This window comes from Ammospiza nelsoni, chromosome 17 (genome assembly GCF_027579445.1).
Source record: "Ammospiza nelsoni isolate bAmmNel1 chromosome 17, bAmmNel1.pri, whole genome shotgun sequence".
NCBI classification, from domain to species: Eukaryota; Metazoa; Chordata; class Aves; order Passeriformes; family Passerellidae; genus Ammospiza; species Ammospiza nelsoni.
This window is the reverse complement of record NC_080649.1, coordinates 8,877,957-8,978,964: the sequence shown is the minus strand read 5'-3', so window position 1 is coordinate 8,978,964 and position 101,008 is coordinate 8,877,957. Positions and strand designations below refer to the sequence as shown.

Genomic DNA, 101,008 nt, shown 5'->3' with positions numbered 1-101,008 from the left:
AGGACTGACTCACCACAGACTGCAGATTAGTGCTGAAGCTGCCTTGGGATAGTTTATTGTATTAATAACTTGCTCTCACCAAAAAATAAGTCCTGTTCCCCAATCTTACTTCATACCAGCCCTGGCATTTGTCAAATGCATCTTATTTGATTCAGCTGAGTAGCCCAGGAGGAAAAAGGAAGTGGATTATTCTGTCACTAAATGTAATGAGCTGGACAGACTCTGCACAGGGTCTCGGAGCTCAGAGGCAGCACAAGGATGGAAGAACTGCAGTTGTGGGGGAACAATTTCTTTGCCCCTCAGTCATCATAGGTTAACCCTAAGCTGGGCCAGACTCCTCTTTTCTAAGCAATCTTGATCACTTAAGTCATTCATGACATGGGGATGGATTTATGTGGGTGGTTTATATGGAAAAGCATTTTAGCATTTATTAAATGCTAAAGAGAGCTGGTATATTTATTCTGAACATTTTGATGCAGAAGAGATTTAAACAAGAAAAGCTTTAATAATGCTTTAAAACCTCAAGCAAACAGGACCATTTACACTCCAGTGGACATTTTGCCAGTAAAATTATCATAATTCCACTTTTGTTTTGAGTACCAGCTGTTCCAAAGTGGAAAAACAAACTACTAGCCCTGTTAAAAAATGTAGTGTTTGAGTTTACACAATTCCATGTGTGACAGCCTGAAAAACAGGTTGGTACACTCTGAAGGACATCTGGCATCTTTTGAAATTCAGTGGACTAATTGTTTATATCCTAGCAAGAACCTAGGGAATAAGTACCTGTCAAGGAAGGAAGAAAGGTTGTGAAACACAACTAATTCTTTTCCCCTGAAATCAGTGGTAATATGCACTTCTGTACCTCAGATCAAACACATATTTGGCCCTACTCCCCCTACACAAACAAAAAAAAATTATCACAACTCAGAAAATGATAAAAAATTATCAAAACTCACCGCTTCATGAGCCATCACAAAGAAGGCAAACTTCAAAAACCTTCAAGAAATTTTTTTAATGAATGCCAAAAAGTGTGCAAGAATTACTGTGTCTGTGCTGATCATCTTAAGGTACATCTCAACTGCTCAGAAAAGGCAGCTCCTGCCTCCAGTTGGGGCTTTCCTGACCTCTAGGCTGTGTCAGGGCTCAAACCAAACACCAGCTTGCAATACAGCATTGCACTCATTATAAACCTGTTCCATGCTCACAGGGACAGTAAAAAGTGTTCAGTAACAAGTCACTCTGTCAGCAAAATGCAGGCAGCTTGCTCTCCAGTGCAGCTCCAGCTATTATTCAACACCAGTAATCCCTGAGTGCTGAAATGCTGCTACCTTGTTTCTGTACTATGTGAAATGTATCAGACACCTCCTGGCTAATAAATGTCACCTAAAAAGGTTAGAACTAAAAGAAAACAAACCCAAACAATGCACTGTGTACTACTTTTCCTTTTGTTAAACAGAAAAGTGATTGCCATGCACAGCTGGGACTTACTGGCAGCTTGACAAAATTCCAAATATTACAACAGTAGCACAGGTGAGACTCTTCCTTAATTACATTCGATTGAAAAATAGACACTGACAATGTCTGAAAACTGGAGAGTAACTCTGAATAGGGTTAGGGTGAACATCTTGGTGGTGCTTGAAGGAAAGGCTTCCACTTAGGCAGATTTTTAGTCTCTCATTTTAAGTGATGGTTTTTCTTCCAAAATGAACTTTCTGTGGTGTTAGTGGGGCTTTGGTTTTGTTGGTTTTTTGGGTTTTTTCTTTTTTTTTTTTTTTTTTTTTGCTTTTGTAAGTGCTACCCTGCACACTAATGTTTTCCCTGGTTATGATCTGTTGGAAGCCCGTATTTCCATTAATATCTGTAGAAGTTTTTGTTTGTCCATGCTCCACATGTTGCTGCTGGTGTGCAGCCAGAAACCCTCTGGTTTTCATGTCAGGATTACATTACACAAACGCCCCTTCAGGAGAGCTTTTGTTCTCCAAGCAAAACTGCCCAGGACTCTGTACCAAAGGGACATCTTGCATTTTTAGTTCTAAGACCACCTGCTTTAAAACAACCCTGTAATCTGTCCTACAGTGTTCTGATATGAATAATGCAGCAGATGACTCGCTCCTCACGTGTTGGCACTCCAAGAAACTCCCAAGTATTTGCTTTGTGTAGTTTTAAACACACTGTACCTTATGAGACAAAATGCTGCCACAACCAAAATCTACTTGTTTCCCCTCTGTTCTGCGCTGTTGCCTCCAAATATACTTAACTTCAAGCCATGTTTTTTGGGTTTGTTTGTTGAGATTTTGTTTTAAAAACTTCTAAGAGTCATACCAGTGGAAGGAGGGCCTCAGTATTTGCAAAGTCCTACTGACTCTGGCTTAACTGGATGGGCTTTTTACATGATAGCAACCAAGTGAAAGCGTCCTATGGGATGACCAAAATTGGAACTTTCCCTGCATCCTGTCCACTTCTGGCTGGACAGGTAGGACACCGTTCCCTCCTGCATCCCGTAGGACGCCGTGTGCTCCCCCAGCTTCCCCGGGAGCGCTGCAGCCGCCTCAGCTCTCCGGGACGGGTTCGGTGGGAAGCGATGGGAGCTGACCCGGGCGGTTCGGGTCCCGCCTGTCCTGTCCCCGTGCACCTCAGCTCCCCAGGACGGGTTCGGTGTGTTCTGGCACCGCTGGGCGCTGACCCGGGCGGTTCCGGTCCCGCCTGAGGCGTTCGCGCCAACTCCGCGTTCCGCATCCCCCTGGAAAAGGGGGCGGAGCCGGCAGGGACGCACGGCGCTCGCGGGGACCGCCGGGAGTTGCAGTTCCTGAGCGAGCAAGTAACACAGGCAACTCCATTTCCCGTCTGTCCTCGGGAGGGGGGGCGCGAGTGCGCGCGCGTGGTATGACGGGTACTGTAGTTCTTGCGCCGAGCCTCGGACGTGCGGCAGGAGGAGGGCCGGGGGAGATAAAAACTACTACGATGGCGGTAGCAGAGGCTGCCGGGAGGGGGTACGGCGGCCCGAGAGGCCACACTGCGCTCGCGTCGGGGCGGCGGAGCACACGCGGAATCGGCGGAGCGAGTGCTGAGTCGGTGCCGCCGCCGGCTCCCCCCTCACCCGGGAGACGCTTCGGGGCCGCGGAGCCTTGTGGGGCCGCCACAAAATGGAGGCGAACGGGAGCGGCAGCGGGAGCAGCAGCGACTCGGCTCCCGACTGCTGGGACCAGGCGGACATCGAGCCGGGCAGCGGCGCCGGCCCGGGCTGCGCCCCGCCGGCCGCGGAGGCCGAGGCGCAGCAGGAGCTGCTCGGGGCGGCCTTCAGCCGGCAGCTGAACGTCAACGCCAAGCCCTTCGTGCCCAACGTCCACGCCGCCGAGTTCGTGCCGTCCTTCCTGCGGAGCGGCCCGGCGCCCGGCCTGCCGCCGCCCTCGCCCCCGCCCGGCCTCCCGCCGCCGCCGCCGCTCGGTAACCGCGGGGCCGGCACCGCGGAGGGCGAGGGAGGCAGGGAGGGATGGGGGCCATGTTGGGAGGGCGCGGGGCCAGCGGGGCGGGGGTGCCGGGCCCGCGGCGGCCGGGAAAGGGCCACGCGGGGCGGGCGAGGAGCCGGGCCGGGCCGGGGGCGGTGCGGGTCTGGCCGCGGGAGGGTCCCCGGGCGGGAGGGGCACGGCCGGGGCAGGGGCTGGGCAGGGGGCGGCGGCGGCACCGCGGGGGATTCGCTGCCGGAGCCGAGGCAGCCCCGGGGTCGGGGGGCCCCGGCGGGGAGAGGCCGCGGGCGCGGGGCTCTGCCCGGGGAGCAGCAGGAACCGGGGGGCTCTGGCTCCCTGAGGGTCCCGGGTGCGTTTCGCGGGGACCTTTGCTCGCAAAGGGCGGCCCGTGATGGGAAAAAACTACATAGCTCTGCTCTTCCTATTATACATAAAATCAATATAATATATGTAATGTATATAATATATAACATGTTACACTCTAGGAGTTGTCGAAGATTTTGGAGGTAATAAATTTAGTGTTGCTGGGGAGAAAAGCACTGCTTCAGCCACCAGTGCCTCAGATGTATCTTAAATGTCTTTTTGAAGATTATCTCAAGTAATTTTTTTTTTTTCTTAACATAATGCCGATAAAGGATTAGTAGGGAAGGGAGTTTTGTCCAGCTGGCCTCAGCTAATGGAATAACCTGAAATTTACCCTGCTTTTAATTTCAAAGAATCTTTGTGTGCCCAGCCAATATTTATACTAGATTTACTTTGCATATGGGAAATTAAAGGAGACCTACTTTTTCATTTTCAGCTCCAAACTGAAGGTTCTTCCAAACATCAGACATGCTGCTTAACTTTGTGGTAGTATTTTAATGTCACTCCTGCAGCTAAGGAGTTTGAGATTTTCCTAATTTTCCTATAATTTTCTGCATCCCTATTGGTATAATATGAAACAAGCTAGTGTTTCAGGTATTTATCTAGTAATTTTATTTCACCATAGACACTACTTGTTACATTATGTTGGCCTTATTTCCTGTTGTTTGTGGCTTATTATTTATTGTGTTTTTCCTTAATATATTAATTGGTCTTGATCTCCCTAGTATCTAAAGTTAATAGTTGTGAACAACTAAAATCTGTAACTTTTATATATGACATTTTAATATTTTTGTAACAGAATATTAACCTGTCCCTTATGTTAGATTATATGTTCTCTACAGCTGTTCAGCACTCCTGATTTTTAGCAGAAGTTATAGCTCATTTACTGTGCAGGCAAGTAGTGTCTAAGTGCATTAAAATAAACTTCAGAGAAGCCGTGGGCAGACTCTTGAATTCCATTTAGAATAAAGGTACATGTTAAAGTTCACAGATGTAGACTGGGTAGCTTGGGGCTGTGATGAACACATGGTCTTCAAAATCCATTCCTGTATTTTTCAGATATTGCAACCTGAATCAAAAGTTTGGGGTTTTTAGCTATGTAATCAATACTGAAAGATTTTTTTAGTGTTTTGAATATTATTAGAATTATTTTGATTTTTTTTTTCCTGGCTGCTTCATTAATGTTTCATCTAAGGTGTTCTATAGTTATTTTTGTTTGTAGGAATTCAAACTACATCTCCTCACCTACTCATTTTTTCTTCACTTTCCCTTTCTCCACTCTTTTGCTACTTCTTCAACCTGTGATGAGCTTCTTCTTTCCAGAAATCAGGAGTAGCTTGAAAACTGTCTGATGATCTGGAATGATCAGAATAGCTTTGCTTTGTGTCTTCATTGCTGAGTACATTTCCTACACAGTGCTAGAATCTACCTGGCTTGAATTTACCTTGATTGCTATATCTTCTTTAAGGTTTAGGATTTTCAGTTTTTCTAAGTAGCTTCAATATCCCTAAGATTAGGCAGAAAAAAACTAGGTTAAAAAATTCTATTTCTTTCCTAACTGGAATACTGTACTTGCTAGGTGCTGCTCCAGGTCTGCTTGCTTGGTTGCAGAAGATAATTGACATCTTCTCCTTGCAGATGTTTGTATAAGGTGACAACTACTTTCCTGGCTGGAAGAACTAGGTGGAGCTTGCTCTAGAAATAAGTCAGAACAACATGTGATTAGACAGTGGTGCTGAATAAGTTACTTTTCAGCAGCCCAGTTGGCTTTTGTTCCCATAGGGAATTAGGTGCTCTGTGACACTCATTCTTCATTACAGACTTTGTAGTGGGAAGAACCTAAATTAGTCTTAATACATCTAAACCTTAGGAAATCTAAAAAGTTGGGTGTCACTTGAGGAATTTCAGTGGCCTGAAGTGAAGTTCTAGTAGTGCTTTTCTTCTTGGAACTTTCTCTTGGTGAGGTTTTGCTCAAGTCATAATTCCTTAGTAATTCAAAGGCCATCATAGATCAGGATGAATGTAAAGTAGCAGCATGGCATATAAAAATTCCACAGGACTGATTCCATTGTGTGGCTGCAGTGTGTAATAGTGTTTCCTTTCATGCACACTAACTTAATGTTTCTAGTAATTTGAATAAGATTCCTGTCATTTATGTTTAGAGCACAGAAGGAGCACTCTCAGAAGCCATTTATGGAATAAGATGTTAACTTTCTAAAACTGGGAAACTCCTGAGACCTGCATTCCTAATAGCTTACTTTCAAACTGGTTTACACATGCTTTCTTTTGATTGGAAATTGTGTATTAGGAAGAAACCTGACTGATGTGTACCACTAATATAACTTATGCTCAGAGATAATTTAATTCCAAAATAATTCTGAAACTATCATTTGATTATATGGGAAAAGCATATTATTTATAATTTTGAACCTAAGGAATATACTAAAACCAGTATGTTCTAAATGTTGTAGCTATGAGGACTTGCATTTATCAAATTGTGTCCAAGTCAAACTCATTTGTGTCAAATCTCTCTTTGTTGAATTCTGTTGGAAATGTGAAATGAAGACTTTATGGCTGTCACAGACAGAAAACCAAGGCTGCAGCACAGTTCTGTGCCAGGTGGACTGGGAGGGTGTCACAGACACGTTGTACTTCTGGGGAGACTCTGGCAGTTGCTGGACTAGCAGACTCAATTAAGGCCATGTGTGATAATGAAATGACTGTGGATTGTGTTAGGGCCTCTAAACCTTCATAGTCACATCTGTGCCTTGCAACCTCACTGTTCTTCAGCTTCTATGACTTCTTTTTGTACTATGTTTCATTAATTTTGTAGATATATGTAGCAGACAATTATATTTTTCTTTGTTTCTGTATCAAAGCACGGTTCAGAGGGAATAATTACCACCAACTTCCAATTAATAAGATTTCTATTTTTCTTTTTAATTGGGTGTGAGAGAATCAAAATATTTTTGAAAATGCAGCATCAATCTGCATTTTTGTGGTTCAATTTTTGTCATAGTTCTTGAATACTCACAGGATTCTTGGTAACATTTATCACAGCTTCCTTGTATGGTCTTTATTATATTTTGTGTTAGTTCTTCTTTTCAGAAATAATTTTTAAGTATTCACTGTTGACTCTGCTTGGAGCAGGAGACTAAACTAGCTAACTCCTGGGATCCCTTCCAGCCTGAATTGTTCACTCATTTGAAGTATGCAGTGGTAGTAGCAAGAGAAAAAGCATCATTAGTATAAAGTAATAAGAATAAAAAGTGTGACATGCAGCAGTGGGTGTAAGGAAAGCATTTGTCCTTTTGGTGGTATTAGGGCTACTGTTTAGTTTGGTAGTTCTCTTGATCACTTCAAATTAATGTCTAAACATCTTTGCTAATGACTACAGTTGAAACAACTTGCCCCTACAGTCCTGAGCCAAGCAAACATCTGGCTTAAGATTCAGTGCCCCTGTTTGCTTCACTCCCTAAATATCCTCACTTGCCTGCAGTAGTCACTCCTGAAGCAGTTCAATTCAAGCAGCTGGACATCCTCAGCCTTCAAGTGCTGTAAATAAATGGATATAACATTTTTCTTCCTGCTTTTCCCTGCCCTCATTTTTTCTGACCTTGTAGCAGCTGGGATGTCCATATGTCAGTCAGACACAAGAGGTGGAGTTTCAGTATCATCTAATTCAGTTCTGAAACCTGTAGTTTCCAGAGCAGGATGAGTTATCTGTACCACTGTGTTCTCTAAAGCCTGATATCTCATTTTACACTGGGAGACTCTTCAACATCTCAGTCCTCAAGAACTTCTCTTTGCATATGAACTTGCTGAGAAAGGCTTGTCTAAGACAGCAGCCCACAGTTCAAGAAGCTGTTGGGTTTAAGGGTTATGTGGTTTTCCATGTCAGCCTTGGAACAGCCCTGTGCTGATGATTTCCTCACCGTGCTGGTAATGTTACTGTTAATGCTTCAGAACTGCAAACTTGAACTGCTCCCATGGCAGCAAATCAGGGTTGTATTGTCAGTGCCAGCATATGGGATAAATTCTTATCTGAAAATCTTATTTGAGTTGGCACTTGTCTATCTAGAGCAGTCTTCTGTATCAGCTTCTCTAGACAGGTGAGCTGTGCAGCCACTTGTGAAACTGAGTGCAGAGAGAGGCTGGATGTCTTGGCACTGCTGGGTGGTCAGGTAGAACATACCTGTGTGGGGCACTCAGGGTGCCAGTGTGTTACACAGATGTCCTTTGTCTACATCTGAAGTGCCCCCAGGAAGGTGGCCAGGATTGTGTTGCTCCTGTTAGAATAATTCATCACCCTCGTGGCCTTGCATGACTCCAGTAAATGGCACACAAACCCCTGGGAGGCAGCTGTGCCCTGCATGGACTGTCCTGGGGGCTGAGGCAGCCTGCTGGCCATGTGTGTGGCACTCTGCTCTGGGCTACTGCTGAATGTGTTTGAAAGCGTGGTGTTATCTTAAAACTTGCTTGCTCTATCAAAATGAGCACAGAAATAATTTGGGATAATTCTTCGATTCTATTTATAATCTGGTTTTACAGTTCTACTTAAGGAATTTTGGCATTTTTCTCCTGTTTTGTGATGAGAGATATGCAAGGAAAAGAAGCAGCTGATTGTATGAAGCCAGGATAGAAAGATGATTTTATTTTGTGGTTTTTATTATGAAGGAATAAAGCAGTTGTAATTTAATCCATTAAATTAATGACTATGTTTTGAAGAGGTCTATGGGAAAATGACAGTGATTGTATTTCATTACAAAAGTTAGTTTGGGACAGAAGATGCAATACTAAAAATATGAGTCATGCTAAAGATACTGGGTTATGAGAGATTTTTGTCAGAGTGGAAGTACTGAGCTTGGTTTCTTGATTATCTGTCTTAAAAATCAAGTTATCAACTGAGCACAAATACTTGGCCTTAAGCAGAAGAGGACTTCAGTACATTCCCTGAAAATCCCCATAAGCTTTCTTAAACTTAGTTGTTAAGGAGCATGTCAGGTTTAGATAAGATAAGCTTAAGGTGTGTCCTCAGTGGGGAAGGAAGAAGGTGGGTCTTTTACTAAGCTAGCACCTAATTAAAGCCTGTGAATATGAAACAAGTGCTAATTTTTTTTTGTGAATTTTACAGAGTCAAGTTAAACTATTAAAGCTGCTTTTGCATTGATGCATTTTAAAAACTGGTGTGTCCACTGGTGAAGCTGGGGCTATAAAGCAGAGCAAAGAGAAGAACATAATTTTGGGTTTAACTTTCAAAACAACTGCCTTACAGTGAACTCCTGAAAACCTTTTCTTTCTGCACAATTTTAAGTATTGAATATAAAGCATTTTGTTTAGCTTTATTTGTGCTTGACATAATTTTTGTGTGTTATTGTTATCTAAGAATCTCTTGGGGCTTTTTTTATTGTACTTTTCGTGCTGTGTGTTTGATGCAGACTTTTATTTTTTTACTCTGCTGTAATTCCCTTTATGCTTTCATTTTAAAAAAGGGGGGCAAACATCTGTTATGTAATGCATGAAAACTGGTGAGACTGTGTGACTATTGTGTAAAGATGTTCTGAACTCAGGTATTGGAATTACACATGTAAAAGGTGATGGGAATCCTAAGGTGGGTGTCATGTGTTTCTTCACTCTTCAGGAATTCCTGTGAAGGGACTTGATGCCTGTATTAGAGAAGCAGTAACAAATTCACTGTACAGGCATCTAAGTTTTGTAGAGAAGATATTTCAGGCTGAATTTGTCTTTTTTATTTTTTTACTTTTTTTTTTTTTAATCTCTCTGCTGTGTGGTGCAGTTTCTCTAACTCTGTAGCCTACCCCAGCTGTCCGGTTCCAGTCCTGTCTGGGTTCTTATCACTCCAGCAGCAGAGCAGGCTGGATCTGAGTGCTGCTGTGTATTGCACCAAATTGATGCCTCTCATTAATTCTGTGAATGCATTTGCATTGTGGTTCAGGTAACTGATGTTCAGGAATTATCAGTTAACCACTGGGCAGTTCTTACTTGTGTGGAGACCTTTATCAGCTTTTTCTGGGCATCTGGTAAACACTGAGTTTTGTGTAAAGATGGAGGTTGTCACTATTGCTTAGTGATTGAGTTTGACTTTAATAGCCACTATTCTAATATTGATTCCTATCAGCTGTACCTGTTCTAGGTATGAAAAACTTGCTACATTCTAATAAAAATTTAAAGAGCAATTTTCTATTGTTTATCTACAAGCATTCTAATATGTTAGTGCTGCAAAGTTCCTAGCTTATAGTCTTGTAAAACAATATTTTCAGAGGTTGGATGATAACTTCAAATTTGTTGTCCTTGTGCAGCTTTGGTTATTCTACAACAGAAATGCAAACAAGTACAAAACTTGGTGTGATATGCTACAAACTTATCAGTAGTAGAATGCTGTGTGAATGAAGTAGGCAGAGTGGATTCTTTAGGACATGAGATGTATTTTAAAGACATCAGTCACTGTGTTTTACAAGTTGTGCAATTTTGGACTCTATATTGGTAGTGTACATACTCTTCCAGTGAATTTTACATTTAAAAAATCCCTGCAATTACCTTTTCTAGACAAGACTCTGAATTACATAATGTCATTGTCTGATGGCACCAGTAGATAAATGCAGCATCTGTATCCATTTTTGCCCTTGGCATTGACAACAGAGATATTCCAAAAAATGTCCTAAGGCTGTGATGTTGAGCAGGACTAAAGCCACTCAGTCCCTGTAATACCATGGATAAGGTTGCAACAGCAGTTCTTGACTTAGGGCTTGAAGGAGAGATGGAGATGGTTAGGTATAAAATCCTACAGCTGCTTGTCATGCACAAACCCAGTAATTTGAGGCATTTAAAAATTGGCATTACTTAAGGCATGTCCTGACTTTAAAACCAGATTTGCTACAAAGTACATTTTGAGTCCCTCTCATATGAAAGATTCCTGTCTGGATGATCTTCACAGATGAGAAGAGGTGACAGACCCTGTGCTCTAGGGAAGCAGTAGGATTGCATCCTTCTTTTCAGATGATGGTCTTAAGGCACATTTCAGGCAATCTGTTCACTTCCACACAGAGGATGGTAAATCTGAGCCTTTGTCTGAAATAACCTGACATAACCTGAAATTGTTTATCAGAAGTAAACATTTACTGTGGAGAGTGGGGGGTTTTTTCACTTAGAGCGTGTTAGTTTTGAAATTAAGTTTCTTTATTTACTTGGTTTCTTAACAATAATTTTTTTAGTGAGTGGTTTGTTTCTTTCTGCTTTGAAGAAACGGTATACAATGATACAATTCAGTGTCCTCTTCCAAAGCATGTCTGCCACTTGTGTGCCAAGGTGACCAGAGTTTAATAAAAGGCTGTGGTTATAGCTGACTGTCTGTTCCCCCCTGGCTGTGTGGCACTGCTACTCTTTAGCATCCATGCCCAAACTGTCTTACTGACTCTTGTGTGGTAGGCCTGTACAAAATCTACAGAGGAAATTTTTATTCTACTTCTCTGTTAGTTGTGAAGAAGTGTTTTTCCTGTCTGCATACCTGCTGTATTGCAGACCAGAAAGTAAAAACGGAGTTTCTATGAATGGTTTTGACTGACAGTATATTTCTCAGAAATTAACTAGCTCTCCAACCACTCACAGAACGTCTGTTCCAAGGCAAGTGCATTAATATTGCCATTTGATACATTTTTCATTACAGACAAACTTCTGGAGTGAAATCAAAAGCTTGTTGAAATGATCTTGTAATTAAAATATTTATGCATCCCAACCACAGTATGTGTGAAATAGCCAACAATCTTCTGATGTGCTACAAAATGGAGGCTCTAGGTTCATACCTAGATTTTGTGCCACCTGCTTACCCCGCTCAGAAATGGGCTGCTGGGAGTCTTTTCCAGCTGCCAGATGGGAGTGATAGACCATTTCTTTAAAAGGATCTAGGGGTATTCTATTCTTCTGCTTTTACTGACTCTGTGAATTCATTCTCTTCAAGCCTGGTTGGTTTGTTTTGGGGAGTGTAGCTCATGTGTGATCTGAGGCAGGAGTGCAGGCAGTGCTTTCCTTTGGGCACTGCTGTTCATGTGTGATCCAGGGCAGGAGTGCAGGCAGTGCTTTCCTTTGGGCACTGCTGTTCATGTGTGATCTGAGGCAGGAGTGCAGGCAGTGCTTTCCTTTGGGCATTCTGTGCCCCCTCCCTGCCTTGCTGCTGGCCACTGGCTGTTGTGCTGTGACCCACATTCACCCTGCCTGCAAAGCCCTGTCCTCTGGCCCCCTGCCAGCTCTCCCGGCGCTGCTCCACTTTACAGGAGTCTGCAGCAAATACGCAAACAGTGCGAAAGCAAAGAGGCTTAGGAGCAGCTCCTTCTCGGGGTGCCTTTGTTCTTTTCAGGGGATTTGTTTCATCTTTAGGTCCCATCATGCGTATAGAGCAAGTGATGCTCTAAGATCTGGGTTCAGATTTCAGTTGAAGGAGAGCTGGAGTACAGCTAAACAGAGGGTATGAATTTTGTATGTGGTTGAAAAAAAAGATAACTTGTTTCAAAGCATGATGAAGTTGAACTTATACCAAGAGAAAACTAAATAGGTTAAGGTTTTATGTATAGTTATAGAAGGCCCCTTGATCACGTGAAATAACGTCCCAAAACATTGAGTGCTGCGTTAATTGCAATGTATCACTCCTAGTGGATTTATAAATTGTTACACCTCAGCATAAAATGTAGTGGCATGGTTTAGTGCATGAGAGGGTTGAGTAATTTGTCAGACAAACCATCCTTGTGGCTTTGATAGAGGCACATGACCAGTGGGATTGCCTTCCACGTAATGGAACTGTGCTCTGGTGTTTAAGAGGACTGGCAAACGTACCAGACATCTGAATGAATTTGTCATCTCCTGACCTTAAAAACTACAGAAGATGTTAAGAATTTGTTTTTAATAGCTTGTTTCTATTTTCTACTCAACATTTAATGGAAATGAGGCACAAGAATAGTGTAGACATGGCTGTAAGACCCTTCCCCTGCAGTTGTGACACCACATTGTGTCTTTGGATACAATGAAACTGCTCTGCTATTTTTGAACACCAGTTAGACACTAACACTTACCAACAGCCAGCATGCTCAAAAAGGATGGGCAAGTAAAATACTGTGTATAGAAAATTGCTTGCTTTAAGTGTATCTTTCCATTCAGGGGGGAAAATGGCTTGTTTTTAGAAGTGGTATATTATTTTCACAATGTCTAGGCAGTGCTCTTTAGCAGTATTTGTGCTTGGAGGCTGTGTTTAGTACCACTTGGCAGGGAGGGGAGTCATTATTCTTTCCACACAATTCTTGCAATAAAGTTGGGAGATGGTCTTTTATGGCAAAGTTTGGAAATTGGTCACATCATTGTACTTTAAAAGATAAACTTTTTTTCTCTGCAGGTGCACCTGTAGAGCCTTCTCCAGAGGAGCAGACAGCCTCTTGTGAAGGTAGTTGTTTTTGTGATCCTCATTATATGATTTTTTAAAAATTATTGCAAATAATCTCTTTTAAATCTCTATGAACCTTTTCCAATCTTCATTATCCTCATACTACTCTTGTAAGGCAATGTGATTATCTGTATTTATTTACAGTTTCATAGGCAGTTGGGAAAGGCTCATAAAGTGGCTTATAGAAGATCATAAAGCTAGTATGAAGCAAAATTTTTGAAATGAACCTGTTTATTAAAAAGCTTTGGCAAGTGCCAAAATATCTGAGCTATCCTTTTATTCATTTAGTCACTCATTTTTCTTTGTTCTTGATTACTGTCATGCTAACTATGTGTCTAATGATTCATTTCCACCCCTTTTTTTTTTCTAGGTTCAAATGCTGCTGTTAACATGGAAATTTCAGAGTCTGTTGGTAAGATGAGAATTGTTCCTTTTTAGTGTGAAAATACTATAATGTACTACTGCAGTGCTTTTGCTGAATCACTGCAAACAAAATAGTAGAGCCTTTACTCTTACAACAAAGTACACTATGTGTACTTTATACTTGGATGACTATTTGTATCTTTATACTTGGGTGAGGAAAGAGGTAATTGAACACTACTGTGCATTGAGAGCTGCAACTGGATTGCTTGGACACTGTAAAATGATGAGTGCTTTATTAAAAAATAATTTCATATTACCAAATAGCTCCATTAACATGTGTGGAATGGTGATTAGCAAAAAAACTTTAAAGTGGTCAGCAATGTGAACAATCAGAACATAGAAATTGTATGTTTCTTATTGTTTTTATAAGGCTTAGGAGTGAACTTAAACTATAATCCCTCTCCTTTGCTTTCTAAACATATGGTAGTGTGTGTCTGTGGATTCAGACTACTGTGCTGGTCTGAGTAGATCTTCAGATTTGCTTTTTCTTTGTAAAATTGTTGCCTTGTTAAAACAGAAGTTTCTATATCCTAGATTTCTTATGTCAGCACACAAGCTGGCTTGGAAGCTCCTGGTACTAATCAGAAGCAAGCAGCAGTTCTCCCTTTTCCTATAGGAAAATGTTAACAGACCTGGTAGCTTTGTGATTGTGCCTTTGGGGCAGGGGCTTTTCCCCTTTTAATTCTTGTTAATTCCTTTATCTATTTGAATATATCTCATTGGTTCATTTTTAGTGGAAAATGGAGAGACAGAAATGTCCCCAGAGGAGTCATGGGACCACAAAGAAGAGCCCAGTGAAGCAGAGCTTGGAGGTGGCCCTGCAGGGGATGCGGGGCCTTCTGAAGAGAGCGCTCAGGAAATGATGGAGGAGGAGGAGGAGATACCAAAACCGAAATCTGTGGTAGCACCTCCTGGTGCTCCTAAAAAAGAGCACGTCAATGTAGTATTCATTGGACACGTAGGTGAGTTTTAAGGGAAGGTGAAGTACTTGGATCTGTCTGTTGTGTACTGTCTAGAACTCAGAGGATTAGAAATTAATGCTGTTCTTTGTATTCACCATGTCTGGAGGCTCACAGGAGCATTCGTTCTAATGAAGCTGCTCTGGAAAAGGAAAAATTTAAAGGTCTTTCAGGGGTAGAGGGCCAAAGGTAGAGTGTGTTCTCTTGGACACAACAGTGCCTGTGTTCATGAGTTCTCAAGTAACTGCTCCTGTTGAGTGCTCAATTGATATATCTGTATTTATGATCTGAAGAACAAAATCAGAATATGGTGCTTCTTTTCTGCTTATTTTAGGGTTCTTGCTATTAGATTCAAAAATTATTATTCTGAATACTAAAATTAGTAGAGTTACAGCAATACATTAATATAATTCATGGTTAAAAGAAGCATTTATAGCAAAATATTTTCATTTAATAGTTTCAACAAGCGTCATAAAAACTTGGGTGGTGTCAGAAGTAGAGCAGAATTGTTGAATCACAAATTATACAGTAAATTCCATCTTTTCATTTCTGTAGTTATTTGCCACCTTAAAGGTACTGTAACTTGAGTCCTTGGGTAAATTCAGAATAGAGTCACATAAAGTAAAGGGGCTGTGGGCAGAGGTACAGCCCAATATTGAAGAGCAGCCCACACAAGTTAGGGACAAGGGATAAAGGAAGCAGGGAAAGGGATTTTGCAAGAGCTTCCCACTCTTGACCCTGGCTTTAGCTGGATCACTGCTTGCTGAGGGGGTTTTGTTATGGATAATGCTGAATTTATATATATGAAAACAGCATGTTCAAAATTTGGTGTAATTTAATTGATGACAAATTATAATAGGAACAAGGGAAAGTGCAAGATGCTTCCAAAAACTGAGACTGTGGTTCAAAAAATAAATCCTTTGGAAACAAACTAGATTACTTAGTTCATAATGGTCTGCTGTTTCTAGAATTTTACATTGTTGATGACTTGAATTAATTTTATTTTAGATGCTGGCAAGTCAACTATTGGAGGACAAATAATGTAAGGAAACTTTAATTTTTATATTTCCCGTTCTTGTGAATTAAAAAACTTCAATTAGAATGAGTAATATTTTCTTTGTGGCTTTAATCAGCATATGTTAATACTTTTATAACAATGTTTCTGTCCCTGTCAATTGAGGTACTTACTGTCTTTGGAATTTCTTAATTCCAGCACATTAATATTATTGCTATAGGATTTTCATTTAATAGAAGCAACTATGCAAAAAGAAACATTATCAAATTTTTAAAATTAATCACTTTCTTAGAGCATGGCTGTTTTTCTTTGTATTTTAAAATGAAATTTGAAACAGCTTTATACCATTGGTTAAACTTTGTCCTTTCTGTGAAGATTTTAAAAAAATTCATATTTTCATTTCCCAATCACAATAGTCTGTGGGGATTGTATAAGTAACTATTTGGAAATACCTTTCTGCTTTGTGTAAAATTGCCCGTTTATTTTCCCTCTCCTTAGGTATTTGACAGGAATGGTTGACAAAAGAACACTTGAAAAATATGAAAGAGAAGCTAAAGAAAAAAACAGAGAAACATGGTATGAGCTTTGTGAAGATAGTAGCACCCTTTGCCCTTTACTGCAATGAAACTGGTTTTAGTCTCTGTCCCAGCAGCCCTGGCTTCCTCCAGGCACGATGGTGCTCTTGTCCTGGGTGGACTTTTTGTGGCCTCTTGTTTGGTTTGGGTTTTGTTGTTGTTTTTTTGGTTGGTTGGTTTTGTGAGGGCAGTGAGTATATACAGCACATGCAGCAGCCTCATTTCTGCTTCAAACAACTCCTGCAAAATTGATTTCCCTTTTGAAAGCTTTCTCCTTTTGGCTGGAGGATAAAAGGGGTTCAGAGGGCTCTGGAAAAGGAGCAGTTAAAGACTTCCCTAGGGTAGAGCATCCTCAGGGGATGGGCATGGACCTGAACTCACTGAATCCTGTGTGAAGGGCAATAGAAAGGGTGACATGGTTCTTTTCACCAGGCAACTGCTGTGCAAGCAGCATCCCCTCAGACACCCCCAGTCACTACAAAACCAAAGCTAAGGATGGCTACAGGCTGCTGTTAATGGCAAAAAATATTACTGTGCTAAACTAGTTCAGTTGAGTTATTACCACTTTTTATCATTAGTAGAGCATTTTTTTTCTTTATAGTCACCAGTTTTCACAAAACCTGAAGGATCTAAGTAGCTATTTTTTCTTTTAATTTCAGTTTACCTAACTGAAAGCTAACTTGTTGTTGGCCAGGGGAAAAAATTATTAGGAGGGGACAAGAGTCTGTATAATGAAAATCAATCAAAGATAGTGTGAATAAAGATGGTGTCTATTTCATAGCCAACTTCTGCTTAATATGTGCAAATAAATGAGAACTAGTACTTATAATTCTCAATAATGTGTGCAAGTCAGAACTAATGTTTTAGTTAATTATGCTGAGAAGGAAAAATTATTTTGTATTTGATCCTGAGGTTTTTCTGAGACTGAGGCAAAGTTTAAATTATGTGAGGTTAGATCACAGCTGAAGAACTTAGAAAATGAAACATGTTTATTAGAATTTTTAGAAATTAATCCTTATAGTTGTGTGAAGGAGAGCTGGCAATGGGCTCTGCAGCTCACTGTACACACAAATGAGTCAGTTCAGTATTTCCAAGACCAGTAGTGACTTTACATTTAGCAATGCTGAGGTGGTTAAAATAAGTAAGAGAAAATGTCCCTTATGACTAAGAAATTGTATATAAATGTAATAAAAATTGATACAACAACAGAGTGTTTGGGTTGGGATTTTTTAGGTACCTTTCATGGGCCTTAGACACAAACCAAGAAGAACGAGACAAAGGTAAAACAGTAGAAGTGGGTCGTGCCTATTTTGAAACGGAGAAGAAACACTTCACTATTTTAGATGCTCCTGGACACAAGAGCTTTGTTCCAAATATGATTGGTGGGGCTTCTCAAGCTGATCTTGCTGTGCTGGTAAGGAGAAACCAGATACTTTTACTTTGCATATGCTGTGGAATTAAGCTTCTGATTTTTATTTTTTGTTTACTTCTTTATTCTTTTGTTTACTTTCAGCAGGCAGAATTTTCAAATGTTACATTTACTGAGATGAGTGAGTTTTGGAGTAATTTAACTGCTTCTTAAAGCTGCCCACAGGTGTCATGTGAATTTTTTACATGTCAATGCAGAAACTAATGGGCAATACTGAGAACATACCAGTGCATTTTGGAAGCTTTTACTAGGTCTGACTACCCAGAGTTTTTTGAATAAGTCAGTATTATTGATTGTTCTGTTAAGAGAATTGTAGAACCTTTATTAAAATATGTATCTTTAATTAGGTTATTTCTGCAAGAAAAGGAGAGTTTGAAACTGGATTTGAGAAAGGTGGACAAACAAGAGAACATGCCATGTTAGCAAAAACAGCAGGTGTAAAGCATTTAATAGTTCTTATTAATAAAATGGATGATCCAACTGTAAACTGGAGTAATGAAAGGTGAGTTTAATATTAAAAAACTAATTTTCTCTGACAGATACTACAATAGAATAATTCCTAGGCAAAGAAATATTTGTATCCCATTATTGCTGAAAGGATGGTTGACTGGTGGACTGAAGGCAGAGGTTATAAAACTGGCAGGAAAACCAGAAGCTCAGTGCCCAGGACAGTGCTTCTCAATAAAGCTGGAAGTTCTACACTCAAACATTCACTATCAACTGCTTGGATCCATGCAGACATACCTAACAAACCCTCATGCATTCTAGGATAGTTTAATTGTTGACTTGGAAACTTCATACTGAGTCTGAAAAAGGAAGTGATTGTTTGAGTTTGCCACAGTTGTGAGAGAAGCTGCTGTTTGTTCTGCCCAGAATTGTGGAAGTTTTAGTGGGAAGCCATGAGGGCCTGTTCAACCTTGGAATGTCAACCTGCTGCACTAAGAGACAGATGCACACCCCATTCTCTGTCTTGGTCCTGCCCCAGCCTTCTGACATTACTGAATTCACCCCAAACTGAGAGGAGGCAGTGTGATAGAAATAAATAAATTAAACCTAGTTGTAGGAGACTGAGGCAGTGCTGCAGTGCCAGCCTGGAGCCTGACCTCAGGAGGTGTCTGTGGTCTGTCCTGCTGTGCTGGCTTGGATCTCTTGCTTTAAGCAGTTGCAGCTGGTGCTGCTGCTCCCCAGCCCTGTCACTGCAGTGTGGGCAGGGCACTGATGATGCTTTATGGGGCAGAGCAATGAGGGGGAATAGGGGAACACACAATACTGAGCTGTGCTGGAAGGCTGGGGAGGAGATGCAAATGGACCTCCAGATCTTAATTAGGCTTGCTTGCTGCTCACACGGTAACTTAAATGATGGAACTGAAATGTCTGCATGTTTTTTAAAGCACGGGATTATGTTATGCTGGAATAAGTGGAATTTACCTTGATCTGCTTGTCATTTTAATAGATATGAGGAATGTAAAGAGAAACTGGTGCCATTTTTGAAGAAAGTTGGCTTCAATCCCAAAAAGGACATTCATTTCATGCCCTGCTCAGGACTGACTGGAGCAAACCTTAAAGAACAGTCAGAATTCTGTCCTTGGTATATGTATGTATCTTAAATTGAGCAACTTGAATATTTGCTATATTCCAATAAAAGTAAATGCTTCAGTGAAGCTGGGAGGTAGCAGAGCGTGGTATGTTGTAGTTGTGTGCCAAAGTGCTTGAGGAAATACAGCCAGAGCAACAAGAACACAGCCATGCAACGTGCCAAGGAAAAGCATTTGCAAGCTGCAGAAGATTATCAGTAAAATATTAGCAGTGTTCTCTGGCTGTGTGAGTTCAGTGCCTCACGAGCACTGGAATTTGCCAGTGATGCTGCAGCTGCCGTTGCTGGAATGAGTAATGGTTTGATGTGAGCAGTTTGCTTGAAGCTGTATTGTAATTAGGGACAAGCCATGCCTCTCAGTGGATGTCATGTTTTTCAGTATTGTTCAGTGTACTTTAAAAACAATTAATGGAAATCACATTTGGACCTAGCTTATGGCTGAAATATATTACACATCTGTTGTGAGTCTCAAAAGAATAATTAATCTGTGTGAAATATGCCTGTATTGTAACTTAAAAACTTGCATTTCCTGAGTTGATATTGATATGTTGGTAGAAGTAAAGTGGACACTACTGATGGGATGCTATAATAGATTCAGCTGTCTTAGAGGTCATTTTTCTAAATGATAAGATGAATATGATTGTTTTTGTTGGACTGCATTTATGCATTTAGAACAATTTTTTTAAATGGAAGGGTGCTCATGGAATTGAAACAAATGCCTTCTGCTTTTTTAGTGGATTACCATTTATTCCATACCTGGATAATTTGCCAAACTTCAACCGTTCAGTTGATGGACCAATCAGGCTGCCAATTGTGGATAAATATAAGGTACAGATTAAAATAATATTACAGAAAGTATAAAGAGGCTGTTTTCAGAAAGCAGTAAATGGACTATTTACTGTACTTTTAGAGGGTATCTTTTTCTTTGTTAATGTTACATTTCCAACTGTAGAATAGAGGAGGGAAGGGAAGTAAATAATTTTGGCATTATATGAAACTCCTAAAATCTGTAATCTTCCATGACAACAATTTCCAAAATACTAAGTCTAGCGGTGCTAGTTATTCATAGAGTTAAGTAATCAAACCCAGAGGTAAATCATAAATAGTCTCTTTAGGAAAATGTTTTTAATTGCTGTGTAATGATTTCTCTTTGTGAAGGACATGGGCACTGTGGTCCTTGGGAAGCTGGAGTCGGGCTCTATTTGCAAAGGACAACAGCTTGTGATGATGCCAAACAAGGTATGGTATGGTTTAGATATTTTAAAAATTTACTACCATAAAAAAAGAGCTTTGTTCTTAAAGATACTCATTACTTTAAGTCAGAAAATGTTCTGTTGCTCTGTTGAGCACAGCTAAGCTCTCACATTTTCCATGGGTGATGTTTCTGGGGCCAGGGGCTGTTATGTAGCTCCTCAGCAGTCAGAACTTGGGTTCTTCTGCCTTAGTAAACTCAGATGCTGGACTACAAATTATCTCACTTCAACTGGATTTTATTTCATGTTTGTTGGCCACTGTTACCTGCTGTGGGTTAATATTGCTCAAGAGTTTCTTTCACCCCTTTCCTTTTTTTTTCTTTCTCCCAAAGGGAAACAGAACAAAAAAACTTGAAAAATCTTTTAAAAAATTCAGTTATTACTAATTCATCATTCAAATATTTTAAATGTTCTGAAGCTTGACAGAACCAAATATAATTAACTTAAACTGTAATATAATTGTTTATTGAAATACTGTTATATTACAGTTATTTTGTATCTGACTAAAATATTCACAATGAAAAACTATGGTTTTGTTTTCTTTAAGCACAATGTGGAAGTTCTTGGAATTCTTTCTGATGATGTAGAAACTGACTCAGTAGCCCCAGGTGAAAATCTAAAGATCAGACTGAAGGGAATTGAAGAGGAAGAGATCCTTCCAGGATTTATTCTCTGTGATCTCAACAACCTTTGTCATTCTGGACGCACATTTGATGCCCAGGTAGAATAACAACTTTTAATTGCTGTATAGAGGGGTAAAAACCATGGAAATATTTTATGTTTTGCCAAATCTAAAACTTGAGTAGGCTGAAGTTTCAGTTCAGATTTCTTGTTCACTGCCATCTCTAAATGGGCAATAACATATATACTTAACATTGACATCATTAATTAGAGTTTTTAAAAGGTAAATTGTTTTGAATGTAACTTCTCAATGAAGTTTTAGATACTTATAATGGTGAAAGCAAGACCTTATGAGGCTAGTTTTTCAGTTTTCTACTTTCATACTATAAAGTTAAAAATTTTAACTCTGATAAAAATTTGTGTGTATATTGTTCAATAGACTTTTTAATGTACTTCTGCATTGATTATTCTCTGTTCTTTTATAATTGAAATCAGGAAAAATGCACTTTTTTATTTTTAATTGTTTTACAGATAGTGATAATTGAGCACAAATCCATTATCTGCCCAGGTTATAATGCAGTGCTGCACATCCACACTTGTATTGAAGAAGTTGAGATAACAGTAAGTGTCACTTTAAGTTGTGATGTGAATATAAACAATCCAGTTGTTGGGATGAAGAGTTCTGTCGTGTCATAAATTTGTAGAGGAGCTAAAGCAACAAAGCTCCAGCCTTGAATGCAATTTTTGGTTGTGCCCTAACACAAACAAAAATGGCTGTAACTGTTAGCATAAGCATTCTGCAAAGTGGTGTACATTGTGACTGAATAAACCATGCAAACTTTTTCTTGTATTTGTTTGTAAGGATATTCTTTCTTAGACCAATTCTGTTTCTATAAAACAGAAAAATAACTCTTATTTTAGCACTTACAACTGTTATTTTTTTCTTACCCAGGCCTTAATCTGCTTGGTAGACAAAAAAACAGGAGAAAAAAGTAAGACACGGCCCCGTTTTGTGAAACAAGATCAAGTCTGCATTGCCCGTTTAAGGACAGCAGGAACGATCTGCCTTGAGACATTCAAAGATTTCCCTCAGATGGGTCGCTTCACCTTAAGGGATGAGGGTAAGGCTGCTTCAGCAGCAGGTACTGACTGCTGCAAAAGCTTACTTGGACTCAGAGCCACAGGCAGTGAGGTATTCAAATGCTCTTATCTGGTGGAAATCACTCTCTGGGTAACAATAGAAGAGTTAGTCTCGGCAAATTGTTGTCATTGTGCAGAGTCCTTGCTAGTAACAGAATTTTATTTGAGTAATGTACAGAAATATGCATTGTGAAACAAAAGACTGGATTTGAAAAATAACCACCAGTGCTTTTTTAATGTGCCCTGCAATGTCCACCTACAATGTGAATACCATAGTTTCACTTTTTCAAGTTGAAAAATATCAGGGGAGTTGTATGTTAGGTTTTCACGTGCACACCCTGGTAAAACTCACAGATTTGTGGGATGCGTTTAAAATAAAGTATTTGAAGAATAGTAAACAGATCTGGTAGTGATTCTGCCTTGCTTTCTCCTGAGATGAGTGTAGAAGCAGGCTCTCCACAATCCACATTGTGTTCTTTGCTGTCAGAATAGCAGGCTTACTATTTTAAAATCTTTATCGTGCTTTTAAAATACACTGATGCTACAACATAATAATTTATTCTCTGTGATTTGTAATACTTAAGAGCCTGTACTTTGGGGCAGGTTTTCATGTTCTTGGAGATGTGTGCATTCCTTTCACAGTAAATATAACACTGCTGTTTGTCTCCTTGGTTTAGGTAAGACCATTGCAATTGGAAAAGTTCTGAAACTGGTTCCAGAGAAGGACTAAGCATTTTTCTCAAAGACCCCGCACAATACTGTGAGGAAAATCGACTCAGCAAAAGCCTACTTCACACCGCCGTCTTATTTTCTGCCCATTGATAAACTTCTCCCCATATTTTGCAAAGACAAATTTCACAGCAAAGGTCCACATTATGTCAGCTTTCTCATATTGAGAGCTCTGCTATGCCACTGTTGAATTTTCCCAAAAACAATTTTTTTTTTCTCCCAAATTCTGCTTCCTTGGAAAGATTCGGCAATAGCTTTGTAAGTGATGTGGACATAATTGCCTATAATTATGAAAATCTAAAGGATTTTTAATGTTTAATTTCCCCCAGCATCTCTATTAAGACCTCTTTTTTCCAGGCAGATCATTCAGAGTGTGCGAGTGTGTGTGCACATGTTACAAAGATGACTACCATGTTAATAAACTATTCAATTTGAAATCTTTTTCGGTATTGGAATTGCTTTTGAATAACGTTTTTTATCCGGATGTAACGCAGTTGCATTAGCTTTTTAACTTCCCAGTAACCCAGATATTTGGTTACTTGGACTTTTCTAAACTCCTCAGCCTCCCCACACACACAGTTTTAAATGAGGCAATTGGGCACTCAACCAAGTTTGTATTAAAATAATTAGGTTTGTCCCTTCCCTTTCTTGAATGCATTCTGAAAATTAAAAAACATTCATGCAAATGTGGCACCTTCATTAGCTTTACATTTGTTAATATCTTCAGCAAATTTAGGTTGACCTAACATCATTACTAGACACAGGAAGTCAATTTTGAAGGCTAGAAGTACATATTGTGTCTTTATAAAAATTCAGCATTATTAAATTCTTAACTGCAGAAAATGCTAACAACCAGTAAATCAGCGAAACTTGCAAAAATAAGAGAATCTGTGGCAATAGTGCCTATTAGTATTTATAAGAGCTACATTTTGTGGGAGAACTGGGCCAATTAAAAAGTGCCAGTTACATAAATTACTCAGTTCAACCTGTCTTTAATTTAGAGGGCTGGATAATCCTTGCTGTTTTAAAGATCAGTCTGAACTGAGAGGGAGAGAGACTGTTTAAACCCCTAAGAGTTTGCACATACCGAAATATGGGAGGGTCAGAATCAAGCACAGTCTGTAAATTTTTGCATATCAAAAAGCAATGTAAGCTTATGAGGACCAGTGAAGTTTTTCTTGAAAAATTAAAGCAAAACTGGTTCAAAGTAAAGCTTACTCAGTACAACTTGAAGGAGCTGCATAATAAAACCCTATTTAGCTGCACTTTGAAAATGGACTGTCTGCAATTGCTGTCCTGATTCTAACAAATTAGGATGAAGGCTAAGGGATTTTTTTTTTTCATTTTCCAGAGCATTAGTAATAATTATTAAAAGGTATCTTCTGAGCTTCTTCAGAATATCTTAAACTAAACATTCTCAGCTGTAAAATTGGTGAGCCCCTCTTCTCCCCCAAAGATTTGCAGTCTAGTGACTGTATCTGAATTGAAACTCAAAACTGAAACAGATTTACCTTTTTTGGGATTTTTTTTTTTGTTTTGTTTGTTTCTTTGTAACTGTGGAACTCCCATTCATTTCACTTACAGCTACATTGTATGGACAGAAGAAGTTATTGTCCTTCAGTTTCATATGACTACACTTGTAGCTACCGTAATGCATGGAATTTAAATAAATTTTATTATGTCTGCAAATCTCTGGGCTTTTATTTTTTTGGTAAATCAGGGTTTAAAAAGTAACTTTTTTTTTTTGTTGTTTCTACCAAGTGAACAAAACCCAAAGTTCCTTGGATCTTAAACTAATGAAGAAATTAAAAGCCAGGGAAACTTACTGTCTTGTTCATATTCTGGACTGACAAGATTTCCACATATCTGACTGACTTCTTGAAGTAAGGTCATGGATTTGAAATTTGCAGTGACTATTATTGGAGAATACTTACAGTTAAATCCCTAAATTGCTAGGTCCTTTAAAACTTTTTTTCTTAAGGCATTGAAGTGTATCTGAAAAGGAAATGATGCTCCAGCATCAGTTTTCCACTGATGAGTAAACTCAACGTGGGATTTTAAAACTTCATTCTTTTGAGGCTGGACTGAGTATTTAATATTAAACTGAATAATCACCTGGTGGGTTGGAGTATCAGTAGATAGAAAGTCAGTATTTCCATTATTCATCCCATCTAGTGCATTTGATTACCATTTCCATAATTCCCGTTAATGTCACCTGGTCTGTAAACTGAGAGGTTGTATTATTATAAATTCATTTACAGAATCCACGTTATGCAATTAAAGATATTCCTATCCTGTAGGAGGTTTTTATTTGGGTATAAAATGTTTTCATTCTACGGCAAATACATGAAAATGTAAGGCATAAATGTACACAAATTGGCTGCATTTTGGGTAGAAGAGCTGGAAGTACATTGTATTTGAGTAGTCCTCAGATTACATCTCAACTTTTTCATTTCATCTCCATTCTACATTTTATAGTCCCATTTTTGCTACTATTAAATACAGCTAAATCTAGATGAAAGAAGACAAAAAGATAATGTGGCTTTGTTGGAAATAAACACTATTTGCTGATTCACTGATGTAATAAACTTTTTTAAATTACCATTTTGAATATTTCCTTTTGTGAAAATGTGATATGCTGCTTTGAAGATGATACAAAAACAAAGGAGCTGTGCAACAACAGTTGAAAGGAAGGAGGGGAAAAAAGAGGAAATAAAAGTTGAATTGAAGATACAGCACCCCTAGGAGCACTGCCAGGGTAACTGTGCTTGCATGGGGTACTGGCAGGGTATTCCCATGGTGTAGCTTTAATTCATACCAGCAAAACTCTGAGTGTGTTTCTGCAGAAAGGAGAGTTTGGGGGTTTTCCCCTCAGTATAATGGCATCTGCAGTGTGGTACTGATGAGGATCACACTTTTCTCTCTGTCTGTTGGCCATAGTTTGCAGTGTAGATATGGCTTGAGTGCTTAGCCATGATGTAACTTATAAAAACATAAGTAGTTATTCTGTAAGTTAAGAACTTGTATGTTCTTGAACCAAAAACCTTGATATATGTAACAAATACTAAATACAAAAAAAAAAAAAAATCGGAATGTGCAGCAGTACTAATTATTTGGCAACAGGAAAATAATTCCTTGCTTTTGCAGGCTCCAGGAAGTAAAGCACAGTAGCTGGAGGAATGGGTGCAGTGATCAGTTGAGTAACATTGCCATCAACTGTCTGTGTGAAACCATTCCAGCTACCTTGGTCACCTTAGCAGACAATCAGGAACTGATCCACATTCCTGAAACAATTATTCTGGCAGTAAATTGTATTCCTGAACAGCAAGCTATTGATGATGGTGTAATAGTGTAAGAAAAATAGCTGTTTGAAGGAGATTTATCCATGGGGATATTTGCTGGTCACAATTTTTATGCCCCTCTACAGACTTTCTTCAGTGGCATAAAAAGCCCAGTGAAAATTACTCAATGAAGAACCTCTATTTTAGACTTATGACACCAGTCTATATATTAAAAATCATGTTAATGATGAGAAATGTGTTTTTATAAGAGTTTATTACTGACTATTACCTAAGAAGCAGAGATTGTTTCAATGCCCAGGTATTAGATCTGTATTACTCTGGCTGTTTGGTTCGTACTGCAGACTGTTGGAATGATGCTGTTAAAGCAGATGACCTGTTTTGCTCCAGACAAGACTGTTTTCTTCCTGAACTGCTACTTAAAGGCTCTTACTTGTTCTGCTCCTTTTGTATATTCTATAGAGGATTTGGTACAAAAAATATACCAACAAAACTGGAGTTACTACTGAAGATTTTATATTGTGAAGATGTTTATTTCCTTGTGTTTATTTTATCACACTATAAATCTGACAAGATACTACTTTTCCTCTGAAGAAATACTAGAAAGGATTCTAGTCCTAATATAAAATAGAAATTTATGCTAACAAACCCAAAATCTGTTGTCTGTGTATATATAACTTGATCATCCACATGCTTTCAATTGGCTTTCCTTCCAATGTAAATTTTTCTACATCTCCTGTCAGTTCCATACACCTAAAAAAGTCCACCTGTTTCTCAATAAGAGTAATAAGAGACACAACAGATTAACTGCTGGGTGACAAAAGGTACTTGAGGCAGCGTTCCTGTTATCTGTTAAGCCCCTGCAAGGGATATGAGGCAAAGATTATAACGAGAAAGATTTGCAGCCTTGTCCAGTGCCAGGGACTGTCCTTTGGAACAGCCCCTTGGTGGCTGTGGATGCACCAGAGCCTCGTGTGTGAGTCAGGTACAGCTGAGGTGACTCCAGCATTGCAAAGGAGCATGGGGGAAAGAAAACAGAGCTTCAACTCTGCTCTAGTGGGGAGATTCTGAGCTCTCCTGTAAGGCACTTCTTAGTCCTGTCTGAATCTCTGCATACTCTCTGTGCTGGTTTTCTTGCAAGAACTACACTCACAGAGATCTGGGATGTTGGCATTGCCATCAAACGGTCTGGAGGAACACAAAGCTGGGAACTGAAACTTGAATAACCTTAAACCCAAAAGACCTCTTTACAGCAGAAACAGTTGCACCTTTTGCTGTGTGAAAGTTAGGCATATAAAAAGCATCTTAAATAAGTAATGAGGTAGAATGTCTTGAATTTATTTTCCATCTTAGCATTTAAATAAACTATACAAATTTTTTTAAAGAAAAAACATACTTTCATGATCCAAAAAGTTAAATTGAGAGCTACAGCAGTAGCACCAATAAAAGTAACAAACCTGATTTCCTTGTAGGAGTAACTGTAAATTTATGACATTGCTAAATTAAAAGTCTGCTCTTTTATAGTTTATATTCATTGCATGCTGTATTAAGCCAAAATATTTCTTATTCATAGATTAACTTAACTTTTCCAAGACAGCTCTATTAGCTATGCCAAGTACCTTTCAAGAGAAAATTATTAGACTAAGTCAGTTAAACCACATTTGGTAAAATTTAGTCATGTCAGACCAAAACTTTTTCAGAAAAATGTCCTTGGATGAGACTGATATGTGAAAAAATCAAATTTGAGTCACTAATAATAGTCCTTGCAGTTTTATCCTATTAATGCTATACTGACCCAGTAAAGTCAGTCTTCAAACATGCTGTTCAATCACATCTTACAGGACTAGCCTGGCTCATTCATTTTCAGAGAGATGTTCCAGTCATCTGACTTTTTCTATTTTGTTTTAACATGTCACGTTAATGTCGACATTTTATTAAAATACAGCTGCCCTAAAATGTGCAAAGATAGAAGCAAGGCTACTAGACAGAATATACAGCACTGCAGCCAGTATCACATGCAGAAATTCCAGCAGTACTGAAAAGGTTTTAATGAGTCTGCCCTCCTTGGCTACCCTGTGTGTTCCTATTTTCTCTAATCAGTACTTCATATGACATGGCAACAAAGGACATATTCTTAGCCAGCTTCTTTTTTGTTTTGATTTGGTTTTGGTTTTGTTTAAATAACACAATAGGAAAGGAAAACTTCCATTTTTCAGGATGCTTTTACCACTCTTTAAAATCAGTGTATGTCTGTATAGTTCCTTCCTGTCTGGATAAGTCTTGATACCATCAACTATTCTACTATTGCTCCAAGGGCACTAACAGCAGAAAGAAAATATAAATCACTACATAAAGCAGCTTGCCAAGAAACAAGGGTATTTTAATTTCTCTTTGCACTGGCCACACTGATGGAGCAACAAATTTTGTTGGAAGACATCTGATGAGAAGGAATAAAACCATACATAGAAAGACAAAGAGCAGGAAAAAAATCCAGAGAAGAGTGAATGACTAAGACTCCTAATTTCATACATATTTAAGCCTTGGTTATGCATAGCTGTGTAATCCAGAGAGCAGTTTACCTGTGTGATGGATGCAGACAACCTAAAGCTGCCAGGGCACACACAGCACTGTGAGAATGAGACCAAAATAATTCCAGGTTAAATTTTATTTCAGAACAATGTACTTATCCAGCATGGAAATCAATGGAATAAGCATTCTGCAATTAAGCTATTTCCATGTAGTCAGTCAATGCATTCCTAAACTGGAGATGCAGCAGTTCTGCCTTTATTAGTCACACACTAGAAAGAAGTGGTTTGATGTGATAATCGGTGGTTTGCTGGAAATAGCCATGCTCAAGACAGAGGATGAGGAAAATGAGCAGCAGAATACAGTCCCTGGACTCCATGAGACAGACCCTGATTTATTCAGAGAACCAGTGGGCAGGATCCCATGGGAGGCAGCTCTGAAGGCAAAGGAGCTCAGGAAATCTGGCAGCAGGTGTTTAAGGACAACCTCCTCCAATCATACAAACAGTTCCTCCTGAATACTCAGTAAAACAAGTAGATCTATCAGGAGACTGGCCTGGCTAAACAGGGAACTTATGACAGCACTCCAGTGCAAAAGGACAGAAATATGGGAAGTAAAATCAGGGATAGTCTTCAAAGAAGGAATCTGGAGAACACGCTCAATTTTTCATAAACATGATGGTGTGCTGGGGGACCAACTAGATGGGTAACCACTGTTCAGATAACAGGACTTGAGGGCAGAGATTATGGCTTGTACTCCACCTGAAGGCCAGTAACAAATGGAGCGCTGCTGATATTTATCCAGGACTATGCTCTGTTTAGTATCTCCAACAATGACCTGAAGTACGGTCATATCAAGTTTGCAGGGGGCATCAAACTTGGGACCAACCATTACCCTCATGAACAGAGAGACCTAGATAGGCTGGAAAGACTCGGCAACACAAACCCGTCAATGCTCAAAAAAGCCAAATGCAAATCTGCACTTGGGAAGGAGCAGCGGCAACACAGGTTGGGAAATGACTGGCCGGGGAAGCTCTGGAAAGCGCCAGGAGCACAGCAGGCTAAACATAAGCCACCCCTGGAATCAATGGGGCCAGCAGCACCCGGGGCTGGACTACGAGAGCACCATCCATAAAACAAGGCGAGCCCGACTAAACGTTTTTCACCGTGAAGACACGGTGGCTACAACTGCGAGCAATCCGGCATGACCTCCCTCTGGCCGTGGTGCCGAAGCGAGATAAACTGACGGCCTCCGGCACTCTGCTCCGGTTAGCCGGTGACCCTGCCGGGCAAAGCTGCCTGCAAGCTCAGGACGGGCCCGCCGCACCCCGGCTCCGCAGCCGCTGCCGTGCGCAGGGCAGGAAAGCACGGAGCGCACGGTGAGCCCGAGCCCCGCTCGCCCCGCCCCGGCCCCGCAGCCGCTGCCGTGCGCAGGGCAGGAAAGCACGGAGCGCACGCTGAGCCCCAAGCATAGCGAGCCCTGCCCCGGCCCCGCAGCCGCTGCCGTGCGCAGGGCAGGAAAGCACGGAGCGCACGCTGAGCCCCAAGCATAGCGAGCCCTGCCCCGGAAGCAGAGCGTTCGGGTGCCCCGGCCCGGAAAGCGGCGCGCACGCAGGCGCGGAGGCCGCACGTGGCGGGAGCGCTGTCCCGGTGTCCCGGTGTCCCGGTGCCCGGAGCGGTAGCGCCATGGCGAGCGGGAGGAGCCCGCTGGATCGCGCCCAGGTATGTGGGACCGGCGCGCCCATGGGCTGCGGGGAGCAGGGCCGGCGGGAGCGCGGCCGGGCCGGGCTTGACCCGCGGCTGGCGCCGCTGTGGTGCCGTTGCAGGTGAAGAAGGCGGTGGAGGCTCTCTTGGCTTTCTCCAGAAGCAAGGCAAAGGGAGACGCGCTGCTCCTCAACGAGGGCGAGAGCGTTCATCTCCTGGTGACGGTGTGGAAGGTCCCGCAGGCGGCAAAGCTCATCAGAATGTAAGACACTGATATCCGGCCGCATGTTTACAGGGCTTGGAAAAGAACACTGCAGATTGTGAGCTCAAGGGGTTTGACTGCCACGGCCTTGTCCTGGGAGCTTCTATGCCGTGGCTAAGAACTGCCGGGTCAGAAGCTGCTTTACCCCTACTTTTGCTATAAGTACTACTTTTGCTGGGCTGTGCCAGCTTATTGCATGCAGGATGCTGGTTCTGTGGGTTGCCGGTTACAGGGTATGTGCCTTTCAGTCCTTAAGCTTTAGAAAATATCTAGATATTACCTATTTCTATATCTAGAAAATATCTAGAATCACCTTCCTTGTCTTGACTCACCACTACCAAATCATTAGTAATACTCCTTTGTTTTAATAACCAAACCTGAATATGAATTAGAAGTCTCTTTTTAGGCTGTAGCTGCACTACATTGAGAAAGTTTACATCTGTTTATCAGGGCCACGGTGTTATAACTTTTTTTTTCTAATGCATGGATGCAGCCATGGCATGAAGGGAGGAGCATGGAGGGTCCTCCTCCTCCTCGGACCCGTGTGGTAAGGGCTGCTGGCAGGATAGAGGATTCCACTTTGGGTCTGACTGGAGCCGTGGTGTTTGATGGTTTCACCTTTAGAGTTCTGTATGCTTATCAACTGTAGGTTCCACTGAGAATATTTAATAGTTAACAAAGTGTACATACAGGCAGGTTGTTAAAGGGGACTCATCTTCAGTGTAGCCCTAGTTCTGGGGAAAACTTCTCTTATTAGACATTTTTTATATATCTCATATTCTCATTGTAGACCACTGCCCCATGGCATTCGACCAGAAACAGCTGATGTTTGCCTGTTCACAAAGGATGAACCAAACTTATCAGCAGAACAGACTGAAAATCTGTACAAGAAACTTTTACTCCGGAATGGGATCAGAAGTATTAGCCGGGTAAGGGTGGTCCTTGTTGGTATAATACAGTACTGTCATTTATTTTCTGTTGTATCACCATAAAGAATACAAGTAGTTGTTCTTTTCTGCTGTTTAATATTCTAATTCTCATTCACATACACTAGTAAGATTTTTCTGACTACACAAACTGTGATGTTTCTACAATGCAAAATTTACTCAGAATAATTTCTTCAGTTTGAAACAGGATTTTTAGTAATCAGATACAATTTCTAGATAAATGTTCAATATTTAGTTTGAGTAACCAACTGGGAGAATTCACGTTTGATTATTTATGCCACCAGCAATAAAACTGTATAACAACATGTTATATTTAACCTTGATTTGGATGTTATTGATGTATGCAAGTTCTGTTTTGTGATGTGCAGTTATTATGCAAGAGATCCATATTCTTTAAACAATAGGAAATGGATACTTTGTAATGGTCTTCAGCATTCTGAAAGAATGCACTGTGGTGGACTGTCAGTTATGCAGCTTTAATCTGTGCAGTTCTGAGAAGCATTTCAGGTTGCATTTTCAGCAGCAGGGGCTAAACTGGTGCTTGTGTTGCAGATCATCTCCTACAAAACCCTCAAAAAGGAATATAAAATGTTTGAAGCCAAGCGGCGCCTCCTGAACAGTTTTGATCTCTTTCTGTCTGATGACCGAATTAGAAGGCTTTTGCCCTCACATCTGGGAAAACACTTCTATGAAAAGAAAAAGTAGGTCTTTAAACTTTGGAAATCCATTCTTACATTATCTTTTTTAAGATCAGATTCTTCGTAGTAATGGAGGAATTGGTTTTCTTTTGGGTTTTCTAATTGTTTCCTTTTTTTACCCCTCTCCCTTTCTGTTTTAGGGCACCTTTATCTGTAAACCTGAAAGCCAAAGATCTTGCCAAGGAACTGGAAAAACATATCCAAGGGACTACACTCCCAGTTAACAACAAAGGGTGCTGTTAGTAAGTACAAATAGATTCATACATCACTTGAAGGATGGTTCTGTCATAACTGTAGGAATTTTAAGTGAGTTATTTTTATTCCTTTAGTATGTGAAAAAAAGATATTAAGGGTTACCATTCCAAATGGAGGGCATTTTGAACTTTTACCTGTATAGCTAAATTAGTAGTTCTACTTAAGTTTTACTGTGAAGTTGAGGGGTTTTGTTTCTTTTTCCTTTTACCTAAGGAATTTCTAGGCACCTGTCACTGTGAAAGTGTATGTACAATCTTAGTTTTAATGTAATTTAATATTATTTTCCTATTTCCAAAATATTCTAGTCTAGTAAGATTTTTTTTTCATGTATTGTGTATCTGAAAGGATCCAAATTGATAGTAATGCTTTGTAATGTAAGGTAGAAGTTGCATACCTAAATATTGGAAAGATGAATACAGGTGAATCCCTTCTAAGTGTTATCACAAAAGATTTCTGCAATAGCCATCCCTCCTTTATGATAATTGCAGATAAGTGGGCTTTTTGCATTTCTGGGTATGCCTAAACAAAACAAGTGACTTGAAATAAGTTTATTTGCCCATATATAATTATTATTAACTTCTTTTTCCAGTACAATGCGCATAGGTCACACTGGGATGAAAGTGGATGAGATACTTGAGAATATCATTGCAGCAGCAAAAGTGATTGGTGACAAGTTACCAAAGGTACTGCTGATTGACTGCATTACAGATAAATAGATTCATTCTTCAGCCTTATTTTCACATAATATACTGGTTTTGTTTTTGCAGAAATGGAAAAATGTAAAAATTCTTCACCTCAAAACACTTAAATCAGTTGCACTCCCAATATTCACTGCGGATATCTCCAGTCTGGATGAGCTTGACAAACAGCCATCCCTCAAGAAAAATGAAGTAAAGGTAACCAAAATTTCTTCAAACTTTGCATAAATTAAATCTGTACATTTAGGTGTAGTTCTTTGCTTTCCTTCTACTCATTGTTATTTTGGGTTTAAATGCATTAGAACTGGTCCCAGGTCTTTATGGCTAAAACTGGTCAGACACTCCTACCTCAGTGCTTCAAATACTCAGCAATGATACTGAAATTATGGCAGATTTTACTTTATGAAATTAAAGTAAACTGTAAATAAATCATTTCTAGACCTGAATTCAAAGAACCGGAGTTTCATTCTTAGAGCTTTGCTTCTATTGTTTATCCATATTTACCTTCTGAAAATACACTCATTAATGTATATGTGGATTCAGATTATGCATCTGTTTTTTGTTCGTTAATCAGTGGCATCTGAATAATTCTCAATCTCATATATTTGTGTATATAGGGGGACCTCAGACTTGTTAAAAAATAATAATGGGCTATTCCTTTGTACTAACTTCTGTTTATATTCATTTGTCTGAAATTAAATTGGGACCGTGAATATTCAACTTAGAGACTGTAAGCTTGACATTACTGTAGTTGTGAGCTACTTATAATAAACTTCTGCATGTAATGCATTTTTTCATATTTTACATATGGCTAAATGAGTCCAGGTCTATTGAATAAAAATCTTTAATCTTGGTACACTATCTAATTTTTAACCACATTAAAACAGTTATTATACATTTAGAAATGGCATGGGGATTTGTGTGAGATGTACTTCTGATTAATTCTAGAAGGTAAAACCCAAGAAAGTGAAGAAGACAGCTAAAAAACTGAAATCAAGTCAAGTCACTGTGACAAAAGAAAGTAAAGCTGCTGCTGGTACCCAGGAGCCTGTGGTAAAAGAAAAGATAGAAGTGGTCCAAGAACCAGGTGATTGTGATGACGAAGAAATTCCACAACTGGTGCCTATACAAACAACGAGCTCAGCTGACCTGAAGGTAATTGTTGAATAATATTAAGGAACTTGCATTTCAGTTAAAGCTAAAGATTTTGAACTGTTTCATTTTTTCATTGTTTCTTAGGGAACAGTATGTGGTAGCATACTTCAAGACTAGAGCACAGTTCAGTTGAAAGTATTGTCATTTGTAATGGTTTTCACTGATCCTTCTTCCTTAAAAACAGGAAATATGTTTCTTGGGTGGAATGGTAATTTTTTTGTTTGTGTTAAATACAGAAAATGGGACCAAATTCAGGAAAAGGTGACAATTTGGGCAAGAAAACCAAAACACCCCTTGGTAAGAGAAAGAAAACATCTCTAGTGGTGGATACTCCAAAATCAAAACCTGAAGTTACAGAAGAGAGTGCAAACTTGGAGACACCATCAAAAGAGAAAAAAGCCAAGCAGGTCAGTAAGCCAAAGGAAGCAATAAAAGAAAAAGACATGAAAAAGGCTCCAAAAAAACCTGAAGCAAAGTCTTTTGCAACACCCAAAGCTGGCAAGTCACTACAGTCAGCCAGGAAATCTTCAAAAGCACAGAAGCAGACACCCAGAAAGGTGCGCGTGCCACAGTCAGCATGAACATTGTCTGTTTAACATATTTTGTATCATCTTTTTCAGTAAACACAGTTATTGATGAAGTAAAATACCTTCTTAGGAAATCTGATCCCAAGAGCTTTTTTGCACCAAGGTCTGTAATGATTCATTGGTTTCCTTCTAATTTCCAAGCTGGTACAAATAAACTCCCTGTTTTAATGGTCCCATCACATTATTTGTCACTGGCCCAAACCAAAAACACTCAAATTTTTCAGGTGTCAAAGGGAAGAGAGAGGTTTTGCTTTAACCGTATACATATATTTTACAACATCAAGCAAAATCTTACCTTCAGTTTTGGGCTTTATTTCTGCTACCAGAACAGTTGAGAGTATTCTTGTATGATGGTCACAGAACTGTTGTTCTTCCATCTGAAAGCCAAAGGCTGTGTGAATTCCAGTTGTGCCAGCCAAGTGAACTTGTCCTGTTATGGCATGAAAAATACATACTTCAGGACTGAAAGGTGATGTATTTGAAATTTTACACAACTGCTTTGTTGTTCTCTGTATGATAACTTGTCTGTCCTTTGCAGAGTGAGAATATGAGGCAGATTTGTGTTGGAAAATCCTAGTGGTAAAAACTCCAAATAGGAATAAGAGACAAGATTAATCAACAGGAAGTAACCAGCCTACTTTTTCTTTCAAAAAACTACCACATCTCCTTTTTATCCTCATATCAAGATATTGGCTAGGAAGAAAGTGGGTGCTAAATAAGAATATGAAAATATTCTGCTTGATCTGTGGTGTCAACTTTTTTCGACCTTTTTGTAACTTTTCAACTATTTTGTGAACCAAAAGCTGTGATAGTAATCCCAGTAAACCAATAGCACTCACTGGCACTGGAAGAGTAGCAGCAGTATCATTTAATGCACACTATTTCCACTAAAATGTGGGAAGTACCCATTCTCTTAGGCCTGGTCATAGTTCCTGTTGGCTTCTAGTTGCTGGAACAGTGACTTATGCATCATTAAATAAGGTGTTAGATATAAAGCCCTTGTGAGAGCAGGCACAGGAGATACTACATCTAAATACAGTTCTTGTGCTTGAGGACTTGGGAGTGTAAAAAGATATGTATCAGGTCATTAATACAAAGACAAACTGAAATATGTGTCTTGCCTTTAAAATATGTGTTTTACTTACTGAATTTTACATCCTGCCTTGACAACTTGCTTCCTGTTTGTCAACCTGAACTTGTATTCCAGCTGCTCTTTTTAAGTCTCCTCAAGCACAGTTTAAGGAGTCTATGTGCATTTGCAGATGCACATTGTAACTGTCCTGCAAATCTCTGCTGTCTGCGACCAGTTTGCTCCCTTGTGAGTGCGGAGATCAACGAACTGGCTGTTCATCCGCGGACCCCTTTTCTGACGTGCCTCCCTTCTGCGGTACCTGAGGGGGCACTGCCTCAGGCGGGCCCAGCCGTGTCCGGCTCACCTGGGAACGGTAGCGAGCACTACTCGCCTCACCTCCCAAATGCCATCGGTCGCTGCGGCTCAGCCTTCGAGCCGCACCGCGGCGGGCTGGGGGCTCGGGGGCCGCTGAGGGCGGTGTGTGCCCGCCTTCCCCCCCTCTGCGGGCAGCTGCGGGGGCGGAGGCGCGGCCCGGCCGAGCCCTCAGGTGTGTGGGGGCGGCCCCTCAGCGCCGGGGGCGTGGCTACACCTGCCCGGGTGGGAGGGCGCGGCCCGGCCCTGCCCTCAGGTGCGCGCGGCCCGAGGCGGCGGTGGCGCCGCTCCCGATGGCGGCCCCGGGCGGGCTGGGCCGCTGCGTGGCCGCCTTCTGGCTGGCGCTGGCCTTCGACGCGGTGGGGCTGGCGGTGCTGCTGGCGGGCGTGTTCGCCGACGTGTTCTTCTCCGACCTGCTCATCTACGCGGGCGGCATCGGCATCTTCCTCAGCCTGGTCTGGTGGGTGTTCTGGTACGCGGGCAACCTGGAGGTGCCGCTCGAGGAGCTGCGGGACGACGTGGGGCTGCCGGCGCCCAAGGGCCGCGGGGACACGCTGCTGCGGCGGCTCGTGAACGGCGTCAGCCTCCGCCTCACGGCCGCGCTCGCCCCCGCCCGCCCCGCCGAGCTGGAGCTGCAGCGCGCCCGGGGCCGCCACGCCGAGCCCGGCAGGTGAGAGAGAGCGGGACGGGACAGCGAGGGGAGAGCGGCTGCGAGCGCTGGTTTCGGCCAGAGCTCGGGAGGGCTGTCCTGCCCCAGATTCGGTGTAACACCTGCTAGGTTAAACCACCTGCACGCAGCTGAGTTCTTAAAATGAAAGTAGTGTGGAATCTTTCTCAGCTCGGGTGGTAAAAAAACGAGTGGGAAAGATTGCACAAGTGGGATTAGGCAGGGAAGACACTTCCTGTCGCCGTCTAAGAACGGAACGGGCGAGCGGGAGCGGAGCGCGGGCAGGGTGGTGGGGCTGCGTGCGGAGCTGCTGCCAGGGAGCAGCGCAGGAACCGTGGGGCTCTGAACTGTTCTCACAGCAGCCAAACGCTGCCAGAAATGGCCATTAACCACCGCCCCACACGAGCTAAGCCCCCTCGTTAGCACCATGAAATGTTGCTTTACTGGAGAACAAGAAAGGTGAAATGCTGACTTGGATTTAACTTGGGGACAGAGCTGTAGGTAAGAGGTTGAAACTCACAAATGCAATCATCAGTTAAACTGTTTGTCTTGAACCTCAGTCATCTAGAAAAGATGTGATAATACCTGATGTGTAAAGGAAGTGTCTTGATCCTATTTCAAAGCATGGTTGAAGAACATGAAGCTTTTCAATACACCCTAGTATATTCATTTAGGAAGAAGGCATGCTTAATGCCTTAAAAATGTGTGTGGGGAAAAAAGTCAAGCCTTCACTTCCCTATGTAAAATCCTCTGTTGAAGGAACTGTAAACAGTTTTGTACTGTTTGAACTGTCCAAGGGTTCTAAACATCTTGCTGTTCTGATTCACTATGTACAAGATCAACTTTTCCTGCTCCTCTTTGAAACGAAATTCTGAAGACAGAGTTGATTTACAGAAAAGTTAATGTGAAAATCGTCTTCTTTCATGAAAGCTATGAAATTTTTTATTGAGAGAAAGTTTTAACAGTAGGAGATTGAGTATAGATAATTATTCCTTAATAGAAAACTTGTCGGAGGCAGGAAATAATAGCAGCAACACAACTTTCAAAGATTGTTACTGCTCTTTAGTTAATTATTAACTGCACCTGCAATTTAGAAAACAGGCAGTTGAAAATGAGCCATTCTATATTCAGATCTCTTTTTTTTTTTTTTTTTTCTGAAATGGGTCTAAAATTGGCAGGTCCCTATTTGCAGGGAAAGATTTGCATTTATAAATGACTGTTCAGAACCATTCCATGGCAATTGCAGGTATTGAGCTCAGTGGATAATCTGCTATCTCTGTAGATGCAATGTGTGTACATGGATATGTTTTCTGTTTTAATGAACTCCTAGTAGTGAAACTTATCCATTATTTTGAAATATTTCAAGTCTTATTCCTGATTGTCATTAGATTTATATGTCCTATAGGGATGTATAAATAAATAAATAAATAGTGATTTAATACAAAATATCCCAGCAGCTTCTGTTGCTCCAGTAAACAAACTTCAGTAATGGTAATTCAGAAGGAACCAAAACAGGAGGTGTACAGGAGTTATGTTATGTATTGGAATATAAACTCTTTGATTTTACTTGCAAGGTGAAACAAAGGATAATAAATGGTTTCACCTTGAAAGATAATTTAGAGTTCCCTTTTGAAGTAAGTTCACCTAAAGTATCTTAGAACTTCTCGTAAACAACTGTCTGAATCAGATCATTCCTTGCTGATAGACCAAATCCTCTCCCCATCAGGAGATATTTATGAACTTAACCAAACGGGTTAAACATGTTTGGGCAGATATTGTCTGCACGAGCAGGAAAAAAACCACCACCACACACACACACACTCAGAAAGGAAAAAACAACCAAAAAACCCAAACAAACAAACCCCCAAAACACCACACTCACAAAAAATTCCTCCCCTCAAAAAACGGCAAAAAAACCAAAAAAAAAACAAAAAAAAAAAAAAAAACAAAACCAAACAAACAAAACCAACCAAACACTACATGTTGTTCTGATTTCCTGTCTTAAAAATTATATTCTAGAGAAAGGAGAGAATTCTCATGATATGCAATGCTTTTATTGAAGGAATAACAAGTAGATTAGGATCCTCAAGCCTGAAAAGAGATGCAGAATACAAAGTGTTCCAGGGGTCTATGCAGTCACTATGGGGCAGGTATGAAGTGCTTCCCTCCCAAGGCAAGGCAGGAACAAACTGTCCTGTGCTATGTGACTGAAATGTGGGATTACTTGATGTGGGACAGTGGGAGAGATAAAAATGTACTGATTCAAAAATCCAGAGGACAAAGCAGAAGATATATGATAATATAAAGAGAATATGTTTGGCTCAGGAAGACCTGAGGTAGCTGATATCCTGAGGAAATATTGTGTATTTGTATGCCATATTCTTCAATGAGGCATCACACTTGGCCACTATTGGAGATGGGCTGGTGACTTGATGGATCTTTTCTTTGGGTCCCAATTGTCTGTTAAACATGAGGAAAAGTACTTTTAAGATTGACCTTAAGTAACAGTTTAGAGTTATGTGGCCACTTGTTCTAAGCCTATTTTGGAGTAACCTTTTCTTCATGTGTTACCTTCAGGATCTGTTGAAGACACGACTAATGAAGTTACTGCCCCAAAAAGTGGGGGAAATGCTGCAAATTATGGAAGGAGATTCCCTACCCCAAACAGTAGGATTCTCTCATTGTGGAATAACCTCTGCAAGCATTGTGGACTCTCCATGAAATGGACATGTGGAGCCATATCTGCCAAAAGCACCTGTTTCAGTGTTGGACTGGATATGCTTTGAAATTATGAAAAAAGATCTCACAAAATCACTTTAAGAAGTGAGAGCTAAAAGAGAATTGAACCTGATTCACTGAAAAATCAGTGCAGCTTGTCATATAGTTGGTTTTATTGCTTTAATTATTATTATTATTTTTAATAACCTGAAAGGTTTGGATAAAAAGCTCTTGCACGACAAAAAGCTCTTGCACTGTTTTTTACCAAGGTCTGGAAGTTAAACTTACTGTGAATTTTTATAATGCCAGTGCAATACTTTTGTTTGTAAGGGTGCTTTTAAAATGTGTATATTAAACTGTGGATGCAAAGCTGCAAATGTAGTAGAAGTTGTTTATAGTGTAAATACACAATTTACAGTGTCTCTTGTAAAAAGTTTCATTGTTATTCTGAAATAACCTGGAATCTGAGATTTTATAAGTACACAAATAACACCAGTGGTGTTGGCATACAAGTACATTCTTTGTAGTTACAAATGATGTAATATGATGACTCTTGCAAGAGGCATTTTTAGTCCAGTGATGTTGGAAATTATTTTCCTAACGCTGAAGCATTTGAGAGAGGGAACATGACCAAAAGAAACTCTCTTGATTAACAAGTATTCCAAGGCATTTTAAAACATTAACAAGCAGTACCTAGAAAATGATTTATATTAGTGCTAGTGATACCTAAAATTGTGCTAATGATAAAATTGTGTGGTGAATTTCCTCAGGAATTTTTCTGGTTTTGAACTAACACTAAGAGTTTGGTGCCACAATCAGCAAATACTGATAGGTCTTAAAATTTCAATGCACAATTGTTCTATGCCACACCTCATTGAATACTAGAGGTGGGATTAAGGAAATATTTACTAAGAACACTGTGGCTGTACTTCCTTATGAACTCTTCAAATGTCTTTTAGTATTTTCTTGTAAAATTACTGGAGTAACTTCTTTTTTTTTGCATGTTCTCATTTTAAAATGTCTTCCAAATGCTCTATCTTTTGACAAATTCAGAAGAACACTAAACTTGAAGGTCTGCAGTGTGATTTCTCCTTTACTATCTGCAGTTTTTAGGAGGTGTATGCAATTTGTTCCCTCCTTTTAATGGAACTGCAATGTGACACCACTGCAGTGTTACAATGGCCTGATTAAAAAAACCAAACAAGCTCCTCCCTTAAAACCTGTAGATCAGATTTCAGATCAGATTTTGCTATAATTTTTTTTCATTTCATTTTTCTGAACAGAAAGAAATGCTTTTTCTGATTCCCCATAGTTTCACTTTTAAAGTGAATTATGAAATATGCTATTTAATAAGTGGAATGATTACAAGTAGCTATAAATTAAGCCAAAACTCATATATGTAGTTCACATACTTACTCTGTGAAAATGAAAATTTTCTATTCAAGTGTTGCAATAATAATTACTAGAGTGAATTGAGCAGGCCTTTGCATTCCTTGTATATTACAGTGTAATTAATCCTAAATCTAATATCAGTACTTAATGATTGTTGCATAAGATGGTAGCTAGACTGCAATTTCACTTAAAAGTTATGTGGAATTCCAACTAGTTTACTAGTATGAATAGGATAAGTTTTAAAAATGAAATGTAGGAGCTGATCCATCAGTTAAGGAGTATGTTAAGCACAGAAAAGCACAAAAGCAGTAGAAGGTTGCTGAGATGGTGAGTCCAAGCAAGGAGACAGACTGTACTTGCTGTGGAGCAGCGTTACCTGTTGTAAGTATTGTAACTGTTTTCTTTTTGAAAATGCATCCAGTTACTGTTTCATGCAACCAATTTGCCTTATAAACCAGGAAGGCTAATACTAAACACAAACTGGAATCATCTGCAGTTACACATTAACAAATATTTTAACACTATTTTAGTTTCATGATATCCTTATCAGCTCTGCTCAATGCAGCACAAAGTCCATTCAAAGAACTTCTACATTGTTGACTGGAAGGAAGCTCTTGGACATGTTTAGGACTGCTTGCTGTTACGTGAGCAGAGCTGTACAGCTAAAAGAATTCCTCTAGCCATTGAGGAAAGTGCCATGCATGCTGTTTAAAATCTTAGCCAAAATCACAAAGAACTAAACTAGTTCCAGAAGTGTGGCTACAGGAGTCTTTTCCATCTAGTTAAGTCTTAAAACTAGCTCAAAATGTCATCCTACATTCCACTAAAGGAAAAATGCCAACCCCCAGCTTCCAACTATGTCGATGGATTAAATGCTTGTTAGACTTAAAACATGAACTGCATCTAATGGAAGTTTTCTTGTGGTGTATAGTGTCTGCTTAAATGGGAACATCTTCATCAGGGAAAGATTAAATTATTTGTAACACCTACAAAAATCTGTTTGGTGTGACTTGTAAGAGTTGCTGGGAGCAATGTAATTATTACAGTAGGAGTTTGTGTGGAAAAGAAGCATAAGTGTATACCAAGTAGAGAGGGCTAAGGTCAAATCCTGGCAGGTGTTGCTGTAGCTAGTTTGTGTGAGTAGGTGAAGTAAATTTTACATATTCAGCCAAAGTAAGCTTTGAGCAGAATGGATGTTACTGAAGAAAATACACAGGAAATAAAAGTCTCTGTTCATGCTTACCTGGGTTGCTCAAGCAGTAGAATTTGTGTGTGTATACAATCTTTGGGAGCAAAACGAGTTACTAGCTCAGGACAGAAAAGTCCGTAACATATTTTGTTTAATGACTGGTGCTTTAATATAGACCCAGTCTACACAGGGAGGATGAAGACATCCAGAAATCTCACTTGAAGTTCCTGTGCCTCTGTTCTGGCAAATCCATTATTACTTCCCAAGGTCAAACTCCGCTTTTTTTGAGGGCAGATTCTTGGCCCTCTTTAATCTCAATTAAATTGTTGGGACCATTTAGTTTACCCCTTCGGATTGCAGTTTTTAGTTGATAACGCAGGCTGGCCGTGCCCTCGGTGTCACCTGTGCTGTGAGGGGCTGCCAGCGACTCCCGCCGCTCGCGGCGAGCTGCCCAAGGGGTCGGGGAGCGGTCGCTTGTGAACCATCCCGGGATGGGAATAAATCTGGATTTCTGCTCACGCACCCCGGCACGCTGGGAGTCAGTGTTAAAGCCAGAACGGTGACGAGAGTAAAGCTTCCCGCTCTTTTTGCCCGGCTTCATCCCCGCGTACGGGGAGAGAAACGACCTCTCCGCGTCCCTGTCCGGCTGCCTCGGTCCGGCCGCACCACGGCGGGCGGGGGCAGCGCCGCGGCTGCTCCCTCCCGGTGCTCCGTGCCCGCTCAGTGGAGCCGCCCGGCGGTGCCGCTCCGAGCCCGCTCAGGGGAGGCGCTCCGTGCCCGCTCAGTGGAGCCGCCCGGCTCTGTGCCCGCCCCGTGCCCGCTCAGTGGAGCCGCCCGGCGGTGCAGCCCGGCGGTGCGAGGGGCGGTGCCGCCCGGCGCGGTTTCCGCCCGGCCGCGCAGTTTCCGCCGGAGCGACATGTGGCGGCGCGGGCAGCCGGGACGCGCCGGGCGCGGGGCGAGGCGCCGCTGGCCCCGGTAGCGGGGGCGCGGCCGCCGCCGCAAGGCAAGAGGGGGCGGCGGGGGGGATCCTCGGGAGGGGGGCAGCGGCTCCCGCGCTCTCCCTGCCGAGGAGGGGCCCGAGAGGCGCCCCGGGCCTCCGAGCGGTGCTCACGCGGCTTCCCCTCCCCGCAGGCGCCGTGACCATGCTGGGAGCGGACGAGTTCATCAGCTCCCCGCCCAGGAAGACGGTGCGGTTCGGGGGGACCCTGACCGAGATCCTGCTTAAGTACGAAAAGGTGACTGCGGCTTCTCGGGGCGCTGCGCCGCGTCCGGGCTGCTGTTCCTGGGGTCGTTCCGTGGGAAGCCTCGTTTGGCCTTAGGCGGGACCATGCCTGAAGGCTTGGGGGAAACAATTGAGGGTGGCTGAGCGTGGTAGGCTTGTGCCAGGCGGTATTGCTGTGCGAGCGAAAAGATTTCCCCCGTGAGTCAACCTGAATGGCCGGGTGCGTGTAAAGCCTGGCTTATGCTAAGTGTGCCCGGGATCCAGCTGTGTCTGTAGGAGAGCAGCTGAACATGAGCCAGCAGCCTCGTTTGTCTTCTGGACAACACCCTGTTACTGCTGCTTCAGCTTTCCTGAGCTGGCTGTCTTGCATTCTTGATGTACCTGTTCAGTACTTGGTTGCTCAGATACATTGATGAAATTGGTAGTTTTTACTGAAGGAAAAAAAAAAAAGAAGGTAATTTGTTTATTTTTGTTTCCCCTGCTAGGGTGACACCACAGATTTTGAGTTGTTAAAACATCAGCTGTCAGATCCAGACATAAAGGTAAGACTTTGATAGTCAGGGGTCTGATGATTTAAAGTTCGTGTCTGAGTGTAATCACCAGACAAGTAATTCTGGTCTTACACTAATCCTTTGTTTTAAATTGTATTTAACAGCTTTTTTTCTTTGCAGAAACCATCAGAATAAAAACCCTAAATGGGGAGAAAAAGGTCTATTTATACATATCTGTATATGCAGGATCTTTATAAATGGTGTCTCATGCTTAGTGACTCTGCTCTACCCTTTGAGTCTGTCTTTGTTCCAGATGCCATCTTTTTAGGTCACTGATGCTTGATTATAGAGACACTTCTGTAGATCAGACTGTGGTTTCTGACTTTCATAGCATTAAAGTTGCATTGAATTTTACCCTCTGTTCTCCCTAAATCTGGTTTCATTAGGCAGTAACATACATATGCATTTAGTAGTTATACCCAGAAGTATTGTTTCACAGCTCTTCTGTATAGCTACAAGTACCTGCCACATTTGCTGTTTCAAGACTTGATTGTCCCTTCTGCTTAAACTACAGCAAAAGAGAAAAGAAAATTATGATGGAATACTATTTGTTTTAAGTTCTGTGTGAGGGAGCTTTCATGCCTTATTCAGTATGACTGAAGCCTTCATGGCAGGCTGTTGGTTTAGGAGTTGGCATGAATGTATTCTGCATTCAAGACCTTCCATTGGTGAGGGCACAAACTGAAGTTCCTTTCATGTTAAGTGTGAAAACAATTTCTATTTAGTCTTAATCTTTGACTTCTAAGGGTTTTGCTATTTTCTGCTACTAGGTAGTACTGTTTATTGAAATAGTTACCTACTTTTTCTGCTTATTCTAAGGATGCCCAGATCATTAATTGGCTGCATGAATTTCGAGCTTCTGTTGCATATTTGACCAAAGAGCTTGGACAACTGGTCAACATTTTGCTGGTAAGTATCTGTTTGTTTGCTACATGGAAAGATTAAGAGTTTAGTACTCAAAACATCCTTCTTTGACGTCTTGATCTTTGCTTACTTTTAGAAGCTGCCATGGTTGAGAAGGAGCCGAGAGGTGGTGGAAGAATATCTGGGTTTTCTTGGCAACCTTGTGTCAGCACAAACTGTCCATCTCAGGCCCTGCCTCCGGATGATCGTGGCACAGTTTGTGCCCCGTAAGTTACTGCTCTCTTACTCAGTTTTGTTTGCCCATCAACATCCCTGATAGAGAAGTTCTGTATAAATACAGCCCATAACACAATTAATTATTGGATTATTGAGTTTTTTCACGTTGATTGTCATACAGACAGTTTTATGTACCTAGATTTTAGAAGACATATTCTAGGTGCTAATACAGATCCTGTTCTGAAGATGTCTTGGAAATGAATGAACTGTATAATATTTTTACTACTAAAAACCCAAAAGCTGAAGTGTGAGGATCATGTTAGATGTTCTGAAGAACCTCATGGTTCTGTAAATAAAACAGTCTTTAAGAAAGTCTTGTGGCTAATTTTGATGTTTTAGTCCTGGTGGAGATTGTTATTCAGTGTGTTTGCTATTGAATTTGTTACCTATAAGATTTATACAATTTTGATATAATCTCATTTTTTTGCTAGCTCGAATAACCATCAGAGAAGATGATGTGGATATTTCAGATTCTGATGATGATGATGAAAGTGAGTATAAAGGATATAGATATATGTGCTACTGTAGTGCCTTTACTAAAAAAGTATCTAGTGCGTGTTGCTCCTTTTTTACAAAATTAATTGAGCTGAGTTCAAGTAAACCACGAAGAAACATCCTTAAATTCCCAAGTCACAGACTTTCTTGTACTCAAATCAATGGTGTGCTGACCCACTCCTTATTACTTTGAAACCATTCCTCTTGGTGAACTATTATCTGTAGGAATAGAATGCATAGGGAAACATTCCTAGCCTTGATTCTTTCAAAGCCACAGAAAAGTTAGGAGCTGTTTGGTTTCTATTTTATTTACCTCAAGATACACCCTTGCAAAAGAATATTTTGGCAAATGCAGTTTCCTAGGGAATCATTCCATTGTGTAGTTGATATGAACCGTTTTTACTGGTTCCTGATTTAGTTTTCTGTAACCAAGTGCATAAGAATTCTTTTTTCTTTCTCTAGACATTTCTGCAAACTTTGATACTTGCCACAGAGCATTGCAAACTGTTGCCAGATATGTTCCTTCGTAAGTACAGAATCCCTTGGGATTGTGTGCCCTTCCCTTGCAGATTTCAAGCTTGGGAGCTTGGGTTTTTTCCTCTTAATTGGAAGTATAGCACTTCATTTCATTGCATGATTTTTCCCAGTATTCACTAGCTGGTAGAATGCTTTATACAAACATTATGAAGTTTCTGTCAGGCATCAGCAGCTGAAAATCCTGTTAACAGAAACGGGAATTAGGAGAAGTGTTGATAGTGGCTCTGTATTCTATATTCTATAGTGATATTTGAGGTGGCTTCTAACAAGTGCATTGTAGAAATTTGCCACTTATTATCTGTCCCATGATCCTTGCCAAACCACATTTTATACAATTGCTTGCCTTAAAATAAAGTTCCTTTGAAATAAGCTTGTTCCAGTACATCTTTAGAGTGCTGGAGTTCAATATTTGCCAACCTATAACTTTTAGGTCTGATTTTTGGTTTTTAATTATTTATAGGACACCACAGTTTCTCATGCCGATACTTGTGGAATTCTTTCCTTTCATTAATAAATCAGAAAGAACCCTGGTAAGAGCTATGATTATTTTTGTTGATTTGTTCATCTCTTTATCTAAATGTATAAATGTTCTGTATAGTATTACAACTGATTTGATGGCAGTCTCTGCAGATTTTTCAAGAATTGTTATATATATGATTATATATGTTATATATAATAACCATGTATGGGGTCATGTCTGTTCAGTGTAAGGCTGTCCAAGCATTCTGAGTTCCTTGTGCACAAGCATTGTGCTCATCTTTAATAACATCACCACATATTTTTTTCACTGGATTGTTTTCTTAATCAATGCACACCATGGACCTCCTTGATGAGGAGTCTCAGGTTGTCTTGTTTGTTAGTTTATACATTAACTTACTCTTGATTGAGCACAATCTGTTTAAACCTATTTCTGGGTCTTTAGGTAACAAATTAAGAAACTTGTTTTCTAGAAGTCCTGTGCAGAAGTGTGACTTTCTGTTAACGCTATTATTGATACCAATTAATTTTGTGTTATAGGAATGTTATGTCCATAACCTGCTGCGAGTTACTGTGTATCTCCCAACTCTGAGGCTTCAGATTCTGGAGCTTATTATTGAAAAGCTGCTGAAGTTGGATGTAAGTTTATTCTGTGTTATCTTTTATGGAAGGTTGGCATTAAAATACACAGAGTAGGAAATGAAATATGTTTCATTTTTAGACTACAAAAAATGCCCTTGTGATCATGGGTATAAACCCACCCAAATTTACACTTCATTCCCAGGATAAAGATGTTCCCACAGCTGAGGGTAACTGTATGGTGTGTGCTGTTACACCCTGCCTGGAGTCTCTGCTGGAATCCAAATAACTGTCTTGTGGTGATCAGTGCTAATGTGAATGTGCTTCCCTTTGTGTGCTTGATTTGTTTTGTCATCTCTTTGAAGTAAAAAGTCCTAAAATAAGGCAGGGTCACTGTAAATGATCATGGCTTTTTGCCTCACTGTGTAACAATCTGGGCAGAGCAGATGCTGGGGAGGTAAAGTTTCAGAAAGTTTGGAGTGTTCATTTGTGTATGGCACATCATTCCTTTTTAAAATGTTTATTTAGTTCAGGACAGAATCTAGTAAAGAACTTACTCATGTGGTCATGTATTTTATATAAACAATAACATACCTGATTTCCTATTATTGTCATGGTTTTATAGAAATTATTTCTTGTTTGGATCTGTAGGTTAGCACTCCACAGCAAGATATTGAAGATGCTGAAGAAACTGCCAATAACTGTGCTAGTGAGGAAAAATCTACAGAGGAGGGACTTTTTGACATGGTTGGTTATCTTGTTCTGTTAAATTTTTTTTTGTAAAATTATCACTTCCGAAGTGGCAATGAACTAAGTGTAGAAATTCATTATTACTTTGTTGTTACTGCACTGCACACTGCTCTTGAAACCTGAACAGCCAACAAATGATTAATGTGTTCTCAGGTATTGGTTTTATTCATGTAAACACCCAGTGCTACATCCAGCAAATCAATTTCATTATGGAAAAACACAAGCAGCTGTGCAATAAAGCTAGTTAAAGAATTCATGATACTTGGCTTAGTGTGCAAAAATTTACTTATACTGTATAATGAGATACTGCTTGTTAAAAAAAAAGATGAAATTTAGCATATTGCTGAAAGATAAATTTAGCTTGACTTTTCCTGTAATTGCTGTCTCTGCGATTTGTGTATTTAAAAGCTGCATGTGCCATTTTATCTACCAGGAGGAAGATGAAGACAGAAAAGGAAACAAAGCTGTCTCTCCCAACATTGAGAGAATGGCCCATCCTCTTGCAGAGCGCCTGGACATCCTGATGACCATCCTATTCTCATACATCAGAGATGTTTGCCATGTGGATGGTGAGAACACTTGCTCTCTAAACAAGTTTGTTGTTTTGCTAACAAGTAAACACATAAGAGGAGTTCTCTCTCACTGTACTGTGAGATAAAGCAGAACTGTGCCATTAGCAGGCTGTAGTTCACATTTCCTGCCTCTGCCCAGTGCTGGGAGAGGTACAGTGAGGACTTCAGAGGTTTAGTTTTCACTTGGAGACATTCTGATTCCATTAACATGATACTGTATCCAAACTGTAGTAGGGTATAAATGTTTTTATCATTTGCTCTACTTGAGTGTTAGAATTATGGATCCTTTCAACATCACAAGATTTGGAAGTAGATCAGAACAACCAGACACATTAATCAATTGCCTTTGTTGCAGAAGAGAGAAGAATAAAGAAATACCTTTCAGTGTTATGTACTAAGGCTTTGAATTCTTCAGATTTATGTATTTAGAAACCATTATGCTGTATCTTCTTCACATAAGTCAGGTGATTTATTTGTGGGTTTTTTTCCTTGCTCTTCTAAGCTAACACATTATTGCAAAGTTTGCATGTCTAGCAGCTTTATATATGTGCACACTCACACAGAGAGATTCTTCATTTACACCACCTTAGAAAGCAGTAGAATTGTACACTTGGATTTTTAGATGTCAGATAAACTGAGAAGTCAGGCTGACAGTTTTTCTTTACATATTCTTACTGGTGTAGAAAGATATAAATACCACTTCTGCAGCATGAGGGCAGGAAAAAACCCTGAAATGGCTCATTTTCTTCTGTTTCTTTGTTGTGTAGGCAAGCTGGACATCAACAACACAAAGGATTTGTATCGGGATCTGGTTTCTGTTTTTGACAAGCTCATTTTACCAACCCATGCTTCATGTCATGTACAGTATTTCATGTTTTACATCTGTAGCTTTAAATTGGTGAGTAAAAACTGGTTTTAAAATGCAGTGTCCTCTGTCATTTCTGCATCTTTGTTTTGGATTTTTTTTACAAAACAGTTTTCTCTGCTGTAATTCTACTCTGAAGGTAGCAAGTACATCAGTATCTTCACTTTCTTTTCCTTCTCTGTTACTCCTTTCTTTTTCTTTATGGCTGCTCTTCCCATGTTGTTCATAAACCACTTACAGATGGAATCTTAGCAAGTGTGAAGGAACAAACTTGGTTAAAACCGATCTCTTTGACAAAATCAGTTGGACTCTTGCACCCAGCACACGGGATGCAAATTTCTTCAGCATCCCAAAACTATTGCAGAGATGCTGTCTGTTAGCTCTTTGATTTGAAAATGGTGTCTGCTGTTAGTTGTTCCCCCACCCCTCCATTATCCCATCTCTGTCAACAAACTGTTCTTTCTTTTACAACTGAGTATAGAAAAAGACACAGAAGTGAGTGCTCTTCCATCATGTGTAGGTGTGGTTATTTACTGCAGTTATAGGTAGATTTTTGTCGTGGTTTGGTTGTGGAGATTATGGGAATTAAGTATTAGGAATCTCTTGATTAAACAGTGTCATCTCACAATGTCTGTGTATCTTTTTTTCCAGGGGTTGGCTGAAGCATTTTTAGACCATCTTTGGAAGAAACTGCAGGATCCAAACAATCCTTCAGTAATCAGGCAGACTGCTGGGAGTTATATTGGCAGCTTCTTGGCAAGAGCTAAATTTATTCCCATTATGTAAGTTGTTTTCATACATGAGCAGAACCAAACAATTCATGTTATTGTGGAGCTTAAGTAGAGAATTGGTGTTCTATTCCCACTGCTTTGTCAGTAAGCCTGAATCAAGGGTCTTGTTTGTCCCTTCAACAATACTGGTTCAGTATTGTCTTGAAGCTTCCAGGAAAACACATGCAGGATGCAGACTCATGATTGCTGAGCTTCATGGCTTGCTGTTTAGGGCTTCACTAACCAAGAAGTGCTGAGCAGGGGTAGGTTGTGCTGACTTCAGGCAGTCATGGATTCCCAGTATCTGATGTTTTCAGTACCCAGTGTTTGGCAATTTGTTGCAGGCTTTGGAACAGGGAGGTCATTTGTTCTACTATTTTGATAGAGAATGGTTAAAATATCTTCCTTTTTATGTACACATGCTATATTTTTGTGCTGTTCAGGGTGGGTGTGGTGACTTTAACATGGGAGTTAGTTGGATATTGGAATTACCTGGTGGACATGGGAGGCATTGCTCTGTATTACCTGTAACCAAGGATTCTGGTTGTTTACTGTGTGTTCATGGATTCATCTATTCTGGCATCCTGTCCTTTCACTGTTTGGGGTTTTCAGTGCTGATTGATTCATTTTATGCTGAGATGAAAGAGAAAGCTTGTAACAGAATCATTCCTTTACAAAGAGATTTTCTTACTGATGTTCTTATAACCACTGAGATTCTTGAGTATTTGTTGAACATCTTTTCTACACCATTTCAGGTGTTATTTTTACACTTCTTTTTTCTCCCTGCACTACAGTACAGTAAAAGCATGTCTGGATCTTCTGGTGAACTGGCTGCATAAATACATTGACAATCAGGATAAAGGAGCTAATGCCTACTGTGATGTAGCTCTCCATGGGCCATTCTATTCCACGTGTCAGGCAGTGTTCTATACACTTATTTTCCGTCACAAACAACTTCTGGATGGAAGTTTAAGGAAAGGTGAGCATATTACGTTTGAAAGGATTCATTAGAAGTTTTACTGTTACTGTGTTTTATAGTGGTAAATTCAGTCAAGTGTCTGATGGCAAGTTTATGTCGTTGTGCTCTAAATAAGATGAGATGGTTTGTACACATGTTGGGGTCAGACCTCTACTGTGAGGGTGCCCCAGGATGTGCTTCTGTGGTGATGTGCAGAGTGCAGGCATGTCACACTGGAAATTCTTAGCAATTAAGTTCAGTTTATATGACATCTAATTTATATTTGCTAATTGTTCTTGTTTTGAAGGTCTGTCATATCTGCAGAGTTTGAACTTTGAGCGCATTGTCATGTGTCAGCTAAACCCCCTGAAGATTTGTATCCCTTCTGTTGTCAACTTGTTTGCTGCCATTACCAGGTACCTGCTCATTTACTTCAGTAAAGCTTGGTACAGGTTTTGTGTGTATCTAAAACCAGCATAGGGTTTTGTTAGGCAGTGTCTTGAATATTAACTGAGACATAATACTGCCCATATTGGTTAGGGATAAGTTTATTGATAGGTGAATTTCAGTGGAATCCTGCAGTCCTATGACATGGATTGCTCTGTGTTGGAGCCAGTGTGGTTGTACTTGGAATAAAGTTTATAGGGGTTTAGAGGAAGAGAACAGACCCCTTACCTCGTGACTATCTTGCAAACTCCTAATATCAGCTGGAAAAATGGAAGATAGAAGTGATATTTCTTAAAAAATAACTTTGTGTTTTCATACCATCCATCTGAAAATCTTGCTTTGGGTGTGCTGGAATGCTTATCTTTCCTTTATTCCCTTTTTTAAAGGAAATACCAGCTGGTGTTCTGCTACACCATTATTGAGAGGAACAACAGGCAGTTCATCCCCGTGGTGCGGAGCGGCACCGGGGGCGACCTTGTGCAGACCTGCACCAACCCCCTCGACAGCTTCTTCCCCTTTGACCCCTACATACTCAAAAGGTAGAACTGGAAAGTGAACAACTCCTTTGTGCCTTCTAGTTAATAATGAATACAGCCTGTAGCAAACTGTCAGTGTTTCTGCCATTCACTTTCCTCCCTGATCCTTTGTACCTTTCATATTCTGCATTTTAACCAGATTGTCAAAGGTTTAAATTAAAATGTGCCCCTGCTGTGAATACAATAACTCATTCTGTGCTTTGTTTCCTCTCTCAGATCAAAGAAGACCATTGATCCTATGTATCAGTTCTGGGAAGAGCTGAGTGCTGAAGATCTTGAGGATCTGAAGAAACCCATTAAAAAGGTAGTCTTCCTGATTACCTGATCCAAACAAGTTTAGCTATCAGCTGCTTTTATTGCAGAATATTTTTTTAAAGTAGGTAAGAGTACATTATACATTTAGGGGAAACTGAGACTGAAATTTGGAAGCTTTAGGAATTGATCCATTCTTGCCTTGGGAGCACTTTTCCCTCTCCTGCAGCACAGAAGCCATCTGAAAGCTTTTTGAATGTGCTCAGAAAATGGACATGATGATGTCAGTGGGAAATCCACCCTGTAGATGTCATTCAGTTCCCATATTTCATAATCAGATTACATCTAATTCTCTTACCTTTCCAAGTGGTTGTGGCAGTCACAGTGTAAATCCAGGTCTCTATTAAGATTTGACAGTATCTTCCTATTCTCACTGATCCTTTTACATTTTTGCAGGGTACTTCTGAAGATGAAGACGATGACTTTTTGAAAGGAGAAACTCCTCAGAATGATGGTGTGGTGGAAATTGCACCACATTCTTATGAGTCCAACACACGGAGCCCTGTGAGCAGCATTGGCTCCCCTGCAGACTGTTACGTGCCATACCCACTGTGACATGGGCAATCAGAAGGGAAAGTGTGGAAGAGGTTGAAAATTGTGTGCAATGTTTTGCTCTGGAAAGAGACTTGAGCTCAACTTTCCAAACTGGCAAATGTTTTAAGTAACTACATTCAAGAAAAATTACTGTTTCTTAGTCATCAGATTTCTACAGATATGTTTAAGTAAAGCTATATGTTGCTAGAAAAGCTTAGAGAATAAATAGGGTGATATTTTACAAATTTCACATTGAAATGGTTTTTATGACTTAGAAGGATTTTTTTTCATAGTTTTTTCCAACTCTTCAAAACTTCTTTTACTAATGTTTCTCTACAAGGTTTTATGTATCAGGGGTGAAATTCTGGTGTTTCTTCCTGCAGATTTCTGTGGGGGCCAGAATTCCACTGTCAGTGTTCCAACTCTGATGACTCTTTTGGAGCTGGTTTCATAGTAATGGTGTAATCTCTTGTCCTAAGGTGCCATTTTTTGGCACCCAATGTGAGGCTTGAGAAAGTGGAAAGAAAAAACCTGTCCTGATTTAATTGGGTTTCACTTACTCTGTACTGGGATAAAGCAGTCAGTAGCCACATTGCTTGAAGCTGCTTTCTAGAGGGATCTCTTTGGAAATTTCCTCTTAAATATGCCCTAAACCAGGAGACCCCTCAGTAGGCAGGGCATGAATCCAGTCTGGCAGTGGTTCTTCCACACACATCTCTTCAGCTTTTACTTAGTAGAACCATGCTTGGTGAAGCCACTTGCTAGTGGGAAGTGTGCTCAGACACAAACACTATCCCTCCTGAAATCTGTAGCTGACACACACCTTTCCCAGCCAGGAAAGGTCAGACATGTGAAAGTGGTGGCTGTTGGAAGTGTTGAAAATGAGGGAGTAGCTGAATGTATTATTTGTAGATAGTTTTCTTTGGGGTGCTTGTGAAGCACTCCAAGACAGGTATTTATTTGCCAGATTTGAAGTTTATATGCGAATGCTGAAAATAGAAAAAAAAATCTTCCCTTATGGAAAGGACATGATGGTGTCAGTGGTGTCCTTGTCCTTGTGTTGTCCATGTGTCTGTCAGTGTAGAGTTTCTCTACAGAGGTTTCTTGTCTTCTTTTCATGGTTGCTGGCTTTTAGATTTGAGTAAGAATATAAACAATTGGAAAAAATAAATGTTACTCGTATAACATTTGGTTGGAAATTTTATGTATTTAAGACTAAACTCCAGTTGCCCTTCTTTAGAACTTTGAGGCTTTCAAAACATTTTTATTTGGAGCCAATAAAGTTTGATGCAAAGAGTGCAGTTCTTAACATCCTTGAGAAAACCTGTATGTCTGTATGTAACTGAGGTGCCCTCTCTGGAGCCTGACTTCTCAAAGTTGGGGTGTTCATTCTGACAGATTGCAGAAATGAGTTTGGAGATGACACTGCAAAATTGTATAAACTGAGAAGTTTTGGTTTTAATTGTAGTCCTCTTTATTGTCAGTCCTGAGTAATAAACAATAGATTTCCATCTGAAATAATTGCATTTTCTCCTGGCACAGAAGTACCCTCAGATCAACAGCAGGGAAAATATCCTTTGAATGTTTGAAAGATGCCTTTCACATCACAACACTTTCAGACACTACTTCCAAAATGAGGGTGCGGAAAACTTGCCCAGTTGTAATACTAGATATGTGATTCAGGAGCTTCCACATATCATGAAAAACAAAACAAAAAACCAGTAAGTGTAATGTGCAGACATTGAACAGTCTGTACTCAAGTTACACAGTTTTAAGTGTTTCTGGAGTGTGTTTCACCTTTGCTGTGACAGCTCTGGTTTTCTCCATGTAATGGCAGGCAGGTGTGCTGGCAGGTGCTGGTGCTTTGCTGAAGAGACTTTGTAAATACCAGCAGCTGTGAGAGGAATGCTCATCCTGAGGTGCAATTTTGTCTCACATGAGAAATGCAATGTATCTGTTGAAGAAAGCAGTCTACTATAGAATCATAAAGTCATAGAGTAGCCTAGGTTGGAAGGGACTTTAAAGATCACCTAGTTCCAACCACCCTGTCACTGTCAGGGTCACTTCTACCAGACCAGTTTGCTCAGAGTCCAGTGCAGCCGGGCCTGGAACACTTCCAGGGACAGTTTATTTCTGTGAAATTGGATGGAAAGGCTGAGCTGGGGTCCTGGGCAGTTACTGTCGCTGCACTGTGGCCAGGTCCACATTCCCTGCACGGTGAATTAACTCTGCTGCTACCATTGTTATTCCTCATAGTATCTTCCACAGAAAACTGAAGGAAACAAACCCTGATCTTTGAGGAAAAACGGTTTTCTTTGGGATTGTCTGAAAATCCAGCTGGGCCAGAGGATGGTGGTGTGGGGATTGGCCTCTTCTCCCAGACATCCAGTGGTAGAACAAGGGGATGTAACCTTAAACTGTGCCGGGGGAGGTTTGTGTTGGACGTTGGGAATGTTTTCTTCACAGAGAGGGTGGAATGAGACATTGGAATGGGCTGTCCATTGGATGGTGGGAGTCACCGTCCCTGGAGGAATTTAATGACAGATTGGACGCGGTCCTCAGTGCCATGGTATAGTGACACAGTGGTGTTCCGATAGAGGTTGGATTCCATGATCTCAAAGGAGTTTTCCAACCTCAATAATTCAGCGATTTGTAAATTTGTGGCTTTATAACTGTTATTATTTCATACCACACATAAGGATGCCCCGCAGCGGCCGGGAAATCTCTTCAGGGTAACCGTGTTAAAGTCGTCAGGCGGAGCCGCCGAGGCCGGGCTCGTTTCCGTCAGCCCCGGGGCTATCCCGCCGGGCCGTGCCGGGCCCAGCCCCGGGGCGGTCCCGTGGTGCCCGGGGCGGTCCCGCGGTGCCCGGGGCGGCCTCAGCCCTGGGGCGGTTCCGGGATGCCCGGGGCGGGCCCAGCCAAGCTCCAGGGCGGTTCCGCGGTGCCCGGGCCCAGCCGCGGGCGGTGCCGCGGGCGGAGCGGCGGCCGCGCTTTCCCGGCGCCCCGCGCGGCTCCGCCCGGCCCGGCCCGGCGCGGCCTGCGGAGGGAGCGCGGAGCCGCCTCCGGGCCCGGACCCGCCGCTCGCCGAGATGCCGCTGCTGGTTAACGGAGCGCGGGTGGACCTGGCCCGGCCCACGGGAGACATGATCCGCGCCCACCCGCACCTCGAGGTGAGGGGAGCGGGAAGGGGCCCCGGGGGGAGCCGCGGTCGCGGCCGGCGGGGCGGGTGGCGGAGCAGGGCAGGGGCGGCCCCGCCCCCGACCCCGCGCGTTCCCCGCGCTCTGACAGCGGAGAGCCGCGGGGTGATGGAAAATAAATAAATCGGTGTCAGCGGAGGGGCTCAGCCGTGCCGGTGCGGGTGCCCCGCGAGGCTGGGCGGGCGCTTTCTGCGTGAAATGACAAAAACTGGCGATTAAAAGGAAGGTGGGCACTGTGAGGAAGGTGCTGACCTTGCTGCCAGGGTGTAAATGTTGTAATCCTAACGGCGAGTGCGAGCCAGGACTGTGAGCAGAGCTGCTTGGGGAGCTGTTTCCCATCAGAAGGTGTTTCTTTACAGACCCTGAGATTATGCAGAAAACCAGGGCAAATTTGATAAAGCTGTGAAGTGTTTTTTGAGCCCAGAATGGAAATTCACTTTGTCCTCAGCAGCTCTGTGAGGAAGCACTGCAGTAGTCTTAGCCCAGGAACCCACGTTTTCCACACACCAATCAAGCTAATAAACAACAGTGTTTTGATAAGTGCAAAATAAATGTTCTGAAATATGGCAGCAGAAGACTGAAACTTCTGTATTTCAAGTTTCCTGTTCTGATTAAACTTCCAAGATCGGTTCTGGTATTATCTAATGTAATCTTTTTCCAGTTCAAAAGCTGTTTATTGTGCCTCCATGTTATGGTCCATGTAACAGGGGAAAGGTGTTTTGTAACTCTCTGGAATGATGAGATTTAACTATTAACTTGGTCACTGTTAGGAAAGCATAAAACTTAAAAAATTCAGAATACTCTGTAATACAAAACACAGAAAATTCACAATACTCTGTAATAATACAAAACACATGCGTTTCTCTCTGAGCTGGGTCCCTTTGCTTTTCAGTGGTGATGTTTCTGTGAAGTAATGGATACACCTGAGAATTCAGCCACTGTAGTATCTGTTATCATTTGTAGTATTTGTTATCATTTATTTTTAGGAAAAGGCAAAACTTCTGAGAAGTCAGCCAGCTCAGATCGTGGAACCCAAAGGCCTTCTCTATGTTCAGCAGAGAGAGTTTGCAGTGACTACCCCTAAAGATGGTGTGTAGGAACATAAACATTTCTACTTGTATTGAAGCAGTGATTGTGAGAGCTGAGTTCTTACAGTGTTTTCCTCCTTTAAAATAGGTTCTGTTTCCATTCTTGGATCAGATGATGCCACTACCTGCCACATAGTTGTGCTCCGACACACAGGTATCTCTAGAGGACCTTCAGAGCAAAGCCTGTACCCCTGAAATAAGGAATTAGTGCTGGTTTATGTGGCATTAATATAATAGACTGCAGTTACATTACTACAAACCTGAATTTCCAAAAGTGACATCATGTGTTAACTAAAGACTCACTCAGAGTTGGTGTGTTCAGTGTGAGAGGTTCTGTGCTCTCCTCACTCCCTGAGCAGATTTTAACTTGCTCTGCTCCTGTGGCCAGGGGCATTTCAGCCCTGGGCTGTGTCCAGCAGTCTGGCAGAGCAGGGTTTGGGTGTTTCAGGGGTAGAATTAGTGGAATTTTTGTGCCTGGATTTCTGGCATTAGAGATGTTGCCCGCTAAGACGTGCCCGTGCCGGAGCTGTGCTGGTTTTGTAAGGGCCCCTGCAGAGGGTGGTGCCTCGCCCCAGTCACATCCCTGGGACTGCCCCGGTTGGTGGCACTGTCACCGGGTTCCCGTCGTGTGCTGTCACCGAGTCCCCATTGTCGTGTGCCCTCCCCAGGCAGCGGAGCCACGTGCCTGACCCACTGTGACGGCTCGGACACCGAGGCCGAGGTGTCGCTCATCATGAGCTCAGTGAAGTCCTTCTCCAGCTCCACGGGCTGTGGCAGGTCAGCTCTGCTCCCTTGCTGTTCTGCTGCTCTCAAGGGTTGCTGCAGCTGGTGTGGAGGGAATTTGGGAGGGGATTGTGCTGGGTTCAGGCCAGGGAATTGTGCAGGAAACACCTCTTGATCAGCAGCCGCATGCAAAGTGATAATCACTTCCTTGGTGATGATTTTGGGGGTATTTTTAGCAGTCATTTAAAGCACGGTTCTGTTCTGAAGAGTGTCTCTGTAAAATGCCACCGTGAGGTTTGTGTTTATTGTTTCCCATTTAACTTTGTTCCAGATTTGCAAAATTTTCCATATAACTGGTTTTTGGTTCATATTATATTTTTCCCTTCAGAGTGTTTGTAAATTCTTTTCAGCATCTGACAATCTATCAGGGAATTTTGTAAGTCCACATTAAAAAAAAAATGGTGTGGAGGATAGGACAGTGGGTAAAAAGCTCTGAAACAGAATTTAGCAGCCAAGTTTCTTTCTGGATATGGAGGGTTTTGCCCCTGTAGTTTGGTAAGAACAAAAGCTAGCTTGTGAACTTAGATTCATGATTTGTAAGGACTTTACATAGACACTGCTTAGAGAAGAACCCTGCTGCATGGTCCAGAATAGTTGTGAGGAGGTCATGGGATCAAAAATCTTCAAGTTTAATTAACTGAAAGATGGTTACAAAGTTCAGTCCAAACCAGACGTGCCAGAGATACTCCTGGGAGAGAATTGCATGTACTTAATGCCTCTTCAAGCTTGTTGCTGTGCTCCTTCCTGGGTGATCCCTGAAGTTTTCAGAATGGAATTATCATAACTTGCTGTGTAATGCAAACCAGCTTGGTGCATGTGATTGTAATCAGTGAGGCTTCTCTAATGATTGCTTTGCAGTTTGGGCTGGGGATTATTTTGTAAAGCTATTCATTTTGAGATGTCTTTTTAATTGCTGTTTCCTGTTATTCCGTCTCTGTTAGGCTGGAAGTGCACCTAGTTGGAGGTTTCAATGATGATAGGCAGTTATCACAAAAACTTACTAATCAGCTTCTTAGTAAGTTCACGTTTTTTGCACTCTCATGTCCAAAAAAAAAAAAGTTCTGGCTGGATTTGGGTGGAGTTTGTTTGCAGTCTGAGTCCCCAGTCATTTACTGGAAAGAAGTGTGGATTCACATGAAGGGTCTTTTTCTCTGCCTGAGAACTGGTGTGGAGAGGGGCTGGACTGCTGGGGCTTGCCCATGCCCAGTGCCTGGCACAGGCTCTGGTCCTGTCACTGCTCCCTGGCTCACAGCTGCCTCTGGAGAGTTGGGTGCAGTTCAGCTGGGCTTTGATCCCTGCTCATCTTCTTGGGATCATGGGCAAGTGTTGTCACTCTCCCAATCTGTACATGTGGATGATTCATCAGTTGCCGTTCAGTTCATACCTTAATGTGATGAGGTAAAATTTAATTATTGTTTGGCATTGTCTAATGAAAAATGTCAGGTCTTACATAAAATTCATAGTCCAGAGGAGTGATGGCAGTGCTTCACTCACAATTGGAAGTGTAAAGTACCTGATTACCTGGGAGTGCTCTGGGTTGTGCTTTTGTCACTCTGTCACTTCTGGAGAGGCCTCTGCCCCACAGGAATGGGGAGGCGGCAGGGATGGGGCAGGTGTCAGGACTGGAGGGAGGTGTTTGAGGGGGTAAACAAAAAAGGAATAAAACCCTGGGATGAGCCGTGTGGCTATGGCACCTGATGGGTGTTTTGTGTAATTGTGAGAGTTCTGTGCAGAACAAAGTATTCTGGTTAACTTACTTGAACCTTCTGATTTTCATGCATCAAGGTGCAATTTGAATCAGTGATGCTGTATTGCTATCAGAACTTAAAAGAGGGGTATTTTTGGTATTTGGAATGGCAAAATGCAGAACTAATTTACAGTTGATGAAAGACTGGGTTTGTTCACTATCTATGTAACATTTTAGGAAAAAACATTTAAATATAACCTGCTAAATGTAGAGTGGACTAGAGCAGAGCTGATGTGATGCCAGAGCTAAACCAGTGTCCATAGAAGAAATAAGTGGCAGAGCACTTTCTTAGCAGATTTTTGCTGTTACAAATGGCCTGTCTCTGTAAATTCCTGTTAGTCTGAAGCAAATGTGCAGAGCCCTGTTTGCAGTGTGTTGCCCTGCCTGGGGCAGGGGTTCAGTGTGTGCCCCTCACCCCAGACAGCAGTGCCCTGCCTCCCCCCAGTGACATTTTTGCTGTCCTTGTCATCACAGGAGCGTTCGACCTCCAGCCAGAGGAAGTTCATTTAGTAACTTTCTGTGTAACAGGTAAGGAAATGTTCCCTTGGGTTTGGAAGTACATGTCCTGAAATAAAAGGACAGGGAACTTCTCAGACATGGCTTTTTCTCTGTCCTGTCAGAAAGAACAGCACAAATCCTGCATACAGATGTGTAATTTTCAGTTTTGCTGCTGCACTGCAACCAACTCATAATCATGGCCAGGTTATTTCGGCACATATATCCCAAGAAACAGGGCTTTTTCCCTGTAAATTGTCCTGGCAGAAGCAGTTGGCTGGAGCTGCTGCTCTCTTAGGAGACAGCTGCAAGTCCTACATGTGTTGTTACTGGCCTCTGCCTTCTTTTCCATATTTCATTTAGTTTTCCTTGGCTTTTTCTATCTTGTGCAACATCAGATCTCTTGCTCTCCAATAACATATAATTAAATAAATGCTGCTCAGACTAAAATCCAAAGCCCTACAAGTTTGACTTCTTTTTCTTCATTACAGAACTAAATGACAGAGAAGAACAAGATATTCACTTTCCAATAATTTATGGAATAGGTGAGTTAGTTAAATTAGAGTTGAATTTTCTTTTGGTCACTGGATTGCTTTTTAGATTCCAATAGTAAATGGACTGCTTTTAATGGATGAGAAAAGTTCACTCTAAAAGTTGCACACTGCTGTCAGAGGCAAAAATGCTTTTCTTGTGGTGCCACAGCTGGGAGATGCACACATGAAGAAGCTGTATGCAAGTACAGATTTTTTCCTTTAACTGCACTTAAGAGTTTATCAGCATCGAGCTATTGCACTAAATTTATGCTTAGAATTAAATCTTCTTCTCTTTGATTATTCAGTGTTTTTTCTAATTAGTTCGCTCATCTCTGGAATATTGAAATGCTGCCAAAGGAAATGAAGTAGAAACATCCTGTCACAGGCTTGGGGTCTGAGAAATAAAAATGTGTGATGAGTTCTGCAGTTCTGCAACACAGTTTTGTTAGGTACATGGTCATTGTAAAGAAATGCCTCAAAACAATTAATTCTTACTATATTTAATCTCTATTCCCTACCAGCTGTGAATGTTAAAACAGCAGAGATTTTCCCTGCAACCTTCCCAGTAAAAGGGCCAGATGAGGATCTGCGTTCAGCCCACACTTTAACAGGAGCACCAGTGAGTAAGAGATGGTGAAGATGGGGAGACCAGTCAGGAACAATGGGATATCCAAAGTTTGAGGGGAATATCCTTTGGTAGCTCTGGGTTTGTGGTCACCATTTCACTCTGTGGGAGTAGCTGGGGTGTCAGTGCAGCTGGGGGGACTCAGGGCTGAGCTGGGCCAGGCTGAGGGGAGCCCTCCCTGTCTGGGGCAGCCCTGGCTGCCTCTGCAGCCTCCTCTGTTCCTGCAGCTGACCAACATCTACGATGCCAAGACAGAGCAGCTCCGGATTGGGCCTTATTTCTGGGGGCCTTTCCCACATGTGGATTTCTGGCTGGAACAAGATGATGCACAGATTTTACAGGTACCTGAAACGAACTGCTTTGGGGTTTTTTGCCTTCTAGCTGAGTAGAGAGAGGGGTGTTACAGTATGTCAAAACTTTTCCCAGTGCACTGCTGTCCCTGGGAGGGTGGGGAATATCCTTCTAGAGGGCAGGATAATGAGAACATTGTATCCTGAATGTCAAGCAGCTCTTGCTCCCATCTTCTTTTTCAGAACCTTTCCACGTCACCCCTGGCTGAGCCCCCCCACTTTGTTTCCCACATTAGATCTACATTAACATTTCTGAAAGAACACCCATTTCCATCTCGGTCCCTGTTTCCTGACAGGAAGCCTCGAATCTACAAAAAAAATGAAGAAGGGTTGTGGGAACAGGTTTGCTCTGACAAAATCTAACCTGGAACCCACCCCCACAATTGCTTTAAGGAAATAAAACTTGCAGGAAGAGCAATTTGTTGCAAATAGCATATTGCTGCTCACAAATACCAATGTTCCTGTGCTTTTCAAAATAAAATATTTTGATAGAAGTAACTTGCTTTTTCTGCATTACTTATGTAGAAATCAGAGTTTCTTTGAAGTAAGAATTTGGCTTTGTTTAGGTTCTGTTGCTCCAGTGCAGTAATTTGATGGGCAGGTAGAGGTGGCAATGCTGGAGACTGACAAGGTGAGTCACTGCACTGGTGTGCACTTCATTAAATGATTTGGCGCCCACAAGGAAAGAAAGAGTTTGCTGGAATGTAGCAAAGTGTCCTTCAACAATAACTTAATTCCAGAGTAATAATTTGAAGTATCTTTATTGAAACATTCAGGTAATTATTTAAAGAATGAAGCTCATTCCAACAAAACTACTGATTTAACATTTCCAAGTATAAAAACATTAAAAATTAATCTCTCTGGGGATAACTTTTATCCCCAACAAATTACTGTTATTAACATACTTCATTGCACTAGAGAAACCAAGGAGGAAGACTAGTCAATTTAATTGCTTTTGCACTTTAGAAAAAATTGCACTGATTTACATAAATTACCCCAAAATTACCCAAGCAAAGTTAACCTTGTTCATGGCATCCCAGCACTGCAGGCTTCAGAAGCTGAGTCAAATCAGGTGCCAGTACAATTCAAAACCCTCAAATTTGCAGAATATCAAAGTAAGTCCCACTACCACTACTGTCATTATGGTATTAAGGGATACCTGTGGGGGGATAAAAGGGAGGGAGGAGAAATCCCAAATGCAGCAAACTGCAGTATCCAGTTCTAGAGGGAGGGGAGGGTTTGTATCACCATCAGGTTACTTGGGGAAATCAAGTGTTGCCAAAGATGGCTTTTCCACAAGACACTCTGAAAATTTGCAGTGAAGTGATTGTTTGGGAGAAGAGTTTTACACTTTGGATTTTGATTTATTCAAAACTTTTCTTGTGCATTAAGTAGTCCCAAACACTCTGAAGTTGTGCTGTATGTAAATAACCTAAATAATTTCTTTTGCCTCTGTACAATTCCTACCATAAGTAAGTTACCTCTATTCAAAAAATAAGTGTTGAAACCATCACAAATGTATTGGTTTTCCAAGCTTTACTACAGCTATCTTTAAAAATACACAACAGAAAGAACTCCAGTTACACTGCATGAACATGTTCAGTATTTGGTGTGTAAATGGTGTGCAGAGGAAAGTAACAGTGCCTTGTGCTCCTTCCCAGGGCAGGGGCAGGAAGCTGGCCAGGCATGCAGAGGCACTATTGCTTTCTAGAAGGCTGAAAATTCACTAACTCAGTCCCATGTGGGCTGTGGCTGGGGGTGCAGTGGTACAGGAGCAGAACGAGGGGTGATGGCCCAGTGCTCCTCAGTGACTCCATCCTCAGGGCCCCTGTCCCTCCCCAGGGCCCCCCAGCCCACAGCTCTGGGCAGGCTGTGGGGAAGGGAACAGAAAAAAGCAACACAGAACCAGGGTGACTTCAGGAGAAGTTTTGCAGGAGAGCCCAAACTGAATTTTAAATACTAAAAAGGTGAACAACTGGCAGTTGTTTTTTATAAAGTAGAGTAACATAAGATATTTTATAATTATTGGGTGCAACTGTATTTTTCAGCATGTGCATGGCTGAGTGGTTAGTTAGCAATCTGTCATGCCTGGGCTCCTGCAGGAAGGATAACTGCCACGTGTGTTTACAAACGTTCATGAGCACTCAATAAATTTCACTACAGCTTTGGTGACACCAACATGGAGAGGATTAAAGCAACTGTAACAAGTGTACAATAAGACAAATCTCTGTCCTGGGGGAGGGAATGTATATTTGTGCAAAATCCCAGTGAGTAAGTTACAGTAGTTATTACTGTACTGTGTGGCACTGCTCACATCTTCAATGCACCGGTACCAGCTGCCTCCCTGGGCAGGGCCCTCCTCAGCACAGTCTGAAATCCACACTCTGGATTTTATCTTTGACTTGCTTGCTCCTCTGCCTTGGTGCAGTCTGGTGGTGACTGGTCACTGTGAATGTCCTCAGTGTCTGTCTTTGCCTGCACCACCTCCTTCTGCTCCTCTGCTCTTTCCATCTCCAAAGATCCTTGCTCTTGGCCAGGGGAGAGATTTGGGGGTCTCTGGTCCAGCCTGTCCAGGTCATCACAGTGGCTGATGGAACTGGTCTCACTGAACCCATCAGAGCTTCTCAGAGACCTTTTGAAAGCTTTCTGACCTGTGAAGTGTTTGAAGCATTCAGTACCCATGGAGGCAGCAAATACAAACAGTGGTGTGCACAAGTTCAGTTTCCAAAGGAAGTATTGGAATTTTGTAACAGCAGAGAAGTTGGTTTTGTTTGCCTGCTACTTTGGACCCTGAACACAGACCCAGACAGGTCTGCAAAGCAAGAGCCCCTGTTACTGTATCCTGAGCTGAAGCCAGGCTGCCTGCTTACAAACTGAAATCATTCCAGGTTAAACAACTGAACTGAAAGTCATAGGCTGGAAGCCACCAGCCCAAAAAGTGAGTTAAAACCAGCCTGGCAAATCAGCATTAATTACTGATACAGCTATATGCAGAGAGGGCCATAGATTTAACACATCTTCACCTCAGAATGCCTTGGGCCACAAAATGTTTGGTAGCAACAGAAATGCAGCTGCTGAAGTACATAACTACATGTTATTACGCTTTTATTTCAAATAAAACTTTTGGCTTGTTTACCTGTTCATTTTTAAAGCTCAATTACCTCATAATATTCCACAGGAAGATTCTAGACTTCCTGGGCAGTTGTCAGTTAATTGGACAACTTCCTGTAGTCCCAGGAAGAATATGTGGAGAGATAACAGCTTGGGGCAATGTTCTGTGCCATGGGTACATTAAGGTTTTTAAGGTAGTAGAAGATGAGCTCTAGTTCCAGATGTTACAAAAGATGGAAAATCATGTGGGTCTTCCTGTGTCAAGGAAGTTTTAGAAATTAAACTCAGACACAGAAACTTACCAGGAAGTCTTTGTTTTGCAAGGCTGGAGGTGGGAGTTGGTGGTGGAGTGGTGCCTGTTCCTTGGGCCTTTGATACATACATGGATTCTGTGGATTCTAGAGAGCCTGTGCAAGAGAGCAGGAGATTCTTACTGGGTGTTAGAGGAATAGTGCAAAGCATGTTCTTGTACATCCTGAGGTAGATGATGTCCCTCATGACCAAACAGCACAGGAGCTGTGCTGCAGGCTCAGCACAGAACTGAGCAGCCCCAGTGCCAGCATGACACAGCTGGAGGTGCCCCAAGCCCTACCTGCTGTCAGATTGAACGTCCTTCCCTTGGGTGAGGCTTGGAAGGGAGAGAACCAGTTGAGCACAGAGCCCACCACTGGGATCTGTCGCAGCAGCCCCTGCAAAGCACAACCCAAGATGGTGAAAGAGCCCCAGGGATGAGTTACCTCAGGGTACTACAGGGCTGTGTGGGGCCTCACCTCTTCCAGCAGCCGTTCTTCGTTTGCTTTCTGAAGCTGAAGCTGTGCTTCTTGTATCCCTTTTCTAACAACTTCAGTCATGTTTTCCAAGAGCTAATGAAACCCAGAAATAAGGATATGTATTATTTGGATTTGAAACTGTCTTTTTAGTTCAGATTCTCAGGATGGAGACAGGGTAGCCAGATATTTTTCTAATTTATGACTGTATGTGACAATCTCTATTTCATTATGACTATAAATGAAAGAATGTACATGCTGACTGCAGGATTTTTTAACACATAAACCCAGAGGAAATAATGTAATTTTAAACAGGAATGGTACTTTTTTTTTTCCACTTAGAAATGAATCTATGACCCAAATTCTTTGAAAACCTGCTTAGCATATAAATGTTCCTCAGATGAATGTCAGGGAAGAATGTTTATGTTTATAGAGTACATTTTGGTTCCTAGAAACACCCAGGACTTAAATCAGCCTCACAGTAAGAAGCTATGTGTCAGCCTATAGGGTAATGTTGTTTTTCTGCTCTCATAAAGAGCTGCCACTGGCCAGCAGCAGCAGGGTTTTATACTGCAAAAGGCAGGCAGCTAACTGGGACAGCTGCAGGAACAAGGAATGAACAAACCCAAGAAACTCCATCTTTGTTTGTGTGAGACAAATGCCAATTTCCATATATTGATATTGGCTTTAACATTGCACAAGGACAGGCACTTCCTCCAAAATGGCAAAAATTTGTGTTCCTGTCAGCTAATAAAAGGACAAAGAGGAAGCTGCTCCTTTTCCCTCAGCCAGGAGCTGAGCCCCATGGCAGCTCAGGACCCCTGGCAGTCCCTGCCTGCAGGGAGGGCAGTGGGGTGGAATTCAGAGTACCAGGAGGAACCTCTGTGTTTCTGGCCCAGTCATCCTCAGCTTTGGTCCTGCCTTTCAGTGCCTTTGCTGCATGTCTCAGGGCAGCTGGACTGATGTGGGCTTCTTGTAAAATCCTCCTCCTTGTACCAACCCTCCTCATCTGAGTGAGGCAAGGGCATTCACAAATGGGTTCTGCTTCCCAGCTTTGGATCACATGGTGAAGATCCACAGATTTACTGCAGCTGGTCCCAAGCACTGCACCCTTCTGACTCTGCCACTACTCTGTTCCTCCCTGGAACCTTCAGAATACAAGAGGCCCCTTCAGTTCCAACCTCTTCACTACAAGAGTTAAAAACCTGAAGGTGCTCTACAGACAGAACTTTCCTCGTGTCACCCTCCAAGCAGCACAAGGAGTCAAGAGTGGGCAGGAAGTCACTGCTAGAAAAAAATTCATTGCCATAATCAACATATTCCCATGAGCAGAAATAGGCAAAGGATTTCTGAAGTTCTATTTATTTTTGAGGTGAGAAGATTAAATGCCCAACACTAGCAGAATGAAGAGACAGATTAATGCAGCTCACTTAGGAATTCTATTGTAGAGAACATTTGGAGAACTCCATTCAGGTAAATGCTTTGACAAATAGAAGTTGCATCATCAGCTTTATTACTTCAATAGGTAACTTGTAATTTCTGGGTTTAAGACACCAATTTAAAGTTTTTGACATATTTTAGAGCATAGTCTCATCTTAAAGCTGGTATATAAAGAATCTCAATCCCACCACATCCAGCAGTGAAGAGAAACACCAGCTCACAACCAACTTACACCTTTACTTTTGTTTTTTGACAGCTTAAAATCTGAATGATAAAATGAGGCTACTTGAGTACTACTGAATGAAGGTTTTCATTAGAACTACTGCACACAGGACCATGAACACAAATCCAGACATCCTCCCAATATCATAATCCATAACTCTCTGTATGCAGACACAGATTATTCCTTCCACAGTCATTAAAACTCTTGTGGGCAAGCACAACTTTTACTTTCACAATGAACAAAACCATGTCCTGAAGCCAATATGAAAAGGGAGGAAAAAAGGTGTTTCAAAATTTTTTGAGTTATTAATACATACTCTTGAATTTTCTTCAATTTCTCTGCCTGTTGCTGCAATAGTTTCCACCAGCTCTGACACATCCAGATCCTCTGTGACCATGCCAATGTAAACACAATTCTTCTGCCCTCCGAATTCCGGACCTGGGGGCACAGGGAGAGTCAGGCTTTGTGCTGAACACATCTGCAATCCTGCAAGGGCTGCAGCACTGTGCTTGTAAATCTGGAAATGCCAGTACACACCCCCCTTCAGTACCTAAGGGCAGCATCTGTGTGGGTATAAATTATGCAGACCAATAAAGTTCAGCCCTGGGGGTTTTCAAAGACAGAAAACATCACCTGAGCAAGAAAAAACAGTGGATATTTTATACAGTCAAGGAGTTGTGTTGTAAATACCAGTGCTGAATATGCTTTAAGCTCCTTAACTTTCAGCCATTTACAGATTACTTGGTTCCACAACCATAGGGCACTTAATTTTTGATAGCTGATTAGAAAAAGATCAGAGTTCTGAAGAAGCAAATTAATACTCTCAGCTGTCATGTGGCACTGTGTAAATGTGAAAGTGTTGCTAATTATCACAAAAGTCATCTAAAGCTTATAATTGAGCCACAGAGAGCAGTGAAGCCATCAGTGCCAGTCTGGATTGAGATCTGCTTTCCACTAGATCAGCAGCACTTGAGAAGGCTCCATCTCCTCCCAGGAATGCTGCAGCTTTTGTTCTTTCTGGCAAGGAACCCTTCTTGGCCTAGCTCCCCACACATCAGTTTTCACAAGGATTTCTGAGAACAGCTCACCTGGTGAGCACTCCTGAACTGAAACAGGGGGGAGGAGGGAACAGTTATAGGTGTTCCTTCTGCAATAATCACATAGGCAGCAGCTCATTCTGCATTACAACGACCTATCAAATCATTCTAGCACAGCTAGGAGAATGACTACGAGCTTGAAAAGAAATTCTTTAAATAGTGCAGTTACCCAAAGAAAAGGTGAGATCTGACTCCAGCTCATTTAACTTTTTCAGAAGTTCTGTATTGATTTTTTCTAGTTCTTTTTCTTGTTTGTCATCATTCTTCTCATCACTGTGATAGTTGTACCTTCAAACCAAGCCAAGAGATAGCAATTTCACTTTACAGTACATAGAGAAGGACCTACACATTTAGCACATTTCTACAAACTCCTGTATTTTACAAACAAAACCCTCAGAACATTACAGCTCCTACCAGCAAGTTTAGTGGCATTTGTCATCAGGGACTGGGGGGTGGGCTGAGCTTGCTGCTGCAAACTCAACACAAGATATTTCTGGTTGCTATATTGATTACACCTGAACTGTGTTGACTATACAGAATCCCTCCCAGAGGGCTGCATCAAATGATCAGAACAGACACCTGGAGGGTTTTTTAAGTCTATTCAGCATATCAGTGAGTGCCATTATAGATAAAAATAGAAGTTATGCTTGGCTAAAGACAGTGGAATGCACTTGCTCATTACATATCCCACACACTGCTTCCAGTGTTACAACTGGTGCCCAAAGCAGCTCTTCAGCTTTTCTTTAAGAAATAATCAAAGAAAATTACTTTATAAAGGCAATTTCCTAAAAAGCACTCAAAAGCTTCAGCTGGGTGCAAAGCCAGATAACAATCAGTAAACAAAACATCCAAATGACCACTGAAGAGACCACATGGTCCTGTCTGCTCAAGCACAGAGTTTGCAAACACAGCATGAAGAAAATAATTTACCTCACAACACCTAACCCTGGCCAGCCAAGATCTTCAATATACAACAGGCTAACTGTTCTTCTCACTTCTTGCTCAAACTCCTCTCTCAGCTGCAGAGTGCTTGTCAACACTGGAATCTTCATTTTTAAGCAGTCTACCAAGTGATCAATGTCTTGTATTTCAGTTCCTAAAACTGCAGAGCAAAGTGTTAGTGTGTGGTAAGTGAGAGGGATGTGACACAGATGTCTGAATGAAGGATTTATAAAGGAGCTGCTCTGCAAGTTAATCACAAATATAATTTACAGATAGTATTGAATATCTTGGTCTATGTAAGTGGGTTTTTGGTTCAGTTATCTATGAACTGAGACATCAAAATGAAAGTAAGGATTTCATAAAAACTAATAAAAAGGATTTTTTCATGTTACAAATTAATAAGGATATGTTACAATACCCTTTTACATTACATCAGTAGCTAGCATTAAAAAAAACCCTCAAACATCCTCTTCCTGTAGCCCAGCTGGACACGAATTAGCTTCCATGGTGGTTAAAACAAAACATCACAGCATCACTAAGTAATTTTCCTCTAAAATCTGCTGTTCTGTGTACACCAGGACCTTCTCTCATGAGTGTCAGCTGTTCTACAGCCTAAGCCCCTCACCCCACACAAGCCAACAGGAGATACTGTGCACCCCCTGAGCCCTGCACACTGTTCTGTGCTTCTGCTTTCCAAAACACAGATTTTTTTTTGTATCCCCCCCCTCCATCAATAGTTATAGAAAACCCTGGAGGCTTAGTAAATAATTATTCCAGCTAAGTAGCTGTGTTTTGAACACAAGCACCATTGCAGTGTTGAAACACCTGTGTGGAAAGGGCAGGCATCTGGTGTTAGGCAGCTGAGAGAAGGAATTTAACTACTTTTCCTAATTAGTTAAAAAAGTAACCAGGAAGTGTTTCTCTGCAGAGATAGTGAGGCAACATGACCCACAACAGCTGGGCTCCCATTCATGCACCCCGTGCTGAGGTGCAGCAAAATGATAAAGCTGAGGTGGTTTTGTTTGTTTATAGGAAAATCCTCCCCACAAGAGAATATCCTGAGGAGCTTTTTGAGCACACCTGCTTTTACCCCAGGAGATTGCTGTACCACTCACAGCACAGGGCAGCATTTACAGGGGGCTGGCTGGAGTGAACATTACCTGCAGAAGTCATGAGCGGGCTGAAGCGCACGCAGGTGCCCTCATCCTCCAGTTCCACCACATCCACCCCGCTGGCAGGAACCAGCTGTGCCAGCTGCTCTCCCAGCTGCAGGGACAAGGCACAGTCAGGGAAATGGGCAGGGATGGCTCCTGCAGGCCCTGTCTCAGCTCAGGGAACAACACAGACACAGTTTTCCCTCAAATTCAGTTCTTGCACCAAAATACTTCACCCTGCGGTGAGATGACTGAGTTCAACAGACCCTTAAAATCATGGAAATTTGGGACAAGCTGTGTTACAAGTCAGAATTTTCCACAAAATTGTCACTGCCATTAGGTGTGCCATGATTACTGCACAAGGGATCCAAACCAGCCACGTGCTCAGCTCTGCCAGCACAGGCTTCTAGAATTAACTCAAGAGCTGGAAAAAGCAGCTGTCTGTTCAACAATACACTGACATACACAGACATAGAGAATTTGGCCGATTTAAAAGAATTCTGAAATTTACACATATTCACAAGATCAAGGGAACAACCAAGAGCTTAAGATCCAGGAATGATTTCATTACTAATTATGTGTAAAATGATCAGAAATGTGAGAGCAACTTTGCTTCAGAGCAAATTAATCTTTTAAACAGCCACAAGTTTTGCAAAGGAAATCAGATCAAGAAAGTCTTTCAAACTACTCTAACAAAGGGATAATAGCTCCTGATGACCCCCTGAACTACTCCCCTGTCACTCCCCTCCATTCTTACCCACTGATTGAAGGTGTCATAAATGTGCCCTTCGTTGCTTATTATGGGGTGCTGAATAGTTGAGGCCTGTGCAGCATGTGAGGTCTGATCTGAATCCAAAGACACAAGAATCACAGAAGTGGATTTTTATTTACTTAATTAAATAAAAGACAACCTAAAATTTAGATTAAAGACAATTACTTTTCCCAGCTAATGTAACACATCTACACCATGTACTGGGCCTGGAGCAGATGAACAAGAATGTTTTTGTAAAAATATGTTGAACACAATAAATACTGGAAGTAAAACAGAGTTGAATGCAATAGCTAAAAAAAAACCAAAAAAACCAACAAAGCAGTAAAATACTTCTGAGTTTTGAAGTTAAAATGCCCCAATGGAAATACAACCAGTGTTTTCACAATGCAAAGTCCTGTCACAGGAGGCTGCACATATTTAGTACCTGTGACAGCATTTCCAGAGCTGTTCCCAATGCATTCTGCTGCTTTTAAAATTGCAACAGGAACTGTAATCAGTAAACCACAGCAATGTAGTGCTTGCCACAAGCCATGAAATGTTTGAAATGAACAAAAAACCTGAACAAACCAAAATCTCTCCCCACCAGTACACTCATACTGAGCCTGCAGCTCGTAAGAGACTTCCATCATCTGCTCCCAAGATCAAAATCATATGCAAATCTTCTCACTCAAGAAGGCAGAAAATTACTTGTTATGAAAATTTAAAACACTGCAGTCTGTCTATAAAAAGAAGCTATCACGTGGATGATTTGTCACAGATTATGACCAGCATTCACAACCTTTTAAAAGCACGTTACATGAGAGAACTGCACTACATTGCATTTATCTCAAATTCATTTGGTGAATTTGTAGTTTAAAGTACTGTATAGAGAGGGGTGTTTTTTTGGTTGTTGTTTGGTTTTAAATAAATCACCTACCTCTATTTGAATATTCCTGGAAAAACTTGAAAACCACCACTGGTGAACTCAGTTCATCTTCAACCTTAAAAGAAAAAAAAATATTTTCCCCTGCTTTTTTGAAGATTTAACACCATGTACAATCCCTTGTACTGCTGAGCAAAGCTTGAGCTCTCTTAGAAATCACCCCAGAATCACTGGGAAACACCAAGAAAGTTCCAGCAGGAAAAGTAAGATTGTAATTGCTCCTGCTTTGGAGAGATGGACTGTGCTACTTCTGGAGACAGTCTGAGGCTATTTCATAATCCTAAAAATGCCAAGATTTATTTGAGAAGGAGGGTAAGTGATACAGTAACTTGAACTCCCAGGGCCATTAATATTCTACAGCTTAGTCAGTAAGCTGACTAAATTTTCTATCCATCAAATATCCACTAAAATTCAGGGGTGAGGGTCAGTAAAATAACCAAACCCTGTTGGACAGGACATCTCACAGAAACTGAATTTGGAATGAATACATTAGCTGTGATTTCTAAACCTTTTTCTAGTGTAGAAACCTCAGCTGGGATAATTTTTGTGTACAATATCACAGGGTTTACAATATGATTTCAACAGCAGGGTAAGATGCAGCCAGAATAGATTAGACACACTTAGGGAAACTGGTTTCACAGATGTATTACTGAGCAAAGCCATGTTCTAAATGGAATTAAATCAAGCTTTGAACACAACTTCTGGATGCTCTTCTGCACTCCCATGGGTGCACCAGTACAGAGCAGTGGAACAAACACAATCCAGAGGTCACAGCCAAGGCAAGAGCATTCACTGAACACCAGGACTTAATTAGAAAGATCTCAAGCACCTTCAAAACGATGGTTATGAATGACATAATATTTTTAATAATTTATTCTAGTCAAAGTTATTCTTATAATAACAGGCAGAAACTAAGACATACAACCAAAGTATTAAAAACAAACTGTACCGAAGTTTTAATGAAATCCAGGTTTTTCAAGTTTTCCAGCAGCCTTTGACTCTAGAAGACCAGAGCAGAAGGAGAACAAATGGAAGAGAGAAATGCAGTTTTAGAAGTTAAAAGTTATTTTGAAAAACATTAAACAGTTGCAATTTTTGTGCAAACCCCTCCAACATGTCAGACTCATCCAGTTTTCATTTGTCAATTTGGAATGCAACAGAAGAAGATTTTCTCGGTTTAGTTAAACACTGACTACAAAGTGTGGCCTTTAAGAAATAATATTTTGCATATAAGCACTGCATTTTGTAACTAACACATTATATTGGACCTTAACTTTTACTAAAGTAAGGACTCCAAACACAGTGCACTTGTACCTCAAGAAATGTTTTGAAGTCCTTTTTACTAAAAGTAATTTACCAGTATTTAAATGAACACAATGCTGAGTAGGAAAATAAAGTCTCTCTGAAGAGCTTTCAAGCAAAAATAGTTAAGAGAAGTGACAAAAAAGGAACTTATTATGTTACTTCACTGTCTAGGAAGAACAAAGACTTTTTTTTTCTCACTTATAAAAATATACATATAATCTAATACTAAAAGCACAAACCCTGCCTCAAACATTTTCCTGTGCTTTCATCATGGGTGAAACCCAATGTTATACTATCAACAACTGCAGTATTTTAGTTGAGTCTTCTACAACACATCACAATAACCAGGAAGATCTGTCAAGAGCTGTCACAAATCCCTGCTGGGCTGTTGCTCACCAGTTGTGAGGCATGTTTTATCCTCTCCACAATGCCATCATGGCCCAGGTACTGCAGGGACAGCCACAGGGGCAGGGCACGGAGCTTCTCCACGGGCTGGCTCGACGTCAGCCCCGCTGCCAAGGACTGAGGAGGAAAACAAACAAAGCACTGTTAGCCTCTCCTCAATGCTGCCACTTTGCCAGCTTTGGAAATGATCATTTAGATGCCTATGAAGAACATGGCAGCACATTGCTCAGAATCAGAATGCCAGGATCTGGAGGATGGTGAGTGAGAATCTGAACGTACCAAGGATGGATCCTCGTGTCTGTAGAGGGTCACTGCAGGCACTGCAGGGAGCCCCAGCCAGGAGCCCAGAGTCAGAGTCATGCTGTCACATTTTGTAGCAGCCTGAAATTTATTACAATAAGCACAATATAAGCCATATATAACCTTACACAAGCACATTTTAAAGTTTCTAGATATAGTGAAACGTACCAGTACAGAAGAGGAGACATAACCCAAAGCCAAAGTTGCCAGATTCACACTGGAAAAAAAAAGTAGGTTTAGCATATATTAAATATGTATTAAGAGACAGCATTTTAATCTCAGTTTAAATATTTCATATTGATGTGTAAAGGGAGGTAATTTTTGTTCATATATATTTCATTAACAATGCAGGAGATGTTGCTACTTGGTATTCTGAGATTGAAAACTCAAAAGTAAAAACCTACTTCGTTCTAAAAATTTTCAGTCCAACATTTGGTGAAATCATCACCCAAGGTCATATTCATAACTTAGCATCAATTTGGTATCAGAAATAAATAGTATGCAAATACAGCTATTCTACAAAATACCAGGAGATACTGTCCTTATTTCAGCTTCAAAAAATATTACCTTAGAGCACTGGAGTCTTCATTGACATTGTCCAAGTTCCTGGAATTTATTTTCCCTTTGGTTTAATTCCCTCTCCCAGTTCTCCTGGCTCTTGCTGAAGCCTTCTTGACCTCCTTCATTGAAGTGCCATTTCATTCTCAATAACTACTGTATAATGTCCTCCTTGACTTAGAAGGTCTTTTTAGGCCTCTCTGGCCTAGAAGGTATTTTTATTAATATTTCAAGCTCTTCAAAGCAAGGGCAGATAAGATTACCATCTGAATAAAAGTGATCACTAATCTGTGCTGAAATTACCTCTCCAATTAATTCCTCTTGAGTATGTAAATCAATTTCTATCTCACAATAACAAATTATAACCACATAAATTGCTTACTATGACCAACTCAAGTTGGCCCTCTGGCTCTGTGTGAGCTGTTAAATTAGATGGTGTCTGTGAGTCAGACTTTGTAATGAACACAGTTGCAGAGCAGCAAGTGTGCAGTTCCATACCCTTCCACATGGAGCCACATCTTGTGCTGCTCACAGAGCTCCTTCAGCCGGCCCAGCTTGTCCGTGTGCCCAGCTCCTGGAGTCCCTGGTTGAACAGGGAGAAGGCAGTGACAGAGGATCAGCCTGCACTGAGGCTCTACCAAATCAGCCTCTTGGACTCATCTCAGATCACTTTCCAGGTCCCAAGCAAGTAACAGTCACCTCCCTCATTCATACTTAAAGCAAATTTTGTACATGTGTTTAATTAACTAGAAGAAAAATATATTTTTCAAGCTAAAGTTGATAGCACATCCATCAAAAAATTCTGAGGTGTTAATGTAAAATTGATTTTTAACAAAAGATCTGCACTCACTAAAGGAAGTTACAGTCATATTAATACATCAACTGGCATTTGCAGAACTGTAACAGCACAATCCAAATTTGAACTAGTTAAATAAAATCCCCTTTGGATAGATAATTATTGTGTGGTCATTAAGATATTTCCTGATATTTCTTGATATGCAACCACTGAGCTGTTTAGGAAAATTTTTATTTTTAAATTTTATATGTTTTTTGGTTTTTGATTGAATATGTATTCATGAAATAGTATAGGGTTTTTTGTGATTGTTTGTCCACAGCACTTACCAGCATTGGCCACAAGCAACAAAGGCAGTTTTCCACACTCAACATCATCTTTAATCAGTCTGTCCAACAAAGCAACATCCTGGTATCAGTAAGAAAACAATGTTTGTCAAACACTGAATTATTTCTGCTGAACTGGGAAAATGCATTAAGATTGAAAATTAACAGCATTCTGAAGTTCTGAAAGGAAATTCTCAATGTCCTTGGTTTTGGCTTGCACTTTCTTCCTCTCAAAGCCGAAATAATCTGAATAAAGCATTTGTGAAAAATACAACACAAATACACCATGCAGCTTGTGAAAGTACTCCAACTACTCCTATTCTAGAAATCTTGCACTAAAAAGCACTTTACTTAAAAGACATTAAAATATTTTGCAAATGATAAGACCAAGATACAAACTGCTTTTAGAAAATTTCCATCTATGATTCACACAGCCTTAACACAGAAGACTTAGAAGTCAAAAAAGTAAATGTCTTAACAGCTTTTTCTAACAGCATACTTGATATTCATTTAATGAGGCTTAAAAAGCAAAGCATAGAAAAAGCTCTTAGGGAAAACAAACTTACCATTTGGTGCTGAGATCCAAACATGGTGTTACAAGGCACACGGCACATGCAGGAAAGGGGCAACCCTAACTGCAACAGAAAAGATGGAATTTCAGCTGAGAAATAAATACTCTTTTCATGTGTTCACTAATACAGAGCGACACAAAAACCAGTCTGACAATAGAAACCTTAATATTACATTATAAAGTAAGTTTTCTGCTAAAACTTATAACAAAATTAGTAAGGAAAAAGCACAGGACAAATTATGTATGGGATCAGGTCTATCTAACATGACCAACAGCTTATGTAAATCACAATGCAACCTAGAAACAATCACTCATTTTTTACAAAGTTAGCAGGCAGGATGCTTTCAGTGGAAATATTCAGAAAATTTCTCTTCCTCCCACTGTATCACTGCTGCAAAACACAGGCTATAAATAAAAACTCAAAGTGTTTTTCCCAGACAAATGGTTTTATTTTAAATGTATGGTCTACTACAGCTGAGGATATGCCCAGTATGGACTCCGCTTCCTTTGCTGTTATTTCCACCCTGAGGAAAAATAAGTTGCCAAAATCCTCAAAGCTATGCAGGCAATATGAAGCCAGGAAGGTTCTAATTGCAGCTAAGCCCCCCTGACTGACTTTACCTGGTTGCAGAGAGCTTGGCCCAGGCCAGTTCTGGCAGCAGAACTGATGTATATGACAGGCTGCTTGGTGTAGAGCACGTTAAAGCCCTCCAGTGTGTAATCTTCATAGCGGGTGTGAATTACAAGCCGACAGATTTTCAGGAGACCTTCACGATCATCTTCATGATAATAGGCTGATCCATTTTCATACCTGCCAGAAAAGCCAAGTAAATATGAACACAAAACCAACAGTCAGTTTAAGGACTAAAATAACACTGACCAACAAAAAAGCTTGATACAGGACAGAGAAGATAATAAAAAACCTTCTATTTTCCCAGGTTAAAGTAGATTAAAAGAAAGCCTTTATGAAACAGGCTGAGATTAACAATGAGAGAAGCCTAGTATATATTTTCATTTAGACTCAGAGCAAGAAAGAAAGAAACATCTGTGTTTCTTTAAGATTGCCTTTAGAGAGTTCAAAACCTTGCTTACTAAAAGTGGAGTGTGGGAGGAAACACACAAAAGGCTTCATTCTGGTTTTAATATAGATTTAAATTCTGGATTGCTAATTTTAAAGACAATGCAACATATATTCTTTAGGCTAGGTTAAGGTTGTGTTCAGCCCTTCCAAGGATTTCTAAGTTTGGTGGTTTCTTTAGTAGACATCCTCAGTCAAATCACATCTATTTTTAAACGTTATCACTACCTTGTGACACCAGTGATTCTCAGGGACTCACCTGAAAAGCCTGCAGAGCCAGAGAGTAGTGTCAGAAAGGATCCTGGTTGTGAGTTTTCTCAGTCTTTCTCTGTCCAGCACAGATATATAAGCAGCCAAACTATGTCCCAGTAGAGCCATGTGACCCTGCTCACCAACGTTCTGCAGTCTGCAAGCCAGAACAGAGGAACTGCCAGTCAAACCCAGGGCATGGGCATTACAGCAATATGGGCTTTATGGGTTTTTAATGCACACTGGCAGAATTGGTTGATTGCAATTTAAATATTTAGCAGAGAGAAGTGCAGTAGATCACAGCCACCCTCATGTATGACACACCAAGCTGCCAGTGCACACAGAGCACCTCACTTGGCCCAGCTGCTCACAGGAACAGCTCCTACTTTTGAAACAGCCAACATGAGCTGGAACTAAGCACCTTACCTGCACTGGGACTGGAGAGTGCATTAATACCCTCCTCTCCTATGCACAGAAAACTCAGGACACTTACATTACTATTTTTAGAGGCACGGCTTTTCTTTATTAGGCGTTTTTTGTTTGGTGGTTGTTTTTTTTTTGGTTTTGGTTTTTTGATTTTTTTAAACCTTGACCATACTTTTTGAATGTTAGTTTTCAATAATCCTCTGTAGATCAGTTAGTACTATTTCCATTTTACTGAAAAATGAAAAAAAATTTCCTTTCATTTTAAAATCTACAGAGATACATGATCAAAATCTATTGGTATTCAAATCTTTAAGACTTAAAACTTTGAGGAAGTGGAAGAAATGAGGTGTCACATGAGAAACATTTCCCTTGTATAACTCCATTTAGCAATTAGTAATGCAAGCCTTGTAATCTTAAGAAAGCCAAGCTTCATGCATTATTCTGCTTCTCTATACAATGTAAGCTGCCTTTAAAAAGTTACCTGGTTGCACAATATTTTACACTTTAAAATACATAATATATATACTTATGCATATAAATATATATACTAAAATATGTAGAGAAATTATATATACTGAAACACATACAGAACTTAGGTGGATAAGTTCTATAGTGATCAGAACATTAAAAAATCAGGTGTCTTCCACATCCAGTAACTGATATTGGCCTCACCTGTAGGACTGTGAAGTTTCCTCCTCCTCCTCTCCATGCATTAGGTTCTGAACTAACTGGAGTATGCTCACCATATCCTGGCCACTGGGAGGGGAAACAAAACCACATTAAAGAGACACAGACAGGAAAATTCAAGTATCTAAAAGAGGCCATCTGGGACACTCCACTTTTACTGAATGCTGAGTACAGCAACAGAAATGGTTCCCTGGTCTCAGGAAAACTGATCACAAAGATGAAGATGCTGAATCAATTCAAAATCCTACTTGTTTATAGTAGGACACTCAGAAAAACAAATCTACTGATACCTGAAAATTTGGTCTGAAAAGCCTGACTTGCCAACATTGAACTCTTATTGCTACACAGCCAAGCAAGGCAGTAGCTAAGGATCCACATTTCACTTCACCTGAACCAGCCTCAGCTCATAACTCAGCACATCTCTTAAACAATTCCCCACAAATCTCAGTTTCTGACAGACACAAGCTGTGTCTGATTTCTCACATGACACGGTAAAACTGGAAAAGATCCACCTCAACTTTTCTAACTCCAACTGAAATTAACGGTAGTGTAAGAACTTACACTGATAGCTGAAATTGCTTTTTGTTCATAGAAAGATAACTCAGTGTCTCCACTCCAAACCAGGGTTAGTGCCTGCACAGCAGAGACTTAAATAGCTTTTGCAAAATTTTCTGAAGTGCTAGCCTGAGCTTCTGCAGGATCATCTCCCACAGAGGACACAACCAAGTTAAATCTTCATTTTCAAGTACAATGGTCTTACCTGCCTTATGGACAAGAGCTGTTTAATTTCTAAAGACAGCTGTGCTAAAAAGGTGGGAGGTTCCTGGGGTTTGGTTCTTTTTTCCTTTTGTTTTGGGTTTTTTGTTGGTTTTTGTTTTGGTTTTTTTTTTTTTTTACTGTTTTCTACTTTATCAGTGTCAGGTTTTTTTTTTAATCTGGGTGCTTTAATTCAATAGAAGTTTATGTTTACTTTGAGTCTCAATCACAGCTGTAGGCACCACTACTTCATCAGATTCCAAGAGTTCAAAATTTCAGTCACTGTGGACAAGTAATCTTTTTTTCTCTTTTCTACATGAGAATAAAAATAGTTGGTATGATTATAGTATTACTTTTTTCCCCCTATGAGAGTATGGGAAAAAGTTTATTATGATGCCTGAAAAATGTTAACTTTTCCATTAATGCAAGTTGCTTGGAAGACTAACATGTGTAGTTTAAGACTTTGAAAAGAACATTATCTAAAAAATGCTGCTGCTTACCTGCCTTGGAGTGGTCCAGGAATATCCTTCCGTGCATATTTCTTTTCATTTTCCTCCTCCACTTTCCTAAGTTAAAGACACAGAATAAACTCTGTATTTAGCTTGTGTTTGATAAATTCAAATATGTAATTGACTTTGACTTGTAGAAATGCATACTGACATGTATCTATTTCACTAACAATAATTCAGAAATTAACCAGATGAGATCGACACAAAAGTTTCATTCAGACTGAATTAAAGAGTTTCCAAGTTGTTGGGGTTTCCAGCTCTTTATAAGAAAGCTTAGAGAAGAATCTCATATATACAGGAATCAAAAATTGCTGGCACTGCAATAATAAAAAAATAAATCCTAACTTTGAAAAACAGACTTGTTTTGGGTATCAGAGAACATGCATAAATATGTGTACATTTACTTTAAAAATCCCAGCATTTGAGAAACAAAGATGATTTGTATAGGTGTAAGCTTCAGACGGACAATGTGACCTTAAACTGTAGGAAAATGAGGGGTTTCTCTGCTTCATGCCAGTGACACAAATAACAGCCATTGTTTTTTATTGTACCTCTGATTGTCTTCCAGCATCTTCATTGCTTCGTTCAGATTCTTCCCCATTTCTGCTAGAGTAGGGTCCACCATCTGTTAGGAAAAAGAAAGCAACTTTCAAGAAAAGATCAAAACCCATTTGTTTTACTACTGTCTCTACAATATAATAAATCCTAGAAGGGGTTAAAACCTCAACATTTGGATCTAGAAAGACAAGAAAGTATCCTTTGAGACTGCCTAGGATGACAAATAAATGGCATCGTTCCCTGCCATTTCCCCAGCACACTTTTACAACGGTAGTTTTCAAAACAGACGAGAAAACACCCAACCTAAATACCCTTGTAAATCTATTTTTTCATATTTCTTGTGCCTATAAACCAGTTTTTAATCTTAACTAATTGGAGAAATTCCTTTCATGTAGACAGAAGAGTGAAACTAACCTGCAGCAGGCAGCTAAGACAGGCTGGCATGCAGCAATTATCCTCCAGCTGCACAGAACAGGCCAAAAATCCTGATCTCACTGCTGAACTCAGGTAACCACACATATTGCCAGATGGAAGAGTTTAAAAATCATGGAACTTATTTGCCCTGAACCAATGACAAGCTCAAAGTATTTCCCAAAGAACTGCTCTGGCTGAATGAAGTTTCTTCCATAAACCTTAACCCAAGAGGCCTGACAGAAGCCTGTGACACTGACACCAGACACCTGGACAGGAGCATTTATCCATTTAAGGATTTGATGCCATTTGAATGTGAGAGTGTGTGAGAGAATGTGGAAGGTGTCATTTGGCAGAGCCTGATTTACCTATATTTGAAAAATAAATATACCCCAGTGTGAGGGGAGAAGGCAACACCACTGCTAAGCCCCAGCACAATAAATGGCAAAACCCCTTGAGATACTCAGGTGACCCCATTACAGAGTCCCTGCCTCCCATAACCTCCATAAATTCAGCACCAAGCCAGCACCCACATACCAAAGACTCTGGTGGTGGTTACCCCTGCAGGCTGCTGCTAAGGCTGGGGGAATGGGGAAAGGACAGGGTTATTTAAAGGAAAGAAATCCCACAGGCAAACACATTCACTCAGGCAGATGCAGACACAAAAGCAAATTTGATCACAGAAGGTAGTGGGATTCATTTACATGAGGATTTTACACTATTTTCATCCGGAGGACTGATCAAGAAAGGAAAAAAAATTAAGTTGAGAGTTACCATATGTTCAAAGAAAGACTATTTTTAATCAAATATTTTGAGATTTAACTCACATTACAGTAAGTGGTAGGTGGCTGAAAGAATCAGTAGCTGGGCATGGGCACAGTGATCAGACCAAGACTGACAATTCTCTATTCCATGGCTTTGGAAGTAGCCAGTAACAAATGTTTGGGGGAAAAACAAAAGAATAGAGCAAGTGCTGAGTAATATTCTACCATCAGAAATCCCAGCTTTCAGCAATAAATAGGTTTTTACACTTCTACACTGATTTGTACAACCACTGGGTATGAGGACCACAACCTAATTAAGCACTGAGTGACAAAGCAGTACAAATACAAAAAGTTCCAGATCTCATCACAGATTTCAAAACCCCAACACACACTGCAAGCATTCAATACTCAGAAGAAAACAGACATAACCAAAGGAAAAATATAAATTTGATATTTGGCAATATGTTCATACATTTTGAGTGGTTTCCAGAGTTGCACCATGTCAAAGAAAGTCTGGAAAGAAGCTCAGGGAAAAAAAAAAAAAAACAACAGCTTGGTTCCTGCAAGCCCTTAAAAGAGTAAATTATCACAATCTACTGATTGTGATTATCTCACATAATTTAATTCAGGCTGCCATAAAACATCATCGATGGCTGGAAGGCAGTTACTTGTTTCAACCTTCCTTAGCATCACATGCAAACATTCATATCTGTTGTAAATAAGGACTTGAGATGTAGAGACATTATAAAAAGGGCTCTGAGCTGCTTTTGTTTGCAGCTAACATAAAATTCACCAGCTGAAATGACATCAGATGTTTAAAACTGCACATCCCTACCTTGTGACTCATCCCCTCTCACTCACTAATTACACACATGAAACCCTGCTGCCAATAAGCTGCCAGAATAACAACATAAAATACACCTTTAAAACTCCTAAGTTACACTAAGCTCCAAAAAATGCTATGAAATCCACAAAGTCTTTGAATTCTGACACGGGCTGAATTAGAAAATTAATCTCTTCTGATTTTTCCAATTGCTAAGTGGATATGCAGCAGCTTATTTTCTCCTCTGAGTTCTGGAAGGAGATGAAGCTCACCTTTACCTGCTGAACTTTCTGAATGTTCCTCCTCTGCTCACATTAGTAAGGCCATGGAGCTGGGAAGCAGGAGACTTTCTGCTTCTTTTGAGCAGCAAGAAAAACAGGTGTGGCAAAGTTGCAGCAACAGACCATTAAGTTAAGAAAGGTTTCTGAACACACTTGAATAACAAGAGCAGTAATGAACAGTATTTTTTCATGGTCTTGAACAGGTTTCGGAAATGACTGTGGGAGGAGTTCGTGAACACTCCCAGCACAGGTGGTGAGGGGTTAAAGGAGCCGCAGGAAGTTTCTGCACTCAGTCCTGCCCCTGGCTCACAGGGAGCCTTTGGCCAGGGCAGTTACAGGACACACAAATCCTTCCAAGCTCTAACAGGCACCAGCCGTGACTCTTTCCTTGCTGGGGTCCATTCACATCCAGCACCTCCTTTTCCTTCAGCCCCTGGCACCCCTCACTCAGCCTGCCTCAACCCTTATCACTCATGGCCTCCCCATGTGCTAATCCAACTCCCTAAGGTTGTCCTGCAACAGCTTTGATTTCAGCCACTTCCCCATTCTGTAACTAACCTGGGACTATTTTATTAAGTACTTTGAACTGTGAACTGTTTATGACTTTACAGGCGGAATGTCACACCTTGGAGTCACTTGGCAACTGGGCAGAGAGGATAAGGGGCCATTCTCCAACTGTGATAAAACTGAAAATTAATTGCAAATTCAAAAGGAAGAATGCTGCTTCTACACCAATGTTTTCCAGTCTTGGTTTTGCATTTCTGTAGGCTGTATTCCTAATGAAATAAAGGGATGAATTTTAAACAGTTTACATAAACTAATGTTGTGAGAAGCAACTCACAGGTGTAGCTCATTCCCTGTTTCAGGGGAGCTCATTTTCCCACTACATTACTGGAACACCTTAAAAGATGGTTTTACCATAAAAAAACAAAACCTCTTCTCAATGGTAAATTAATCCCAAACAATGTCAGTATTCTTCAACCAAAAGAATATTGTTTTTATTCTCCAGGGTAAGAAAAGTTTAAGATAAAAAAAAGCAGATACTTCATGACTGTTTGGCTTGAATAAAAATGGCACTGTGTCATCACAAGGCTTCTGCTTACAGATGTTCACCCTTTTAATCTCGATTTATTCCCCTGACATGAGCCAGGACCTTAATGCAGCTCTGCTGCCTGAGTTTTCCGTAAACTTACCAGGATGTTGTGGTAAATAGCACAGTAACAAAAGGCAGGAGCCACAGGCTGAGCAAGAAACCAAAACAGTTTTCTTCATGTTTAGGGAAAATACTGCTGTAGAGATAGCAAGGAGTTACAAGGAAAGAATTTGCACTGTTTTACCACTAACAAAGTCACCTAACTTGAAATTTAAAATCCTTCAAAAGATTGGTGACTTCAATCAAAATCCAAATGGGAAAAAAAAAAATAGAATAGTTCTGTTAGGGCAAACTTCTGAAATCTAACGCAGGCTTCCAGAATTATATAAACAAGTTCAGCCCAACAAAAGATTACTGAATTTCAGATAAAATCAGTCATAATTATATCACTTATGGCACACAATACCTTAAAAAAATAATGCAAAAAAAAAAAAAAAGGTGCTGAAACAAAGTAATTTGCAAAATCAAACCAAGAGATGTTTGGTGTGCACACCTGTGAGTCAGATTCTGCAATGATTTTCACTGCAGTCCTACTGTGCAATGTTTTCTATTCTCAGGAAGTTTCTCATCTGCTAAAAAAATCTTTTTCCATTTGCAAGACCCTAAAGCCTGCAGTCACCCAACATCACTGCATCACAGCTCATTAGGTGACTGTACCAAAATGGTTATGAAAAATACAAAGTTGCAACAAATGTTAATACAAGTTTAAAAGTACTTACCACATCACTGGCACCCTGCAAAAATACACAGCAAGGAGAGAATCCATGGTTCAAATAAAAGTCTCAAATCTACTTTGATAATGCTTAAATAATGTCCATGAGATAAGTGGACAGACATTCTATGCAGGAAAATGTATGCCAGGCTGGAGGAATTCTAAATATATTTGGGGAGAAGAATTCTGACATGTCAAGACTTGATAAACTGCAAATTGTACAGATTTACCACAATTTTAACCAAAGATTATTCCAGGAGGGCACTTACTGCTAAATATCTAGAAGACCATAATTGTATTATGGCATTTTATTATACAGAGAACTACAGCTTTTATCACACATGTGGAAAAAAGCCGTGATAAACAAGAGAGGAAGTAAATAAAATGATAACTCTTGACACATATCTATCTGCATATATGGAAAAATCAGACAGGCAAGTTTTTGCAGGCCATTACAGACTATTCCTCACATCAAGAATAACTAAAACATGGACATCTTTTAGGTATTTCATTTTTGTAGTGTGTTTATTGCTTCTTATTATGAACTGATCAAGCAAAGAGCTTGGTCAGTACTACACTTGCCCTGTATTAATGCACCTCTTTAAATTACCCTGTATCACACCGGGGTTCTCTTTGAGTCCAGTTCATAGACAGCATACTCCAAACTATTCCAATGAAATTTTACTTTATTATTTTTTGAGAACAAGTAGGAGTCACTTCTGCCAGCAATAATAAAGAACCTAAGCTTTCAAACACTAATACTCTGTAACACTGTATTCTTCAGGAAGCTTGTAATACATCAAACGTTTTTTGCCACGTCAGAAAGATATTCCTGAATTTCCTGACCATTTCGCCAGAGCACATCCCATTCACGTTTCTCCGGACCACCCCAAGGATGGTACAAACCGAGCATGCAGCACATAGTAATGACGCACGGAGGGGCGTGTGCACCCAAAGCCTCCAGCACACCAAGCGCTGGGCATTGCCGAGGCTCGGGGTCCCCACGGCCACCGAGGGCCGGGACAGCCCCGGGAGGGCAGGAGGAGCCCGGGCCGGGCAGGAGCCTCCGGAGCACCCGGGGCTCACGGGCCGAGCGCACGGGCTGGGCCGGGCACGGCACGGCCGATATTTGCTCTGTGCTCGGCACGGGCAGCAGAGCAAACACGGGGCAGCGAACGCCTCCATGCCAATTCAAAAAAAATGGGTAAAATAATAATGTATTTAGTAATGTTTCCTCTCCTACCCTGCTGAAGGCTGACACTGACAGGAAATAAGCTCCATCCTTCTTTTTAAAGAAAGCAGAAAACCCCGCTCCTGAAGCATTTCCTGGTAGTCGTCCTGCCTAGGTCCGGATCCGGGACACGGATGCCGGTCACACCGGCGGCTGTGAGGGCCGAGGGGGACACGCCCGGGGGCTCCGCTGCTGCCCCAAAGCTCCGGCAGGCAAAGCCGCCTCAGCCCGGGGGCAGCGCCGCGCACCGAGACCCGGCCGCCGCCGGCCCGCGCCCCTCCCCACGGCCCCGGCCCCACCGCACCCGCCGCGGCCACTGCTCGCGGCGCGGCACCGTCACTGTCCCCGTCACTGTCCCCATCCCCGGCCCGGCGGCGCTGCCCCGCAGACCTTCTCGAGCGAGCCGTCCATGGCCACGGGCCCGGCGCTGCCGCCCCGGCCGCTCCACGCTGGCAGCGCTGACGGAGCCGCGCGGGGCGGGCCGCGCTCGCGCGCTCACCTGGGCAACCGCCCGCCCCCCGCAGCACGCACCACCGCGCCGCAGGGGAGGGGGGATGCGCGGCGGGCACACTGCGCACGGCGCGGCGGGGCCGGGGCCGGCCCTTCTCTCTGCGCACCGCCTGAGGTCGTTCCCCCCCACGCCAGCTGGTGGAACAGTCCCGGAGAGAGCCAGGGTCAGTGACAGCTCTTAGCGCATGCGCAGGGAGGGCTGTCCGAGCGGCGATGGACGCCGGTTCTGGAGCGGAGCTGTGGTTCGCGGGTTCGAGTCCCGGCCGCGGCGGGTTGTGGCAGGCCGACCCCGGCGGGGCTCTGCATGGCTCCAGCCTTCACGAACCTCTCGGTTGTCACACCACTGTCGCCTATGGGTGCACCAAAGCCTTTCCTCCATGTATGGATCCCGCGCCGGAGCGCTGCACAACCGCGGCAGACAGCACACACCTGCCCCGTCCGACAAGCAGCCCCCGGAGTCCCAAACCCTGGGCTTTTCCTGAGCTTTTTTTCTGTTCTCCCAAGCTGGAGTTACTTTTCGGTACATATCCCTGGTCCTATTAGTGCCACTGCTGTTATTCAGTAGCACTGTTTGCAGCTGGCGTTGTTTGCGCAGGGATGTATTGGGATGAGGGCTGGAAAGGGCCGGCCCGGGCCGTGACACGCCGTGTCCGCCGAGCGCCGGGCAGCGCGCTCTAACGCTTATTAAATTTTACTTAGATCTACCTATCTTAGATCTACCTAGGCATCTATCCATGCCTATTTTTAGTTGTTAATGGAAGAATTCATGATAGTTTCAAAGACACTAATCCAGGTCACAGAGCGAACTACCACCTCCTGCCTGGAGATGGTTCCCTCAGTCAAGCCTGAGCCCGTTGCCAGGAGCAAAGGGAGCTCCCGGCGCTCCCGGACCCGGTCCTTTCCTTCCGTGGGCAAGGTCTTGCAGGGCACCTCACTACGTGGTGGCACTGCTCAGTGTCCCCTCACTATGTGGTGTCACTGCTCGGTGTCACCTCACTACGTGGTATCAGTACTCAGTGTCACCTCACTACGTGGTGTCACTGCTCAGTGTCACCTCACTAGGTGGACTTCAGATCCGCTTTGTGGCACTGGTTCTGTGCGTACAAAGCTGTGTAACGAGTCTCTTCAATAACCTCACACCATTTGCCTTTCTCCTCAAGTTGTCTCAGCAGCAGAGGGCAAAGCAGGGGAACCGGCACGGGCTGCTGCTGCTCAGCAGGTGTGCATCAGGCCTGCTCAGACTGCAAAACAAGGGCAAAACCTGAAAAGAAAAAGCCATAGTCTGCTCACGTAAGCACGCAACAAGGAAATAGCTACAAAAAAGATAATAAGGAAACAGTGCCTGGTGTTCATTTGTCACTCAATAGTTGTGGCACTAATGCACAGTGACCCCACAGTGCTGCTTAGACCGAACCCAGGCGACACGGTCACCTACATCCTGGGGTGAGTGCACAGGCACTCGGGAAGCGAGCCCGGAGCTGACACCCGGCTGCCCTGCCGTCACCCGCGGGTCATCCACCCCGCACCGGGCCCGGCGTGCGGAGCCGGCCATCCCCAGCACAGGGAGCGCTCCGGGGCCGCGGGGATGGCGAGGCCGGGCGGCGGCGGGCGGGCCCGTGGGAAGGAGGAGGAGGAGGAGGAGAAGGAGGAGGAAGGAGAGGCGGAAGCGGCGGCCGGCGATGGCCGGGGCGCTGCTGCGCGGGGTGCGGCGCTTCCCGTGGCTGTGCAACGTGCTGCTCTACGGGGGGCTGTTCGCGGCGGGGGACGCGGCGCAGCAGCTGCTGCGGGGACAGCCGCCCGACTGGGCGCAGACGCGCCGCGTGGCGCTGGTGGCCCTGGCCTTCCACGGCAACTTCAGCTACGTGTGGCTGCGGGCGCTAGAGCGGGCGCTGCCCGGCCGCCGCCCGCCCGCCGTGCTGGGCAAGGTGCTCTGCGATCAGCTCCTGGGCGCGCCCGTCGCCGTCCTCGCCTTCTACACGGGTGAGTGCCGGGGGCTGCCCCGCAGAGCCCCGCGCGTCCGCCGGCCCCGCATCCCCGGCAGCGGCCCCGCATCCCCGGCAGCGGCCCCGCACCGCGACCGCCCTCAGCGGGACCGGCAGCCACCCCAAGGGCCGGGGGAATGGGGACCCCCTGCCCGCCCCGCGCCGCTCCCGCACCCCAAAGCGCCGCTCGGGGAGCGGGGCCGCGGCCGGGGGCTCTGCAGGGGCGGCAGCTCCCCCGAGGATGCCCGCGGGCGCTGAACCGCCTGTGGCACTGCAGAGCTCTCCAGGAGCGGTGCTGGACCGAAGGAGGCCTGCCCTGAGCTCGGTCGGGCGCGTAGATTTAATTAGCAGCAAAGAATGCAGAGCACCTCGCGCGGATTGCAGCATCCATGGCTGTTTGAATTGCTGTGCTCAGTTCTCAGCGGCAGCTGTCTCGTTTTCCAAAGCACAGGTGTAGATGTCGGGAAATGCCGTTGTTCAGGGAACCAGCGTCTGCTGTGAGAGTCTGTGAAATAAAGCATGCTACTAATGGCTAATCTCAAAAGCTAGCAAGTAACAAGATACTTTAAAGAAGTCTAGTATCTATTTCAGAAATAAACATGAGGGAATAAGAAAATTAAAAGGTGAAACTAATGTAATTAAATGCTCTCATTTAACTTAAACTTAATGTGTTAGCCAGTAAGACAGGTCCTCTTTTTGTCTGGGCTTGGGAGATGTGCATTCTATCACTCCAACAGGGAAAATACTCAATTTGTGATTGAAGAGAAATGAAGTAAAAGAAGAAGTCAAACACCAGATACTTCTGCTCAAGATCTTAACTGTATCACAACTTAGAATTGCCCAAGTACCAGGAAGATCTGAAGGACCAGAAAAGGGCCAGTATAAGTCCCTGAATGGGGTAGCAGTAAAACAATGTATCCATAGAGAGATACTGATAACCCCAAGGCATGGGAATACCTGGAAAGATCCCAGAGTCGGACTGAGGAGCCTCTGCTTATGTGCAAAATGCCTTATTCTCCTCTCATGGGTGCAAAAGGTGCTTTTATCCTCTCTGTCCCACCATACCACCAGAGGTGTGTGGTATGGCAGAGAAACAGATGCCACAACAGCTGTACACCCCATAAATCCCAGCTGATCCCGGGTGTCAGTGCTGGGAGTCAGGTCAGTAGATGAGGAGATTTGATGTAACACTATTAGGTAGTCAGAATGGTATTTGTGTAACAATATCAGCTTTTCTCTCAAAGATATTATAATGTATTTTGAGAAGGGTCTGAGATGTCACTGGAAAATGTGAACATTTCATTTTTTGCATTTTTTCTGATTGTTGTGAATATTTTGCCACTAGGTATGAGCATCCTTCAGAGGAAAGAGGACATCTTTTCAGACTGTAAAAAGAAATTTTGGAATACATATAAGGTGAGGCAAGCAATTTGCTTATTTCACAGCTAAACAACAATAAAAAAAAAGGACTCTTTTTTTACTCTTTCTTTCTTTCTCTCCATTATTTGATTATCTGTAGGAAGCTTTAAGTACCAGCAGTCACATGTAGTGAAGGCAGTCTGGGTCAGGCAGATGGGTGAAATTATGCCTTTTAAAAATGAAATGTACAGTGTTTATATACATAACAGTTGCACCCAGCTCTGCTTGAATGACAGCCCTACAATACAACATTGATTCAGGGTTTTTTTATCTTTTGTCTTAAGAACTACCCACGCACCAGTGTTTAGTTAGTGATATTATTGACAATGCTTGTAGACCTATTAAAATAATTAATTACAGAGACACTTTCTTTGAGAATCATTTTAAGGCTGTACTTTTCAGTGACAATCTTCTCACTTTCAGAAACAAGCTCCCTTGTTTTAAGAAGGCTTTGCTATAAACAGCTGGCTTTGATTTGCATTTCTGCATACACAAGACAAAATTATCCGTGCTACCTCAGAGCTGAGCAAGCTGAGAATGTTAAAGGCTTCCCAGATGCAAGAAGAATGATGGATAGATTAGCAGGGAAAAAAAAGTAACAGGGGAAGATGTGATTGCAATGTGAATTTCTCTTCATATTGTAGAACTATATAGGTAGGGTGGAAAAGGATTATTTTTATTCCTATGGAAGATGATTCTAAAAGCAGTGCCCACTATAGCCTATCAAAACATAAGGTTTCTATCAGCCTTATGTTCTATGAGTAAATTATCCATTGATTTTTCTAAATATGCCTTACGTGTATGAGTAAGTAGAAGGAGCATTGCAAGTGTGAAATAAATAGTGTTCAGTGGTATTTTTCATTAATGGCTGAAACAAATGTTCACATGTTTAAACATTTGTTCACCCATCTGGTAAATACGTTTATTGTGTCTGGTGTCAGATGCCTGTGAAGAATTAACTGTGCTTAGGGTTTTGTATCTAAAATGAGTTGGAATAATGTGTTTGAAAAACTCATAGCATAGAGGCTCATGAAGATGATGAGAAGTTTGATATAGCAAACCCTAGGTTAAGCAACTCCATTTGTAATTGAACAGCTTTTAGTGATTTTACTCAAATACGTTTCAGTCATCACTGAATGTGGAAAAAACGAATCTTGGTGGTTGAAATCCATAAGAATAACAAATGATTAATTTTCCTTTCAGACAGGACTGATGTACTGGCCTTTTGTGCAGGTGAGTTCTCAGGGTGGCTCTGTGAGCCTTTCCCTGCCCTAGAACCCAGGATCCTCTCCCATCCCCACTGTGTCTGAGCCCAGGAGGAGCAGTGAGGTTGTTGGGTGGCTAACAGTGCCTGGAGATCCTACCCTATATCCTATCCTCTATCCTATCCTATATCCTATCCTATCCTATATTCTATCCTATCCTATCCTATCCTATCCTATCCTATCCTATCCTATCCTATCCTATCCTATCCTATATCCTATCCTATCCTATATCCTATCCTATCCTATCCTATCCTATCTATCCTATCCTATCTATCCTATCCTCTCCCATCCCCACTGTGTCTGGCCTCAGGAGGAGCAGTGGGGTTGTTGGGTGGCTAACAGTGCCTGGAGATCCTATCCTATATCCTATCCTAATCCTAATCCTAATCCTATCCTATCCTATCCTATCCTATCCTATCCTATCCTATCCTATCCTATCCTATCCTATCCTATCCTATCCTATCCTATCCTATCTCCTATCCTATATCCTATCCCATCCTATCCTACCCTATCCTCTCCCATCCCCACTGTGTCTGGCCCCAGGAGGAGCAGTGGGGTTGTTGGGTGGGTCACAGTGCCTGGAGCACTAACTGAGCTCTCTCTCCTTCCCCCACAGCTGTCAAACTTCATTCTGATCCCAGTTCACCTGAGAACAGCTTACACTGGCCTCTGTGGCTTTGTCTGGGCTTCCTTCATTTGCTTTTCCCAGCAGAGTGGAGATGGCACAGCAAAGTCAGCGTTCATGTGGCTCCAAGGAGAGAAGGTCAATGCAGATGAAGAATCATCAGACAAATAAGAACTTTAGGTTCTGAACACATTCTAAATTGCTAAACTGGGTTTGTGAAAGTCAGTAAATTACACTGCAGCCTCATGTTGTGTTTAAGATAAGCAGTTATTTCAACATTTGGTGGTTAGTATAAGCAGTGGAACAGTTTGTCTTTGTGCCTGTTTATTTTTCATAAAAGAGGCCAGTTGTATATTGACATTTAATTATTTTCATGCTGTCAGCGCATCTCATCTGGAAACAACTGACTTACAGGGTAATGCAAGCATTTGTACATCCTGTCAGACTGCCTCACTGGGCAGAAATATTAACTGTAATTTAATTTTCAAACAACTTGTAATTGCTAGAAAAAGGAGAATAGAACATTAAATCATCAGTTGTTGGATCTGACAATTGTTATCAATGCAAGATTGCTTTGCAGAACAAAATTTAATGGATTCCATATCTAAAAAGTGGCATTGAATTTGTTTAATTGAGAGGAAACAAAAGTGCTGTGTTTGTAAAGCCCACATTTCTATGGGGCCAACTTGTTTTATTCTACATGAAAATTTATGTAGGAAATTAATGATTTCATAGAATACACAAACCTGGACTATATTTGTACATGTTTTATCTCAGCTGGGAGAATAAAGATTACTTTGGTCAGGTCCATTTGGGGTGGGTGCTGCCCATTGACCCTTGGGGTCAGTCAAGCAGCTCCTGCATGGTGGAACCCCCCAAGCACTGCAGGGAGCTCTGGTTCTGTGTGCAGCCACTGCTTCCTCTGCTCCTCAAGGGCCATGGGAGTCTTTACTCCTTACTCCTTTTAGCTGTTTCATCGTGCTGAAGATACAATTAAAATTTTGATGAAAAAGAACATAGGAAGGAAGGTAGCATGAATGGCAGAATCCAGCTATATTATGTGTCAGGAACTTCCATTTTTTCCTCAAATGGCTTTTAAACATTCCTATTCATAGAAGACACTGGGTAATTATACATAGGAGACTAGGAGAAGGTAAAAAATTAATCATGGATTTGCTTTGTCAGCTTGAGGATCAGGTCTGGATACGGGTATTTTTTAAATGTGCATTTCTATCTCAAAATAGGAACTGTGCAAATTTCTGTGGTTGCAGTGAGTTGAAATCAGACCAGTAAAGGAGCCCTTGCTATATTAGAATGGGATTTTATGCCTTGAAGTTACTAAATTGTAAGCTTGAAAAGGGTATCTGATTTAATGGGTCTGATTCTAAAGAGAAGATTCTGAATCCCTCTGTTACAACAATAATAAACCCCTTTGAGGAATGTCTGAATTCCTCAGCCTTGTCTAAATAGTGTACCAAAGCCTGCTTAGGCTATAAATAACCATTCTTTTGGCCAGCAGCTTCACTACTTAATATATTACTAACAATTATTTGTCATTGTAGGAGCCCAGTGCTGCTTAGCTGAGGAAGGAAAAAGGCTCATGCAAGCATCTATTTCAGGTAAAATCAACTTGTTTAGCATAACCCAGTGCTCAAGAGTGATGCAGAGTGCCCACATGGCTTTGGGCAGAGGACTGCAGCAGTGAGAGGAGGGTGGAAAGCAGGGGCTGCTTGCACAGCCTGCTCTGCTGGCAGCCAGGGGAGGAGGTGCCTTCCCTGTGAGCTTGGATCAGTCACTGCAATTCCATCTGCACTGCACAGGCAGGTGTGGGAGAGCACACCTGCCTACAGCCTCAAGGTGGAATTAATTTTAATTGGCTTTTGACACCTTTGGCATGGCCATCTCCAGCTTGGCTGGCTGGTTTAACTGTGGATGTTGAAATGTGCACTGAAAGCTCCATTCTGTCCCTCTGGGACATGGAGGCTCAGAGGAGTGGCTGCTGTGTCAATAGATTCCTTGTAGATATTTGGTGAATTGAATTCCCCTGCTGCATGAATCACCAAGTGTGAATTGAGCAGTCCTGCTGCTGGACATCCCAGGAGGAGTAGGAATGCACAGAGGAACTGACTGAATTTTGTCTGGCTGTTTAAAAAATGAGTGAACAGATGCTTCAGACAGCTATAGCTGTTCTACTGTTCTTGTGTGTATAAAGTCCTCAGGATAAAGAAGCAATTTCAGTAGTGTTTTTTCTGTTGATATTTTTGGGATCAGACTGGTATTCCAAAGTCTGTTCTATTTAGTAAGAGCTAAAAGTTTCAGGTAAGGTGTGCTAATTAAGTATTTAACTTTTTTTTACAGATGCTATTTATTTTTATTTCTGCTTGTGCCTTAAGTGTTTAATGATTAATAGCATTCACTGGGAGAAGGGACCTGGAAAATAATGTCATTACAAGGAGTGAAATGCTGTTGGTTTGCTGTAAGCAGTATGTGATATTTTGCTGTAACTCAGAGCAAAAAAATCTTTCTTCATGGGTATGGTAGGTGAAACTTAATTTCCAGATGAATCAAGAATTTATAACTCATAATCTGTATAATGCTGATTCCTTTTTTCATCAGGAAAAACTAATAAATGAAAGATCCATCTTTTATTTTAAATGGCTTAGAAGCTTATACAAGCTGTGCTTTATTGCTCTTGCTTTTGTGCTACCAGATTTTGCTTGGGAATTTGAGCTAAATCCTGTTTTGTCTTCAAGTTTCTCTGGCTGGGGAGTTCAGGATTTCTCTCCATCTTTTATTACTTGAAGTACAGTTCTTTCATGTAATGGAAGCCTGTGGCTCTTATATTTCAGTAGACTTTAGATCCTACATAATCCTTTCACTTTCTCCATTTCTCTTAAGGCATTTGACAGCTAAGTAACACAAATCCCTTTTAACATAAAAAAAATTGTGTTTTTTTCCTTTTAATTGTGAGCACTGATTGGTCTGACAAACATTTCAGACCCACAAAATGCAAAATAATGAAGCTGCATTGGGACAATTTCTCAGTGTGCATAAATTAATGGATCTTCTAAAGATTTTCTTCCTCTGACAGTTTAGTCTGAGGATTTAATCCCTTAGTTGTTAGAGCCTTCATTACTCCTTGATACCTTTTTGGTTTAGAAGTTTAATTTCAGGATAACAGAATGGCTGAGGTTGGAAAGGACATCTGTATTTCCCACCCAGGTCATCTAGTCCAACCCTATTTGACACATGTGTAAACTTCTGTTTGCTTCTTCTAACAACTCAGTAACTTCCTGGGGGAATAAAAAAAGAAAAAGATGGGCAAGATTTATCCTAATGTGTCTCTGCTACCCTTTCAAAAACAGTCATAAAGGCTTTATGACTATTTCCAGGAATTGCACTGATCTTACTGCCAGCTGAACATGCAGATTTCCACAACCAGCAGGATGAACAGAATTTTACATCACAGAGGTGCTCAGGAAGGAGCAACACACTGCCAGTAGCTATTTGCCTGCAGTCAGGTGATATTTTTATGTCATGGATCCTCTCTAAGAGCAAATGGGATGAGCAGACATTTATATCAGTTCCAGCTCCATGTTATTCTGGATGGCTGTGGAGATTTGAATTTGATAAAATGAGAATTTCAAAATTTATTTTTCTACTGCAAATCTTTTATGTAAATGAACCTTCTGTGCTTACTAGTATGCTAAATACATCCTTCTTGGAAAATTCACCAGAAGGCATTTGTCTTTTTCACACCAGAAGCACCCACCCAGTAACACAGCATAAAATAACCAGTTCCTGCTGCAGCAAAGGTGAAACTGCCTCTAGTCTGTTACCATATCTGATGTGTTGAGTTCCCTTTATAGAACAACCTTTGAAATCTATGCAGCTTCAGCCTTCCAATCCTCTGCTGTAAGTGCCAGTGCTTCCTGCTTGTGCTGCTGCCTCTACTGCTAGTGCAAATCCAGTGAGATGTGCAAGAAATACTTGAATTTTACTAAAATAATGAATTTCGAGTTGACTGAAATTGTCTATGTTTTTGCAAAGGCTTAATAAACATTAAATGCTCTTCTTTGTCTCTGTCTGTCTTTAACTCGTATGTGTATAAACAAAACCAGATCATATGTAAAGTTCTTATGGGATCTTCATGGAGCACATGCAGCAAAAAACTCAATTTGATGTTACAGACCTTAACACAGCAGCAGAGTAAAAACTAAGGAGGGATTATTCACTGCCTTTAGAGTTTAGTTACACACATTGTCATCTGCCATTTCTGAATAAATTCAGAACAGAATTCCCATCTTCAAAATCTTATCCTGAAGCAAGTGGACTTTTATTAAAAATACTTAAAATTTTGATATAAGTATTTCTTTAGATAATTAATATATTTGCAGGAAGAATTGAGGATTTCAGGTAGGAATAAGATATAAACAACTTTTCTAGAGAACAGAGTTAGAAATGGGGTCCTTACTGACCGAACTCAGTCAAGTTTGTGTGGGATACTCTTGGGAAGGAAATGGTTCAGAAGATTTGAGGCTGAAGGGAGTAATATATTCCACAACTGGAAGAGAGACACCACCTCCATTCCCTGCTGTAACTTCTTGTATATTTAGAATGAGGAGAAAGCTTTATGGAAAGAGTTCAAGTTGAAAAATTCTGTTTCACAGACTTCAAGGCCAACAGGGAGAAAAAACATCACTCAGTCTGAATTCTTGGGTAGTGCAAAGCAAAGAGTTCTTCCTGAATCAAACCAGTGATGTTGACTCCAATGCCATCTTCTAGGAGCTAAGCCAAACACTTCGAGTGACAGAGGATTCTGTGTTTCAAAGAAATTATTTATGTGTTCTTATGAAATTTTATTACCTACCCACATCAATCTAGCCTTACCATTCTAATAAAATGTTACTTCCTTTCTGACAAGACTTAAAGTCTAGGTACAGCAGGCAAAGCCTTCTGTGTGCATGTAGTGGTAAGCAGAGTTTTTGTTTACTCCTTGGGTAAACTGGAATAGCTTTAGCTCTGTTAGCCCTTTGTTATATCACTCTTGAATCTCGTTTGCAAACCCTTTTTTGCTGTGCAGCCTCTAATTTGAGATGTGGACAGTAATGCTGTATTAATCCCAGTGCCTTTCATATATGCCTCAGATAATATTTTTTCTATCTCTGCCTAATATTCCTGTTCTAAGCCAGCCAAGGACTGTCTGTCCTGTCTTACTGTCCAAGTTGCACTGAGAACTCACATGCACTTGCTAAGCCCACCCTGTCTGGAGTTACTGTAATCCATGTTAAACAAGAACAAAGAATGCAGATTACATGTCTGCGTGTGTTGCATATACTTATCAACATCATCCACCCTAATAATATCCACCCGGCCTTCCTTTTTTTCAGTTTATTAATTTATTGTGGTCGTGCCTAAAAATCTTGCACCTTGTATCCAGGTAGAAGAACAGTTTAGTGCAAAGAATCGAGCAGAATGTATAATTCCCTGCTATGCAACATCATTAGTAATTACACCAAGGTGCTGAAAGAAACTTGGGCCTGGAAAAGTCTAATGAGGTGTGAAGTAGGGTCAGAAAAGACATTTTCAAGGACAGCTGTGCTGTAGCAGCAGGTACATGGGAGAGCTTCAGGAGCTGAAAAATGGGTGGTTTTGTTTGCTGTGTTCAGGGAAAGCCAGTCATGAAGTGGGGCTATAAAACAACAGGGAAAAATGACAGCAGGTGAGTGTGCACACACTTGGGGGTTGTGTAAGAGATGGAACAGGGACACCTATGCTAATGCTCTTCTCTGCCAGATAACCTTAAAAATGGGATATTGATAAGTCCCTTTCCATTTTACACCCTGAAGACTGACAGAATCAGGGAGACCAGGAGGGAGCATGGATATGTACCCTGGCAGGTAGTTCAGTCACCAGAGATACTGGGATAATGGGAACTGGCTGGGAATGAAACTGTTCCCCATTTCTGTCACTGTGCTTTATCCAGTTACAACAGAACCCAAATGCACAAGCACCCAGATGGCTGTGATAAATACAGGGCTTGGCTCATATGGGCTCAAACCATGCACACAAAGTTCTGCAGCACATGAGATCCTTTAGCTGTGGAGGAAGTGTCAGCTTCATTCTGAATTGTGTGTCCTTTTACAGGGTGTGACTTGGGGGCAGAGAAATTTAAGTTACAACTCTTCCCTGGGATTAATATCTTACTGTAGCTAACATGCACTTAGTGTGTGCATACATAGGAACAAACTCTCATTATTCTTTTTTTTTTTTATTTGCCAGGATAACAGCTTTCCTCTCATTGCTGAAATATTTGGGAAAGAAAATATGAATTTTGATGATTCCTTTTTCCACCTCTAGATGTTTGTTTTTTTCTGTTCTATGCTGATCTGGAGAAATCTACCTCTGAGAGACTGGTGCCCTGTGGTATTCTTGTTTTGCCATTGCTTACACCTCTCTGGGAATTAAAACCCACCTTTACTCACCTACTAAGGGTGTCCAGCTGCTTCAATTTCATGCATCACATACTTTTACATCCAAAATGTAACAAGACTGTTAACTGCAGCTGATTAGCCATGACATGCCAATGACACTGAAGGATTTTGTATTAGTTCTATATCTAGTTCAGAATGGTCATCAGACAGTAATGAATTATGATGTGTTCATAACTACACCTGATACATCACAGCAATTACCCATACAATGTTTTGCTTACTGTTTTGGGGCAGAAATTGGCAAAAAAATCCAATGGAGCACAGGTACAAATAGAGAGAAATTCAAATTGTAAAGAAACCCTTTCAGAAGTCAGGGCAGTGACTTTATAGCTTCCAGCTCCAGTGAGAGGAGTAGTGAAATGGCCCACAGAAGTGAACTTGCCTGTTAGGGGGAATGGAGCACGGACACTGCACAGGGACATGAATCAGCAAGACACTGGCACAGTCTCCTTGGGTGCCTCACAGCTTGCAGGCAGTTTTGAGCTCTCTCTGTAAGACACCAACTTGTGTAAGTAAAATGGAAGCTTACAGAAAGTCACCTCTACATTTTGGACCGTGTGAAATGAGAAAAGGCTCAGGCCCTGAGAGAGCTGTGCCTGGAGCTGTGTGCTGCTGTGTTTGCAAAATTTACACAGGATGTTTCCAACTTCAAAATGGACATGCCCACATACAGGCTGAAATATTACTTGTTGCCTGCTGTGTTTGCAAGTCTAAAATAGCCCAGAACAATTTATGTCAACATCTATATTTACTGAACTCAAACATCTGTTTTTCCTTAGTAGCTATGGACACCCACCACTGATGCAAAAGCCACCTGCACAGTGACTCACCTGCACAGCAGTCACTTCAGTCATACCACTGGACTTGGCTCCCATTGCCAAAAATAAGACTCTTACATAGGCAGCTTCACTACCCATGTTATTAGTAATGTATCTGACAAATGCTCTAGCAGCTTTTTCTGTGAAATTTGTACCTTAAAAAGACAGTGAACGTAGAAAGAATTCACTAAGACAAAAGTAAAATGGGAAAGAAACGAGTTTAGTGAAATATGTTTCTGAAATCTCTGTTTTGGTCAGAACTGCAGCTTTTGAAGTGCACAGATTGTTTCCATTCTTTCTACCAGACATTTATGCCCTGACTCTTTGCTGCTGCATCTCCCAAATTTGTGCTGTGTATTCTGACCTTCTATACAAAAAAAAAAAAAAAAAAGCTGAGATAAATCTAAGTAAGTCATGTCTGCCATGGGGAATCTGTGATGTCTGAGAGAGGCCAGGGAGCAAGAGATAGGAGAGTGGATTTGCCAACTGTTCCTGCCCAGCTCTAGCTCCTGGTGGCAGGATTTAGTGAGAAATGGGAACTGAAGCTTCCAGGGAAATGACTGCAAGGGCAAAATGCACCTCTGTTTCTCTACCAGGCATTATGCTATAAGCAGTGAGAAAAGACCCAAATTTTTGTATTTTCTGCATTAACAGTGCTTTCAGCAGAAGAAAACCGGTCTTCATGAGTAAAGAAATGCATTTATAATTTATATTGCTAGGTCCACTAAAAAACATTATCTTAGGAGAGAAATTTAATTCCATTGGCAAATGCAGCAGCAGCAATGCTCCAGAGTCACACTAACAAAAATGCTGATATTACATTAGCAAATAATTGATACATACTTGGGCCCTACTCTTGCAAAAATATTTGTGCAGAACCTCTGTAGAACTGGACTGTTACTGGATTTTGGGACTTCTCAAAATGGGCAGGTGAAAACTTCCTAATTACAATAAATCACCTTATATATTCTTTGCTTTATGCAAGTAAATTCTTTGCACATGATTTTCTGCCTAGTGGGTATTTTTCAGCCATACTAACAAAAGCAAAGCTTTAAATATTCAACTATTTCTAGTTGAATAAACATCTCCTAAACAATGCAGTTGGGTTGTAATTACCTAAAAAACTTGAAAGGATGGTTTGAAATGAAATAGTCCAAAAATTGGCCTTTCTCCTTGATCAGCCTGTTTCCCTTAATCCCACTCTCATCCAGATCCCAGATGGACTCTTATTCCTCCCACACTTGTGTTCCTCACTTCTACCAGTGAGTCAGTCCAGCCCACCCCAGCAGGCAGCTGCACTGTCACCCAGAATCAGCTGTGCAGAGTCCTGCCACCAGCTCTTCTGCTTGACTCACAGCTCTGTTTGGGCTCTGGCTCTAAAGGCCGAGCCAGCGAGGATGAGGCACTGCACAGCCAGCGAGAGCTGTTCTAGCACGTCTGGTGCTCAATTCATGGCAC

General features: G+C 41.6%; 7 protein-coding genes across 9 annotated transcripts; 6 read left to right on the top strand and 1 right to left on the bottom strand.

The window, feature by feature from the left end:
* The first annotated feature begins 3,012 nt into the window (after positions 1-3,012).
* Positions 3,013-24,699, top strand: GSPT1 (G1 to S phase transition 1). Its single transcript, XM_059484217.1, has 15 exons — positions 3,013-3,444; positions 13,225-13,272; positions 13,643-13,684; positions 14,430-14,657; positions 15,663-15,696; positions 16,168-16,245; positions 17,478-17,658; positions 18,021-18,175; positions 19,127-19,267; positions 20,002-20,095; positions 20,426-20,506; positions 21,068-21,241; positions 21,673-21,762; positions 22,094-22,262; positions 22,959-24,699. Exons 1-15 carry the CDS (start codon positions 3,144-3,146, stop codon positions 23,009-23,011), a joined length of 1,869 nt encoding a protein of 622 aa, XP_059340200.1. The 5' UTR covers positions 3,013-3,143; the 3' UTR covers positions 23,012-24,699.
* A 5,757-nt stretch (positions 24,700-30,456) lies between these two features.
* RSL1D1 (ribosomal L1 domain containing 1) lies at positions 30,457-35,316 on the top strand. The gene is made up of 9 exons (XM_059484236.1): positions 30,457-30,556; positions 30,661-30,800; positions 31,591-31,729; positions 32,300-32,448; positions 32,586-32,687; positions 33,290-33,383; positions 33,468-33,596; positions 34,347-34,553; positions 34,790-35,316. The coding sequence occupies exons 1-9, from the start codon at positions 30,521-30,523 to the stop codon at positions 35,132-35,134; spliced, it is 1,341 nt and encodes a 446-aa protein (XP_059340219.1). The 5' UTR covers positions 30,457-30,520; the 3' UTR covers positions 35,135-35,316.
* A 1,561-nt stretch (positions 35,317-36,877) lies between these two features.
* Positions 36,878-42,356, top strand: LOC132080951 (transmembrane protein 238-like). The gene is made up of 2 exons (XM_059484375.1): positions 36,878-37,254; positions 39,829-42,356. The coding sequence occupies exons 1-2, from the start codon at positions 36,878-36,880 to the stop codon at positions 39,836-39,838; spliced, it is 387 nt and encodes a 128-aa protein (XP_059340358.1). The 3' UTR covers positions 39,839-42,356.
* A 1,065-nt stretch (positions 42,357-43,421) lies between these two features.
* RRN3 (RRN3 homolog, RNA polymerase I transcription factor) lies at positions 43,422-54,589 on the top strand. Its single transcript, XM_059484234.1, has 18 exons — positions 43,422-43,553; positions 43,682-43,785; positions 44,258-44,314; positions 45,143-45,232; positions 45,324-45,453; positions 45,895-45,954; positions 46,421-46,484; positions 46,956-47,025; positions 47,513-47,611; positions 48,203-48,298; positions 48,735-48,870; positions 49,641-49,771; positions 50,390-50,520; positions 51,303-51,487; positions 51,774-51,882; positions 52,300-52,452; positions 52,666-52,753; positions 53,158-54,589. The coding sequence occupies exons 2-18, from the start codon at positions 43,693-43,695 to the stop codon at positions 53,314-53,316; spliced, it is 1,851 nt and encodes a 616-aa protein (XP_059340217.1). The 5' UTR covers positions 43,422-43,553; positions 43,682-43,692; the 3' UTR covers positions 53,317-54,589.
* Positions 54,590-56,267: 1,678 nt separating this feature from the next.
* On the top strand, positions 56,268-62,611 carry NTAN1 (N-terminal asparagine amidase). 2 transcript variants are annotated; one of them, XM_059484187.1, is made up of 10 exons: positions 56,268-56,465; positions 57,479-57,581; positions 57,669-57,734; positions 58,249-58,357; positions 59,305-59,378; positions 60,585-60,638; positions 61,097-61,150; positions 61,660-61,757; positions 61,991-62,104; positions 62,297-62,611. In XM_059484187.1, exons 1-10 carry the CDS (start codon positions 56,385-56,387, stop codon positions 62,474-62,476), a joined length of 933 nt encoding a protein of 310 aa, XP_059340170.1. In that variant the 5' UTR covers positions 56,268-56,384; the 3' UTR covers positions 62,477-62,611. The 2 variants fall into 2 exon arrangements, with proteins under 2 accessions (XP_059340170.1, XP_059340171.1); XM_059484188.1 differs by lacking the exons at positions 58,249-58,357; positions 59,305-59,378.
* Positions 62,612-62,855: 244 nt separating this feature from the next.
* PDXDC1 (pyridoxal dependent decarboxylase domain containing 1) lies at positions 62,856-86,969 on the bottom strand. The gene is made up of 23 exons (XM_059484186.1): positions 86,828-86,969; positions 81,056-81,129; positions 80,496-80,561; positions 79,225-79,308; positions 78,137-78,283; positions 77,421-77,610; positions 76,795-76,863; positions 76,232-76,310; positions 75,608-75,692; positions 74,720-74,768; positions 74,531-74,632; positions 74,243-74,368; positions 73,491-73,541; positions 72,536-72,599; positions 71,605-71,693; positions 70,854-70,959; positions 69,682-69,853; positions 68,921-69,039; positions 67,971-68,092; positions 65,995-66,087; positions 65,817-65,913; positions 65,527-65,631; positions 62,856-64,764 (listed from the first exon to the last, which is right to left on the bottom strand). Exons 1-23 carry the CDS (start codon positions 86,846-86,848, stop codon positions 64,505-64,507), a joined length of 2,370 nt encoding a protein of 789 aa, XP_059340169.1. The 5' UTR covers positions 86,849-86,969; the 3' UTR covers positions 62,856-64,504.
* A 1,657-nt stretch (positions 86,970-88,626) lies between these two features.
* MPV17L (MPV17 mitochondrial inner membrane protein like) lies at positions 88,627-96,304 on the top strand. 2 transcript variants are annotated; one of them, XM_059484796.1, is made up of 6 exons: positions 88,627-88,927; positions 90,275-90,345; positions 91,552-91,581; positions 92,230-92,376; positions 93,801-93,857; positions 94,597-96,304. In XM_059484796.1, exons 1-5 carry the CDS (start codon positions 88,627-88,629, stop codon positions 93,816-93,818), a joined length of 567 nt encoding a protein of 188 aa, XP_059340779.1. In that variant the 3' UTR covers positions 93,819-93,857; positions 94,597-96,304. The 2 variants fall into 2 exon arrangements, with proteins under 2 accessions (XP_059340779.1, XP_059340778.1); XM_059484795.1 differs by having other exon boundaries at positions 92,230-96,304.
* The last annotated feature ends 4,704 nt before the right edge of the window (positions 96,305-101,008 follow it).

Bases quoted from the DNA above. Each gene is read 5' to 3' on its own strand.
- RRN3 (XM_059484234.1), top strand. From the start codon at position 43,693: ATGCTGGGAGCGGACGAGTTCATCAGCTCCCCGCCCAGGAAGACGGTG. The intron at 44,315-45,142 runs GTAAGACTTTGA...GCTTATTCTAAG, and splicing joins TGTCAGATCCAGACATAAAG to GATGCCCAGATCATTAATTG. The intron at 52,453-52,665 runs GTAGAACTGGAA...TTCCTCTCTCAG, and splicing joins GACCCCTACATACTCAAAAG to ATCAAAGAAGACCATTGATC.
- NTAN1 (XM_059484187.1), top strand. From the start codon at position 56,385: ATGCCGCTGCTGGTTAACGGAGCGCGGGTGGACCTGGCCCGGCCCACG. The intron at 56,466-57,478 runs GTGAGGGGAGCG...ATTTATTTTTAG, and splicing joins GCGCCCACCCGCACCTCGAG to GAAAAGGCAAAACTTCTGAG. The intron at 57,582-57,668 runs GTGTGTAGGAAC...CCTTTAAAATAG, and splicing joins AGTGACTACCCCTAAAGATG to GTTCTGTTTCCATTCTTGGA.
- RSL1D1 (XM_059484236.1), top strand. From the start codon at position 30,521: ATGGCGAGCGGGAGGAGCCCGCTGGATCGCGCCCAG. The intron at 31,730-32,299 runs GTAAGGGTGGTC...CTTGTGTTGCAG, and splicing joins GGATCAGAAGTATTAGCCGG to ATCATCTCCTACAAAACCCT. The intron at 32,449-32,585 runs GTAGGTCTTTAA...TTTCTGTTTTAG, and splicing joins CACTTCTATGAAAAGAAAAA to GGCACCTTTATCTGTAAACC.
- GSPT1 (XM_059484217.1), top strand. From the start codon at position 3,144: ATGGAGGCGAACGGGAGCGGCAGCGGGAGCAGCAGCGACTCGGCTCCC. The intron at 3,445-13,224 runs GTAACCGCGGGG...TTTTCTCTGCAG, and splicing joins CCCGCCGCCGCCGCCGCTCG to GTGCACCTGTAGAGCCTTCT. The intron at 18,176-19,126 runs GTGAGTTTAATA...TCATTTTAATAG, and splicing joins GTAAACTGGAGTAATGAAAG to ATATGAGGAATGTAAAGAGA.
- PDXDC1 (XM_059484186.1), bottom strand. From the start codon at position 86,848: ATGGACGGCTCGCTCGAGAAG. The intron at 81,130-86,827 runs GTCTGCGGGGCA...TTTTCCTAACAG, and splicing joins TGGACGGCTCGCTCGAGAAG to ATGGTGGACCCTACTCTAGC. The intron at 65,914-65,994 runs GTGAGGCCCCAC...TGTGCTTTGCAG, and splicing joins AAGAACGGCTGCTGGAAGAG to GGGCTGCTGCGACAGATCCC.
- MPV17L (XM_059484795.1), top strand. From the start codon at position 88,627: ATGGCCGGGGCGCTGCTGCGCGGGGTGCGGCGCTTCCCGTGGCTGTGC. The intron at 88,928-90,274 runs GTGAGTGCCGGG...TTTTGCCACTAG, and splicing joins CGTCCTCGCCTTCTACACGG to GTATGAGCATCCTTCAGAGG. The intron at 91,582-92,229 runs GTGAGTTCTCAG...CTTCCCCCACAG, and splicing joins TGTACTGGCCTTTTGTGCAG to CTGTCAAACTTCATTCTGAT.
- LOC132080951 (XM_059484375.1), top strand. From the start codon at position 36,878: ATGGCGGCCCCGGGCGGGCTGGGCCGCTGCGTGGCCGCCTTCTGGCTG.